This window comes from Dipodomys spectabilis, unplaced genomic scaffold, assembly GCF_019054845.1.
Source record: "Dipodomys spectabilis isolate Male_0828 unplaced genomic scaffold, ASM1905484v1 ptg000054l, whole genome shotgun sequence".
NCBI lineage: Eukaryota > Metazoa > Chordata > Mammalia > Rodentia > Heteromyidae > Dipodomys > Dipodomys spectabilis.
The window spans coordinates 13,632,875-13,770,025 of NW_024870731.1; the positions used below are offsets into that span (position 1 = coordinate 13,632,875).

At 41.5% G+C, this 137,151-nt stretch overlaps 3 protein-coding genes across 3 annotated transcripts; 1 reads left to right on the forward strand and 2 right to left on the reverse strand.

Annotated features, from left to right (window-relative positions):
* Positions 1–9,454: 9,454 nt before the first annotated feature.
* Positions 9,455–53,683, reverse strand: Efhb (EF-hand domain family member B). The gene is given in 15 exon segments (XM_042679790.1): positions 9,455–9,699; positions 12,449–12,630; positions 16,468–16,680; positions 23,402–23,609; positions 26,353–26,507; positions 30,960–31,027; positions 31,845–31,928; positions 32,318–32,447; positions 37,400–37,510; positions 40,811–40,991; positions 44,790–44,933; positions 46,154–46,216; positions 52,860–53,368; positions 53,371–53,442; positions 53,617–53,683. Coding segments are annotated over 15 exon segments (2,361 nt in total). The 3' UTR covers positions 9,455–9,525.
* Positions 53,684–62,733: 9,050 nt separating this feature from the next.
* Positions 62,734–98,392, forward strand: Rab5a (RAB5A, member RAS oncogene family). Its single transcript, XM_042680054.1, has 6 exons — positions 62,734–63,142; positions 66,994–67,249; positions 86,697–86,848; positions 87,298–87,420; positions 91,128–91,221; positions 97,696–98,392. Exons 2-6 carry the CDS (start codon positions 67,087–67,089, stop codon positions 97,809–97,811), a joined length of 648 nt encoding a protein of 215 aa, XP_042535988.1. The 5' UTR covers positions 62,734–63,142; positions 66,994–67,086; the 3' UTR covers positions 97,812–98,392.
* Positions 98,393–99,437: 1,045 nt separating this feature from the next.
* Pp2d1 (protein phosphatase 2C like domain containing 1) lies at positions 99,438–119,563 on the reverse strand. The gene is made up of 4 exons (XM_042679791.1): positions 119,488–119,563; positions 112,835–112,925; positions 111,115–112,202; positions 99,438–100,304 (listed from the first exon to the last, which is right to left on the reverse strand). Exons 1-4 carry the CDS (start codon positions 119,561–119,563, stop codon positions 99,499–99,501), a joined length of 2,061 nt encoding a protein of 686 aa, XP_042535725.1. The 3' UTR covers positions 99,438–99,498.
* Between the last annotated feature and the right edge of the window lie 17,588 nt (positions 119,564–137,151).

Consider the following 137,151-nt stretch of genomic DNA (forward strand, 5'->3'; position numbering starts at 1 on the left):
CATTGTTGGTGGGAGTGTAAACTAGTGCAACTACTATGGAAGGCAGTTTGGAGATTCCTCAAAAAACTAAATATAGAACTACACTATGATCCAACCACATCACTCTTGTGCCTCTACCTAAGAGCATTACAAGTCAGGATACAATAAAGGCACTTGTACATCCATATTCATTGCTATTCACAATAGCCAAGTTATGGAAACAGCCTAGATACCCTACAATGGGTAAGTGGATCAAGAAAATATGGTATATCAGGTACACAAAGGAATGTTATTCATCTATTTGACTGGGAATGTGGCTTAGTGATATAGAGTGCTTACCTGGCATGCATGAAGCCTTGGGTTCGATTCCTCAGTGTCACATAATAGAAAAGGCCGAAAGTGGCTCAAATGGTAGAGTGCTAGCCTCGAGCAAAAGAATCTCAGGGACAGTGCCCAGGCCCTGAGTTCAAGCCCTGGGACTGGCAAAAATAAAAAATGCTAGACTATGCATTTGACATAAATTAGTAATCAGAATATAGATGGAGCTTAAAAAAAACTAAACTCCAAAATAACCAACAATTCTATTAACACATGGGTAAATTGAATTGAAAAACCAATTATTAAAAGAAAAAGTGCAAGCGGCCAATAAATGCATGAAGAAATATTTGCTCTCCCTGGCCATAAAAGAACTGCAAACTGAAACCATTAAATTGAGATTTCACCTCACCCCAGTCAGAATGGCCATCATAAAAAATACAAGCGACAATAAACTCTGACATGGATGCTGGAGATTAACAATCTTAACACACTGGTCGTGGGAATGTAAGTTAATACAGCCACTGTGGAAAGCAATAGGGACACGCCTCAAAACAAAATGACTGTACTATCTGGTTATATAGAACTCTCAAAGAAATATTCATCAAGATATAACAGAGACACTTGAACACTCATGTTAATTGAAACACTATTATATGCAACTACCAAGCTATGGAATCAGCCACTAGTGTGAAGCCAAGCTAGTTTGAGTTCAAGGTTCAACATTGCCAAAACAAAGAAGAGAAAAGTTGATATATATACATAATGAAGCATTATTTCTTTATTCCATAAAGAAGAATGAAATTCTGTCACTCGTTTGTAGAAAAATGGTGAAACTCTAGATCCTCATGTTAAGCAAAGTAAACCTGGTAAGACATAAAATACACACACACATACACAGAGATATAAGGTGATGGTAATTATGGTACTATTTCAGAGATGTAAGGGAGGGAAGAAGAAAATGAAATGATAAGGAAGTGAATAATATCCAAATACACTGTGTCCATGTATGAAGATTATGAAGATAGTCTAAGGGAATCAACTGAAAGCTGTTGAAAATAGGAAGAGGAAATGGAGAAATTTTTTAACTCACTAGACTAATCATGTATATTACATTCTCTACAAAAATGAAAACTATTTTAAAAAAACAAGTATAATTTATGTCAGGATTAGAAGGGAACAGGAAAAGTAGGAAAAATAATCAAAGATACAGATGAAGCATTAAAAGGAGAATTCCAGGGAATAAAGAGATGATGACAGGTTTTATTCACACACACACACACACACACACACACACACACACACACACACACACACACACATGCAAGCATGCGCAGCAGAAATCAAACAGGTATGATAAAAGGTGGAACACATAACTAGCAACTTAAACACTGGCCTTGAGCTCAGCTTAGTATAGATGACAGATTTCAGTTTCCCCAATAATCTATAAATTTGAGATAATCCCAACCAAAATCCAAGCAATGTATTTTTTTGTAGAAATTGGCAGATTGTTTTTTTTTTAAATCAGTGAACTAGTTGAGTGCTGATGGTTCACACCTGTAATCTTCGTACCCAGAAAGCTGAGATCCATGAATCATGGTTCAAAGCCAGCCTGGGCAGGAAAGTGTGTGAACTATTTCCAATTAACCATCAGAAAACTGTAAGTGAAGATATGGCTCAGATGGTAGAGTGCCTTGAGCCACAAAGCTCAAGAACAGCACCCAAGACCTGAGTTCCTCAGGTCTGGCACACACTCACACAAAAAGAACAGAGGTAGATTCACATTGATTCCAAGAGTCATCAAAGAAAAATTGAACACTTAAGTCAATGGAAATGAATAGAGTCTATAAATAGGCCCAATACAAAAATGCACAAATAAAGCTATTATAGTAAGTGCAAAGATTCAACGTAAGGATAATTTCTCTCAAAAAAAAAAAAAAAAAGTTGAGCTAGGCACTGGTGGCTCACGCCTGTAATCCTAGCTACTCAGGAGGCTGAGATCTGAGGATCGCAGTTCAAAGCCAGCCCGGGCAGGAAAGACTGTGAGACTCCTATCTCCAATAAACCACTAGAAAACCAGAAGTGGCGCTGTAGCTCAAGTGGTAGAGTGCTCACCTTGAGCTGAAGAGCTGAGGGACAGTGCCCAGGCCCAGAGTTCAAGCCCCATAACCAACCAAAAAAAAAAAAAAGTTGAAACAACTCAACATCTGTAGAAAATCTTTGAGATCTGAATTCAACGTATCGTTTACAAAACATAGCAAAAGCACAATCCATAGATGAAAATATTGATAAACTAGATTTCTTCAAAATGTAAAACATCTGTTCTTTGAGAGACCTGAAAATTAAATGATACACACTACAGACAGGAGATAGGTGCAAAACACATATCTGATTCAGGACTTATATACAGACCATGCAGGCTATAGGCAAGGCTCAAATCATAGAGTGTTTGCCTAGCAAGGACATGACACTGAGTTTAAACCCTAGAGTGAAAAACAGAATATAGAAAAAACTATTGAAACTCAATAATAGGAAAATAAGGAAGCCAAGCAGAAGATAGGCAAAATATTGAAACAAAAACCTCACCAAAGAAGACATATAGAGAGACATATACATATATATATATATATATATATATATATGTACACACACACACACACACACACACACACACACATATGGTCAATAAGCCCATGAAATGATATTCAAAATCACTGGTCATTACAGAAATGCAAGTTAAAGCAATGTTGAATTACTGCACTATTAAAATGCTTGAATGTTTTAACTTGATAATGCCCCATGGCACTGGCAAAGGATACACTGACTACTCAGGAATCGCTGGTGAGAATACAAAATGATGCAACCATTTTGGGAAACAGATTTTCAATGTCTTATAAACTTCAACATATGCTTACCATACAGCCGAAGAATCCTATCCATATGTGTGTTCCCAAGAGGAATGAAAATGTGTGTTTACACAAAATCTATACATGCAAGTTGATAGAAGCTCTAATGAGAATTCCAAAACGCCAGGAACAACCCATGTGTCTCTAGTGAGTCAGAAAAAATAATACTAAAACAAAAACAATATTTTTGAATGACTACTGATTCAAGCATAACATAGATGGTTTCCCAAAGCACTACCCTAAAAGAAGCCAGGTCCACAAAAGCAAAAAGAGGTTGCACTTACATGACATTTGGAAAGAAGCTAGAGAGAGAGAGTCTCGGAAGGGCAGGAATGGGGCAGGAGAGTCATTTCCTGAGGAGGGACACAGAAAGTGTTGAGGAATGATGTGACAATTCTACATTTTGTTTGTGGAGACACGATCACCATGCATTTTTTTAGGCCTCATCAGATTGTGCACTGAAATGGCCCCACATCACTGCATGAAGATGATACTTCAATAACCATCCCAACACTACTGATCACATCATCAAAAACAACACGCACCTAGGAAGAAATCTACTGGACAATGGACAATAGGTCACCAGGGAAAACTAAAAAGCATTACTGAGCTAATGAAAAGCTAAATAAATGAATGGATTGACATAGTTATTACTTGGAGCCAAAACATGGTAAAAAAAAAAAATTCAACTTACTTAAATTGATCTTTAGGTTCAATGCAATCACAATGAAAATCCCAACAGATTATGGATGTACATGGTTTGAAAAATTAAAGAAGCAGAACAAGTAATAGACATGCCCTAACAAGTATTCCTGAATTCCCTAGAAAGGTAAATCTGTGGGAACTGTTGACCTTACCAAAGCCAACACTAGACATCTAGTTCATAAAACAGGAATCATAGAGATGAAAGAAGAACTAAGAGAAAGTCAATATAATATTTGTATGAAGAATAGAATACTGCCAGGTGTCGTGGCTTAGGCCTGTAATCCTAGCTACACAGGAAGCTGAGATCTAAGAATCACAGTTTGAAGCCAGCAAAATAAAAATTATTTCCAATTAACCCCAAATGGCTACAAGTAGAGTTGTAGCTCAAGTGGCAAAGCACCAGCCATGATATACAAAGCTCAAGGATAATACCCAGGCCCTGAGTTCAATCCCTAGGACAGGCGTGCACGCACACACACACACACACACACACACACACACACATACACTGTAGACTACCATGGTACTTACAAGTGGAGATGAGCTAAGGCCTAAGCTAATGCTTCTGACTAACATATACTGAGCTAAAACTATCCTAGGAGCTTAAATACCCAGTATCCCCATTACCATCAAAACAAACTCACAGACTGATAAGGCAGCTACGGAAACTCTATGTTACACATTTAAAAGCTACAGCTTTGTAAAGCTAAATGCCTTTCCAAGGATACAAATCCAGTGAATGAACATTCATACTATCAGTTTGCTCCTCAGGAGGGGTCTGATTGGAGAATTAAAATGAATACATATTATAACATTTTGCATTCAGAATAAGTGGGAGGGCTGGTAGGCTGGCCTGCTGGAGACTGGGATTGGCTGCAAATTGAAATCCAGAAATCAGCACTCTATCTCTGATTTAATACAACTGGGGAAAGGAATGGCATTGGAACAACTAGTAGGGGAAAAAGTGACAAATTAGGACCCATTGAAGGCATGATTGAAATTACAGTTCCTCATACTTCACTAATCTAGGCAAAGGTAAGAAATGTTAGGTCACAAGATGTCACAAAAGATGCTTTGTGAACATTCCTAGTAGACACTAGGAACTTGTAGCATTTCAATTCAGCATACAGCTGCACGCAATTTTTCCTTGTAGACTAAGGGTGCGGTGAGACCAGTTTCAGTTAGGCCATTGGCCCCTTGCAAAGCCTTGGTCAAAGATGGGAGGGAAAGAGGGAAAGAGGGAGGGAGGGAAGAAGGAAGGGGGGAGGAAGGAAGAAAAAGAAGGAGGTCTTACTTATGTAGCCCAGACTGGCTTCAAATTTGAGCTCCTCTTGCTTCAACCACCCAAGTTCTGAGTTTACAGGTATCTCCGACCACCTATAGCAATGCTTAACTTTCTAATGAAAAAGATGTAAATAATTAAAACTTTCTTTTTATGATGCAGCTTTAACTCCACAAAATACATATGAACACCTTTACTACTAGTGAATTAGTGCACTTTTGATCACTTGTGACAGAAATAACAGTTCAAATCGGCTTTTCTTTCCTTGTGCCAGTGTCTCACACCTGTAAATCCTAGCTACATAGGAGGCTGAGCTCTGAGGATCACAGTATACAACTCTGGGAAACAACAAAACCAATGAGCCAGCAAAAAGCCAGAAGTGGAGCTTTGGCTCAACTGGTAGTACCAGCCTTGAGCAAAAGAAAAGAAGAAGAAAGAAGAAGGAGAAGGAGGAGAAGGAGAAGGAGAAGGAGAAGGAGAAGGAGAAGGAGAAGGAGAAGGAGAAGGAGAAGGAGAAGAAGAAGAAGAAGAAGAAGAAGAAAGCCAATTGAGAGCAAAAGTCCAGTATTAATGTGTCTGTGCACACGCATGTAGGCACACACACAGAAGCTTTTCTTTGTTATCAGGAAACACATACACACTGAAGTATTGAGAATCGGAGTATCTCGTATTCTCCCACAGTTCCTACTCTCAAGTATGTAAGTCTGTGGGTGTGCATATGTGTGGATGGGTAGATGGACAGATACATAGATTAGAGACATAAGCATGCTAGTAAAATTCTATTCACTCTCTGAGAGGAAACAAATCCTTAATTTTGTTGCATTCTTTGTGTTACTTCTAAATATTTCTACTACAGCTGATAGAAGCTACCAGCCTGAGGTCACTGAAGGCAATACTGGAAAGACAGGTTCCAGCACACCACTGTAGAATTCTGCATACAATTTTTGCAAATCTTTCAAAGATGATTTTGGAATCAAATGAAGAGGAGAAGAGGGAGAGGGGAGAAAACAGTCATGAAAGTCAATGTATAGGCCTGGGAAGGTGGCTTAGTGGTAGAGTGTTTGCCTAGCATGCTTGAAGCCCTAGGTTTGATTCCTTACTTCACATAAACAGAAAAAGCCAGAAGTGATGCTATAGCTCAAGTGGTAGAGAGCTAGTCTTGAGCAAAAGAAGTTCAGGGACCGTGCCCAGGCCCTGAGTTCAAGCCCAGGACTGGCAAAAAAAAATTCAATATATATCCTACAAAATTAAGTAAAGTGAGGGAAAGGGTAGATTGGGAGGGATGGGTGATAAAGCTGAAAAGGGGTGACTTGATCAAGCTGCACTGTGTTCATAGACTGCTTTGTTAAATGGCAACTCCTCTGTATAACTACTCAAAGGTAATAAAACACAATAAGATAGAAAAAAGAAATAAAAGAAATTTCAACTTATCGTATCTATGTGATAAATGTATTACCAACATATTTCCCCCTGGAAATTGAGTAAAGCCATGTTTTAAGGCCATAAGTCTCTATAGAGTTTACATGTATGGTGTTGGGGATTGAACCCAGATCCTTAAGCATATGAGACAAGCATTCTGCCATGACCTACAGCACTAGCCTAGTCTTTTTTTCTAAGTAAAGAGTAGACTACAATTTAACCACAATACCTAAGTCTGCAGTATTTTATTATACTAATAGACAACAAACTGGTCAAGGTCTATCAGAGAAATACTAACAAGATTGCACATTTAGTGATCACCTTACTGTTAAACATTTAGCTGTGGATGGTGCACTTTGTACCTGCTTGAGCTAGGGAAGGAAAGCAATGTACCCTCCTCACCCCATCCTGCCTGGATATGGAGGACGAAAGCATGAAGGAAGGAGGGAATGCTTCAGCATAATTGCTACTAATAACCTTCCAAAGCCACACTTTATGGTGGGTCAGCTGTGTCCTCTTCAGATCTATCAAGGATAGAATGCCTGTTTCTCAGGCCATAGAACGATTGTAAAAATCACTAACTATCGTGCAATTATTGGGACCTGAGATTTGGCTGCTTAAACCCTGCACCTGCTGACCAGATGTTAACAAGACTGAAAGCCTGTGAATCTTAAATCTTTTCATTATAAAACCTTAAACAACAATAAGCCTGCCACTAGTGGCTCACGCCTGTAATCCTAGCTACTCAGGAGGCTGAGATATGAGGATGGTAGTTCAAAGCTAGACTGGGCAGGAAAGTCTGTGAGACTCTTATCTCCAATAAACCACTCAGAAAACTGGAAGTAGCGCTGTGGCTCAAGTGGTAGGCGCTAGCCTTGAGCTAAAGAGCTGAGGGACAGTGCCCAGGCCCAGAGTTCAAGCCCCATAACCTACAAAAAACAAAAAACAGTAAGACTACCTCAGGATTAGGGTAGTTTATGCTACTCACAAACATTATAGACTATGATAATGACAATTTGCCTTGTAAAGGTTAAAATGTGTTTGTGATTTTAACAGTATCTCACAATACTGTGAAATTTGTGAAAATTATGTAATTACTTAATCTCATAACAAAGTATTAAAAAGAAGAGGCTGAGATCTGAGGATCTTGGTTAGAGGCCAACCTACAAAGAAAAGTACTGAGAGTCTTATCTCCATTAACCACCAACTAGAGCTGCAGCTCAAAGTGAGAGAGCACTGGCCTTGAGCAATTATATTAAGTGAAGTAAGCCAGGCCCAAAGAAATATAGGTCCTATAGTTTCTCTTATTTGCAATAACTAGTATATGTCTGAGCAGAAAAGGTCAGATAAGTTGCTATTAGGCAAAATGAACCCCAAGATAAGGACACAAGTGGTTTTACTTTCTTGCTATTGTTTCTAACATTTATAAGGTGATATTTTTGTTGCTCTGTATGTCCCTCCCCCACGGTATAACCCCTGTTTTCACTGTATTTGATGTTGGCGTAATTTGGGGAGGGGAAGGGAAAAAACAAATTGTTTAAATAGGGATACAGGTGGACCCATTGCAACAATGAGGTGTACAAGATGCTATGTCGAAAAACGAACTTTACAACTTTGGCTGAGGGGAGGGGAGGGGTGTAGTCGTGGAAATGGGAGGGCAGGGATGGTAAGAGAAAAACAAAGGGGAGGCAGCAATGCTTGATAAGAATGTTCTCATTACCTTGTTCATGTAATTGTAACCCCTCTGAGCAGTATTTTCACAATAAAAAAGTATTAATTTAAAAAAAAAAGCTGAGGAACAGTGCCCAGGCCTTAAGTCCAAATCCTAGAAGCAGCACTAAAAAAAAAAAAAAAAAGACAAAATTTCCTGAACTTAGCATCACAAAGCAGACTGAATTTCAGACAAGGCAGTCAGGATGGAATTCTGTTTTTTCCTTCCTTCCTTCCTTCCTTCTTTTCCTTTCCTTTCTGTTCTTTTCTTTCTTTCTTTTTCTTTTCTTTTTTTGCCAGTGCTGGGGCTTGAACTCAGGGCCTGAACACTACCTGAGCTTCTTTTTTTTTTCATCAGTGCAAAACCTTTGTTTTCCCTCCCCACCACTTTACAGGATCTGAAAGTTTATTTTAATCCACAGTATCTTTCTTTTTAAAGACATCTATAATCAGTCATGTAAAATGTGAGGGGAAAAAACACTAACCAATTCACAACTTTGTCCAGCATTCCCCATTGCTACAACACATTTAGGATTAGTCTACAGCATTCACTACTTTAGCTGGTTCTGATACTGAGGCTTACTTTTTTTATTTGAGAATCAACACCTAAAGACTTAGCTAATTGTACTATTTTGTTTGTTTTCATAAAGACCATAACATTGAAGAGAAAGCTCAATGCTTGTCTGTAATTAGCACAATCTTCAAAATTGTACAAAACTTCAGAGCCACTTTTAGACTTCTTGTGGCTCTTGGGATACTTACCAGTGATGATTCCAATGTTGTACAATTTCCCTGAGCATCTTTGTTCAAGGCTAACACTCTATAGGAACCACTTGAGCCACAGGAACCACTTCTGCTTTTCTGTTTTATGTGGTACTGAGGAATTGAACCCAGGGCTTCATGTATGTTAGGTAAGCACTCTACCACTAAGCCACATTCCCAGCCAAAGAGGATTGGATTCTTAAGACATACTAAACATGATCTAACTTGTAGTAACGTTCTGAACTGTAACTCGTGAGGCTGAAGGTTAACTCTTCAAGTACAGTGTTTTATGATAAACAAACAGACAAACTTTACAATCCAAACTGTAATGTATTAACAACGTAGATTGGCAGATGAGTTGTGCCAGCAGGGAGACTGAATTCTTCGACAATATCGGTAGCCAGAATGGGTTGAACATTTTAGATGAACACGGAGCTCCAGCACAGCTCACGGGCCTGTGTTGCACTTGGTCAGGTCTCTCTGCTGCAGCTCATGCAGTGCATTCCTGATGGTCTCCACACACACTTCCCCCCTGTGATGTTTCTTGGATGCCAGGTTCCATACGTACTCAAATTCCTCTTCAGAAAGTCGGACACCGATGTTACATAGTATCTTTTTAATCTGGGGGAAAAAATGTATTAAGGCCACGCAGGATTCATGTTTTAAATTTTGTATTTAAAATACCTTCATCATATCAAATACTATGAATATTTATTTCCCCCCCCCCCGCAAAAGTATATATGTGTATGTGCCTGTATATTTTTTTAATGAGAAAATACCCAAATTCTAGAAGTTTTACCACAGGAATGAATTTGTTATTATTAACATAGGACAGAATATTATGAATAGAAGATATGTGTTGACTTTGTGTTATGAGTGCTTATGAACTTTTTTGCACTCAGGACCTCAAGCTCTTGTTAGGTTTTTCCGCTCAAGGCTGGCACTGTACCACTTGAGCCATACCTCCACTTTTGGATTTTTCCTAGCTAATTGGAGATAAAAGTCCGTGAGATTCTTATCTCCAATTAACAACAAAAAAGAAAGCCAAAAGTGGAGTTATGCTTCAAGTGACAGAGCACTAACTTTGAGCAAAATAGCTCAGGGACAGTGCCCAGGCCCTGAGTTCAAGCCCCAGGAACAGTACAAAAAAAAGTTCTCACAGACTTTCCTGCTCTGTCTAGTTTCAAACTAAAATCCTCAGATCTTAGCCTTCTGGGTAGCCGACAGCATCTGGCTTGTATTTTTGGTTAGTACGGTTGGTTGGTTTATTAAGAGAAGCAGCAAGAGAAAAACAAAAAGGGAGAGAAAGAGAGAGCGACAGAAAAAGGGAGGGAGAGAGAAAGGGAAGGAGAAGGAGGAGGAGGGAAGATGGGAGGGAGAATATTGTGAAGCTTACAGGAAACAAAAAAATAAGAGATGAGTAGGAAAAATATTTTTAAATATTATAATACTAGGAAAATACTAAAATAGTAGACCGTGAGTGGGAAAGCCAAAGAAATGGAATGGTTACAGAATACTTCTATTAAACAGAATGTAAAAGGTCTTCTTGAAATCATACACCTTTGTCAGAAACTAGCCGTACAAATTCACACTGAATACTAAAACAGAATAGCGGAGCTGCTAGCACCTTCAGCTGCAAAAACAGCCAATGCCCCTAAGCACAGCTGCTGTCCCCCCACAGATAATGGTAGATAACTGGTGGAGAAAATTCCCAGAATGGTCCTAGGCCCCAGAGGTATTTCACCCAGTGGTTAGCAAACTACCAGGAGTGTACCATAGACAGATAACACAGAGTGAAAGCTACATTGTCAAACTAATGAAATTACTTCCACCATGTCTCAAAGTTCTTGCTATCTACAATTGTGAACTAAAGGGTGTCTAGTTAGAGTATTTAGGTACCAAGAAATAAGCAAGAGCCAGGCCCTGGTCCTTCCTGCCTGAAATCTACCTATTTAGGAAGCTGAGATTTGAGGATCTGTCTTTGAAGCCAGACTGGGCAAGAGAGTCTATGAGACTCCTATCTCCAGTTAACCAGCAAAAGCTGGAAGTAGAACTGTGGCTCAAGTGTTAGAGCACCAGCCTTGAGTTCAAGCCAGAGTACAAGGAGAAAAGAAGGAAAGAAAGAAAAAAAGGGAGGAAAGAAGGAAGGAAGGAGAGGGAAGGAAGGAAAGAAGAAAGGAAGGAGAGGGAAGGAAGGAAGGAAGGAAGGAAGAGAGAGAGAGAGAGAGAAGGAAGCCAGGCACCAGTGGCTCACACTTGTACTCACACTTGTAGCTCACACTAGCTACCCAGGAGGCTGAGATCTGAGGATCATAGTTCAAAGCCTGCCCAGGCAGGAAAGTCCATGAAACTCTTACCTCCAATTAACCACCAGAAAACTGGAAATAGTGCTGTGGCTCAAGTGGTAAGAGTGCTTGCCTTGAGCTGAAGAGCTGAGGGACTAGCACCCAGGCCCAGAGTTCAAGCCCCACTATTGACAAAAAGAAAAAAAAGAAAGAAAGAAGATACTAGGCACCAGTGTCTCAGGCTTATAATACTAGCTACTCAGGAAGTGAAGATCTGAAGATTTTGGTTCAGAGCCAGCTTGTGAGGACAAATATTCAAGAGGCATGTTTTAAGTGGTAGAGCACCAGCTATAAGTGGCAAAAGCTAAGCAAGCATGTGAGATCTTGAGTTCAAGACCCAGTATTGGGAAAAAGAAAGAATTGTGCCAGGAAAGACAACTGTGGTGGTTTAAGCCTGTAATCTCAGCACTCAGAAGGCTGAGGCAGGAGAGTCTTTAGTTCAAAGCCAGCCTAGGCTTACATATAAGGCCTTGTTTCAAAAAAACATAATTATAGTCATTGATGCACAAAGATGTTCATCCTTGTTGTATGTTTATATGAGATTGACATTTCTTTTTTTTTTTTTTTTTTTTTCGGTCAGTCCTGGGGCTTGAACTCTGGGCCTGGGGACTGTCCCTCAAGTTCTTCAGCTCAAGGAAAGCGTTCTACCACTTGAGCCACATTGCTACTTCTGGTTTTCAGGTGGTTTATTGGAGATAAGAGTCTCTCGGACTTTCCTGCCTGGGCTGGCTTTGAACCGAGATCCTCAAATCTCAGCCTCCTGAGTAGCTAGGATTACAGGCTTGAGCCACCAGACTTTTTTGTTTTTTGCCAGTTCTGAGGTTTGAACTCAGGACCTGGGCACTGACCCTGAGCTGCTTTTGCTCAGGGCTAACACTCTACCACTTGAGCCACAGCACCACTTCCAGCTTTTTCCATTTATGTGGTACTGAGGAATCAAACCCAGGGCTTCATGCATGCTAGGCAAGCACTTTACCACTAAGCCACATTCCCACCTGACTTTACTTTTGAAGTCATTGCTTTACCTCTTCTTTCGATCTAGTCTGGAAGAAATCGTTTTCATACACTCCTTTCTGGGCAAAGATGTTAGGATACAGTAACGAGTAAGCATCACCCTCTTCGCCATAATTTGTTCTGTCACTGACGCGACGAATTCGTGGGACAGGAATATCAGATCGGATGGTCGGAACACCAAAGATGGGGTAACCTAGGTCATTGATCAGGGAATAAAACAACTAAAATGAGGCTAGGCGATACAATAACTGACTGCCATGTTGTGGCTCCTGGGAGCTTGAAATGTGGCTGGTCTGAATTACAACGTGTGTAAGAGCAACTGGTGTCCCAGCTAGTGGGGAGACTGAGGGGCATTTGAGCCCAGGAGCTGGCGGATAGTCTGAACAACAAAGCAAGAGCCCATCTTAACAGAGGGAAGGAGGGAGGGAAAGCCTAATCATTTTGTTTTGATTTGGGATACTTAGATTTATATATACAATTAATTGCTCCTGTTTCCTTTATTTATGAGGTTTTTTGAATATACTACAAAATTTTAAATGTAAGGGTAATTCCAATTGCATTTCTGTTGGTGAACACCCAGTTGTAAATGCAGTGATGTTAGGATAGAAAGCAGGTCTATTAGATCTGATGAGTCTGGCCCTCATGGCTCACATCTGTCATCCTAGCTACTCGGGAAGCTGAGATCTGAGGACTGAGGTCCAAAGCAGGCCATGAACTAGCCAATTAACTAACACAAAGCTAGAAGTGAAGATGGTAGAGTGGCAGTCTTAAGTGAAAAAGGCATGCAAGCGCTTGAGGTCCTGAGTTCAAGCCTCAGTACAAGAACCAAAACAAAACAAAATCTTGATGAAAACATTTAAATGTCCTTTATAATGTCCTTAATCCAGGAACATGACCTTGAGCAACATTAAATACGTTCTAGACAGTCAATATTTTGGTACACAAATCTCCCACAATTTGTAAAGTGAGATTAGAAGATTAAGGTGTGCCAAAACCTATTTAGGATTTTGGTCTATGCTTATATTTCCAGGAACATAATAGCCTGGAGCTCTGGAACCATATTACCTATGGGCAGAGGCTCATCAATTCTTACTTAACTTCTCTCTCTTACTTTTCTCCCCTGTAAATGAGCATAGCCATCAGCCATAGTAACAAAGCTGAAATAATAATTCCATTAATTCTTAATATATAATCACAAAACAAATACTTCCCATTGTTGCTATTACTTTATTATGCTATTATTTCTGTATATGAAAAAAAATCACTTCTTCAAGAAAATAATTTCCAGCCGGGCACCGGTGGCTCACACCTATAATCCTAGCTACTCAGGAAGCTGAGATCTGAGAATCACAGTTCAAAGCCAGCCCAAGCAGGGAAGTCTGTGAGACTTATCTCCAATAAACTACTCAGAAAAAGCTGGAAGTGGTGCTGTGGCTCAAGTGGTAGAGCACTATCCTTGAGCACAAAGAGGCTGGGTAACAGCGCCCAAGCCATGAGTTCAAACTCCAGGACTGGCAAAAAAAAAAAAATTAAAAAGCAATTTCGTATCCTTCAAATTAAGATAAAAATCTTCTCTGCCTAAGAAAATTTGTTATTGTGATCTATAAGCACATAAAGGCATTTTCTCTAATGCAAAGTGATTTTCTGCCTTGAGTTTTCAGACAGTTGCATGCCTGTCTCCTTGGACTTTTTTTTTTGGATCCGGTCATGGGGCCTGAACTCTGGGCCTGGGCACTGTCCCTCAGCTCTTCAGCTCAAGGCTAGCGCTCTACCACTTGAGCCACAGCACCACTTCCGGCTTTTTTTATTTTTTCTGCTTATGTGGTGCTGAGGAATCGAACCCAGGGCCTCATGCATGCAAGGCAAGCACTCTACCACTGAGCCACATTCCCAGCCCTCTCCTTGGACTCTTAAGGACAAAACTCCAAATTTTGTTCATGCTTGTATCCCCTAGAACACCCAAAGTAATACCTCAGTCTCATTAGTGAATAAATATTGGCTAGATTAATAATTCTGAGTACATGAAATTATCATGTTCAATATTGTGTTTGGGGAGATAGAAATTTAATTCCGACCTTTTGAAATACCTTAAAATATAATCATGTCTAGAAAAAAAATCATTGCAGATAATAATTAATAAAGGTGAGCAATACAAGTAGATGATAAGCCCTTGATCTAACAGGACTGGAGTCTTTATAAAAAGAAGAAGTGGCTGGGAATCTGACTTAGTAGTAGAGTGCTAGCCTACCATGCATGAAGTCCTGAGCTCAATTCCTCAGTACCACATAAACAGAAAAAAACAGAAGTGGTGCTGTGGCTCAAGTGGTAGAGTGCTAGCCTTGAGCAAAAGGAGCTCAGGGACAATGCTCAGGCCCTGAGTTCAAGCCCCAGGACTGGCAAAAAAAAAGAAGAAGAAGAAGAAGAAGTTTGAATCAGGTCGTGGTGGTTCACACTTGTAATCCCAACTTCTCAAAAGTTGGAAATAGAAAAATACACAGTTCAAACCATCTGAAGAGAAAAGATAGTAAGACTTTAACTTTAACCACAAGCTAGGGGTCAGTTGCTGGTGGCTCATAGCTTAAATTCCAACTACTCAGACGGCTGAGATCTGAGGATCACAGTCCAAAGCCAGCCCCCAAAAATGCATGAGACTCTTACCTCCAATGAAGCACCAAAAAAAGCCAGAAGTGGAACTGTGGCTCAAGTGATAGAGCAATAATAGCCTTGAGCAAAAAAGCTCAGGGACAGTGCCCAGGCCCTGAGTTCAAGCCCTACAGCAGGCCAAAAAAAAAAAAGAGTCAAAGAGTACTGAGGTGTGATCCAATTGGTATACTGCCTGCCTAGCAAGTAAGAGGCCCTGGGCCCAGTACCCAGAACCATACAACATACTCACTGGAGGGAGCAACACCAGGAGCAGATAAAGGCAGAGACCAGGGAGCTGCAGCAGGGCTAAGCAGTTCCTCGCTGCCTCCATGCCAGTAAATCTAGGAGAGTCATTCCAACACATTCTCCTTGATAGTCCACAGAAGGTACCAACTCTGCCCGCAGCCCACACCTGAACCTCAGACGTCCAGCCTGAGAACTCTGTCTTTGAAGCCACCCAGCTAGTGGCCAGGCACACCAGCTCCCACCTGCCATTCCACCTGCTCAGGAGGCATAGGTAGGACAATCGCAGACTGAGGCAACCTTGAGGCCAAAGAGTGGGAAACTATCTGAAAATAACTAAGCCCCCCCCCAAAAAAAGGCTAAAGTATGATTCAAGTGATAAAGCAGTTGTCTAGCAAATGCAAGGTCCTGGGTTCAAAACTGACCAAAGGGAGAAAAAAAACTTCTCTACTTGGTATACTTCGTTATGGCAGCCCTATCAAGCTGATGTGGAGAGTGGTATTTGTTTTATAAAAAGCTCTTTAAATATTTGAAGGCAGAGTGTGTATAGAACTAAGAAGCACATGGCTGGGAAGTCTCATGAAATTGGTTAAAGTCTGAATTATTACAAATACAACATGCAATGTTCTCATTTATGAGGGTTTCTATTCCATTAATACAGAGAAAAATCATTTTAGATGGGTGCTGGTAGCTCACACCTGTAATCCTAGCTACTCAGGAGGCTGAGACCTGAAGACTGTGGTTCAAAACCAGCCTGGACAGAAAAGTCTAAAAGACTAATTAATCAGCAAAAGGTTGGAAGTGTATTGTGGCTCACATGGTAGAGGACCAGCCTTAATGGCAAAAGCTAATCAAATGCACAAGACCCTGAGTTCAAGCACAAGTACAGTATTGGTGCATACGCATGCGTGCACGCGTGCGCGTGTGCACACACACACACACACATACACACGAACCATTTTACCTTGAGTCCTCATTAGCAGTTCAGCCAACGGTTTGTGAGATGCCCCTAAGTGCTTAGAATACAGAATTAAATGTAAAGTCACAGCTTTGAAAATTGTTCTCTCTGGTGCAGCAAGAACCGAGGCACAAAGGATGCTTCACTGATCATTTTGAAACTTGACACATTTTGTGACATACTTACAAATAGATGGAACAGCTCCAACAACTGCATTGATCTCAGAAGAAGTTGTCTTATAATAGTGAGAAACTTTATCGCTCGGTCTCAGAAGTGTCCGCAGAGTCTGCTCTGAGCTCCCTGGTTCTTTTGGGACAAGATCTTCAGGCTGAATCAGCAGAGTTGATTCCATTTCTTCTGAGTTAGCCTCACTGGGAGATGCGCAGTCTGATTTTCTACCTTGAGGGAAAATGGAGAGTCAAGTTCCCAGTGGAAACCAAACAGGAAAACCATCATCAATGCTAACCCTACCATGGAATAAACAGCAAGTTCAGGCCAATGTTGTTCACCAGATAATCTGAGCCTAGAATTACCTGAGGAGTTTCGTTTTGCCACTCCATTTTACTCCAAAATAAAAATTTCAAATATGAGAGACTAAGAGGAAACATAGAACCTATTCTTTGCTCTCCTTAAAAGATGAGAGGTGTATAATTTCCCTTATTTGTAGAAGCCAGATTTAGCTTATAAACTTATAAGTAAATATGTTGGGTGGTATGCAAATGTATACAAATATAGTAGATTCAAGGGAGAGCTCAGGTAATGTAATTCCTTCGAAAGGCAAAAATCAAAGTTCAACAAACTAAAACACCAGGAAGTGGGTGCTGAAAAGAGGTAGGAAGGTCAAGGGGAGAGGAATAAACAAATGAAGAGGAGAAGAAGGGAGAATGTGGTCAAGAATCCAATGTAGATCCTGCAAAATTAAGAAGAGTGAGGGAAGGAATGGGTGTGGGAGGGAGGGTTGAGAATGTTGAAGAGGTGACATTGACCAAGAGCTATGGCAGTCATAGGCTGCTTTGTTAACTGGTAACTCCTTTGTACCACTATAGAAAGATAATAATTAAAAATTAAACTTTAAAAAGAATACTGTGTGTTCTTACATTTAACTCAAACTAACAGATTGTCCTGGGGGAAAGTGGGATAAAGTTGAATGCAGGGAGAACATGTATTGAAACCATCAAGAGAGGAGGTAAGACTCCAACGTGCTGTCAGGCATCAGTGGCTCACACCTGTAATCCCAGCTAGTGGAGGAGGCTGAGATCTGTGGATCCTAGTTCAAAGCCAACAGGGACAGGCAAGTTCAAGATACTTTTATGGCCAATTCACCAGCAAGAGACCAGAAGTGGAGGCCTAGCTCAAGTTGTAGAACTCCATCTTGACTGATAAAGCCAAGCAAGCAAGAGCCACAAGGCCCTTAAGGGGTTTTTGTTTGTTTGTGGGGGGGATGATTTTTATTGTTGATGTTTTTGGGTTCTTTGCCAGTCCTGAGGCTTGAACTCAGGGCCTTGGCACTGTCCCTGAGCTCCTTTTGCTCAAGGTTAGCACTCTAGTACTTGAGCCACAGACAGCACCACCTCGGGATTTTTCTGTTTATGTGGTACTGAGGCATCAAAACCAAGGCTTCATGCATGCCAGGCAAGCACTCTACCACTACACTATATTCCCAGCCCCAAGGACCTTCATTTAAGCCCTAGTACACACACACACACACACACACACACACACACACACACACGTACACACACACACGTACACACACACACACACACACGTACACACACACACACACACACACACACACACTGTGAACTCAGAAAATTATTTTAACTCATTATATAACTAATTCCTTACAGATTAGTATATCAAAGAAAACCCAGGGCTGCATCTTAAAACATGTGCTTAGCATACATGAAAGGAAGTGTGAATGTGGGGCTGGGGATGTGGCTCAGTGGTGAGTGCTTGCTTAACATGCATGAGGCCATGGGGTTCATTCCCCAGGACCACATACACAGAAAAATATTTTTTAAAAAAATTAAAATATTCACCAGCCATACAACAGGGTCTCATATGTAAGATATACTTAGAACTCAAAAAATTAAATCCCCCAACAACAAATCCTCAAAGAAACAACTGCCTGATAAATAAGTGGGCTAAAGACTAAAAGAGAAACTTCTCTGAAGAGGAAATAAGAATGGCCAATAGACACATGAAGAAATGCTCAACCTCTCTAGCCATAAAAGAAATGAAAATCAAAACAACATTGAGATACCACTTCACTCCAGTTAGAATGGCTATAATCAGGAAATCTAATAACAACAGATGCTGGATGGGGATGTGGCCAAAAGGAAACTCCACTGCATTGTTGGTGGGAGTGTAAACTTGTTCAACCACTTTGGAAAGCAATATAGAGGTTCCTCAAATGACTCCACATAGAGCTCCCCTATGACCCAACAATCCCACTTTTGGGCTTTTACCCAAATGATCACAAACAAGGTCATACCAAAGCTACCAGCACAACCATGTTTATCGTAGCATTTTTCACCATAACTAAGATATGGAACCAACCCAGATGCCCCTCAATAGATGAACAGATCAAGAAAACATGATTATATATATATATATATATATATATGTATGTATGTATACACACACATATATACATACAATGGAATTCTATGCCTCCATCAGAAAGAATGATATCGCCCCATTTGTTAGGAAATGGAAAGACTTGGAAAAATTATATTAAGTGAATAAGCCAGGCCCAAAGAAACATAGGTCCCATGGTTTCCCTTATTTGCAATAAGTAGTACATGTCTAGGACAAGCAGAAAAGGGCAAAAGCTATGTACATATCACCATATAAAATGATGTTAAGTGAAATGAATGCCAAGATAGAGACACAAGTGGGTTTTTTCTTTCTTGCTATTGTTTTTAATGTACTTATAATGTACTATGTGCTTTTTTTTTGTTTCTTTTATATGTTCTTCTCCCATGGTATAACCCCTGTTTTCACTATATTTGATTCTGGTGCCCTGCATCTTGTACACACATTTTTCTAATTTGGGGAGGGGAAGGGAAATAACAAAATGCTTAAATAAGGATATAGGTTGACCCATTATAACAATGAGATGTACAAGACTCTATGTTGAAAATGAACTTTACAACCTGTGGGGGAGAGCTGGGAAGATGGCTCAGTGGTAGCGTGCTGGCCTTGCATGCATGAGGCCCTGAGTTCAATTCCTCAGCACCACATAAGCAGAAAAAGCCGGAAGAGGTGCTGTGGCTCAAGTGGTAGAGGGCTAGCTTTGAGCTGAAGAGCTGAGGGAGAGCACCCAGGCCCAGAGTTCAATCCCCATGACCGACAAAAAAAAAAAAAACACTTGTGGGGGAGGGGGTAATTGTGGAGGTGGGAGGGAAGGGATGGCAGGGGAAAAACAAAGGAGGAGGTAACAATGCTTGATAGGAAATGTACTCACTACCTTACTCATGAAACTGTAACCCCTCTGTACAGTATTTTTACAATAAAAAACATATTAAAAATTTAAAGAAAATATGGAACTGGGAATGTAGTGTAGTGGTAGAGTGCTTGCCTAGCATGCATGAAGCCCTGGGTTGGATTCCTCAGTACCACACAAACAGAAAAAAAGCCTGAAGTGATGCTGTGGCTAAAGTGGTAGAGTGCTAGCCTTGAGCACAGCAAAGCTCAGGGACAGAGCCCAGGCCCTGAGTTCAAGCCCCAGGACTGGCAAAAGGGGAGGGATGGAGGGAGGGAGAAGTTTATGAAAAAAAACTTAAGGGCTGGAAATAATGCATGCGCTTATCATGCATGAAGCCCTGTGTTAAATTTTCATAACAAAAGGGTAGAATTGTAATTGTAAGCCATGATCTTTTGCAGATTTGCTTTGCTGAGTCAATTCTGAACTTCAAAGAGTAAATTCCAGAGACATTGTTTTCTCATTGTTTTCCAAAAACCTGGTTATTCCACAGCTACCAGTAGAGGGCACTGTGGTGCTTTGACGTCCTGAAGAACTTCAAGCTGGGTTGGGGCCTTGAGGTCCAATCAAGAAATGCAAAGGCAAGTGGGCCTCCAGTACCAAAGAACTGTGATGAACCTTTCCATGATGTACAACCTTTGCCAAAAAAGCATTCACGTCCTCCAGATCCACTAACACCGCCTCCCCTCAACAAAAAGCAGAGAGCTAGAGAAGTCTGACAGAAAACCTCAAAAAACTGAAAGCCAGTGCTTCCCGTACTCACCCTGTTCTCTACAGCCCAGCAGTAAGACACAATTTGATGTATGAATATTCCTGGTAAAATTAATGTTGGACTCCTCTGTACCTACTGGACTGAATGGCCCAAACACTCGTACTTTCTGGCCTAAAATCGCAGAAGGCAAACTCCTCAGGGACTCCACTGAGTACCAGTTGCAGAAGTACATGCCTATAATTCAGCACTGGAGAGAGGGAGAGAGGGAGGGGAGGATGGGGGAGGAGGGAGTAGGAAGGGGGAAAGGAGAGGGAGAGAGAAGGAAGGAGGGAGAGAGAGATAAAGGAAGAGGAAGAGGGGGAAAAAGGGGGAGAGGGGGGGGAGGGGGAGAGGGATGGGGAGGAGGAGGAAGCAGGGGAGGAGGACTCCACTGAAACTGGGAATAATTTAAACAACTCTTGGTGCCAGGCAGCCATGGCTCCCAGCTATAAGCTGCTCAGGAGGCTGAGATCTCAGGGTTGTGGTTCAGCCCTGGCCAAAAAAAAAAGAGTCCTTCATCTCTAATAAACTCCCCAGAAAAAGACAGACGTGGCACTGTGGCTCAAGTGGTAGAGAGCTAGCCTTGAGCACAAAAAGGCTCAGGGACAGTGCCTAAGTCCTGAGTCCAAGCCCCTGGACTGGCAAAAAAGCAAAAAACAAAACAAAACAAAAAGAAAACTATTGATTTGAAAGCAGACATCATTAAGTTGTTTTGGAAGGAACCAATTGTGTCAACCCCTTGATTTCTGAGAAGGAGGGCATAGATGGGCTGGGAATGTGGCTTAGTGGTAGAGTGCTTGCCTAGCATGCATGAAGCCCTGGGTTCGATTCCTCAATACCACATACACAGAAAAGGCCAGAAGTGGTGTGGTGACTCACATAGTAGAGTGCTAGCCTTGAGCAAAAGAAGCTTAGAGACAAGTGCCCAGGCTCTGAGTTCAAGCCCCAGGACTGGCAAAAATAAATGGCATAGCATCATTTTATATGAAAATAAGTAAAGACCATTCTGCCACTTTCCCAGTGAATGGGACGAAAGGCTGTCCCTCACACATTGAGGGAAGGCTCATGTAGTCATTTGGTTTAAGCCTTGCAAAAAGGCATGATCTAAGAATAAAAATGAGAATGGTAGCATATTTACTTTTCCAGAGGAAAGGCATTCCAAGGGGAAATAAAAATGCTAAAACAACCTTTTAAAAATGTTAATCTTCTCTAATAATCATAAAATTAAAGCAAATAACATATCATTACATACCAACTAAATTATAAGAATGTTTGAAATAATACTCGATGGTAGCAACGTTGGAGTAAAATCAACTGACAAAGTTACAAATAGGTACAATTATTTAGAAAAGCAAAATTAAAATAGAGCTACTTCTGGGACACTAATAACACTCTTAAGAAAGGAGATATAAGTAGAAACGGAAAGCTTTTTGAGAGTAGATAGTCATATCATTACCTGTCTTACTTTTAAATGATCTGGAAACAACCTAAATTTCCCAGCAAGTAAAAAAGGTTTAGTATTTAATACATAAGTAAGCACAGGGAATTATTTTTTAAAAAAAACTTTAAAAAGCCAGGCAGCTGTGGCTCCTGCCTTTATATAATCCTAGCTACTCAAGAGTCTGAGATCTGAAGATTGTAGCTCAAAGGTAGCCCAGGCAGGAGAATCCCTGAAACTCCTATTTCCAATTAGCTGCCCATATAAAAGTCAGAAGTAGAGCTGTGGCCCCATTGGCAGAGTGCTATCCTTGAGCAAAAAATCTTAGGGACAGTACTCGGGCCCTGAGTTCATGCCCTAGGACGGAAGAAAGAAAGAAAGAAAGAAAGAAAGAAAGAAAGAAAGAAAGAAAGAAAGAAAGAAAGAAAGAAAGAAAGAAAGAAAGAAAGAAAGAAAGAAAGAAAGAAAGAAAGAAAGAAAGAAAGGAGGGAAGGAAGGAAGGAAGGAAGGAGGGAAGGAAGGAAGGAGGGAAGGAAGGAAGGAGGGAAGGAAGGAAGGAAGGGAGAAAGAAGGGAAAGACGGGAAGGAAGAAGAGGAAGGAAGGAAGGAAGGAAGGAAGCTCACATTCCACAAAAAAAAAATTGGGGGGGGGGGGGTGTCTGGTCGTGGGGCCTGAACTCTGGGCCTGGGCGCTGTCCCTCAGTTCTTCAGCTCAAGGCTAGCGCTCTACCACCTGAGCCACAGTGCCACTTCCGGCTTTTTTTCTTTTTGCTTATGTGGTGCTGAGGAATCGAACCCAGGGCCTCATGCATGCAAGGCAAGCGCTCTACCACTGAGCCACCTTCCCAGCCCTCCACAAAAATTTGAAAGATGAATTTTCTCTGCCAAATGAAATGGCATATCTATTGTTATTTTAGAAAAGTTTAAAATACATATAAAAATCCTCTCATGCTGGTAAACATCTGTAACTCACACAATTGTGAGGCTGAGGCAGAAGGTTGTGAGTTCAAGGCTAGCCTGGGTTATATAGTGAGACCCTCTTTTAAACTAAATAACTAAACAAAGTAATACAAACACACATGTACATGTGTATATATTTATAGCTACCTCTAGGGACTGCTAAAGGAAGGTCATATATATATATATGAAAATACTTAAATCAAAACTAAAGATTGCTTTTTAGACAGTCACTGATGGCTCACACTTATAATCCTAGCTATTTAGGAGGCTGAGATCCAAGAATCCCAATTTAAAGCCAGTCTGGGCAGACAAATCTAAAAGAAACTCTTATCTCTAATTATCAAGCAAAAAGCTGGAGTGGAGGTATGGCCCAAGGAGAGCACCAGCCTTGATTGAAAAAAAAAAACAAAAAGCAAGAGTCCAAGCACCAACACTGGCACATGTAAAATAAATAAATAAATAACTTTCAAAAATCAGATACCTTTAATAATGACTCTTTTTTCATAGTCTTTAAGAAGAAATGTGTCTTTCCAGTTCAGAAAATTTGCAAATTCTAGATAGTTAATCATGCCATCATTATCCACATCACAGTAGTCAAATAGTTGGTCCAGGAGCTTCATATCCAAACGTAAATTGGCCTGGTGACAAGCTCCTAGCAGCTCTGCTTTATCTATCATTGCATCTCCATTCTGTTGCACATGAAACAAAAATAGAAAGAAAAAAGAAGCAATTAACACTAGCTGTGGAAGCAGAGAGCACCAATTGCTTAACAACAAGAAAAAAATCAAGATTTGAGGGTACTGGGGCTGGGAATGTGGCTTAGTGATAGAATGCTTCCCTAGCATGCATGAAGCCCTGGGTTGGATTCCTCAGTACCACATACACAGAAGAAGCCAGAAGTGGTGCTGTGGCTCAAGTGGCAGAGTCCTAGTCTTGGGTAAAAGAAGCTCAGGGACAGTACCCAAACCCTGAGTTCAAGCCCCAGGACTGGCAAAATTGATACTTACAATCCCAGTTATGAGGGAGGTATAAGTAGAAGGTCTCAGTTCAAGAATAGTCTGGCCTCCCCCTCCAAAAATGTGTGTGTGGGGGGGGGGGTGGGTATGACCACTGCACACTGGTAGTTCACACCTGAGATACAAGATGACATTTCCTGTGGCAGTGTTTTGTACTGCTGACAGCTCTTTCCAACTTTCTTTTTTTTGACATGAGGCCTGAACTCTGCGCCTAAGCGCTGTCCCTGAGCTCTTCAGCTCAAGCCCAGTGCTCTACCACTTGAGCCACAGAGCCACTTCTGGTTTTCTAGTGGTTTATTGGAGATAAGAGGCTCACGGACTTTCCTGCCCGGGCTGGCTTTGAACCATGATTCTCAGATCTCAGCCTCCTGAGTAGCTAGGATTACAGGCATGAGCTACCAATGTTCTGGCTTTGCCAGACACCTTTGTGATGTCAACTGACTCGCAAACTTCATGAAAATGTGCCTCTTATATACCCTCTCAAGCCAGTTCTAGCATGTGACTGCTACTCTAGCTTATGATTAACTGCCCTGGTCTACACATCACCCAGTAAAGGGTGTGATGTATTATAGCCATTCCATAAATAACAATTAATTTCATAAGCCAAGAATATTCATTTAGGAAATCATAGCTGGGCTGTTTTAATTTTTTTCTATTCAGATTCAAATCATTAATGATCCTGCAGCTGTACGTGGCCCACATCCCATCACCCTCACCATAAAATGTTCCGTAAGGACACCAAGCTCTACACTTTGCCTATTAAAAGTTAACCATTTAAAAGGCATAGCAACATTAAATAATTCTCACTAATTTCCTCCCTGCTTAATTTAATTTTATCATAAGGAATGTGCCTGGTGGTTTACTCAGATAATCAACAGCTATTAAGATGATCATATTTCCCATAACTGCATTTCAAATGAATTTTTTTAAAGCATAGCACTATGTACCGTGGCAGGTTGCCTCATGTTACACTATGTAAATTAAATTCCCCTCAAATATCATATTTATGAGATAAATGACACTTCAGTGGAAAGGGGCTGAGATGTAGGTCAGAGACAGAATGGCAGAGCAATTGCCTGGCAGGTATCAAAGCCCTGGGTTCTATCTCTAGCATTCAGAGAGAGACAGAGACTGGAACAGAGAGACGGGGACAGATACTTGGCTTGAACTCAGGAGTGTTTCACACTTACTAGATACTGTACAATGTTCTTTTATTTTTATTTTATTTTATTTATTTTTTTGCCCATTCTGGGGCTTGAACTCCAGGCCTGAGCAGTGCCCCTGGGCCTCTCTGCACTCAAGGCTAGTGCTCTACCACTTGAACCACAGCGTCACTTCCAGCTTGTTCTGCGTAGTTTATTGGTGATAAGTCTCACAATGCCCTGAGGTCACCAGTGGCTCATGCCTGTAATTCTAGCTACTCAGGAGGCTGAGATCTGAGGATCGAGGTTGAAAGCCAGCCCATGCAGGAGACTCCATGAGACTCTTATCTCTAACAAACTAATCAAAAAAACCGGAAGTGGACGTGTGGCTCCACTTGAACAAAAGAAGCTCAGGGACAGCACCCAAACCCAGAGTTCAGCTCAAGCCCCAGGACCAGTTAAAAAAATAAAAATAAAAAAACTTCACAGGGACTTTTCTGCCTAGGTTGGTTTTAAACCATGATCCTCACCTCTCAGCCTCTTGAGTAGGCATTACAGGCAGGAGCCACTGGTGCCAGGCTAGTTCTTATTTTAATATTGAAAAGTTATCTTGGAATGACTGGGGCATGGCTTTCTGTATGCGCAGAAAGTGTGAGGCCCTGAATTCAAATAACTACATATAAATACAAATTGGTTTATCTTAAAAGCTAGATAGTTGGATTTTACACTTTTTAAAACCCAGTTTTGTCCTGACTTACATAACGGCAAACCCTCTGTATATCACCTTTATAATAACAATTTTTAAAAAGAAAAAAAACCACATTTTTGTGTGCAATGCAATTGAATACTCATTTGTACATGACAGGACCCTATATGATAAGTCTAAAAATAACTGGGAGGGGAAGGGAGAGTTGAAACACGAGAACCGAATGATAGATAGAAATGTTACTACTATTCAATGCTGCACATAGGACAAATCCAGCTACAGATAACAATGCACACGGAGAAAGGACTGTATTGCAATGGAAGTTGCATTACAAAGACAATGGGCTGGGAGGTAGCTCAGCAGCTAAGCACTTGCCTAGCTAGGGCAACGTCCTGGGTTCGTTCTCCAGTACCAAAAATATAGTTAAAAAAAAATCTAAACAAAGACAAGTGGTGAACTAGATTTGACCACAGGCCTTCGTTAGCTGATCCCTGTCCATACCTGCATCCACCTGCTAGAATTAGATCAGCCCAAGCGCAAACCAAAAAGGTCTGCCCTACCCACTGACCTTGTCATAATAATGAAAGGCTTCCAGCAAACTGTCAAAGTTTTGGTAATTAAATTTCTTCAGGTGATGTCGGATGGCTGCAATCATAGCTCGTTGTCTATCTTTCCCTCGAAGGCATTCTGCCAAAGGCCTATTATGGATAAGATCACCAGCTCCTATTGAAGAAACAAGAAAAGACAGTCTTTGCTTTTTTTTTTTTTCTTTTTTGGCAAGTTCTGGGTCTTGAACTCCAGGCCTCGGCACTATCACTGAGCTTTTCTTCGCTCAAAGCTAGTGCTCCACCACTTGAGCTACAGCTCCACTTCCAGATTTTGTTGGTCGTTAATTGGAGATATGAGTCTCATAGACTTTCCTGCCCTGGCTGGCTGGCTTTGAATCATGATCCTCACATCTCAGCCTCCTAAGTAGCTAGAATTACAGGTGTGCACCACTGGCGCATGGTTCATTTATTTCTATCTTTAAGGAGAAAAGTAAGGAGAGAGAGAAAGAGAGAGGGAAAGAGAGAGAGATCTTGCAACCTCAAGGAATGAAAAAAGCCTTCTATCTAACTATAATGCTATTATACATAATGTTTTTATGCACAAAATGTACATAAAATAAGTCTGTAGCCAATGTTCATACCTGTAACCCTAACTACTCAGGAGGCTCAGATCTAAAGATCTCAGTTCAAAGCCAGGCTGGGCAGAAAGGTCTATGAGACTTTTATCTCCAAAAAGCAGTTACAAGTCAGAAGTGGAGGAATGGGGCTGGGAAGGTGGCTTAGTGGTAGAATGCTTGCTTAGCATGTACAGAGCCTTGGGTTCAATTCCTCAGTAGAGAAAAAGCCAAAAGTGGCTTTCAAGTGGTAAGAGTGCTAGCCTTGAGCAAAAGAAGCTCAGAGACAGTGCCCAGGCCCTGAGTTCAAGCACCAGGACTGGCAAAAAAAAAAAAAAAGTGGAGGAATAGTTCAAGTAGTAGAGCTCCAGCCTGGAATGAAAATGGCAAAGGAGAGTACGCAGACCATGAGTTCAAGCCCCACTATTGGCAACAACACAAAAAGTACATGATATAATTGAAAAGAGCCCGGCGCTGGTGGCTCACGCCTGTAATCCTAGCTACTCAGGAGGCTAAGGTCTGAAGATTCATGGTTTAAAGCCATCCCAGGCAGAAGTCTGTGAGGCTCTTATCTCCAATTAACCACCAGAAAACCAGAAGCAGGGCTATGACTCAAAGTGGTAGAGTACTAGCCTTGAGCTAAAGAACTGAGGTATCCCGAGCAAGGCCCAGGCCCAGGCCCAGAGTTCAAGCCCTACAACCCACAATAATAACAGTAATAACAACACCAACAATAATAATAATAGAAAGAAAATGGTATTTCTATTCTCTGTTCAAGAGAAAAATGAAATAGCATAAGTTTTGTGGGACATCATCATCATCAGTCCTGTTCCGCTACCCTTTCTTTTCCTAAGTAGGACAATAGAGTCTTCGCTTGACTATCCACAACACTGAGGATCTGAAAGCTGGGACTGCTCCCAAGTAAGGGCTATTGAGCATGTCTGGAGTTGGCTGAACTTCTATGATCCTTTGTTTAAAAAATAAAAATCAAATTTTCTCTTCCCTCCTAGATTGCAGCTGGCGCTCCAGTTCCTATGTCTCAGACTGACTTCTTCCCATCCCACCCTTGTTACTGGAGCCTGACACGCCCCCCTTCCCCTAATCCTCCCAATCCCCCCAATCCTCCATCCACAGGTCCATTCTCCAAGAGTCTTAGCCCACATCCCCAACTAGAGTTGACCTCATTATTTCGTATATGGTGGCTTAATGGGTGTTACCAGAGAAGACTTTCTGCCTCTACTGATGTTCTCCTGGCCTACACACTTCCCCACTTCCTGCCCAACCACTTAGCTTTCCCGGAGCCAAGGTCATGCTGGCAGTTGGCTGGAATACTGGTTCCAGTTTAAGGCAACTAATTTTTACACCTACTCGGTGTAAGACTCTCTACCAAGGGTCTTTTTTGAATAGGCACCCATAGCTAGTGTAAGTTGTTTACCCATCATACAATCGGTAGCTAATTATGCTCATGGTTTTTCTGTGGAAAGCCCCTGAGGAGGGGTGAGAAGCACACTAGTAATGCAGGATTCAGAAACAGGACAAGAGCTGCAGACCTAAGCCCTCTGAATGGATCAGCAACCATCAGACCAGTCTAAAATTAGCAAGACCCAGAAAAGGCCTTGGGAGTGAAATTCAAAACAATAAGTAAGCCAGACACTCCTGTAACGCTAGCTACTCAGAAGGCTGAGATCTAAAGATCTGTGGTTGGAAGTCAGTCTAGATTGGGATGTCTCTTATCTTCAAGTAAGATTCTTATCTCCAATTAACCTCCAAAAAACTGAAAGTGGAGCTGTGGAGTATTAGCCTTGAGCAAAACATCCCAGGGACAGAGCTCAGGCCCTGAGTTCAAGCCCTAGAACTGGCACCTGTATGTGTGTGCATACATGTGCGCACGTGCACGCACGTACACACAAACACACACACACAGAATTAAGAAATCAGATATGGCAAGGGCTCTACAATAGCCCCACCCTAATTGGTATTTATTTTATTTTACTTTATTGGCCAGTCCTGGTGCTTGAACTCAGGGTCTGGGCACTGTCCCTGAGCTTCTTTTGCTCAAGGCTAACACTCTACCATTTAAGCCACAGTGCCACTGCAGTTTTTTTTTTTGTTTTTTTTTTTAATGTGGTACTGAGGAATCAAACTCAGGGCTTCATGCTAACTAAGCAAGCACTTTACCACTAAGCCACATTCCCAGCCCTTAATTGGTAAATTTTTAAATATTATTTTATATTTTAGCTATTTTGTGCTGGTACTGGGAGCTTGAACTCAAGGCCTCACACTTGGTGTTTTTGCTCAAGACTGGTGCACTAACCACTTGAGCCACACCTCTGCTTCCAGCTTTTTGCTTGAAGATAATAGTTTAAGTCGCTGGGCATTGGTGGCATGGCTGTAATCCTAGCTACTCAGAGGCTGAGATCTGAGAATCACAATTCAAAGCCACCTCACCAGGAAAGTTCATGAGACACATCTCCAGTTAACCACCAGAAAGCTGAAAGTGGCTCTGTGGCTCAAAGTGGTAGAGTACAAGCCTTGAGCAAAAGATCTTGGGGCCACCACTTAGGCCCTGAGTTCAAGCCTCATGGCTGACGATGTGGGGAGTGGGGGATGGGGAAGTCTAGGTCCTTTCTATCCAGGCTGTCTTCAAACTTCAGTTCTCAGATATCAGCCTCCTAAATAGGAATACAGGTTTTAAGGTGTAGCCTGAATTGATTTGTTTTGTTTGTGTTTTTCTTTTTGTGCTAGTCCTAGGGCTTGAACTCAGGGCCTAGGCACTGTCCTTAGCTTTTTCTCTCAAGGCTAGCTAGTGCTCTACCACTTGAGCCCTATCTTCGCTATCAGTTTTTTGGTGGTTAATTGAAGACTCTCCTCAGCCTAGGCAGGCTTTGAACATCAATCCTCAGATCTCGGCCTCCTGAGTAGCTAGGATTACAGGCCTGAGCCACTGGTGCCTGGCTCAAGATTCTGCATTTCTTTTTTTGAAAATATAATGTTTCTATTTATTTATTTATTTAGTGTTTATGTGATGCCAGGGAATTGAACCCAGGACCTCATGCATGCTAGGCAAGCACTCTACCACTAAGCTACATTCCCAGCCCAAAATTCTGCATTTCTAAGAAGTTCCCAGAGGCTCTCATATTGCCTGTCTATAAACTACACTTTGAGTAGCAAGGACCTACAGACAATATCTGAATTAATTAAAAATCTGCTTCATTTCACATTGTCTGTGTAATAAGGCTGTATTTATTTTCTAAATCAAGTTTAAGACTTAACTACACTTGAGATATTCATTACAAAGCCTTTAAACTGTACTTAGTTTCAACATAATGTGAAAACAAATCCCTCTGATAGTACATATTTTTTTATTAATGTAACTCTTTTACACCTTTAAAATCAGATTTTTGTTTTTCTGTTTTGGGTTTTTTGGGGTTTTTTTAGGGGGGGGGGTTGTATGGATTGTGGGGCTTGAACTCTGGGCCTGGGCACTGTGCCTCAGTCCTTCAGCTCAAGGCTAGCGCTCTACCACTTGAGCCACAGGACCACTTCTGGTTCTCTGGTGGTTTATTGGAGATAAGAGTCTCACCGACTTTCCTCCCCAGGCTGGTTTTGAGCCTTGATCCTCAGATCTCAGCCTCCTGAGTAGCCAGGATTACAGGCATGAGCTACTACTACCCTGCTAAAATCATAAATTAAAAGCCTGTGAGCTTGACTGAGTAACTTTATGGACTTCCTTCCTTCCTACCTACCTTTATTTATTTCCCAGGGCTTGAACTTAGGACCCGGGCACTGTCTCTGAGCGTTGGTGCTTAAGAATAGTGCTCTACTACTTGAGTCACAGCCCCACTTCCAGCTTTTTCTGGTTAATTGGAGGTAAGAGTCTCATGGACTTCCCTCCCAGGGCTGCCTCTAAATCATAATCCTCAGATCTCAGCCTCCTGAGAAGCTAGGATTACAGGCCTGAGTCTGAGTGCTGGCTTTGATGAAGTTTGTTGAAGGAGAGCTTCTGTTTTTACCATATATCTCAGGATGGAGGCAGCCTCCAAAGGTGTAGCCTGGGGGGATATTCATTGTATCTGCAACGCTATAGAAGAAAATGAATCCTTTAGTTAAAGCACCAAGCAAATGTCCTCTCTGGCATTTAAAGTATATTTCTCCACATCTTTTTAGCAACCTATGTTTCTCTCCTCTCCTCTCCCTCTTCTCCCCTTACTGCCCCACACCCTCCCACCCCCCAGCTTTTTTGCTCAATGCTAACACTCTAGCACTTGAGCCACAGATCTGCTTCTGGCTTTTTTGATGGTTAGTTCGAGAGTCCCACTGACTTTTCTGCTCAGGCTGTCTTTGAACCATAATCCTAATATCTCAGCCTCCTGAGTAGCTGGGTGACAAGCCTGAGCCACCAGCCCTCAGCCCTAAACTTTCTCTTATAAATAAACTGTAAGGATCAATCGTAAGATCTTCAAAGATCTTTTTTAGTCTAACCATCTACTTGCATTAACAACAGCTGGATATTGTATTAACAGCAGCTGCCTCTTACTAACCTACCCCCCTCAAAAAAAAATCAGAGCAAAATTACCAAAATATAAACAGAGACAGAGAAGCATTTAAAGCTGAATTATATTTCTGGCATTCTAGAAATAAGGCTTCATGCAAAATACTCCCTCCCACATCTCCAAATATCTGGTCCACCCTTAAGAGCTCTTTGCTCTCCTGGAATCCCAAAGGCTATAAACGTAAACAGAATTCCATTGATAACAGCAAAATATATCTACGGACATAGATATTTTTTACTTAATAGATATAAATATCTAATGGAACACAAACCAATATTCACCTTAAGAGTACTTTTTTAATTCCATGCAGAAACACTACCAATAATAAGTTAATCATTTACTTACGGATCTAAAACTCTTCCAAGTTTATGTTGAAACTTTTCATTGAAATCATCTACTCTCTTGGATACAATTTTACTTCCTTTTTTCCTACAAGATTTAAAAATTGTCAGCTATCTTGTCTGCAAAGTGTACAGTAATGTTAGCATCACCACACCTTCAGTGAACAGATTTAGTTTCAAAATAAATTCCATGGTTAAAAAAGGTTTTATGCATTTATTTTCCTGCTATTTATTCTCTATAATAAAAATATAGAGCTGGGAATGTGGTTTAGTGGTAGAGTGCTTGCCTAGCATACACGAAGCCCTGGATTCCATTCCTCATACAGAGAAAAAGCCGGAAGTGGTGCTGTAACCTTGAGCAAAATGATAGCTCTTTTGGACAACTACTTAAAGATAAATGTACATTTCAATCATATTGATGTGGTATTTTAAAGAAAACATGTATTTAAATCCTGGAGAAAACACAAGGAAACTTACATTTGTAGTTCATGGAGCCAATATAAACTTTTTGCCATGTTTTTCCCATTATTATAATGTGGTGTTGGGACTCCAAATAAGTTGGACTTTTGGAAACTTGATGTGTTATATTTCCGGTTCTTGGCTTCTCCTGGAAGGGAGGAGGAGGAATGACTCAAGACACAAATAACCTTATCTTGTAAGAAGCACATTACATTCTCATAGACATTGAGGACAAGCTGGGGACAAGGAACAAACTTGAAACAGTGCAGGGAATGATGCAGATCTAGCTAACGATGACAGAAGCAATTCCTCCAACGTGAGCCAGAGACGGGTGAGATATGACAGAATGTACAAGAATCTTTATGTTAATAAAGAAGGCTATCTGTAGGAAACCCCATAGACAGCACCAAAAACTAATAATAACTACCTAGCAGAAAAAATAAATTATGAAAACAATAACCATTTACAAAAATAACATTAGTCAATAAAACACTTAGGAGGGATGGGAAGTAACTCAGTGTTAGAGCGCTTGCCTAGCATGCATGAAGCCCTGGGTTCCATTCCTCAGTACCACATACACAGAAAAAGCCAGAAGTAGTGCTGTAACTCAAATGCCAGCCTTGAGTGCTAGCCTTGAGCAAAAGAAGCTCAGGGACAGTTCCCAGGCCTGAGTCCAAGCCCCAGGATGGGAAAGAAAGAAAAGAATGGAAGAGAGAGAGAGAGAGAGAGAGAGAGAAACCAAAGGAACAAAGAAAGAAAGAAATTAGCTAAGTGACAGTGCCAAGGCCCTGAGTTCAAGCCCCAGAAGTAGGGGAAAAAAAGTGTTGGGTGGGCATTGGTGGCTCAAACCTGTAACCTTAGCTACTCAGGAGGCTGAGATCTGAGGATCACTGTTCAGAGCCAGCCTGGGCAGGAAAGTCTGTGAGACTCTTATCTCCAATTAACCACCAGAAAACCAGAAGCGGGACTGTGACTCAAAGTGGTAGAGCGCTAGCCTTGAGCTGAAGAGCTGAGGGACAGCGCCCAGGCCCAGAGTTCAAGCCTCAAGACCGACAAAAAGAAAAGAAAAAGAGAAAAAAAAAAGAGGGAGAAAAGAAAACAGAAATAAGCAAGGAAAGGGGAGACATTGTCCCAAAAGAAATATACTCTTTACCTGACTTATGTAACTGTAACCCCTTTGTACATCACCTTTATATTAACAATAAAAATATTTTAAGATAAAAATTGCAAAAAAAAATGAGCAGAACAACTTTTTAAAATTTGTTATTGTTGTTATAAAGATGATGTACAGAGGGTTTACAGTTACACAAATCAGGTAAAAATAAATTTCTCTTCAGACAGTGTCACCCCTTCCCTCTCACATCTTTTCTCTCCAATCCCACTCACAGGTTGTATAGTTCATTTTCAAGTTAGTGTCTGGTGAGGACCACTGGCGCATTTGCTCACCCCTTATACCTCCATTTCTGTACCTCCCCATACCCTCTCAAAGACATATAGGCAAACAAACTAGACAAAAAGAAAACAAAAATAGCAAAAGAGAAAAAAAGCCTCCTCCTTCCATCTTCTGGAGTTTATTTTGATAAATATAATTTTGTATGATCAAATGCATCTAGGCTTTGTGCCTTCATGTAATGGAACAACTTGGTTTTTGTTTTTTTTTTTTTGCCAGTACTGGGGCTTGAACTCAGGACCTGGGCACTGTCCCTGAGCTTTTTTTGTTCAAGGCTAGTGCTCTACCACTTTGAGCCACAGCACCACTTCCAGCTTTTTCTGTTTGTATGGTACTGAGCAATCTAACGCAGGGCTTCATGCATGCTTAGCAAGCACTCTACCACTAAGCTCATTCCCAGCCCAGTGTTTTCTTTAAATATCTAATATTGTAGCTTTCTTTTTTTTCAAGTCCTGAATTAATGTTTTCAATTGCAAAATAAGAAAGTATGGGGCTGGGAAGGTGGCTCAGTGGAAGAGTGCTTGCCTTGCGCGCATGAGGTCCTGGTTCAATTTCTCAGTACCACATAAGCAGGACAGGCCAGAAATGGTGCTGTGGCTCAAGTGGTGGAGCGCTAGCCATGAGCAGAAGAGTTGAGAGACAGGCCCAGAGTTCAGACCCCACTACCGACAAAAAAAAGAAAGTATGAGTGAAGCTAGAAAACAACTAAGATGGTAAGAAATGAAGGACACTGAGCATCTCTGAATAGGTCCGTTTCACATAAAAACAGCAATAAGAAATCAAAAACTGTGTCCCAGTTAAGCAAAAATGAAGATCAGCTAAGATCACTCAGGGCTGCCTGGGGGCGGGGGGGAGAGGGGGGAAGGGGGGAATGGAGATTCTCATAGGTTGCTGAGTCTGAGAGCAAAGTGAAGCAGTTAGTTATTCAGGAAAATAATTTGTCTCAGTGAAAATTTTCAAATGTTTAGAAATCTAGCAATATATTCCAAGTTCATAGCAGAGCACATTCAAAAGTGTATTTAACAGTGCATTTTTGTAATAGTGAAAAGTATGATACAATACCAACAAGAATAAACTGCCAAAAATATTTCATAAGACAAAAAGCAACAAGTGGAAGAAAAAAGAATACATGTGTATATGCATTTATGTGTGCCTGCATGTGTATACATACATATCCTATATATACAATATATTATATAAATAACAAATATAATATATACATATATATGTATATCTTAAATACATATATAAAGGCTGGGGATATAGCCAATGATAGAGCACTTGCCTACAATTCCAAGGTTCTGAGTTCAATCCCCAGCATAGGAAAAAAAACAAAACAACAACAACAACAACAAAACCCACAAAGTTCATACATTATTGGGCACTGGTGACTCATGACTTAATTCAAGCTACTCAAGAGGCTGAAATCTGAGGATCCTGGTTCAAAACCAGCCCAGGCAGGAAAGTCTATTGCTACTTTTTTCTCCAATTAACCAGCAAAAAGCCAAAACTGAAGCTATGGCTCAAGGGGAAGAGAGCACAGGACCTATAATCCCAACACTGGAGGAACCCCATTTTGACTTTACATAAATCAAACATTTTTACAAACAATGAGGGAGGGAAGGATGATGGAAAGAAAGAAGGGAGGAGCCTTACAGAAGCAGAGGACAGAGATACGGGAAGAAGTCAAGGCAGGAGAAGGAATATGGTGTCCATGTGGGGAGAAACAGCGCCAGCCTGAATGGGACAGAGAGACTATCTCAGGACCGGGAACACATTAAGGAGTGCATGGAACCAGAAGAGACTAGCTTTGAAAGGGATCGTGGGCAGACTCCAGATGGGGCTTTCTTGTGACATGTGTCAGGGTCTAACCATCAATTCCCTTTACATTAATAGTATGTAGCAAAAACATATTACCAAGTAATTTGCATGTTATAGCACTACAAATCTAATCCATGCCTATATAATCTAGTAATATGACAGATTAGGTTAGGTGCGAACGCTTGATAAGAATAATTAATAACTGTGAGCCAGGCACAGTGGCTCAGGCCTGTAATCCTAGCTACTCAGGAGGCTGAAATATGAGGATCACAGTCCAAAGCCAGCCTGAACAGTAAAGGCTGTGACACTTTTACTTCTATTTAAATATCAAAAAGCCAGAAGTGGAGCTGTGGCTCAAGTGATAGAGTCTTGAGCACAAACATTCTGGGACAGTGTCCAGGCCCTGAGTTAAAGCCCCAGGACTAGCAAATAAATAAACAAACAAGCAAATAAATATTCATGAACATTTTCCATTTTTCAGGCACTTAGGCATTTAACATGTCACTTAATTCTCTATTGTTATAAGAAGAGATGATGATCGGGTTTTAAAAAGGGCTCAATTTCTAAAAAAAAAAACAGTAAATAGATGAGCTAATATTTGAACCTAGCCAATCTGATTAAAAACTTAGTACTAAAATGAAGACAGCTGGGCGCTGGTGGCTTACTCCTGGAATCTTAGCTACTCAGGAGGCCGAGAACTGAGGATCGTGGCTCAAACCCAGCCTGAGCAGGAAAGTCTCTGAGACTCTTATTTCCAATTAACCACCAGAAAACCAAAAGTGGCACTATGGTTCAGGTGGTAGAGCCCTTGCCTTGAGCTGAAGAGCTGAGGAACAGCACCCAGGCCCAGAGTTCAAGCCCCATGACTGACCAAAAACAAAAAAAAAAAAGAAGAAGAAGAAGAAGCAGCACTTAAAGTGAGTCTGACTTTTTTTCAGCCTCTTTTTTTTTTTCAACAAGTCTGACTTTTAGCTCAGTGTGGTGGTACAAACCTGTGGTCCGCACACCTAAAGAGTCACAGGCAGGAGTTCAAGACCAGACTGAGCAACATAGAAAGACCTTGTTTCAACAAAATAGTAATGAAAGAGTAAGCCTGATATTTGAATAAGAGCCATAATTTTGCAACCAAAAAAATCACTAAAGAAAAAAAAAATACCAGGGGCTGGGAATGTGGCTTAGTGGTAGAGTGCTTGCCTAGCATGCATGAAGCCCTGGATTCAATTCTTCAATACCACATACACAAAAAGGGCCAGAAGGGGTGCTGTGGCTCAAGTGATAGAGTGCTAGCAAAAGAAGCTCAGGACAGTTCCCAGATCCTGAGTTCAAGCCCCAGGACTGGCAAAAAAAAAAACAAAAAACATAAACTTTGTCCTTCTTAACTGCTTTTTCATTTTATTACATATATTTCTATGCAAAATACACCTGTGTTCCAGCTACCAGCAAATATATCATAAAAATAATTTATTACAAATAATAATTTTCCATTTGTTATTATTATGGTAATAATAAATTACAATGCACTGATCACTTTTTTTTTTGTCAGTCCTGGGGCTTGAACTCAGGACCTAGACACTGTCCCTGAGCTTTTTTACTCCAGACTAGCATTCTACCACTCAAGCCACAGCACCACTTCCGGCTTTTTCTGTGTATGTGGTACTGAGGAATGGAACCCAGGGCTTCATGCGTGTTAGGCGAGCACTCTACCACTAAGCCACCTTCCCAGCCCATTCACTGATCACTTTAATTTTGTATACCTCATGTCCTTCCTCCTCTTCACAAACCTCAGGGTTCCATATCTTTAGGCCCATTTTGCATTGGAAGAGACTTACCGGCATAATAATCATTGTGAGTCACAACATACAAATCATGTCCCTCATTTCCTTCTTTAAGCACTTCTTCATGGGATTTGGGTGGGTTCACTACTTCTCTAGCAGAGAAATCTGAAGGAAGAATCAAAGAAATCAGTTTTAAGATTTTCTTTCATCTACTTCTAATGTACTTAAATTGACTAGGACAAACGACACACAAGGCATACAGATTTCATTAGCCTGCATGAATAAAGATTTATCAGAGTAGAAGGATGTAGCCAAGGAAAGGAACAGAGGGAAGAAAACTAAGACCTAAATTCATTTTTATTTTTTTTTTTGGGTCCGGTCGTGGGGTCTGAACTCTGGGCCTGGGCGCTGTCCCTCAGCTCTTCAGCTCAAGGCTAGCGCTCTACCACTTAAGCCACAGCGCTACTTCCGGCTTTTTTCTTTTTGCTTATGTGGTGCTGAGGAATCGAACCCAGGGCCTCAGGCATGCAAGGCAAGCGCTCTACCACTGAGCCACCTTCCCAGCCCCCTAAGACCTAAATTCTAAGTAAGAAAAAGAGAAAAAAATTAAAAAAGGAAAAGAGAAAAAAAGTATATAAAATAAAAATTAGAACAATTATATATGTATGAAGTAATAATACTAAAATTAAAAAATACTAAGATTGTGCAGTAGAGACCTGGGTAATCAATTTATACTCTGAATTAAGTATATACACAGTTAAGGAGAAAGCCTAGTGATCACCGTAGGCTGTGTATCCAGTTGTGAACAGAACAGCAATGAAGAAGAAAAAAATCAATCAGGGTTGTAGAAAAAAGACAAAACAAGAAAACAAAAATAAAAACAAAAACACAAAAAAAAACTGACAGAGAAAAAGGTAACAGAGAATAAAAATAGTTGCAAAAATAAAAAAAGAAGAGAAAAAGGAGCCAAAGAATTTTTTTAATATAAAAATTATAATTGGAGGAAAAAGGAAAATAGAAAGGAACTTCTATTTATTTAAGGGGATCTTATGTCTCCCCTATGTCCACTTTCCAGTCCCCCCAAGGGGGAAAAAAGATTTATCAATACAAAACATAGTTTTAAGTGTTACTTTGCTAGAAAGTTCTCCTTGACCTCACTCACTCCCAAAGTTTCTGAAGAAATTAGAATTCTGACCTGGCATCAGTGGCCATGTCTGTAATCCTAGCTACTCAGCAGACGGAGATCTAAGGGTCATAGTTCAAAGCCAGCCTGGGCAGGAAAGTCTTACCTCCAATTATCTGTCAAGGACTGGGAATGTGTCTTAGTGGTAGGGTGCTTGCCTAGCATTGCCCTGGGTTCAATTTCTTAGTACCACATAAATAGAAAAAGCCAGAAGTGGCGCTGTGGCTCAAGTGGTAGAGTGCTATCCTTGAGCAAAAGAAGCACAGTGCCCTGAATTCAAGCCCCAGGACTGGCAAAAACAAAACAAAAAATAAAAAACAAATAAACAAAAAAAGAAACAAAACAACCTCCAAAAAGCCTGAAGTGAGGATGTGACTGAAATGAAGCTAAGGGACTGTACACAGGCTTTGAATTCAACCCCCAGGACAGCCACAAATAATAATAATAACAATAATAACAGAACTTTGTTAATAGTTAACCATTAAAGCTTCCCTGAGCCAAGTTCTAAGCCTAGTTAAATTGCCAGTACTAAGCCTTCTAGGCAATTTGGGTTATTAGTTTCCAACCTTTCAGGATGATCCAAGGACATCTGAATTACAATTTAGAACCCTTGGTAGTCTATGAAGTATGCTATGTTATAATTTTACCAGCTGTAAAAATTATATATGAGCCTTTAAGCCCCACGACCAACAACAACAAAAAAAAAATTGCTGGGCACCATTGGCTCACGCCTGTAATCCTAGCTACTCAGGAGGCTGAGATCTGAGGATCGTGGTTCAAAGCCAGGCTGGGCAGAAAAGTCCGTGAGACTCTTATTTACAATTAACTACTAGAAAACCAGAAGTGATGCTGTAGCTCAAGTCGTAGAGGTGCTAGCCTTGAGCTGAAGAGCTCAGGGACAGGGTCCAGGCCCAGACTTCAAGCCCCATGACCCCCCCCCAAAAAAAAATTTATATGTGAGCCACATGCCTTGAGCTTGTTTTGATCTGAATCCGTCCTCAAAATAGTCAGAAGAGGGGGCTGGGAAGGTGGCTCAGTGGTAGAGCGCTTGCCTTGCATGCCAGAGGCCCTGAGTTCGATTCCTCTGCACCACATAAGCAAAAAGAAAAAAGCTGGAAGTGGTGCTGTGGCTCAAGTGGTAGAGCGCTAGCCTTGAGCTGAAGAGCTGAGGGACAGCGCCCAGGCCCAGAGTTCAGGCCCACGACTGGAACCAAAAAAAAAAAAAAATAGAAGAAAAAAACCCTAGAATCAGAATTCTTTCTGCTACTGGCTCCAAACCTAAATGCTTGTTGAATAGGTGCTTCCTCACTACTGGTGGTCCTCAGTTTTGTGTATAATGCATTATCTTGTTTTTATTGGTTTACCTAATTTCTTTGTTTTTTGTTGGCCCTGCAGCTTGAACTCAGGGCCGTAAGCTCTTGCTTGGCTTTTTTGCTCAAACTTAGTGCTCTACCACTTGAGCCACACCTCCACTTCCAGCTTTTTTGCTGGTTAATTTGAGAAAAGACAAATCTCCATCCTCAGGTCTGTCTAAGAGATTATAGACATGAGCTACCAGTGTTCTACATTAAGTACTATTTTTTAAACATAGCTTCCTTTACTATTTCATTATCTTTTTTTTTCCAGTCCTAGGACTTAAACTCAGGGCCTGGGCATTATTTTTGAGCTTCTTTTGCTCAAAGTTAGCACTCTACTACATGAGCCATAGCACCACTTCCAGTTTTTTTTCTGTTTATGTGGTACTGAGGAATCGAACCTAGGGCTTCATGCATGCTAGGCAAGCACTCTACCACTAAGCCACATTCTCAGCCCTTCATTTTTCTTTTTCAACATAACAATATAGATCAAGAAATTCCCTTTCTTGTGGGTTAGTATGCAAGTATGCATCATGAATCTGAAGGTTGATATGCAGCATTTGCAAACTTGTTTGTCTCATGACTCATAAAAAGATAAGAGTCATGAACACATCAGAGGCATTGAAGGAAATAAACACACCCATGATTATCCAGAAGGAAGACTGCAGATGTCACAGCTTTTCTGCCAACTTTTCTGCCTCTTTCCTATTATTACATCATGTCTTCAACCCACACCTTCATTCTAAAACCTGTATTTTTACTGTCTTCATACCCATAACAGAAAGGATTTGGGTTCAGAAGGTAGCCTATTCATTACGATTCCATTGTCCATTCTTGAATAATTATTTATCCCATCCCCAAATATATTCAATTTCCCATGAGGACTTCTTTACAACCTCTTCTCATTCCTTATTTATTTTTTACTACCTTTGATGACTGCTGTCCCAAATGTTGTATTGAGTATATCCAGTCCTTTAGGTAATCCTGGTGTTTGATCTTGAGATCTTCCTAATGGTGCTCGTTGATTGCTAAGATACAGGGATTCTTTTTTATCTTTAATTAGCTGTTGAAATCTGCTGATGGGCTGTGGGTTTATCAATGTGCGTGCCTAAAGAAATCACACAAGGGGGACCAGGAAAGAGAGGTCAATTCAGGTTAATCTGAGTAAACTATAATATACACACGTGTGAATTACCATGTTGAACCTTTTGCATAATTAATATATACTGAAAAAATAATGAAGGATAATAAAGAGTGTGTGGAAGGGTACCAGCAAAAGGCAGGAGGGTTAACAGAGAAGTGGATTAATAGAGAAGTTAGCAAATACTTTGCATGAATATGTGGAAAAAGAAGAACAAAAAACACTGGGAGCCTTTGGGTCACATCTGTAATTCAAGTTACGTCGAAGGCTGAGATCTGAGGATCCTGGTTGAAAGCCAGCCTACGCAGACAAATTCATGAGATTCATATCTCTAATTGTCCAGCAAAATGTTAGAAGTGAAGATGTGGCTCAACTGGTACCCACCTTGTGACAGCCTTGAGTGAAAAAAGCTAAAGCAAGAATATGAAGCCCCGAGTTCAACCGAGTTCAAGCACAATGCTGTTTTGTTGTTGTTGTTATTGTTGTTGTTGTTGTTGTTGTTTTTGCCAGTCCTGTGGCTTGAATTGAGGGCCTAGGCGCTGTCCCTGAGCTTTTTTTGCTCAAGGCTAGCACTCTACCACTTAAGCCACAGCCCTTCATCCAGCTTTTTCTGTGTATGTGGTACTGAGGAATTGAACCCAGGGCTTCATGCAGGCTAGGCAAGCACTCTACCATTAAGCCACATTCCCAGCTCTCTTCCTTTCTTTTTAAATTTTATTTTATTAAAAATATTGTGCTTGGCAGTTGAATTTTACTCATCCATTAGAATGATATTCTATCAATTGCAAAGAAAGGGAAGGAACTGGGGAAAAATTATGCTAAGTGAACTAAGAGAAGAAAGTCAAGCCCAGGAAGTTAGACATAATCTATAACGATACAACATACACACTTGGGTGGATTTCAAGTATACAATAGATATGGACTGAAATTTGGTTGACTTGGGGAGGAATTCAAATGATGTAATTCCTTAGAAAAGCTAACTCACATTCCAATAAAATAAACACAAGGAACCAGGTACTCAGAGGTAGGGCTGGGATCAAGATGGGGAGAAATAGATAAATGAAGCAATAAAGTGGGAGAAAATGCAGTTATATGACTTAAGCATATTCTACCAAATGAAGAAACTTGAGGAAAAGGTGGGATTGAGAGGGTTGGGGAAATTATGAAAGAGATGACAATGATCAAAATCCATTGTACTCATGCACTAATGTATTGAATGTCAGCTCCTGTGTACAAGTTGAAATAAATATAAAATTTAAAAAAAATATTGTGCTTGGGGCTAGGAATGTTGCTTAGTGGCAGAGTGCTTGGCTAATATGCATAAAGCCCTGGGTTCGATTCCTCAGTACCAGAGGAACAGAAAATGCTGGAAGTGAGGCTATGGCTCAAGTGGTAGAGTGCTAGCCTCAGCACATAGAGGCTCAGGGACAGTGCCCAGGCCCTGAGATCAAGCCCCAAGATTGGGAAGAAGAAGGAGGAGGAGGAGGAGGAGGAGGAGAAAATGAAGGAAGAAAAAGAAGGAAGGAAGGAAAAAAGGAGGAAGGAAGGGGAAAAGGAAGAAAGAAAAAAGACTGGGAAGGAGGGAGAGGAAAGAAAGGAAGAAAACAAACATCTGTTGAAGTTGTTTTAGGATGGGGGAATGAATGAGAGAAACAGAGGGGAAGGGAAATGGATCAGAGTACATTGTATGTATTATGGAAATGTCACAGTAAAAATTCCCCTTCCTACAACTAATATATGCTAATAAAATTTTTATAAAATGCCAGGCACCAGTGGCTCATAACTGTAATCCTAGCTGCTCAAAAGGCTGAGGTCTAAGGATTCAGGTTCAAAGGTAGCCCAGGTAGGAAAGTCCTTGAGATTATGCTCTCCAATTAACTAGCAAAAATGTAAAAAGTGGTGCTGTAGCTCAAAGTGGTAAAGCGCTAGCCTTGAGAAAAAAAGCTCTGAGACAGTACCTAGGCCCTGAGTTCAAGCCCCATAATAGACAAAAATTAAAAATAAATAAATAAATAAAGGATTAAAAGAAAAAATTAAGTCATAGAGCTGGGTGCAAATGACTCTCCTGTAGTCCTCATTACTCAGAAGGCTGATTTGAGGATCACAGTTTGAAAACAGCCCACGTAGGAAAGTCTAGGAGATTATCTCCAATTAACTACACACACACACACACACACACACACACACACACACAAAAGCTGGAAATGGAACTGTGGCTCAAATGGTAGAGTGCTAGCCTTAAGTACAAAAGCTCAGGGATCCAGAATCCAAGCCCCAGAACTGGCAAAAAAAAAGAGCAGGTGCCAGCGGTTCATCCTCAGTATTCAGGAAGCTAAGAGCTAATGATCGTGGTTCAAAGCCAGCTCCAGCAGGAAAGTCCATGAGGCTCTCATCTCCAATTAACCACCAGAAAATCAGAAGTGGCACCGTGACTCAAGTGGTAGAGCATTCGCCTTGAGCTAAAGAGCTCAGGGACAGTGCCCAGGCCCAGAGTTCAAGCCCCATGACCAAAAGAAAAGAAAAAAAAAAAGAAAGAAAAGAAAAAAAAAAAAGAAAGTCACAAAGTGCACAGATGTATCAGACTAACAAACAAACAAAAATAGCATAAATCTGAAAACTAAAGCCCTAGGAAAACCTAGTAAAAGGAGCATGTATGATTACAGAAAAATATTTCACCGTCATTGGCTTAGCTCATCTTCAAATGAACAATTGGTACTACAAAGCATGCTTCAACAAGAACTTGCAAAGCCGAGGGTCTGGTTGCTCACACCTGTAATCCTAACTACTAAGGAGGCTGAGATCTGGGAATCTCAATTTGAAGTCAGCCCAGGCAGAAAAGTCAGTGAGATTCTTTATCTTTAATCAACCAGCAACAATAAGCATGAAGTAGTCGAGTCATTCATGAAATGGAGCACCAGCCTTCGTTGAGTGGAAAAAGACAAGCAAGAATGTGAAATACCGAATTCAATCCTCAGTACTTAAACAATGGCAACAAAGCTTCAATAGAATTAAACAGCTTATAAAGACAGTTTCCAAGGTATGTGACCAAAATAGGTCACTAGACGTGGGAATGAAAAGTACAAGAACCAATTTCTACAAGTTCTCTTCAAAGTGGATAGACCAAATCTTCTGAATCTAAGACTATCCATTCAATCAACCGGTGGTAACATTCTGACTCAGACTACACTCACAGCGCCTGTCAGAACCTCCAGAAGACAAGAAGTGGTTTTCAAGACTGTCTATTCTGCTGGGTGCCAGTGGCTCACGCCTGTAATCCTAGCTACTCAGGAGGCTGAGATCTGAAGATCACAGTTCAGAGCCAGCCCAGGCAGGAAAGTCCGTGAGACTCTTATCTCCAATAAACCACTAGAAAACCAGAAGTGGTGCTGTGGCTCAAGTGGTAGAGCGCTCGCCTTGAGCTGAAGAGCGCAGGGATAGCACCCAAGCCCAGGGTTCAAGCCCCACGACCGACAAAAGAAAAAAAAAAGACTGTCTATTCCCTGCAAAGCCTGCCAGCCTTTCTATTTAACATTAATTAATAGACTGCAACTGGCCTTTCATCATCTAAAGGGACAATTGCTTGTGGTGTGACCATTTGTCTACACTCTCTTGCCTGCTGCTTGGATTTTTTTTCACTGTCTAACATTAGTGTTTTAGAGGACAGGTTGAAGAAGTTAGAAAGGAGATCAGCATTGATAAATTTCATTGACTTTATTGATACATTTTCACCATGGTCAATTACTAATGTAGAGGGTGAGGAATTACCGATATTGAACTTTTAGAACTTATCCCATGGGTCAAATATGGTGCAACTTGGGGATCATTTGCTCTGCCATAGAATATTCTTTCTTCTCCAGGAGGTGGATATCTGAAGTTGAAGTACTTTTTTGCCTCAGGTGGAGTAATCAGCTACAAAGAAGCAGACAAGAAAATAAAACTAAGTACAAGTTTTAAAATGTTAGCCGAACTTTTCCAATCAATAACACTCTTCCTTTCATACGTTCAGTAAGGGAATGGGGGTACTAACAATAGCCTCAAATAATGTGTTTACTTATGGAAATAATATATATTGAAAAGCTATACTAAGAAAGTAGCTAGTAAGTACCCAGGTTAGAAATCATTACTAATAGCCAGGTACAGATGGAACATGCCTGTAATCCTTGCTGCTCAGGAGGCTGAGATCTGAGGATCAAAGTGCAAAACCAGCTGAAGTAGAAAAGTTGGGAAATTGTTATCTCTGGTTAACCCCAAAAAAGTTAGAATTGGAGCAGTGGCTCAAGCGGGAGAGTGCCAACATTGAGTGGAAAAGGCTACGGGACAGGAGCGAGGGAGGGAGGGAACGAGGGAGGGAGGGGAGGAAAGGAAGGAACTATTACTAATAACAGTAATACATATTATGATCTTTACCAATATTAAATACCTAGAAGGTTTTGTAGCACTAAAATTGTAAACTGAGAATATTCACTTTCTTGGACAAAATTAATAGAAGACCTCATTGTACATTAAAATTATAAATCCACTCTCCTAAGAAACATAGAATTGTCTGTCTCCTAATGTTCAAGATAAAAATAGAGTTCAAGATAAAAATAATGTTCAAGATAAAAATAAAGCCAGGCTCCTGTGGCTCACACCTGTCTAATTCTGGCTACTCTGAGATCTGAGGATCAAGGTCCAGCCCAGGCAGGAAAGTCCATGAGATTTGTCTCCAATTAACCACATACAAAAAAATTATATACAGGGCTGGGAAGGTGGCTCAGTGGTAGAGCGCTTGCCTTGCATGCAGGAGGCCCTGTGTTCAATTCCTCAGCACCACATAAGCAAAAAAGAAAAAAGCTGGAATTGGCACTGTGGCTCAAGTGGTAGAACGCTAGCCTTGAGTTGAAGAGCTGAGGGACAGCACCCAGGCCCAGATTTTAAGCCCCACGACTGGACCCCCCCCCCCCCCCCCGCAGTGGAACTGTGGCTCAAGTGAAAGAACACTACTCTTGAGCAAAAAAAAACTCAGGAACAGCATCCAGGCCCTGAATTCAAGCCCCAGAACTAACACATATACACACAAACACACACACACACCACCACCAACAACAACAACACCAACAACAACATATAAAGATATTGGAAGTGCTTACCCTAGGAAGTTTTTCAGTCAGACAAGTTGCAACTCTGTATCCAACTGGTTTAACTTTTCCTGCCTAAAGGGAAAAAAAAGTAACTTGATTATAGTCAGAATAAAAAACGAAAATTTGATCTGTGCCTTTGATGCTACAAAGTTCCTTGACTGCTACTACTACTGCTGCTATTACTACTACTAATAATATTAAATGTTATGGGGCTGGGAATGTGGCTTAGTGGTAGAGTGCTTGCCTTGCATGCATAAAGCCCTGGGTTCCATTCCTTAGTAGCACATAAGCAGAAAAAGCCAGAAGTGGCTCTGTGGCTGAAGTGGTAGAGTGCTATTCTTGATCAAGAAAGATGCTTAGGGACAGTGCCCAGGCCCTGTATTCAAGCCCCAGGACGGAAGTTAGGAAGGAAGGAAGGAAGGAAGGAAGGGAGGGAGGGAGGGAGGGAGGGAGGGAGGGAGGGAGGGAGGGAAGGAAGAAAGAAAGAAAGAAAGAAAGAAAGAAAGAAAAAGGGAATGGTTCAAATAGAAGAGTGCCTACCTAGCAAGCATGAAGCCTTGAGTTCAAACCCAGTACCACAAATTAATCAGATGTCACATATATTCTAATATAATTGTAAATATACTTAATTATAGTCTAGCACTATCAGTGTTTCATCCGATTGCAGAACACCTGTAATTTTTGAAGTTTTAGCAAGGATTTATTTTAGTATAACAGGAAAAATGTACAGAGAAAGAAAAAAAGCAAGAGAGAGGAACATTTCCTATTCCCCATGCAAGAAATCAGAGTTACAAAATGGTGGACTGAAGTCATGGATCAAGTGGTAGAATCTAAGTCATGATCAAAAAAGTAGAGTTAGTGTGAGGCCCTGAGTTCAAGTCCTAGTACTTGTGCATATGTACACGAATACACACACACACACACACACACACACACACACACACAAGAATAAAGACAAAATGGTAGTTCTCAAAAATAACCTTTGTACTTTCTCAGCTCTAAGAGTGCACCCTAATCCCTAGACAGTGATTTAGCATGGGCAAGCCCACCCAAGACATAGTATCAATAGTGATTTTAGAACTTAACTTTGCCAGACAAGCCTTTTAATTCCTGTCATTTTATCCATAGTAAAGAGTTACTGCTGTGTTTAACTCCCATTTCCAGGGTGTGGAGCAGAAAAATGTTTCTCTCTCTTCTCTATTTCTCCCTCCTTCAACCCTATTACACAAAAATAAATCCAAATTAAAAATTTTTAAATGCAAGGTGCCTATGTCTCATACCTGTAACCCTAGCATCTCAGAAGACTGACATATGAGGATTAAGATTCAAAGCCAGCCCAGGCAGGGAAGTTCTTGAGACTCTGCTCTCCCGTTAACTAGCAAAAATGTCAAAAGTGGAGCTTCGGCTCAAGTGGTAGAGCCCTAACCTTGAGCAAAATGGCTCAAAGACTGGTTTCCAGTTTTTGCTTACTAGTTTTAATGTCTAGGCCTAGCGCTCTCAATATTTATTAATTTTAAATTTCCTGTCTCCTCATCTATTCTGCTCATTTCTTCTATGAACAGCTTTGATCTCTTTAGTCTTACTGGCTTTATCAAAGAGAAGTCATTTTCCTATCTTATTTAGAAGGTAAAAATTTAATTGGCAAAAAGATCAGTTGGCAGGTTGCCATAGTAAGGATGTGAAGACATGAAGATACTGTTTGGGAATCTTCCTTTAAGTTGAATTTTGTCTTTTCTGTAGATGATGTCCTGGCATCTTGAAAGAATGTTGTTTGGATGGAGCACCAGGGGCTTGGATCTGTAATTCTAACTACTCAAGATGCTGAGATCTGAAGATCACAGATCAAAGCCAGCCCTGGCAGGAAAGTTGTGAGACTATTATCTCTAATTAATCACCCAAAAAGCCAGAACTAGAGCTTTGGCTCAGGTGGTAGAGTTCTAGTGTTGAGCAGCAAAGCTCAAGGACAGCATCCAGCCCCTGAGTTCAGGCCCCAGTACTGGCATGTGTGCACACATGTATACATCCGTGCACATGTACACATACACACACAGATAGAACGCTCTTGGGGTTATTAGAAGTTGGACTTTAGACACTTTTCATGAGTTGGATTGTAAATTCCATCCAAACTTCTGCGATTCACCTTTTGACTGGCTCGCCAATCTGTCACCAGCTAAGGGGGTGAGTGGGTTCCCTCATTTTAAATATCACAGGTTTCCATTAAAAATCACAGGTCCTAATGGAATAGAATTGAAAGCCCAGAAATGAACCTGAAGACCTATAGCCATCTAATCTTTGATAAGGGAGCTAAAAAATAGAATGAAAGAAAGACAGTCTCTTCAGTAAATGGTGCTAGCAAAATTGGTTAACTACTTGTAGAAAACTAAAACTAGATCCTTATATATCACCCTGCACCAGAATCAACTCCAAATGGATCAAAGACCTCAGAGTGAAAGCGGACACTCTGAAAACATTATAGGATGGAATAGAAGAAACTCTAGGTCTCCTTGGCACAGGCCCAAATTTTCTTCATAGAGACCCAGAAACACAAAAGAAAGGTTGGACAAATAGGATTGCATGAAATTGCAGAGCTTCTGCTGGCAAAGAACATAGCTAGCAAGATCAATAGAAAGCCCACGGATTGGGAGAAGATCTTCATTAGCCATACAATATCTAAAATATACCTGGAACTCAAAAAATTAAATCCCCCAACAACAAATTTTCAAAGAAACAACTACCCAATAAATAAGTGGGCTAAAACTTAAAGATAAACTTTTCTGAAGAGGAAAGAAGGCTGGCCAATAGACACATGAAGAAATGCTCAACCTCTCTAGCCATAAAAGAAATGCAAATCAAAACAACATTGAGATACCACCTCACCCCAGTTAGAATGACTATAATCAAGAACTCTAATAACAACAGATGCTGGAGGGGATTTGGACAGAAGGGAACCTTACTACATTGTTCCTGGGAGTGTGAACTTGTTCAACCACTTTGGAAAACAGTATGGAGTTTCCTCAAAAGACTCCACATAGGGGCTGGGAAGGTGGCTCAGTGCTAGAGCGCTTGCTTTGCATGCCTGAGGTCCTGGGTTCGATTCCTCAGCACCACATAAGCAAAAAGAAAAAAGCCGGAAGTGGCGCTGTGGCTCAAGTGGTAGAGCGCTAGCCTTGAGCTGAAGAGCTGAGGGACAGCGCCCAGGCCCAGAGTTCAGGCCCCACGACCAGACCCAAAAAAAAAAAAAAAAAGAAAATGGAAAGGCTTGGAAAAAAATATATTAAGTGAAGTAAGCCAGGCCCAAAGAAACATAGGTCCCATGGTTTCCCTTATTTGCAATAACTAGTATATGTCTGAGTCAAGCAGAAAAGGTCAGATAAGGTGATGTTAGGGAAATGAACCCTGAGATAAGTATTCAAATGTTTTTTTTTCTTTCATGCAATTGTTCCTAACATATTTATAAAATGATTTTTTTGTTGCTTTGTATGTCCCTCCCCCATGGTATAACCTCTGCTTTCACTGTATTTGATGTTGGTATAATTTGTGGAGGAGAAGGGAAAAAACAAATGGTTTAAATAGGGATACAGGTGGACCCATTGCAACAATGAGATGTACAAGTCGTTATGTCGAAAATGAACTTTACAACTTTGGTGTGGGGGGAGAAGTTGGAGGGCATATGGGAAGGAATGGGAAGGGGAAACAATGGAGGAAGCAACAATGCTTGATAAGAAATGTACTCATTATCTTGCCCATGTAATTGTAACCCCTTTGTACGGTATTTTCACAATAAAAGAAAAATCACAGGTCCTTGAGAGCTACATACAAAAGGCATTTCAAGGGAGTCTCATAATAATAGTTTAACAAGGTGAAAGTTTTAGCAAAAATTGATTTTGGTGTAACAGAATAACAAAGGGAGAAATAAACAAGAGAAAAACATATTATGCTTTTCATGCAGGAAATAGGAGTGAAAATTTCCAAATATCACCTGACACTAGTGGTTCACACCTGTAGTCCTAGCTACTTAGGAGGCTGAGAGCTACAAATCACAGTTCAAAGCCAGCATAAGCATACAAATTCATGAGATTCTTATCTTCAATTAGTCAGCAAAAAGCTAGAAGTAGTATTGTGCCTCATGTGGTAAAGTGCCAGCTTTGAGTAAAAAACCAAGTGAGCTGGGTACTGCTGGACCATAATCCTGGCTACTCAGGAGGCTAAGATCTGAGAGTGGTTGAAAACCAGCTAGAAAGTCCATGAAAGTCTTATCTCCAATTATCTGCTAAAAATGATGGACGTGGACATGTGGCTCAAAGTGGTAGAGTACTAACCTTGAGCAAAGTATTTAGAGACAGTGCTATGGCCCTGAGTTCAAGCCCCAGGACTAACAACAACAAAAAGTGAGAATGTAAGGCCATGAATTTAAGCACTAGTACACCCCTCCACAAAGTATCCCTCCAAATCTCTAGACTGTTCAGTTCTTTGAAAGGAAGTACTCTATAATTTTTCAGCTATGTAGCCTCATGGCTTTATATTGTACGAACATTGTAAGTACTATCTTTACTTGGTTCTATTTAACTTTATAGTGGTAGTAGTAGTAGTAGTAGTACTACTACTACTACCAGTCCTGGAGTTTGAACTCCAGGCCTGGGCACTGTCCTGAACTTCTTTTGCTCAAGACTAGCACTCTGGAAGAGGTGCTGTGGCTCAAGCTGTAGTGCGCTCACCTTGAGCTGAAGAGCACAAGGACAGCGCCAAAGCCCAGAGTTCAAGCCCCACGACTGACAAAAACAAAAACAAAAAAGACTAGCACTCTACCACTTAAGCCACATTCCCAGCCTCAATCAGAGACATTTTAATGCTGAGAAATTTCTCTCCTTATTCTCTTCCAGATCCTCATCACATTTAGAATGCTCAGTACAGTAGTATATAGGGGATTCAACTCTATAATGACATCAGGACTTCAAGGATGAGGCAGAAGTATTTCAAATTCAAGGCCAGCATTGGCTAGATAGTAAATTTGAGGCTAGCCTGAACTATGGAGGACCTGCCTAAAAAATAAAAAAATAAAAAGCAGAGTATGAGAAATAGAGATTTTAAAACCACCTGTGTTGAAAATCAGGTTAGAAGTCATGACAAATCCAGAAACAGGAACAAAAAGCAGACATTGTTAAGTAAAAAGTAAAAATCTGTCTAGGTGCCAGTGGTTCTCACCTGTAATTCTAGCTAGTCAGGAGGCTGAGATCCAAGGATGGGGATTCAAAGCCAACTCAGGAAGAAATCCTTGAGACTCTTTTTTTTTTGGGGGGGGAGGGAGTCCAGTCGTGGGGCCTGAACTCGGGGCCTAGGTGCTGTCCCTCAGCTCTTCAGCTCAAGGCTAGCGCTCTACCACTTGAGCCACAGCGCCGCTTCCGGCTTTTTTCTTTTTGCTTATGTGGTGCTGAGGAATCGAACCCAGGGCCTCATGCATGCAAGGCAAGCACTCTACCACTGAACCACCTTCCCAGCTCCCCTTGAGACTCTTATCTCCAATTAACTACCAAAAATCCAGAAATGGAGCTGTGGCTCAAGTGATAGAGCAGCAGACTTGGGTAAAAAAGAAAACAAAGCTCAAGGACAGAACCCTGGGTCTGAGTTCAAACCCCAGAACTGCCTGTAACACCTCCCCCCTCCAACTCCTCACCAAAAAAAGGTAAAAAGTCAGTGTCTAGGGAAATCCAATAATGGAATCAAAAAGCAAAATGGGTCAAAGCCAAAAGGATGCCCTAAATGCCAATGAGACCATAAGTTTGAGATGCAGACAAAACTCGGCAGAATTCCTGTGACCTCTGTTTAGCAGAATTGTATTGTTCTCCAATTTCAGTGTGTAAAATCTTTTATTCCAAGAATGCCTTAAAGGATCACCCATTCAAGGCCAGCCTGGGATATGTAATAAGTCTGAGGCCTTGTCGGGCTCCATGACAAGACCCTGTCCTAAAACAAAACAGAAAGCAGAAAGATGCTCCCTTCATGCTCAATACTACAGTATACACTCAGATATGACACCCAAACATCACACTCTTTTCTCCATTCTTTCTCTCCTGTGACTAGCTAATCTTTCTTCCTTTAACAGTCCTTGTTTTATGAGCTCATCTTTTTACAGTCTACCTCAACAATGTCAGTATATCCCAAGATTTCTGCCTTTATCTTTTCTTGTTCCTACCCATGGCTTCAACTATATCACTGTTTCCACTGGCTTGATAATCCAATGATCTTCACCTGCCATTTCAAACTCAAGACATTCATAAACTCAATAGTGTATATTAATTTCTTCTCAAACCCAAAGTTCAAGTCTATATTCCCTAGCATTCACAATCCCTAGTGCTGGGTTCAATCCCTAATACTAAAAGGAGGGGGGAAAAACAAAAAGATTAACTGGCAACTTCTGAATTGTATATTTTTAGGTCTCTTCTTCATCTCTCAATATCATGTAATCCAAATAGAATTTTTTATTGTGCCAGTCCTGGGGCTTCAACCCAGGGCCTGGGTGCTGTCCCTGAGCTTTTTGATCAAGGCTAGTGCCCAGGACCATCACACACACACACACACACACACACACACACACACACACACACACACACACGGGGGGGGGGGGGGGGGGGGGTAATGAGGAAAATGAAAAGGCAGGAGTACACATGGCTCCTTGAGAGAAAAACTAAGAAAAAATAAAACCACATCAAAAACTTACAATTGGCCAGCAAGGCGTCCGGTCAAAATATTTTCCAGAGTATATGGGTCTGATGCAGTGTGGAGGTTCCACTCCTGGTTCAATGTTTTCAGGCTCCTTTTTCTCTTTAGGTTGTTCGACAAACTGGTTCTGAGGGGGTTCAATCACCAAGCCCATTTGGGGCTCTAGCTCCTTAGTTTCATTGGACCTGTCAGCTATGGGAAGCCCAATGTCTACCTTCACAGAGTCCATCTCTATGCTGGGTTTAACTACAACACAGGTGGGCTTTTTTTCCTGTGTCCCCCTGAAATCGGATACCCTATCAACTCCTAAATTATCCTTCTCCCTTAAAGTCCCAGGCAAAGCCTGTCTTTCTAATCTCATTTCAAGCCCCTGGCCCAGTGGAGATTTTGTTTCTGACGATGCCAACTTTTCGTTATAATTATTACTAACTGCATGGTTCTCTCTCCATAGGCGATTTCCTTTTCCAAATCCTAGTCTAAGCCTTAACTCTGTGGGAGATTTTGTTCTGTAAGTATCCTCCTGTCTCCTAAGTCACCTTCTCCTTCTTGGGTAAAACAGGGGAGATTTCTCCCCAGGTTCCCTGTCGTTCAGGGGGTAGCTGTACCTGGCTGGAGGGAAGTTTGGAAGTCTTTAGGGGACCCCACTCTCACGAAAGAGCACCTCTCCCCCTGATTCCCAGCCCACTGCTTCCGGCCTGCCTCTCACACCAAGCGGAGTTGACAGGGAAGCAGGTGGAGTCTGTTTACACGGTTACCTGGGAAACAGGCTGGGTCTGGGGGCGGGGCTTGGCGAGCTGTTCCTCCCAGGACGATCCCATCCATCTTTCCTTCTCTCCCTTGTATCTTTCTCGGGCCCCAGTATTTTTTTTCCTTCTTTTCTTTTTCTTCCTCTTTTAATTCTTGCTAAATCTGTAGAGCAAGAAAGCTAGAATGGTGTGGCTTTGGGGAACTAGAATAATGGTTCATCAACCACTCTGGTTTCCCAAGCAATTCAGAGTTATTAAGATAGTTTCAAATATAAAATTCTTTACCGCCATTGGCTTAATTTGACCGGTTGTCGTCTGGGAACAAGTAACTCTTGGGTGGTGATCATGTATGTCCTCCCTTGCCCCTAAGTACCTCCACACCGCGTTATTTTTTTTAATTTTTATTGCTGTTATAATGGTAATGTATAGAGGCATTACAGTTACACAAATGAGGTAAGGAGTATATTTCTTTTAGGGCAATGCTATCCCTTCCCTTGCTCTCTCCTAGTTTTTCCTTCCCTTCCCACCCACAAGCTGTGTAGTTCATTTTCAACATAGTGGCCAGTACCATTGCTGCATTTGTACACCCTTTGTCCCTCCATTCACATGTAGTTAATGCTAAAAACCTACTTGTGGTTGGTAGTATGTCTGAACCCAGGATCTCACATAGGCCATCACTGTAGTCCTGACTTGAGCTAAATCGCTCGAAAGCATTAGTTGAGAGTCAAGCACTAGGTCACACCTGTGATCCTAGCTACTCAGATGTCTGACAATTCAAAGCCAGCCCAGCAGGAAATTTTGTGAGACTCACCTCCAATTAGCCACCAGGAAACCAGAAGTGGTGTTGTGGCTCAAAGTGGTAAAGTGCTAGCCTTGAGTGTAAACGTTAAGGGACAACACTCAGGCGGAGTTCAACCCCCATGACTGACAAAAACAAAACAAAACACTATTCTGGCAAAGTGTGGTGAAGAACACTTGTAAAACCCATGACATAGCAAGACCTGGTCTCAAAAAAAAAAAGTGAGTAGGATATTATTTCTCATTTGCAAAAAAACTATTTATTTATGGAAACAGCCAGATGCCCTACAACAGATAAGTGGATCCAAAAAATGTGGTACATACACATTTTACACAGGTATTAGAATAATATTATGTCATTTACAGGGATGGCCCTAGAACTAATCATGTGAAGTGAGGTAAACTAAGGTCAAGAGAGGCAAACAGCACCTTTTTGCTCATATGTGGAAGCTAGATCTAAAATTCCCAGGATTTAGTCAACTATAGAGGACTCTAGAGTATCCAAAGGTGGATACTCTTAAGGAGAAACACAAAGGTGCAATGCCTATATGCCTCTGATCATATAAAATAATATTCATTGAAATGAGCTCTTTTCTGTATATCTTGTTTGTTCATTTATCAGTCTAGGGGGTGGTAAGGGGAAGTACAGAAAGGGAGGGACAAGGGGTGAACAAATGCAGCAGTGGTTCTCACTAGACACTATGTGGAAAATGAACTGTACAACTTGTGGGTGTGGATGGGAGGGAAAAACTGGAAGAGAGAGAGGGAAGGAGTGACATTGTCCAAAAAGAAATGTACTCATTACCTGATGCATGCAATTAATTGTAACCCTTCTATATACCACCTTTATAACACAATGTTGGGCTGGGAAGGTGGCTCAGTGGTAGAGCGCTCGCCTTGCATGCTCAAAGCCCTGGGTTTGATTCCTCAGCACCACACAAGCAAAAAGAAAAAAGCCGGAAGTGGCGCTGTGGCTCAAGTGGTAGAGCGCTAGCCTTGAGCTGAAAAGCTGAGGGACAGCGCCCAGGCCCAGAGTTCAGGCCCCATGACCGGACCCAAAAAAAAAAGAACACAATGTTTTGTTTTGTTTTTTGCCAGTCCTAGGGCTTGAACTCAGGGCTTGGGCACTGTCCCTGAGCTTTTTTTACTTAAGGCTAGCACTCTACCACATGGTCACAATACCATTTCCAGCTTTTTCTGTGTATGTGGTACTGGAATCAAACCCAGGGCTCCATGTATGCTAGGCAAGCATTCTACCACTAAGCCACAATCCCAGCTCCCCTCCTCCCAATTAATTAATTAATATTCTTTTTTTGTGGTTGTGGGGCTTGAACTCTGGGCCTGGGCACTGTCTCTCAGCTTTTCACCTCAAAGCTAGTGATCTACCACTTGAGCCACAGTGCCACTTCCAGTTTTCTGAGCGGTTTATTGGAGGTAAGAGTCTCCTGGACTTTCCTGCCTGGGCTGGCTTTGAACCATGATCCTCAGATCTCAGTCTCCTAAGCAGCTAGGATTATAGGCATGAGCCACCAACACCTAGCTCCCCCCAATTTTTTTAAACTGCTTGTTTACTGTAACATTTTTTTAAAAAACCAGTCCTAGGGTTTGAACTCAGGGCCTGAGCTCTGTCCCCAAGCTTCTTTTTTTAGGGGGGAGTCTGGTCGTGGGGCCTGAACTCTGGGCCTGGGCGCTGTCCCTCAGCTCTTCAGCTCAAGGCTAGCGCTCTACCACTTGAGCCATAGTGTCACTTCCGGTTTTTTTCTTTTTGCTTATGTGGTGCTGAGGAATCGAACACAGGGCCTTAGGCATGCAAGGCAAGCGCTCTACCACTGAGCCACTTTCCCAGCCCCTCCCTGAGCTTCTTTTGCTCAAGGCTAGCACTCTACCACTTGAGCCACAATGATACTTCTGGCTTTTATGTGCATGCTAGGCAAGCAATCTACCACTAAGCCACATTCCCAGCCCTGTAACTTTCTTTTTCTTTTCTTTTTTTCTTTTGTCTGACATGGGACTTAAACTCTGGGCCTGGGCCCTGTTCCTGAGCTCTTCAGCTCCAGGAGAGCACTCTACCACTTGAGCCACCAAGCCATTTCCAGTTTTTTGGTGGTTAATTGGAGATAAGAGTCTCTTGGACTTTCCTGCCAAGGCTGGCTTTGAACCATGATCCTCAGATCTCAGCCTCCTGATTAGCAAGGATTACAGGCGTAAGCCACTGGCTCCTGGCACAGCCCTATAACATTCTACATCATTTATATAAATGCTCTAAATATTTTGCTCCCCATAAGCTGTTTTGTTTTTGTTTTTAGATCTGAGACTGGGCCTCAAACTCCTGTATCTGATGCTTCATTGGCTGGCATTCTACCAATTGAGCCATGCCTCCAACTCCTCCCCATAAATTCTTTAAATGACTCAATATTGTGCACACAAGGCATGTTTGTATGGGGACTTATTGAATTCATTCATTCTGCAAATATGTATTGAGTGTTTGTGTCATCCTGGGAGTATAAAATAATACTTTCTGTTCCTTATCTCACAGTGCCTACATTGTAATAGAGATACATAAGTAAACCAGTAAAGAAAATCATTTCAGCTGTCACTATGAGCTCACGTCTGTTACTCATGAGATTGAGATGAGATTGAGATCAAAGGATCAAGGTTCAAAGCCAGCCTGGACAGGAAAGTCCCATGAAACCCTATCTCCAATTACCAACAAAAAGTTGGAAGTAGAGCTGTAGCTCAAGAGGTAGAGCACCAGCCTTGAGCAAAAAAACTAGGAGACAGTACCCAGACACTGACTTCAAGCTCTGGGACTAGCACAAAAGAAGGAAAAAAAAAAAGAAAATCATTTCAGGTAGCCAAGTGTTGAGAAAAACAAAACAAACAAAAAAACAGCTGTTTTGATGTGAAGGAAATTTTTAAGAACTAGAACTCTTAGAAGTCCCTTTTGACAACTGAAGCCTGGATTATATTTTTCAGACACAAGTTTGTTTTTTGTTGTTGTTGTTGGTGGTGGTGGTGTGTGTGTGTGTTTGCACTAGTGCTGAGGCTGGAATTTATAGAGCCTGGGCACTGTCTCTGAGATTATTTTTGCTCAGAGCTAGCATTCTATGACTTTAGCCACAGCTCCACTTCCAGCTTTTGGTGGTTATTTAGAGATAAGTGTCACACAGCCTTTTCTGCCCAGGTTGGCTTTGAACCGAGATCCTCAGATCTCAGCCTCCTGAGTAGTTAGGATTACAGGCATGAGCCACTGGCACCCAGTAAGACACAAGCTTTTTATTTTTAGTGCTGTTGAGCCAAGAGCTTCAGTCCTGCCAAGCATATGTTCCAAAACTGAGCTATGCCCTAACCCCATACTAATGCATCTTCAATATGACTTCTGTAAGTTCCCCTAGCCTTTTCCTCACTGTCTTGACACCATGCCTTGTACCCGAGCCACTATTTGGTTTATGTCCAGGAAAAAAAAATTACCCCAAATAACCTTGTTCAAAAGTAACTGTTGCCCAGCGCCAGTGGTTCATGCCTGTAATCCTAGCTACTCAGGAGGCTGAGATCTGAGGACTGCAGTTCAAAGCCAGCCTGGACAGGAAATTCTGTGAGACTATTATCTCCAATTAACCACCAGAAAACGGGAGTTGGTGCTGCTGTGGCTCAACTGGTAGAGTGTTTGCCTTGAGCTGAAGAGTGCAGGGAAAGCACCCAACCCCAGAGTTCAAGCCCCAGGACCGACAAAAACAAAAAAGGTAACTGTTAGCTGGGCATGGTGATATATGCCTATAATCTCAGCCCTGAAGCTAAGGTACATGGACTGAGAATCTGGGGCTGCATAGGGAGACCAACAACAAAGGTAACATAGCCATTCATTATGTTCTAGGAAAAGATTCATTTATTTCTTCTTATTAATATTTACTTATTAGTTTATACTGGTTATAGGGGAGGATTCATTGAAAGATTTATATCCAACTACACAAAGGAGGAAAAATAATCACAAAGAAAAAGTAGAGGATATGTTGCTAGTTGTTGAAAGCAGCCAAGCCCTGGGAATTTATGATTTGGGCCATTACGGATCTGAAGGAAACATAAAGACTAAAGGCTAAAGGCCTTTTTTTTTTTTTTTTTAGATGACTTTATTTAGCCTCATTCTTTTCTTTTGTGGGGGTTGGGAGGGCGGGGTAGGAGCGGTAACTGAGGCTTGAACTCAGGGCCTCATGCTACTCGGTAGGCCTTGCTTGGCTGATACGCATCATTTAAGCCATACCACCATCCCTCTTTTGACAATTATTTTGGAGATGGAGTCTCACAAACTTTTCTCCTCAGGCTGGCTTCTAACTATGATCCTTTAGATTTCGCCTCCTTGAGGATTATAGGAGTGAGCCACTGACTCCTGGCAAGGCCCATCCATTTCGTAGCTTGCTTAACAAATCCAATCAATTAGTAGGACTCTACATTTGACCCTCTCCCCTCTGCGCCCAATCATTTTATGTATCTAAAGATGGAATATGAAGGATTGACCCCCATCCTATTATTCCAGATCCATACAGAAGCCAGGCAAAACTCCAGGTGTGTGTGAACTTGTTTGATGTGCTAGGCAGGACAATCCACCCTAAGCCCAGCTGTAAACATCCCATTGTGGGCCCAACTGGAAAGCCCCCACTTCCCTTGACCTAGTGGCTTTTTCATTAACCTCTGCCTCCTTGCTCAGACCGCATATAAAAACCCAGCTGCTTTTCCAATTCCCTTCCACAACCTCCAAACCCACGGGAATGTCTGTGCCCCTCGCTGTTCCTCAATAAACTGTCCTTGCCTGTTGATGATTGAGTCCAACCTATTCCTTTTCCCTTCTCCTCCATTTTCCCAACTCTCAGAGTTAGGAAAAAAGAAAGCACAAGTGTATCTTGAGTTGCAACTCAAAAGCTTCACTGAGGCATTTCAGTATCTTTAAAATACCACTATTCAAAACACTTGTTAAAAATGCACAAGGCTCTTAGTTATAGCTCTACTACTACCAACAAGTAATACATAAATAAAATCACTAGGTGTTTAGAAGTGCTAGCCAGTGAGTCAACACCCTCCCACGCAAACATTATAATCAAACTATAAAATAAAGTGGAATTTCTTCATTAAGTTGGTAAATTAAAAGATAAAATCAGTAAACAAAAACGAATGAGGCAATATTCTAGAATAATGAAATAGGGTGTTCCTAGCGACTCATAAATGTCAACATCTAATATGTTACTAGTGAGATTTTAAGTCAACTGTTCATTCCAAATGTATTTAATTCTGAATGGAACTAAATATTTGAGGGTTCCTATTACATCAAGCCAAGTCTTCTGTGTGAAACTCAAATGATGCATAACTGAGGGTGCATATCCTTAAAAATTAAGTGACTGTATGCTAAGGAAAGACTAACTGAAATACCATTGTATAGAGTAAAACTCTCTATGGTGTTTCTTCTGTACAAAATAAATTAAGCTGGGCCCTGGTGGTTCACATCCGTAATCATGGCTATTTGGAAGACTGAACTCTGAGAATCACTGCTTGAATCCAGCCTGTTCAGTAAAGTCTGAGACTCTATATCCAATTAGCCACCAAAATGCCAAAGTGGAGCTGTGGCAAAATGGTAGACCACTAGCCTTGAGCAAAAAAGATCAGAGATAGACCCCAGGCCTTGAGTTCAAGCCACAGGACCAGCATACAAACACAAAAAATATGTAGGTTTATATATATTTATATATACATAGTTTACATTTGTACAGGAATACACATATTTATATAAATATATACTATATATTTTATAACTATATACTGTATAAATACATTTATATATAGATTACATAAATATATAAGTATATATTTATATATTTTTATAACAAATATATATAAATGTGAATGGGAACTAGAGTTAAATATCTTCAGATTTCAGTTAGCAAATACTATCATTAGATTTTGTGTGTTTGTGTGTATTATTGGGGATTCGAGCTGTTGAACTTGCTAGGCAAGCAGAACCATTGAAGCCATGCTTCCTTCTCCTCAGACATTTTTTTTTTTTTTTTTTTATTTTTTATCCCGTCGTGGGGCCTGAACTCTGGGCCTGGGCACTGTCCCTCAGCTCTTCAGCTCAAGGCTAGCACTCTACCACTTGAGCCACAGCGCCACTTCTGGCTTTTTTCTTTTTGCTTATGTGGTGCTGAGGAATCGAACCCAGGGCCTCATGCATGCAAGGCAAGTGCTCTACCACTGAGCCACCTTCCCAGCCCCCTCCTCAGACATTTTTGAATAGGAGAGTAGCTAGCTAACATGTAAAGAGTGGACTGAAAAGGCGGGAGTATGGATTTCAGTTTCTAGGAATGCAACCATGATCCACACATTAGGATTAGACCTCAAATTTGGGGACTTAAAGAGAATTTTTGTTGCTAGAACAGATTACATACCAGGCACGGGTGCCTCATGTCTCTAATCCAAGCTTTTCAAGAGGCTGAGATCTAAGGATTGCAGTTCAAAGCCAGTCAAGGCAGGAAAGCATGCAAGACTCTTATTTCCAACTGCCAAAAAAGTCAGAAGTGGAGCTGTGGCTCAAGCAGTAGCTAATTATGAGCAAAAAAAGTTCAGGACAATGGCCAGGTCCTGAGTTTCAAGCCCCAGGACTAGCATTAAAATAAAAAAAAAAAGTAGGTTATGAGTGATAATGATGCTGTAGTTTGTCTCATGTCTGGGTGACATGCCAATTCATGCTAGTCACTAAATGGAAGCTAGTTTAGAGTAGAATAGGTTGGGTTTAGCACATGTTGTCAACATGACAAAATGGATGTGACATTTCCTGTTTCCTGATTCTTCCTGGGATTGTCCACAATCTGCTATTATGAGTAGCACATCACACTGGCACCAATCCTTAGGGATAAAATGCCACAGATCCCATTTACATATGACACATTTTGTTCTTCTGGTAATTAGGGAGTTATCTGAAAGACTGGCTCAAAACATCTTCAAATCATCTTCACTGCCCAGTGTTGAAAGGCACCCACGGGATACCTTATCCCAGGTATACTTCAAAGTAAGAGGGTTGTAAATTATAAATCACAAACTGAAAAGTAGCCTTTATTCTCAAGTGACATCAATTTAACATTCTTCTAGAAAATTACTAATTCCGGGGAGGAAGGAGGAAGTGCCTGGTTTTGAATACCTAGCCAGAAAAGACTCCCGGTATGGAAATCACCCAGAGAAGCATGTCCTAAGCAGATCTGCTGCGGAACGGGCCCATTGTGGATGGTCCTTCGATGAAGATTTCTCCTACTGGAAGCCAATGCAGGTTAGAATCCAGCTTCATTACCAAAGAGGCAGTGAACTCAGGTAAGTTACTCAATTACTGCGGCCTCAAATTCTTGGCCAGTAAAAAAACAAAACATGCCTCAACCACTCATTTATTCATTCCACAACCGTGAAGACTCCCATCCAGTCTTCCGGTGAGGACTGGATATGGGGTTCGAGAGGGGAAGGCTACTGTGAAAGGGAGACGGGCGAGGCGTTTCCTAACAGATCTGGATAATCCCCCCCCCCCCCCCCGATCTTAAGCATAGCAAGTAACTCTCAAGAGGTAATTCTGAACAAAAGTTACTTTAGGGCTCGATCCCTCCCTCCCGCAAGCTCCCTACAAAGCAAAAACCAGGCAAGCTTTCCAGGAAAGTGGTCTTCACCCTGTTCTCCTCCTCGAGATGATTTACCCGCTGACCGATCCCCGGGAAAATGTGGGGTGGGGTGCGGGGGAGCCGATGGATACAACCCTAGAAAACGCCGATCTGCGGGGTTGTTGGCAGGATGCAGGATTGAGAATGCGGGCGGGTGCGGGGGGGGGGGGGGGGGCGGCTGGGACAGAATATCCAGAGGAAAGCTCACCGCCCTCCGACCCAAGTTCCTCCACGGTCCCCGCGGCGCCCGGGCACCCGCCCCGGCCGGCCCGCAGGCCCCGGCCGGCCCGCGGTCCCCGCGGTCCCCGCGGTCCCCTCCTAGATAACAATGGCGCTGCCGAGGGCGGGGCCGCGCGCTCCGGCCCCGGAGGCCCCGGGGATCGCAGGGAGGGCAGCAGTCTCCCTCACCCGAAGCAGCTCTCGGGAGTCACGTGACACCGTTCCCATTTCCCTCCTCCTCCCCCACCCCCACCCCCGGGTCCCTTCCCTCCCCTCCCATCGACGTCTCCTCCGCCCCACCGCCCCCTCCGGCTCGGCCCAGGATTGGAAAAACCGAGAGAGGAGGGGGCGGGCGACAGAACGGATGGGGCGGGCGGATAAGACGACGAGCGGAAGTGACGGAGGAGCGTAGTCGGCTGCGCGCGGCGACGTGGCGGCGGGACGGGCGCGCCGAGCAGCGGAAGTGGCTGCAGCGCTGGGACCCGAGTGTTTGTGTTTTGGTTTCGTGCAGGAGCCGGCGGCCGGCGTGAGGGGAGGAGGCCCTAGAGGGAGGAGGAGGAGGAGGAAGAACTAGTCCGGACTGGAGCGCCCGCGGCTGGCGGCGGCGGCGGCGGAGGAGGAGAAAGGAAGCAGGAAGGCGGAGCGGAGAGAGGCGGGGACGGAGCCCGGCAGGGGCGGCACCGCGGCTCGAGCCCCGCCGCGTCCAGTGTGAGGCGAGAGGCGCCGGGAGGAGACGCCGCCGTCACCGCCGCCAGCGCCGCCGCCGCCGCCCGGGCCTCGTCCGTCCTCCCGGCCACGCCTGGGCCTCGCTCCCGGGAAGCTGCGGCCCCGCGCAGGTAACCGAGCCGCCCCTCCCCGTGCGTGCGCCGAGCGGGCCCGGGATCCCGGCTGGGTCCGCGGCCCGGCCCCGCACCCAGCCTCCCCGCCCTTCCTCACTCGCCACAGCCGAGACCCTGGAGTCTTCTTGGACGGCCCAGCCTGGAGACTGATCCCTCCGGGAGCTCGGGGTTGGGCAGTGTGTGTGTTGGGAGGGGGGGGGGTGTCACCCTCTTCCCTTCTCAAGATGGCGCCGTGGAAGAGCCCCGGAGGCCGCGATCCCCGCCTGGCCTTCGTCCTGGGGTCTCCAATCCGGGCTAGGCTGGGATCGGGAGGCCGCTCGGGAGGGCGGTGGCAGGGCCTGGGTTGAGTCCTGCCGCTCCAGCAGGCACTCGAAGCTAGACTCTGAGGGGCTCCCCACTAGGGGTGCCGGGGGGGGGGGCCCACGGCAGGTGTGAATTTGGGGAGCTCCGCCCACCCCCCCCCCACCCCCCGATTTGCGAAGATGGGTAATGCAAACGGTTGGGAGTTTTTCGTCCACCCCGGCCGGCTGGAGCCTCCGTCTGGTGTCATCTGTGGGAGGCGGTGGGTGAGTCCTGGCTTTAAAGTGGAGTTGAGGAGCCACCACCAGGCTACCTATTTCCTTCATGGGTAGAGACCAAGAAACCCGCTCTGCTATTCCCATCTGGGCAAGCTGGATTACCCCCTCGAGACCTCCTGGCATAACTCACGTACTTAGTGTTTGTCCTGTCCGAGTGGCATCAAAATGCTGAATCAGTCTTGCCTTGCGTGTAATAAGAAAAATAGCACCTTCGTGTACACCTCTGGGAACGCTCAGGCTTAACAGAATACATAGATTATTTGAGTTGTAAGCAAAATACAGTAGAAGAGTGCCTGGCATAAGACCCAGAATGCACATTCTGCAAAAGCCTTATTTTGAAGAAAAAACGTTTAATGACCGAGTACAAGTGATTGCATTTTTTTTTCTTTTTAAAGTGGTGCTGGATATTAAACCCAGATCCTCTGACATGCAAGTTCACCACTGAGCTGCATCTCCAGACCTTGGGTGTAGTTTTTACCTTAATAAAATTTGGTTTATTTCCTGTTGGAGATCTCTAGCTTTGAGCAGGGTGCCAGTGGCTTACACCTGTAAATCCTGGATCATGGTGTTTCAAAGCCAGCACAGGCACTTTGCTTTTTTTGTTTTGTTTTGTTTTTGTTTTTGGCCAGTCCTGGGGCTTGAACTCAGGGTCTGGGCACTGCCCCTGAGCTTCTTTTGCTCCAGGCTAGCACTCCACCACTAGAGCTACAGGGCTACTTGCTGGTTCTTCTGTTTGTGTTACTGAGTAATCAAATCCCGGGCTTCATGCATGCTAGGCAAGTACTCTATCCCTAAGCTACATTTCCAGCAGCACTCCTTCTCCTCCCCCCCCCCCCCCCCCCAGGAGCTGTGGCCCAAGTCTTGGAGTGCTAATCTTCAGCACAAGCTCAGAGGCAGTGCTCAAGCCCTGAGTCAAGCCTTAGGACCTGCACACAAAAAAAAAGCTTTGGAAGTCAAAACTTAGAAACTTTCTTGGCTTTTCTATGAGAATCTGATAAAACTCTGACAGGACCATCAAGTTGTCCCTGATAAACCACTTACTGTTCTCTAGATAAACAATTGGCAAGTGTTTATAAATTGATAGTGTGTGTTCCTGAAGGTATGTTGATACATTATCTACGTGACATTCTATTGATGTGTGAGCATTATCTCATCAATGGACCATTTTAATTGCCAATTGTAGTCTCTGCTATGTGGTACACACTGCATTAAAACATTGTTTCCATGTGTTGTCCCTTAATTCTCAAATTAAATATGCACCTTAGATATTATGAAATAAAGACTCAGACATTAAAGAATTTACCCCAACAGAATTAATATAACTGGGATTAGACTTTGGAATCTGGTGTGTTTTTTTTAGGTGAGGTGGGATAGTGGAAGCAGATTAGATTTATCATTTTATCTATAAATATGCCAGTATCTATAGGTAAAGATAAGGTCTCTAAACGTAACATAGATGAGTCTTGAGAACTAAAAACTCATGGATTTGTTTAGTAATAAATTCCTTATTCTCAGAGGTGTTTCTTACATAAACTTAAATTACATGGCATAGCTAATTCCTATGAGGTGCCTCGCTAAAATATAGGAAGGTTAAGAAAGAATCATACAGATTGTTATATGTTTTGTTACTAAGAATATAAATAATAGTTTGGTTAAAGGTGACAATAAACTGTTAAGATTGATTTGTGAGTAGAGCTGTAATCTTATCACTTGGGAATTGGAAGCAAGATCACACCAGCTTGAGCTACACAGTGAGTCTCTGTCTCAGAGATCTCAAAAAAAATGGTGCTGGGAATGTGGTTTAGTGGTAGAGTTAGCATGCATGAAACCCTAGATTTGATTTCTCAGTGCCACTTAAACAGAAAAAGCAAGAAGTGGTAAGCGCTAACCTTGAACACAGGCTCAGGGACAGAGAGCCCTGAGTTCAAGCCTCAGGACCAACAAAACAACAACCACAAACAAAACCAAGACTAAAGACTAATGGCATAAATATGTTAAGTCCAAAAGCTACAAAAATTTTGCAGTTTAAGTAGTTACTATTAACCCACTAGATAGAGATTGTTAACATTTCCTTATGTGGAGTACTTGAGCACATGAGAAAACAGGAAGTGTTAATTAAATGAAAATCATCATTTAACAGAGGCCTTCAAGTACTAATATCTAGGTTCTTTACTATTTAAATGATTTCCATGTATTAGGATTCCTCAAATTAATTTTAACCCAAGAAATGTGGCTCAGAACCTCAACTTCTTTTGGTAGTACTAGGATTTGAACTCAGGACCTTACTGCCAAACAACTGCTTTACCACCTGAGCCACACCTCCAGCTCCAGAATCTAAACTCTTGAGTCACCTTTCAGATTGCCTGTGTTTGAAACCCAGCACCTTCTTACTTCTGTGACCTCAATCAAATTAACCTTTTTGTTCTTGTCTTATTTATAAGGATTGCAATAGTACATAACTGAATATTGTTGAGTCCCTATATTACATAGCCACAGAATCAAGTCCTTTAAATTTTCACTTTTTTTTGCCAGTCATGGGGCTTGAACTCAGGATGTGGGCACTGTCCCTGAGCTGCTTTTTTGCTCAAGGCTAGTGCTCTACCACTTGAGCCACAGTACCACTTCTGGCTTTTTCTTTTATGTGCTACTAAGGAATCGAACCCAGGGCTTCATGCGTGCTAAGCAAACAATCTACCACTGAGCCACATTCTCAGCCCCCATTTTTTTTTTCTTTTTAATAAAAAACAAGATCTATCCACTTAGCCCAAGTTAGTCTTGAATTTGAGATGTTCCTGCCTCAGCCACTGCAGGCTATTGCTACCAAGCCCTGTTAGGAATGTTAGCCTTAAAAACACCAAACAAACTGAAAATTTAGGCTTTACTCTTTTTTTTTGTCAGTGATGGGGCTTGAACTATGGCCTCAGCTCTTCAGCCCCAGGCTAGCGCTCTACCACCTGAGCCCCTCCTGAGCCAGGGCACCACTTCTGGCTTCTTCTGCTTATGTGGTGCTGAGGAATCGAACCCAAGGCCTCATGCAGGCAAGGCAAGCACTCTACCACTGAGCTACCTTCCCAGCCCCCCAGCTTTACTCTTATGTTTTTAAATTGATTTCCTTTAAAAGGTAGTGAAATAAAGTAAATGAGGTTAAATGTCCAGTAGAGGTTCTAATTGCCATACAATAATAGGCTGTGGGCCAAACTCACTACATAGTGATCAATGCTGGATTTGCTTTGTTTTACTAATTTGTGTGTTTAATTTGTCTCTTTACAGGTCTCTTTATCTCCAGAAAGAAAAAAATTGATACCTTGCATCCTGGAAGTTCATTTAGCACTGTGAAATTAGGAACTTCTTTCAAATTTGGATATGGCTAATCGAGGAGCAACAAGACCCAATGGGCCAAATACTGGAAATAAAATATGCCAGTTCAAACTAGTACTTCTGGGAGAATCTGCCGTTGGCAAATCAAGCCTAGTGCTACGTTTTGTGAAAGGCCAATTTCATGAATTTCAAGAGAGTACCATTGGGGGTGAGATTACCTTTTTTCTTTGCATCATTTAACTGAAACATATAGTAATAAATACATTGATGGTGTTGTGTGATTATGAATAACTATACAAGGAGCAAAAAACTTTGAGTAAGCCAGGCGCTGGTGGCTCATGCCTATAATCCTAGCTACTCAGGAGACTAAGATCTGAGGATTGCAGTTCAAAGCCAGCTCGGGCAGGAAAGTCTGTCAGATTCTTATCTCCAATTAATTATAGAAAAAGCTGGAAGTGGTGCTGTAGGCTCAAGTAGTAAAGTGCTAGCCTTGAGCTGAGGGGCAGTGACCAGGCCCAGAGTTAAATCCCCACTGCTGACTGCACCCACCCACAACCCCCCCCCCCCAAAAAAAAAAGTTTTTAGTAGATTTCATTACTTGATTCTTACCTTGGTTTTTGTTAGGATAAAAACTACATGATTAGTGGGGCACCAGTAACTCACACCTGTAATCCTAGCTACTAAGGAGGCTGAGATCTAAGGATCACGATTCAAAGCCAGCCTGGGAAGGAAAGTCTGTGAGACTCTTATCTCCAATAAACCACCAGAAAACTGGAAGTGATGCTGTGGCTCAAGTGGTAGAGAGCTTGCCTTGAACTGAAGAGCTGAGGGACAACGCCCAGGCCCAGAGTTCAAGCCCCACAACCAACAACAACAACAACAAAAGCTATGATTTTTCTGGTTAACCCCAACATGGTTGTACTATAGCTAAAATATAGATAGAAATAAAAATATAGTTAATATTCTAAGTTTTGAAAATGAGCTTCTAGCTTATATTAGCTTTAAACTGAAGAGAGTTAACCTTAATTTTAATTCTATATAACTGGACTGCTTAGGTAAAATTGTACCATTTTGTAAAATTAATGTCACCAGGATATACATGTAAAATTTTTAGAAAGCATAAGTAGGGCTGGGAATGTGGCTTAGTGGTAGAGTGCTTGCCTTAGCATTCAAGAAGCCCTACGTTTGATTCCTCAACACCACATAAACAGAAAAAAGCTGAAAAGTGGCATTGTGGCTCAAGTGGTAGATTGCTATCCTTGAGCAAAAGAAGCTCAAGGACAGTGCACAGGCTATGAGTTCAAGCCCTGGAGTGGCAAAAAAGAAAAAAGGCATAAGTAATATGTGTAAAGACACGTTAATAGGAAAATGGGCCCTAGAGCAAAAGGGTAAAAGGAGGATAAGATAGAGTAAGCCTTGCAAGCAGTAATTGTAGTAGAATATAGATGCGAGAGGAGGACCAAGAGGAGAGACAACTGTGTAGTTGTCAAAAGAGGGCTGCAGATTTATGAACTAGATTTTATCAGAAACACAGTTGCATAGCAGTGGGGGAAAAAGCTTCTTGTAGATCAAAATCTCAAATACAAGATGAGATAATGCTTTTTAGCAGTGTTTTTTCCAAAGGTTATTTGTATGTGTGTAATTATTTGCGGCAACGTATTTCAGCCCCAAACTTGTAGGAAGTCTTTTGAAATACAACATATACTCATTATAGTCCATTTTTCAGAAGCAACGCAATGCAGTTAGTGGATGTTCATAAGCAATTTGAGAATTTTATTTATAATCTTGGACCCTTGTGGTAAAATAAAGTTACAAGCTATTTTATCTAGTTAAGTGATGTTTTCCATTTTAATTGACTCACTAGTATAATGATAATTGTCAGCTTTTGCATATTGTGTTGTGGTTCATATTGTTTTACTCTTTTATAATTGCTGATCATCAGAAATATAATTATCATGGAGTTTTTGTATCAGGGAGTTTTGAGTTGAAAACTTGATTTTTTAAAAAAAAAAATGTTGCTGCCGGGTGCTAGTGGCTTACACCTGTAATCCTAGCTACTCAGGAGGCTGAGATATGACAATCACAGTTCAAAGCCAGCCTGGGAAGGAAAGTCCATGAGACTTATCTCCAGTAAACCATCAGAAAACCAGAAGTGGCGCTGTGGCTCAAGTGGTAGAGAGCTTACCTTGAGCTGAAGAGCTGAGGGACAGCAACCATGCCCAGAGTTCAAGCCCCACGACCAACCAAAAAAAAACAAAACGTTAATGGTAATGTTAGTGGTTGATAGTGGATTTCACCTTTAATCCTAGCTCCTTAGGCTGTGATCCAAGCTAGCACAGGCAGGAAAGTCTGGATTCTTATCCAATTAACTGCAAAAGGCTGTAAGTAGAGGTGTAACTCAAGTAGTACAGTCAAACAAAAGCAAGAGCTCAGGGACAGTGTCCATGGCCTGCATTCAAGCCCTTGTACTGCCACCAAAAAAACAACAAACAATATATCGTAAACCCTTATTTAAAGTTTGCTTTTTAGGAAGTAGTACTATGGCTCAAATTGGTAGAGTGCTAGCCTTGAGCAGAAAATTTCAGGAACAATGCCCAGGCTCTGAGTTCAAGCCACATGACCAACAACAACAACAGCAGTTTCCTTTTTAGTGAGTAATGAAATGTTATCTCCCAGGAAGGCTTAGTTTCCAGAAGCAGCTTGGCACAGGTATACCTGATCCAATTAATATAAAGAACTGTAAAAAAAACCTGCTAGGTTGTATCTTTGCACTTTAAGCCATTTGGCTGCCAGTGGCAACATTTTCCACAGTATACAGACATTCTGGGATAAATACCGTTGGCCAAAAAGCTTTAGGACTTGGCTATGTGCTCCCTTTTATCATCCAGGAGCCTGGGAATAACATTTATTTTTGGTAATCCAGTTGTCTTCTATATATTCCATGTAATAACAGATTGTCTACGTTTCATTAAATAAGTTTTTCTGTAAAATTTCATTACTGTGTAGGAAGTTGCACTGTTCTCTAGTTCTATACAATGAGTCTGACTGTTTAAAAGGAATTTGTGTGCAAATTTCTGTGTTGATTGTTGTTAAATACCTTTTCAGTATGCTGTTTGGTTTCTATAGGAGTTATAATAGTGAGAATTGAAAGCTTTTTCTTTTTGTTTTGTTTTTGTTGTTGTTGGTCATGGGGCCTAAACTCTGGGCCTTGGCACTGTCCCTCAGCTCTTCAGCTCAAGGCTAGCACTCCACCACTTGAGATACAGCGCTACTTCCTACTTTTTCTGCTTATGTGGTGCTGAGGAATCTAACCCAGAGCTTCATGCATGCAAGGCAAGCACTCTACCACTGAGCCACACTCCTAGCCCCTGTTGGTCTTTTTTGAGACAGGGTCTATCTATGTACCCATTTGTATCCATTGCTAGACTCAAAACTAGCAGTCCTCCTGCTTTAGTTTCCTAAGTGTGGGGATTACCTGCATTCACTACCACAGGTCCAGAGAGAATTAGTTTTTTAATACCCTTTGCTAATAGCTCTTTGCTCTTAGCAACTATAGCAGTTCCTAAGTATTTAAGCTTCTCAATATTTGAGCTAAAACTAATCAATCTCAAAGGTATCTATCTTGTAAGTAGTAGGTATTTTTTATTTTAACTGATATGTGATGGAAAGTTATCTAGCAAATGTACCTGGTTAACTGTTTTTGCATTTCACTTTTTTTTTTTTTTTGGACGGTTGTGGGGCTTGAACTCAGCTTGGGCGCTGCCCTCAGCCCTTCAGCTCAAGGTGAGCGCTCTAGCCCTTGAGCCACAGCACCACTTCTGGTTTTCTAGTGATTTGTTGGAGATAAGTATCTCAGGGACTTTCCTGCCCTGGCTGGCTTTGAACTGTGATCCTCATATCTTGAGCCATCGGTGCCTGGCACATTTCAATTTTTTTTTTATTACTTTATGTCTAATAATAATATTGTCCTAAGCCAGGCACATGGCTCACACCTATAATCCTAGCTACTCTGGAGGCTGAAATCTGAGGATTATGATTCAGAGGCATCTTAGGCAGGAAAGTCTACCAGACTCCAGTTAATCACAGAAAAAGCTGGAAGTAGCACTGTGGCTCAAGTGGTAGAGAGCTAGCCTTGTGCAAAAGGAGCTCAGGGATGGTGCCCAAGCCCAGAGTTCAAGCCCCAGGACTGGCAAGAAATCATGCTGAAATGTTGAATGATCAGTGCAAGGACCTTCTGTAGTTTGTGTGGTTCTACTAAAAATGTTAACTTGATTTAAGAATCCTTGTTATCTTCTATACTGTTCACTCCCTGAACCTTGTAGCCCTTTGATTAGGATAGATAGGTTGGTGGCAAGATTTGTAATTTGAGAAGTTCTAGCTTGTTTGTAGTAGTTTGAAGTCTACGTGATAGCCAGCCTCTGGTGGCTCATGCCTGTCATCCTAGCTACTGAGGAGGCTGAGATCTGAGGATCATGGTTCAAAACCAGCCCGGGCATGCAAGACCATGAGACTCTTACCTCCAGTTAACTAGAAATCTGGAAGTGGCACTGTGGCTCAAGTGGTAGAGAGCTCCCCTTGAGCTGAAGAGCTCAGGGACAGCGCCAAGGCCCAGAGTTCAAGCCCCAGAGCCAACAACAAATCTACATGATATTTATATTCCTGCTGTTTGCCTAAAATTAGCCTGGAGGTTATTAAAAAAGTATTGGGCATGAAAGGTTGTCTTTCTTAATTATTTCCTTATCTCTAGGCTTAGCTGTTCATCCAAGTCCTTGCTAGATGGTAGGGCTGGCTTTCTTGCACTTAACATCTTGAATATCTAAAAACTTGAAAGATTTCTAGTGAGTTTCTCTTAACACACACACACACACACACACACACACACACACACACACACACACAATTAAGACATTTAACTATTTATACATGAATGGGTCCTAAGTATCATTTAGAATAAGCATTTATCGGTGCTGTTGGGGTTTGTTTTTGTCTTTGTGGTATTGAGGTTTGAACTCAGCCTCAACACTACCACTTAAGCCATGCTCCCAATCTAGATGCTGCGATGCTTGTTGGGGTGTTTCTGTTCCGCAGCACATAAGCGTTACCAGGAACTTGAACTTAGAAAAGTATGCATGCCCATGCTAAATCAAAACATTAAAATAGTGCCAATAATCTAGATTTTTAACACGTCTTCCACATGAATTCTGGTGCACACTAAAATTTGTTGTCTGTTTTTCAGGCAAAGTCTTATTGAATTCTGGTTGGAATTTATTGTGCAACCCAGGCTGGCCTCATAGTTGTGATCTTCCTGCCTCAGCCTCCTTAGTGTTGGGCTTACAGGCTGGGCCAACATGCCAACCTTGCACATTGTTAAAGGTACTTTAAGAACAGCAGAACCAGAGGTCAACTACAAGTATCCAGAGCAGCATGTTTTGTTTCATTTAGTTTTTGTTTTAGAGCAGGGGCTTATTGTGTAGCTCAGACTAGCTGAAACTTGCTGGCCTCAAATTATGATCTTCCTGCCTCAGCCTTCCAAAGTGTTGGGATTTTTACTTCTGGTTTAGAAAAAATGTTTTTCGGATACTATACTTTTTTGTATGTGTTAAAGAAGATACATGTTAAAAGGTTAGAAGGAAGCATATTTTCAGTTATATTCTGAAGAAATTTGCATAAGATTATATGCTGGGCCATTGAGAGATCTGTGTGGCTCTGTTCATTCTACCTTTATTAGCTTTCTGGTTCTCTATGTTGTGATGTTTGTAGGCGCTGACCTTGTAGATACATTGAGAGGCACAAAAAGACAGTGGGTTTCAAATAAGTGGGTGGGTTCTGTAAGGTTGGAAAGATTTTGTTTTTGGCTATTAATGGAGAAATTAGATTTATGAGCTGATGGTGTAGCACACTTGCAGAATACTTAGCATGTGGAAGGCCAAGTGTTTACTTCCAGAACCTCAAAAAGGAAAAAAGATCTTTTTTTTTTTAGGGGAAGTGCATGAAGTAGGGCTTGAATTCAGGGCCTGGACACTGTTCCTTATCTTTTTTTTTTCTTCTTTTTTTTGGGGGTCCGGTCATGGGGCCTGAACTCTGGGCCTGGGCGCTGTCCCTCAGCTCTTCAGCTCAAGGCTAGTGCTCTACCACTTGAGCCACAGCACCACTTCCGGCTTTTTTCTTTTTGCTTATGTGGTGCTGAGGAATCAAACCCAGGGCCTCAGGCATGCAAGGCAAGCGCTCTACCACTGAGCCACCTTCCCAGCCCACTGTTCCTTATCTTTTTGTCTCGTCTGGTGCTCTTCCATTTGAGCCACCTCCACTTCCAGCTTTTTGCTGGTTCATTGGAGACAAGAGTCACAGACTTTCCTGATGGGGCTGGCTTCAAACCTTGCTTGATAAATCAGCTTTCTGAGTAACAAGGATTACAGGTCTGAGTCACTTGTGGAGGAAAAAAAAATCTGACCTGAAAACATGAGAAATTTTTGAGAACTGTTGTTTCTTTGCTTTTTAGGACATATAATAATCTGGTGTTACAGTTACATTATTTTGTTTACAACACAATTTGAGTTAACATGTTTAGGCATCATTGAGAAGCTTGCCCACAAGAATGTGGAGAATAGGGTGTCCAAGAGAGAAAAGTATATAGGATTTTGATTTGGGGTGCTTTTTTTCTTGTGTGTGTGTATGTGTGTGCTGATCCTGGGGCTTGAACTCAGCGCCTGAGTGCTTTGCCTGAGCTTTTCTCAATACTAGCACTCTACCACTTGAGCCACAACTCCACTTCTGGCTTGTTTTTGTTTTTTTGTTTTTGGCAATTAAAGTCTCATAGACTTTCTTGCCCAGGCTGGCTTTGAACTGTGATTCTCAGATCTCAGCCTCCTGAGTAGCTAGGATTACAAGAGTGGACTACCCAGGTCCAGCTCTTTAAAACAAATTTTTTTACATGATTAGTCATGTAAGCACGAATCAAGATGAGAATATTACCGGTCACATTGAACTTTTGAAAATAATCCTAGTGCTTTGCAAATAGTGCAAAATATAATTTACAATTTAATGTATTAAGCATTGCTTCACAGATGTAATAGGTTTTTTAAAAAGGCTAGAAACAGGATGAACAAATAGTAATTTAGGTGTTCTTGTGTTTGGGGTTTTTTTTTTAAATTTTTATTTTTTTGTGAACATACTGTACAGAGGGGTTACAATTACATGGGCAAGATAATGAGTACATTTCTTATCAAGAATTGCAGCTCCTCCTTTGTTTACCCTTCACATCCCTTCCCAGCCTCCCCTCCCCCCCCCGGTTTTTTTTTTTTTTTGGAGGTTCTTTTTTTTGTTGTTTTTTGTGTTGGTCATAGGGCTTAAAATCAGGGCCTAGACACTGTCAAAAGCTCTTTTGTTCAAAGATAGTACTGTACCACTTGAACCACAGCTTGTTTGGCTTTTTGGTGGTTAATTGGAGATGAGTCTCATGAATTGGCTTCAAACCATGATTCTCAGATATCAGCCTCCTGAGTAGCTAAGATTACAGGCATGAGCCATGGGCACCCAGCCAATGCCATCTTTTTGTTTATGTATGTATGTATTTATTTTGTCTGTTCGAAATGGAAGATATGGGGATCAAACAGGACTTTGCATGTGCTAGGCAAGCACTCTATCATATAGATCATCGGCAGTCCTTGAGGAGTTGAATGTGTGTTGGGGGGGCGGGTATTGGTAACCTTTTGTTTATCAAACACTACTATTTGAATGAATCATGCCCCTGGTTCTTTTGCTTTTAATTTCATTTCAAATAATCTCATGCTGAATATTAGGCTGACCTCAGACTACCTCTCAAGTAGCTTGGAGTATACCACCATTCCCAGCCCCTTGTCCTCTTTTTATTTTGAGACAAGATCAGCTATTAAGCTCGGGCTTGCTTGGAATCTATGTATTCACACTTGTTCCTCGTTTTCTCAAGTTCTAGCTAGGATTAGGTGTATGTGACACCAGGCCTTGGCTCAAGACAGTAGTGTTGTGTCTTTGCATAAAAGTAATGTCTGAGAATATTCAACTATTTTATTATTTATTTGAGTTGTTGCATGAATATAATTCATTTTCTTGCTTTTTTGCATTTGGAAGTAAGTAGTAAAAATGTGGCTTCACAGAGATACAGGCTGATATTAATTAACACAGAATACTTAATTAGCTGATACATTTACAGGTTTTATACAGCATTTTTATAAGCTTCTACTTTACCATAACTAATATTAATACCAACTTCAGGAAAAAGCAAGCTGGAACAATAACTTAAGTGGTTTGCCTGAGGTCTTGCAACTGAGTACAGCTTGGATTCAAAACAGATCTTTATTCAGTGTTAACACTTATTCTGGAGGTTTAATGTGTATGTATGTGTGCATGTGTGTGTTTTCCTTGGAAGAAAATATGTCAAATTAGAAAATCTAATTACTGTACACATGACAAGCATCGTATTATATACTATTTGGAAGGTATTAGCCTCTTTTGTATATTACTTAAGGAAAATAGTGTGAAATATTAAATTGGGGCCTAAGGGATATTTACCTCAATAGTATAAGGCTTTCCTAGAATGCTTGAGGCCCAGCACTACAGAATGAATGAAGGGCAGCAGACTTAGATGAAAATGTAATGACACATATCACTAAGTTAATATCCCTTTGTTTGAACTTAGGACTTTGCACTTAGTAGACAAGCATTTTACCTCTTGAGCCACACCCCTAGCCATTTGCCTTTACTGTTTTCTGAATAGGGTCTTACATGTATACCCAGGCCAGCCTGTATGGTGATGTATCTGTTTACACATCCTCCTTAGGATAACAGGCACATATCACTGCATCCAGGTCTTTTTTGTGCTGGTCCTGACATTTGAGTTTAGGGCCTGGACACTGTCCCTGAACTGCTTTGCTCAAGTCTAGCACTTTACCACTTGTGCCACAGCTCTACTTTCAGCTTTTTGGTAGCTAATTGAAGACAGTTTCATGGACTTTGCTGCCAGGGTTAGCTTGGAATCTTGATCCTCATATCCCAGTCTCCTGTGTAGCTAGGATTACAGGTATGCACCAATCTGTGTTCAGTTTGAAATGAGGTCTCATGTCTATCTGGGGGGCTAGCATGAAACCATAATCCTCCTGATCTCAATCTTCATATAGCTAGGATGACAGGCATGTGTGCCACTGCATCCAACTGTTGATTGAGATAGAGGTCACTTTTTTATGCCTGTGCTGGCTTCAAACCTAGCTACTCTGGAGTAGCTAGGATTACAGGTATAAGCCACCCTTAGTACCTGGCTTCAGTGTTTTCATTTTTGTGCTATCTGCCTGCATTGTTTTAGGTAACTGTGATACTTCCTTGTCTGCTAGCTTGAGTTCCTTTCTCCCAAGATAATGTCACCTTGTATATCCTTGAAGGTTATTTTTACTCAAATTTTGCATTCTTCCTTTTTACAAAATTTGAAATACTGTAGTTTTTCTGATCAAATTTGAAACCTATCAGACTTACTTTATAACATACTTTATTGTTTAATACTGTTTTAGTTATCTGTTCCTGAGAAACAAATGAACCGTAAACTTAGACTTAAAACCATTTTGTCAACTTACAGTTTGGGTTTAGTAGGTGGTTTTCATTTGCTCTCTGTAGCTGAATCATCATAACATGTCTAGCAGTTGGTATAACTGTTAGGACCTCAATTTGAACTCCTACATGTGGCCTCACTACCTGGCCTGTGTTTTTCATTACATGATAGCTGGGCTTAAGAGTGAGTAGTTCGAAAGAACAAGGTCAAAAATGGATGCCTTCTTTTTACTTAGCTCTAGAAATCATTGCATCAATTCTATTGTATTCACAGGCTTGTGAGGAGTTCCAAAGTCATACTGAATGTGCTATGCTAAATGTTAGTGTAACCATCTTAGAAAATACAGTCTGCTATGAGGGCTATCTATATCAAAAGTTTCATCATTTTTCTTTATGATCATATTATGTTCTACTTTGTTAATGATGAAATTGCTCTGTATTTACTCATTTTTATTTTAGTAATTTAATGTCATTTTTTATTACATTGTTTTTTTAACTATCGCCCTTCCCTTCAGGGCCTTGTGCATGATAGGCAAGCACTCTTACCTTTGAGCTACATCCCTAGCTCTGTTGTTGGACACTTAATCTTCACTTTTTTTGTCTGCAGTTTTAGGTGATCATCCAGCAGTGAATATCATTTTAGAATTTTCTTCCTGGAGTTATTCCTGTAACATGTAGTTATAGAACCAAAAAGGAGTTGTATCTAATGACACTACTGGGATCTAAAGGAGTCCAGTCTTTTCATGACTGCTGTTAGCACACTCCATCTCCCATTTTCTTTGGGAGTTGCTTGCCATAAATAATTAGATTCTGACTTTGCAGGTTTCCTGTAATTGATACCCTGGGATTTCTTTTTTTTTTCTCTCTGTTCCCCTTTTTTCTTCTATTTTTGTGTATAGGGTCTTGCCTTATAGCCCAGGCTCTTGTAGAACTCATTGTCCTCTCACCTCCCTGAGTGCTGGATTATAGGCATACAGCTATTCCTTCCCAGCCCTGTGTCCTAGAGTCCTTCCTCTCTCTTGTTCGCCATTAGGCTTCTGTGCCTTTCCAGTGATGTAAAATTCTCTGATATTAGGACTTTTAAAATTCACTTTGCAAATAGTCTTAATGCTAAGCATGAAAGAATCACTTTCAAAGCCAGGTGCCAGTAGCTCATGCCTGTAATCCTAGTTACTCGGGAGGAGAGATCTTAGGATCTCAGTTCAAAGCCAGCCCAGGCAGGAAAGCTCATGAGACTCTTACCCCAATAAACCACCAGAAAACTGGAAGTGGTGCTGTGGCTCAAGTAGTAGAGCACTAGCCTTGAGCTGAAGAGCTCAGGGACAGCACTCAGGCCCAGAGTTCAAGCCCATGAACCCCCCCCCCCTCCCCAGAATCACTTTCAAAGCCATTAATGCTTAATAGTCTGGGAGATTTTTGTTAAAGTGGGTACCTTGTTTTGAACCAAGAAATGGGAAAGAAAGAGTCTCCCCCCCTCCCCCCCCAATAACCTGCCTTCGTGTATTTTAGAAGTTGGGTTATTTTGTTAGTTTGTTTTCTTTTTGCTAGTCCTGAGACTTGAACTCAGCGCCTGGGCACTGTCCCTGGGCTCTTTTGCTCAAGGCTAGTTCTCTACCACTTGATCCATAGCACCACTTCTGTCTTTTTCTGTTCATGTGGTACTGAGGAATCAAACCAAGGGTTTTATGTGTGCTAGGCAATTACTCTACCACTAAGCCACATTCCCAGCCCTAAACGTTTTATAAAGTACTATTTAGGTTTAGTATTTTCAATAGATAAACTGTCATTCATAGACATTTTCATACATAACTGTATCCCTTAAAGCCAAATAAATATCATTTTGCTTTTCTGTGCTATTTGGTTGGAAATCTTTGATACTAGTTAATAAGTTATAATGACCTCTCCTCATTTCTTGTCTTTTTCTTTATAATCCTTCCTAATTCAGTTTTAGCAAATAATTTGTTATGTAAGCCTAAACTGGATGGATGGATGGATAGATAGATAGATAGATAGATAGATAGATAGATAGATAGATAGATAGATAGATAGATAGATAGATAGATTGTAGACTTTTTAAAGCAAAGAGCATTTTTTTCAAGGTTGTATCCTCTTTGGTAAGCACAGGTTCTTGGCTCAGAAGTTTCCCAGTTCATTCTGGGATGATGGAGTAAAACAATATATGTACATCAGTGTACTCTCAGGAGTACCTTGTGTGGTAAATCTCAGCTAGTAACATGAGACTAGCTTACATCCTTGTTAGTTGGTTCTCTCCTGATAGATCATAGATAGGTGATAGATACCTTTTTCATTTTTTATTTCAATAAATGTTATTTTATATTGTGTTCCTCCCCTAAGTGTATCCTGTGATCTCACTGTTTTAAGGCCAGCTGTCAAGTGAGACACGATGTCACATGCTTGCAGTCTACATAGTTTTGCCCCAAAAAATAGAAAGTAATATCCTTTCCCTTAGACAGTGTTGACGTCCTAATTAGTAGCTTCTCTCTCTTTTTTTTTTAAATCTCATGAACACTTAGGTACTATGAGTCAATATTTTCAAGGACTTCAACTTATTTTAGATGTTGCTCGTTGATTTTTTTTAATTGTAGTATTCATAATATGGAACTTAACCATTTTAAACATTGAAAGTATAAGGTTCAATGGTTAAGTGCAGGTTAAGTTGTAACCTGCTAGAACTTTTATCTTCTCCAGTTTTCCATCCATTAAACTATAATTACCTCTTGCTAGCATTCTACTTTCTAGATTGGACTAATAGTATTTAATATTTCTTTTGTGACAAGCTTATTTCATTTTGCATAATGTCCTCCAAGTTCAGAGTTCATCCATGTTCTAACATGTCACCTGTTTGTGTGTTTACTTTTGAGACTGTCTTACTGTGAAGCCCCAGCTGGCTTGCAGCTCAGTATGTAGACCAGCTTGGCTTTCTTCTGCCTTACCCTTATAAGTGCTGGTACAAGCTTGTACAACGATGCCTGGCTCTTTTTTTTCTTTTTTCTTTCTTTTTTTCCTTTTTATGCCGGTCTTGGGGCTTGAACTTAGGTCTTGGCACTGTCCAAGAGCTTCTTTGGCTCTGACACTCTTACCACTAGAACCACAGCTCTACTTTTGGCTTTTTTTTTTTTTTGGCTTTTTTTTTTTTTGGTTATTAGAAATAAGAGTCTTACGGACTTTTTTGCCTGGGCTGGCTTGGAATGATGATCCTCAGATCTCAGACTCCTGAGTAACTAGGATTAACAGGCATGAGCCATTGGTGTCTGGCCTGGCTTTCTCTCTCTCTCTTTTTTAAGGCTGACTAGTTTATTGTGTGGATATACTGAATTTTGTGTGTCCATTCATCCAGTTTTGGATACATGGGCTGCTTCACATTTCAGCTACTGTGAATAAGGCTATTACCACATTCAGAAGTAGAAGTACCAAATCAGCTGGCAATTAATTTGTGTGTGTGTATGTCTGTGTGTGTGTCTGTGTCTGTCTGTCTGTGTGTTTATGTCTATGTCTGTTGGTTCTGGGGCTTGTTGGTACTTAGGGCATTGTTCTTTGGCTCAGCTTCTTTAGCTCTACTGCTTGAGCTATGCCTCCAGTTCCAGTTTCTTGCTGGTTATTTGGAGGTAAGCGTCTCTGATTTTCTGCCTGGATTGGCTTTGGATCATGATCCTCAGGTTTCAAGTCCTTGAGTAGCTAGGATTATAGGTATGAGCCACAGATACTTGGCTTAAAATTTTGTTGTTGAGCTGGGAATGTGGCTTAGAGGTAGAGTGCTTGTCTAGCATGCATGAAGCCCTGATTTTGATTCCTCAGTACCACATAAACAGAAAACAGTGGAGCTGTGGTTCAATTGGTAGAGCACTAGCCTTGTGCAAAAGCAGTTCAGGGACAGTGCCCAGGCCCTGAATTCAAGCCCCAGAACTGGCACCAAAAAAAAAAAAAAAAAAAAAAATTGGTTTTGTTTTTTATATGCTGGGGATTTAAATACAGGGCCTTATAATGCAAAGCACTACTGTGAGTTTGCTACATGTCAAAATTCTTTCAGAATTGTTGTGTTAATGTGTTTGCCCCGCTGTGTGTTAGGTGTATGACATGTTTGCAGACTCAAGTCTCTGATTTTTTGCTATTGAATCCAATAGTAGTCTTCTCATAGAGGATTTTTGTTTGATTGTAATAAAGTAATTTTTTTCCTGTCAAATTTGACACATTGCCACTTGGAAGACTAGGAAATGTAGCTCAGTGGTAGAGTATGAAACTTTGGGTTCTATCGCTAGAACTGAAAGTAGAGTGGTATTCCTCAGTTTTTCTGTTTTCCCCTTCTGCTTAGTTCATGTAGAATTATTTTAGAGCTATTAACTTGCTTTTTGTTACTCTTTGGTTTGATGCCATCAATCTGTATCTTTTTCCTTTCCTTTAGTAATGCTGTCTCTTCCTTGCCTATTAAGGTTGTGGGACTTTGGTATTACGACTTAATAGTTTGAGTGAGTTATTCTCAACAAACCCAATGTCTATAATAGTTATTTGTAGTTTTAGCTGAGAATAAAATACTACTTGCTTAGCCAGGTGTGGCTCACGCCTATAATCTAGCCATTCAAGAGGCTGAGATCTGTGGATCAAGGTCTAAGCCAGTCTGGGCAGGAAACTCCATTAGTCTTTTACCTCCAATGAAACATCAAAAAGCCAGAATTGGACCTGTGGCTCAAGTGGTAGAGACCCTTGAACACAAAAACTCAGGGACAGCACCCAGGCCATGAGTTTAAATCCCACGACTGCACGCACGCACGCACGCACTCACTCACTCACTCACACTCTACTTGCTTGCCACCAGGCTTGCTTATAAGGAGCTCCTCATGTAGTTCAAAGAGGGAGTCTATTAGACAGGCCTGCACCTGCATCTCAACGCAGCTTTGTTTTTCTCTACTTGTCGTCGAGTGCACAGTAACTCTCGAAGTGATAAAAGATGTTTCTTTGTGAAATGTGGGCCCGAAAAGAACACCAACTGCTAGTGATGGTGATGGAAGGAAGTGAAGAGAAAATGAAGAGGTCTTAAGAAAGTGATGGTTCTTAGCCAGAAAATAGACGTTTTGGATAAATTAAAGTGTTTTTGCAGATTCAGGTAAGTTTGTGGTTGGTTAATGTTGCACAATACTGATGAAGTAGTTTATATTTGAGTAGCAGAATTTTTTTTGATTTTATAAATGACTAATATGTTTTTTTAGAAGTACTAAGAATTTAAAGTTTTTACTAAAATTTAGGGGAGAAATTACAATACAGTAAGGCCTTAGAATATATTATATATAGCACAATCTTATTCAGAGCTGACATGTTCTGGTAATACTTCCATCTTTTTTGTGCTATTGTAATATGTATTTTTATATATTCTAATACAGTTTTGGTGCCATGTTGGTCTTTTTCTTCTTCCTAGATTACATACATGAACAATAGTACAGTATCGTTAGCAAATTAAAAATATGATAGACGGGTGTCTAGTGGTTCACGTCTGTAATCCTAGTTACTTAGGAGGTTGAGATCTAAAATCTTGGTTCAAAGCCAGCTCAGGTAGCAAAGTCTGTGAGACTCTTATCTTCAATTAGCCATCAAAAGTCCAGAAGTAGAGCTGCTTGCTCAAGTAGTAGAGTTGCTAGCCTTGAGCAAAAAAAGCTCAGGTACTGCACCGAATCCCTGAGTACAAACCTCAGGACCAGCACATCCACACAAATGATGTATTTGTTTGAGATTGTGTTACATCCCTTATTCCAGTACTTGGAACCAGAAGTATTTTAGATTATGGATTATTTTCAAATTATGAAATACTTGCATACACATAATGAGATACCTTTTTAGAACCTAAATCTAAACCCTGAATTCATTTATATAACATCTTTATGTATTTAGCCTTAAGGTAATTTTTTTTATTTTCAATTTAGTACTGAAATAAGGTATCATCATGTGGTATTGTCTATTTTGATATTGTCTCTATGCTCTTAAAATAAAACTAGATTTTTAGAGCATTTCACATTTCAGAGTTTTGGATTAAAGGTAACTTGAACCAGAATCATTTTGGAGTAACTATTCCATTTATGCGCTCTCTATTTAGGCATTATGTAAAATAGCTTTTAAATGGTTCCATATGCTGTCTTTAGAGATAAGAGTTTTACTATTATGTGACCCAGATTGGTCCACAAGCTCTAGAAACTTCCTAGCAGACATGTTTAAATCCTGTACGAACTAGGATGCTGGTTATAGAGAAGAGCTAGTAGGTATTTTTCTCAAGGAACTCTTCAAGTATAGGAAAAGATGCCTAAGTCATTAATGTGAACCATATTTACACAGGGAGCTTTTAGGAGGACCAAGAGGAGATGACAACTAGGGTGGATGGCAGAGAATTTTTAAGTGGAATGAAGGTGACAACAGAAATTTAATGAATTGTTTTTGTGATCTGACTGGGATTCTTTCCCCTTCTAAAATTGTACCTAGTTATTTGTCTATTCTAGCCAATTTAAAGAACGTATTTAACATTTGGATTTAAATGACACTCATGCTTTCAAATAATGCTTCTTTCCAGTCACTGTTTTTACTATTATAAGGGATATATGAAATGATATGGATAGCGGACATTCTTGTTTTGTTCTGAGATTCGTAGAGAATACCCAAGAGTTTTGCTGTTATTCATAATACTACGTTTGGGGTGATATGTGCTAAAACTAAGAAATCTGTGTTTATTAGGATTAAATATAGATTATCCTGTTTTTATAATTTGGTAAAGTGATTTTTTATTCTACTAGTGTAATCTATACTTACGGAAAAACCATACTAATAAACGGTTCTGTTAATACATGTGTTTTTATGTATGTGACATGCACATGGCAATACTAGGCCTTAAATTCTGGACCTTGTACTCTCTTAGCGCAAGGCTGGAGCTCTGCCTCTTGAGCCACACCTCTGCTTTCTGATGGTTGGTTGGAGATGAACACAATCCTCAGATCTCACCCTGAATAGCAAGGATGTGAGCTGCTAACACTCGGCTTATTTGGCATTTTTTGTTCATACATTTATAAAGACGAATGGTCTTTATAACTGGACAGAGAGTCAAGCCGTATTTCTTTCTTTCTTGTTTTTTTTGGGGGGGAGGGAGTGGGGGTTGGTCATGGGGCTTGAACTTAGGGCCTCAGTGCTGTTCCTGAGCTTTTTTGCCCCAATTTCCTGGTGGTTAATTGGAGACAAGAGTCTGACAGACTTTTTTTTCTTTTCCTTTTAAAAAAAAGTTTTATTGTGAAGATGCTGTACAGATAGAGGAGTAATGAGTACATTTCTTGTTGAACATTGTGACCCCCTGTTTTTCTCTTACCATCCCTCCCCCCCCCCCAATATTTCTTTTAAGGGCAGAATAGCTAATAATTGCTTTCCTGAGACATGAACTGATTTTATAGAAGTATGAATTTTGAAGTAGATATTTTATTACTACTGTAGTTTGTGGTCATACTATATCTAAAAGAGAAAGCAGGGGCTGGGAAGGTGGCTCAGTGGTAGAGCGCTTGCCTTGCATGCCTGAGGCCCTGGGTTCGATTCCTCAGCACCACATAAGCAAAAAGAAAAAAGCCGGAAGTGGTACTGTGGCTCAAGTGGTAGAGCGCTAGCCTTGAGCTGAGGGACAGTGCCCAGGCCCAGAATTCAGGCCCCACGACCGGACCCAAAAAATAAAAGAGAAAGCAAAGTCTTACTATAAATTTTAATTAGGTTTGTCTAAGTTTGCATCAGACTATACTTGTAAGTTTTGTTTGTGATAAAGTCATCTTTTCTTTCCTTGTTTTTTGGAAAAGAAACAGTTTCAAGGATTTAGTATTAGTCATGGTTGTTGGGTTTGAGGGGTTTTTTTTGTTTTGTTTTGAGATATAGTGTGTCATTATGTAGCCCAGGATAGTCTGAAACTCTTAAATAGTTCAAGACAGCCTGAAACTTAGGTTTCTCTTTCTTCAGCCTCCCAGTTCAGGGTTATAAATGTGTACCACTATAATTTTAGGTGTTTGAAATTTATTTTTTAAGCTAGTGCCTCAGGCTTCTGTCTATAGTCCTAGCTACTCAGGAGGCTGAGATCTGAGGATCATCATTCAAAGCCAACTTATGCAAGAAAGTCATAAGACTCATCTTCAGTTAACCAACCAAAAGCCATAGTGTGTGGCTCAAGTGGTAGATAGAGCACTAGTCTTGAGCACAAAAGCTCAGGTATAGCTCTAAGGCCCTGAGCTCAAGCCCCAGGACTGGCAACAATGCAGGGCGGCAGGTGGGGGGAGGGGGAGTATTTTTATTCCACAAGAACTTTTCATTAGTATCATTTAATGTAAGTTTCAGAATCTTAGGAAATAGATATTTCTGCTGATATTATTTAGAAATTGGAAGTTTGAACCTAACTAAGATATATTTAAAATGAGATTCACTGTATGAATTCATAGAATCTAGGTCAAAGACATTTCCAGCTTTAATGTTTGAAAATTCAGATGATTGTACCTCCTTGGTACTAAACCAGTTGACCTAAATAATAACATTTAAAATGTTATATATGTGGTTATATAAGAATAGAATCATCCTCTCTATAACACTATAAACTGATAGAAAGGAATTACGTCTGTGGTTTACATTTGGCAAAACTTGATACACTGGTACAGTTTGGACAAAGAGATTATTCTTCATGAGTTAGTTTAGGAAAGGATTTGAGTACCACACTTTAGCTGAAAGGAGGAGTGATAGGGCTAAAGAAGAGTCCTCAGTACTAGAGTTGATAGGAGAAATTGCTAGGCAAGGTGGCTGCAAGCTGCTAAAATTGTGTGAGTCTTTTGCCGGAGGATGTTGCTAGTAACATGCTGTTGAACTGAACTCAGTCCCCTTGTGTGGCTAGTTTGTTTTGTTTGTTTCTACGTTTCTTTTCTTCTTCTTCTTCTTCTTCTTTTTTTTTTTTTTGCTGGTTGTGGGACCTGAACTCTGGGTCTGGGCGCTGTCCCTCAGCTCTTCAGCTCAAGGCTAGCACTCTACCACTTGAGCCACAGCGCCATTGCAGCCTTTTCTGCTTATGTGGTATTGAGGAATCGAACCCAGGGCCTCATGCATACAAGGCAAGCACTCTACCCACCTTCCCAGCCCATTTTTGTACATTTCATGTCTTTATTCTGTTAATTGAATTTACACAGATCTTTTAACAAAGGATCATTCTAAAATGATACTTTTGGTACTTTCTTTGTATTGAAATTAGACTCAAAAGCATAGAAAAAGAAAATTCTTAGGACAAAATATGAGAGAAGTAGGAAGAAATATGGAATCTATTGAACAAATTCAAATTATATAAGATCTATGTTGAAATAATGGTGATTGGCAGTATTATTACATTTTAAAAGGTAATGTAACAAATATGAACTGGGTCTCAATCACTAAAATATGCCAGAACAAACAAATGCAACAGAGCTTTGTGTCATCAGTGTAGATGTTTTAAGAAATGTACTCATCGTTAGGTTTCTGGTGGGTTTAGTTTCAGGAGATATGCTTCCCCTGGAAGTACAGAAACCTGCAAGTGCTCAAATCCTTTCTATAAATTGGCACTGTGTTTACACATAACCTCTGTGTAGCCTCCCATATACTCAAGTCATCTCTAGATCACTTACAATACCTAATTCAATGGAAATGTTGCATAATTAGTTATATTGTAATTGTTAGTGAAAAATGAAAAATTCTATACATGTTCAGTACAGAAACAACTTTCAGCTAAGTATTTTTGTCATATGTTCGGTTGAATCCACGGATACAAAAGGCTGACTGCATTGTTTTTTCAGGAATATCAGTATCTATGAACTTAATAAATTGTAGAGCAATATAGAAATGGAGACTTAGACTGGCTTAATATTATAACAGTCTTTCATTGTACTGCACAGGTCTTGTACAAAGGCATATATCTGGTTTGAAGCACCTGGTTTTGTATTTACTTAAAGCTTGTATTAACTAGGCATGCAGTATATCAAGTTTTCCAGGTATTTTCTGATGTGAAAACATTGAGCATAAATGATAAACTTATTACAGATGTTTTCTGCTTTCAGCTGCTTTTCTAACCCAAACTGTGTGTCTTGATGACACAACAGTAAAGTTTGAAATATGGGATACAGCTGGTCAAGAGAGATACCATAGCCTAGCACCAATGTACTACAGAGGAGCACAAGCAGCCATAGTTGTGTATGATATCACAAATGAGGTAAGTACTAATCTTACTCTGAAGCTAGTTTGAAGATCCAATTCAGAATTGATCAGAGGCTGGGAAGGTGGCTTACTGGTAGAGTGCTTGCCTAGCATACATGAAGCCCTGGGTTCAATTCCTCAGTACCACATAAACAGAAAAGGCCAGAGGTAGCACTGTGGCTCAAGTGGTAGAGTGCCAGCCTTGAGCAAAGGAAGCTCGGGACAGTGCCCAAGCCCTGAGTTCAAGCCTCAGGACTGGCAAAAAGAAAAAATTGATTAGAGATTTTAAAAATTAATTTTGATAGCCAAAGCTTTGCAAGTAAAATTATAATATGGAAGTATTTCAAATGGTGTAATTTCCTTTTCAGGGTTGCCTTTAGGAAGTATTTATAAAAGCCTCTCTCACACAGATGCTTCATAGCCATTTTTTGCCCTACACCAATACCTTTTCCTTTGTTTAAATAGGAGTCTTTTGCAAGAGCGAAAAACTGGGTTAAAGAACTTCAGAGACAAGCAAGTCCTAACATTGTAATAGCCTTATCAGGAAACAAGGCTGATCTAGCAAACAAAAGAGCTGTAGATTTCCAGGTATGGTATATTTAAGTGTATGTGTGTGTGTGTGTGTGTGTGTGTGTGTATATGTGTGTGTGTGAGAGAGAGAGAGAGAGAATGTTTAAACTCAAGGCCTAGGCACTGTCTCTTAGCCTTTTTGCGTAAAGCTGGCACTCTACCACTTGAACCATATCTCTCCTTCCAGCTTTTTGGTGGTTGAGAGTCTCATGGACTTTTCTGCCCAATCTGGCTTCTAACCATGATCTATGGATCTTTGCCTTCTGAGTAGATTACAGGCATAAGCTGTCAGTACCCAGCTCCAGAAGCACATTTTTTTGTAAATGATTTTAAAATCTTTGAAAATAGGAAATACAGATTTTAAAGAAATATAATGTACTTCATGTACTACTAATATTTTTCATGTAGTTAGAGGTATATACTGTTAAGTGGTAGAGTACTTGCCTGGCATGGACCACAAAAAATATATTTATCCTGTTGAAACCTTTTTTTTTTTTTTTTTTTTTTTGTCGGTCATGGGGCTTGAACTCTGGGCCGGGGCGCTGTCCCTCAGCTCTTCAGCTCAAGGCGAGCGCTCTACCACTTGAGCTACAGCGTCACTTCCGGTTTTCTGGTGGTTTATTGGAGATAGGAGTCTCACGGTCTTTCTTGGCCAGGTTGGCTTTGAACCGCGATCCTCAGATCTCAGCCTCCTGAGTAGCTAGGATTACAGGCGTGAGCCACCAGCGCCCGGCTTGAAACCATTTTTTTTATTTTTTGTTGGTCATGGGGCTTGAACTCTGGGCCTGGGCTCTTCAGCTCAAGGCAAGCCCTCTACCACTTGAGCTACAGTGCCACTTCCAGTTTTCTGGTCGTTAATTGGAGATGAGTCTCACAGGCTGGGAAGGTGCTCAGTGGTAGAGTGCTTGCCTTGCATACACGTGGCCCTGGGTTTGATTCCTCAGTACCACATAAGCAGAAAAGGCTGGAAGTGGTGCTATGGCTCAAGTGGTAGAGTGCTAGTCTTGAGCTGAAGAGCTGAGGGACAGCACCTAGGCCCAGAGTTCAGGCCCCAAGAATGACAAAAAAAGAAAAGTCACAGACTTTCTTCTCCTGGCTGGCTTTTAAAACAGAATTTTTAAATACTGTTTTAGTTTTATGGTAGTATACTGTGTGAACTGATTTTGCTGACCTAAACAGTTTAAAATTTTGGGACTGGGAAGGTGGCTCAGTGGTAGAGCGCTGGCCTTGCATGCCTGAGGCCCTGGGTTCGATTCCTCAACACCACATTAGCAAAAAGAAAAAAGCTGGAAGTGGTGCTGTCACTCAAGTGGTAGAGCGCTAGCCTTGAGCTGAAGAGCTGAGAGACAGCGCCCAGGCCCAGAGTTCAGGCCCCACGACCGGACCCTAAAATAAATAAATAAAATAAAATGTTATATACCAACAGTGCAGAAATAATGATTGTCCTCTACCATTATCCATCTATATCCACTCACTGTAGGAAGTATTGTCCCTTTTATTTCTTTTTCTACTCATTACCAATGTCTGTCAACATTTATAATACACATAATCATAACATACATATATATATATATATACATATATATATATATATATATATGATTTTTGCTCACATCTGGTTATTTTTTTTTTTTTTTGTTTATGTGGTGCTGAGGAATCGAACTTAGGGCCTTATGCATGCAAGGCAAGCACTCTACCACTGAGCTACCTTCCCAGCCCTACATCTGGTTATTCTTAAAAGGACATTCAGAAATAAAGTATAAAAAATGCAGTTTATTTTGTCACCTGAGATAGATGATTCAGAATATTCTTTCTTCAAAATAAGTGCTTATAGTTCTAAAAGAAACCTTCTTTTTTGGTTGGAAACTGGGACTTCAAGTCACTGCCTGACACTTTTGCTAATTGACTAGCATTCTACCAACCATGCCTCCAGCCCCTTAAAAACAAGCCTTCTAATCAGAATTTCTTAAACCACCTCTCAGAAAAGTCTAGTTATAGCTATATAATATTAGCTATAATATGTAGCCATATAATATAGCTATATGTATATATGTGTGTGTGTGTGTGTGTGTGTGTAGAAGCTGAGCACTAGTGGTTCACACTTGTAATCCTAGCTACATAGGAGGCTAAGATCTGAGGACCATGTTTCAGATCCAGCCCAGGCAGCAGAAACATCTGTAAGACTCTTATCTCCAGTTAACCACCGAAAACCAGAAGTATCACTGTGGCTCAAGTGGTAAGAACACTAGCCTTGAGCTGAAGAGCTCTGGGACTCTGAGCCCAGGCCAGAGTTCAAGCCCCACAACCGATAAAAAAGTATCAGTGGCAGAATAATTTTGTTTTGAGGATGGTAGATGGAACTAAAAGGAGACTGTTTCTTTTTTTTATGTGTGGGGGGGGTCCGGTCATTGGGCCTGGGCGCTGTCCCTCCGCTCTTCAGCTCAAGGCTAGCACTCTACCACTTGAGCCATAGCACCACTTCCGGCTTTTTTTTTTTTTTTGGTTATGTGGTGCTGAGGAATCGAACCCAGGGCCTCATGCATGCAAGGCAAGTGCTCTACCACTGAGCAACCTTCCCATTGTTTCTTATACCATTAGGTATTAAGCTGGCCCATTACACATGGGGTTTTATTTATGTGGCAGCCATGTTAGGTGTAATATCTATTATTCTTTCCGAGACAGTTAATCTTCACAGTATACAATGGTAAAAGAGTACTTAAATGGTAGTCAAAAGTGGCCTGTCCAGGCCTGGGTGGCCCACACCTGTAATCCTAGCTACTCAGGAGGCTGAGATCTGAGGATCATGGGTCAAAGCCAGCCTGGACAGGAGAGTTCGTGACATTCTTATCTCCAATAAAGCACTCAGAAAACTGCAAGTGGTGCTGTGGCTGAAGTGGTAGAGCACTAGCCTTAAGCTGAAATGCTAAGGAACAGTGCCCAGGCCCAGAGTTAAAGCCCCACAACCGACCAAAATAAAAAGACCTGTCCAGTACTTCTTCAAAGGAGCCTCCATTTCTTGATCAAATGGGAAAGATAATTTGTTGCTTCTCAGAACCACTGTGAGAAAGGTGGTAATATATTCAGACTGTAGAGTCAGACTGAAGTGTAGAGCAGTAACATAATTTTCAAGGGAATTATTCACTTGATACATTCAAAATTATGTTGCTGTCAAAATTCATTCAAAACTGTGAGGGTGGCATTCAGTACTTGAAGCCATATATGGTATTTGACTGCTCTTTGTCTTCTTTATTACAGATAATGGGCCTAAGTAAAAATTGAATTGAAGTCAGAGAAATTCTTGTATTTAGAGTGAATAAAGTCCTTTCCCCTGAACTCATTATATGAAAGCAGATTTAAGCAGAGCACCAGTGACTCACGCCTGTAATCTCCAATAAACCACTCAGAAAACTCGAAGTGTTGCTGTGACTCAAGTGGTAGAACACTAGCCTTGAGCTGAAGCGCTCAGGGACAGCACTGAGGCCCAGAGTTCAAGCCCCAAGACTGACAGAAAACAAAAAAGCAGGTTTAATGTTATAACAGAAGGATTTGGGCATAATAATGCAGGAAGTTATGACAAAAAGAAAATATTCAATGATAAATTTCCCATGCATTGCTTCTACCTTTGTTAAAACTTAATATAGTTGTTGATGCAGGTAATCAAGTTGAAAAAAGCAGATGTGTTGTAATGTATGTGCATGGATATATCTCATTTTTCTTACCAATAGGAAGCACAGTCTTATGCAGATGACAACAGTTTGTTATTCATGGAGACATCAGCTAAAACATCAATGAATGTAAATGAAATATTCATGGCAATAGGTAAGATTTATAGTAATTATTTTAAAATGATAACCGTGTATAGATCTGTCTGCTTTAAAAAAAAAAACTCGAGTCTTTTTTAACTGATTATACTACTTTCATAGTCCCTTCCACTAAGCAGTATTTTGTTAGTAATATATTTGAAAAATCATTACCTATTAGGTTGTAAATCATTACCTGATAGGTTCTAATACTAACAGTTTTGGCACATTTCTTCTAGGGTGAGCTATAGTTATTTTTTGGTTGGTTGATTGTTTAATGCTTATCCTAGGGCTTGAACTCAGGGACTTGAGTTTTTTGTTCAAGGCTAACACTCTACAACTTGAGCCATGGCTCCACTTCAAGCTTGTTTGGTGCTTAATTGGAAATAAGAATGTTTCTGGGCTGGAAAGGTGGCTCAGTGGTAGAGTGGCACTGTGACTCAAGTGGTAGAGCCCTAGCCTTGAGCTGAAGAGCTGAGGGACAGTGCCCAGGCCCAGAGTTCAGGCCCCATGACCGCCAAAAAATTAATAATAATAATAATTAAAAGGGCTGGAGATGTGGTTCAAGTGGTAGAATGCCTGCTTCTAAGAGAGTACAGAGCTAGGATTGAAAGTTCAAGGCCAACCTGAGCAACTTAGAAAATTCCAGATCAGCATAGACCACATAGCAAGATCCTGCCTCAAAACAAAAACAAAAAAAGGTCTAAGCCAGGCACTAGTGGCTCACACCTGTAATCCTAGCTAAGGAGGAAACTGAGATCTGAGGATCACAGTTCAAAGCCTCGGGCAGAAAAGTCTTGAGACACTCATTTCCAATCAACTACTGTGAAAAAGCCAGAAGTTGCACTGTGGCTCAAGTGATAGAATATTAGCCTTGAGCAAAAGAAGCTCAGAGACTGTGCCTAGGCCGTGAGTTCAAGTCCCAGGACCAGAAAAAAGAAAAAGTTTCAGACTTCCCTTCCTGGACTGGCTTTGAACCAAGATCCTTAGATCTCAGCCTCCTGAGTAGATATGGTTACAGGTGTGAGCCACCAGAATCCAGCTATAGTTGGTTTTCTAAAGATTCCATGCTCACTCATATAGTCCTAGCTACTCATGAGGCTGAGATCTGAGAATAGCAGTTCAAAGCCAGCAGGAAAGTCCATGAGACACTTACTTTCAATTAACCACCAGAAAACCTAAAGTGGCTCTGTGGCTCAAGTGATAGAGCACTAGCCTTGAGCTGAATAGCTGAGGGACAGCTCCCAGGCCCAGAGTTCAAGAACCACAACCAAAAAAAAAAAAAAGATTCCACTGAAAGTTGGAATAAGTACATGTTTTCTTTTTTGTTTGTTGGCCGTGGGGCTTGAACTCTAGGACTGCGTGCTGTCCCTCAGCTCTTCAGCTCAAGGCCAACACTCTACTACTAGAGCCGCAGCACCACTTCTAGTTTTCTGGAGGTTAATTGAGATAAGAGTTTTATAGCCTGGTGCTGGTGGCTCTCGCCTGTGATCCTGGCTATTCAGGAGGCTGAGATCTGAGGATCCTGGGTCAAAGCCAGCCTGGGCAGGAAAGTCCCATGAGACTCTTAACTCCAATTAATCACCAGAAAACTGAAAGTGGCCCTGTGGCTGGAGGTAGAATGCTAGCTTTGAGCTGAAGAGCTCAGGGACAGTGCCTAGGCCCAAAGTTCAAGCCCCACGACCAACAACAACAACAACAACAACAAAAAGAATCTCATTTTCTTTCTTTTTTTGGGGGGGGGGGGGCAGGGATAGGGCTGTCCTGGTGCTTGACTCAGGGCCTGGGCACTGTCCCTGAGTTTCTTTTGTTCAAGGCTATAGCACTCTACCACTTTGAGCCACAGTGCCACTTTTGGCTTTTTCTGTGTACGTGGTACTAAGGAATCAAACCCAGGGAATCATGTGTACTAGGCAAGCACTCTACCACTAAGCCACATTCCCAGCCCTCCTTACTTTTTTGTATGTGGTAATCCCCTCCTTTTCTGTGGGAATATATTCTGAGACGCTCCCTTGACTGCCTAAAACCTTAAATCCATATTGAACCCTGTGATACAATGTTTTTTCTATCTCTGGGTTCTTTGATTAGGGAACAACCTGCCTGTTCCACCTTGACTACTACACACTTAGCACACACTAGCTATTAGTCTTGCATCTTGAGATGAAAAAGTAGGACCAGTACAGATTCTTCAGTTTCATAAAAAGGAAAGATTCCTTTTTAAATGAATTATGTTGTGAGGCTGGGAAGGTGGCTCAGTGGTAGAGCGCTTGCCTTGCATGCATGAGGCCCTGAGTTAGATTCCTCAGCACCACATAAGCAAAAAAGAAAAAAGCCGGAAGTGGCGCTGTGGCTCAAGTGGTAGAGTGCTAGCCTTGAGCTGAAGAGCTGAGGGACAGCGCGCAGGCCCAGAGTTCAGGCCCCATGACCAAACCCAAAAAAATAAATAATTAATGTTGTGGATTGACTGCTAACAATAGTACAATACCACTGCAGAGCAGCTATATCCCAGCCTTGAAGATTTGTTTTATGTCATTTGGTTGGGTTTGGTTTTTGAAACTAGCAACCTAGGCTGACCTTTAGAGAGAGTGTGTGTGTGTGTGCGTGCGTGCGTGCGTGCGTGCGTGTGTCATGGGGCCTGAACTCTGGGCCTGTGTGCTGCCTCTCAGCTCTTCAGCTCAAGGCTGGCCCTCTACCACTTGAGCCACAGCACCATTTCTGGCTTTTTCTGCTTATGTGGTGCTGAGGAATCGAACCCTGGGCCTCATGCATGCAAGGCAAGCACTTAACAACTGAGCCACCTTCCCAGCCATCGAGGATTTGTTTTTATGGTTGATCAGATTTTTTTTTTTTTTTTTGGTCCGTGTAGGGCTTGAACTCTGGGCCTATGTACTATCCCTCAGCTGGCACTCTACCACTTGAGCCACAGTGCCACTTCCACTTTTCTGAGTGGTTTATTGGAGATAAACTTTTCCTGGGCTGGCTTTGAACCACAATCCTCAGCTATTCAGTAGCGAGGATTACAGGCGTGAGCCACCAGTGCCCAGCTTACCATCAGATTTAAGTCAAGAATTTTTGTAGTTTCTCTCGGGAAGCGAAGCGTTTCATGGTTTTCCTTCTACATACCAAAACTTCCCATATCCTACTTTGGTGCTTCAGAGCCATTATTTGGTAATATTTTGCTTTAACACAAACACTGATACCAAGATAGTCTGATTGAGCTGGTTATAAGGATACATTGGAGAGTGCTAAATACAGTATAATTGAGGTCTACATCAGGATAGATTGAGATGGTGCAAGTTTTCATCATGTGACACAGAACAGTACCCCGTTTGAAGCATGAATTACTACTAGAATTTTCCATTTAATATTTCAGCCCTGAGCTATAGGAGTATGAAATCATAAAGGAGGAGACTACCAAAGGAAGAAGAAAATAAGCTCAGCAATATTAACTATATATGACCCAGGTGCTGGTGGCTCATGCCTGTTATCCTGGCTTCTCAGGAAGCTGAGATCTGAGGGTTGCTGTTCAAAGCCATTCCAGGCAGCAAAGTAAATTGGAGATAAGAATCTCCCGTTAACTACTGAAAGCCAGGCAGAGAGATGTGGCTCAAATGGTAGAGCATTAGTCTTGAGCAAAAAGTTCAGGGACAGTACCCCCAAAAGGAAAGTTAACATTTAGAAATAAAAAAAAAAAAAAAAAAGACTGGCAGTGTTACTCAGTGGTAGAGTACTTGCATAGCATGCAAACTCTCCTTGAGTTTGATTCCCAGCAATGCAAAAAATAGTGGGAGGAGGACATAACCAAATAGACACTAATTTGTTCAGATATGTAATGAGATCTTTTGTTGTTGTTGTTGTTATAAAATACCTACATTTTTTTTCTTTAGTGTTTACTTGAAATTAGATTGGCTCCCATCTGGAAAAAAATCTCAAGTATATGTAGGATTATCTTTTCTTCATGCGGTTTTTTTTTTGGTTTTGGTTTTTTGGAAGTGCTACAGAATATACTTGGTAGACTTGACACTTTCCCTTTGAGCCCTGATCTTGGCTATTTATGCTTTGAGGTTTTTGGTTTTTGATGCCTGTCTTGGAGCTTGAACTCAGGGCCTGGGTGCTATCCCACAGGTTTTTTTTGCTCAAGGCTAGTCACCTACCACTTGAGCCACAGCTCCATCTATGACTTTTTTGGTAGTTAATTGGGCATAAGAGTCTCTTGGACTTTGTTGCCCTGCTAGCTTTAAACTGAGATCCTCAATCTCAGCCTCCTAATAAGCTAGAATTACAGGTGTGAGCCACCAGAGCTTGCACTCTGGCAGTTTTTGAAATAGGCTTTTTGCCAAAGCATTGCTCTTTCTTTTGCTTCCTGCTGTACCTAGATAGGGAGTATATGCCACCATTCCCAGGTTTCTGTTAAGATGCAGTCTCTCAAACTTTTTTTTGCCGGGCATGACCTAGAGCCATATTCCTTCCAATCCTAGTCTCCCATGTAGCATTTACCACCAAACCCACTGTTGGCTGAGATGGGCTTTTGCAAACATTTTGCCTGGGCGGGCCTCAAAGCATGATACTTTCAACTTCAAATTCTTGAGTAGCTAAAATTACAGACATGAGCCCTTATGCCTAGCCAGTCCAAGTTTGGTGTGTTGGATCACACAATACCATAGGATTATATAATTTTTCCAGTTTGTGGACTACAAAGTAGCTTATTATATTTATAACTTCCAGCTCTCCAGTTTTTCTTATTCAGTTGTAATTGGTGAAAGCCTTTTTAGAAATATGCTCAAGAGTGAGATAATTTGCTTAATCCAAAACCTAGTTTGTTTCTTATTATCAGTACATAATGCTAGCATACTCTGTGTCTGCTACTAGTTTTTCTCACCTATAGGGCATTGCTTATAAATACATTTAACTGAGAATTTATCATTATTCTTTATGCTGCAATCTACAGAGCAGTTCCTAGAGGAATTGGCCCATTTGAAGCTTTCTTCCCAAATTTCAGTGCTCCTTCCTGCCTCCAGACCACTTCCTAGCACCTGAGACTCTAAAGATAGTTAATGCTCTTGTAGAATAGCAGAGAAAAATAATGCAGGCTGGTGTTGCAGCTCAGTGATAGAATACTTACCAAATATATACATACCACCCCTGGACTCCATCCCCAGCATCACAAAAGGAATAAAAATAATTAACAAACTAAAATGTAAGTGGACATTCAGATTTTGTGTGTGTGTGCCACTCCTGGGGTTGAACTCTCAGGTCTTGGGCACTGTCCCTGAGCTTTTTGCTCAAGGCTGGTGCTCCACTACTTGAACCACAGCTGTACTTCCAGCTTTTTTGGTAGTTAATCGGAGATAAGTATCTCACCGACTTTCCCTTGCCCATGCTGGCTTTGAACAATGATCCTCAGATCTAAGCCTCCTGAGTAGCTAGGATTGCAAATATGAGCCACTAGTGCCCAGCTCTGAGCATTGGGAAACTGTCAGGCAGGCAGACAGGTGTGAGGTACCAGTTGGGGCAAAGCAGGCACTTTTTAATCATTGGGGCACAGCCTACAACATAACCATTACCTTTAGAGAACTTAGCAGAATTAAAGCTGTACACATTGGTTTGGAGCTTTTGATAGGCCACACTCTTTGACAAGAGGAAATTGAATTTTAGTTTTAGAGATAGGGTCTTCAAGAAAGATTCTGCCTTATATTAGATTCAGCTGCTGGGTGAACTACGTTAAGGTTAGCCCATAGGAGGAGAAAATGTAGATCTTTAAAAGGTGAAGGCTATGGAAGGCAGGAAGGAAATAGGAGATCCAATCTGTCATAATTCTGAGTGTTAGATTGCATAGTAGAGGACAGGCTTTGTTAAGGTTATAATGCTTGTGCTTGTAGTGATACCTGTTCATATCTGAAATTGTTCTCAAGTGTTTGTGACCGAGCCAGCATGGTAGTATACTCAGGGACTGAGTGAGTGAGTTTGAGTCTCACCTGTGCTAAACCGTGAGGCCCAGTCCCAGAGGTTGAGAGGAGGGTGACTGATAGTTCACACAACAATGATCCTTAATAAAATTATATGGCAAGATAATTAAGCAGCAGCAGCTGACAAACATTGCTGCTCACAGATACACTCAGCAAGTCAGATGGTCTCACTATGTGTCTAGCCTGCTTTTGAACTCCAGGGGCTTATGTGACCTTCCTACTTGAAGCTCCAGAGGGAGTAGCTAGGACTTTTGATAACTATGTGCCTACATCTCATTCCTTCCTTCTCCCAAACACTCAGCAATTAAGCTCCTTTAATACAGCAACCAGTATTTTTTAGTAGATACTAGTATTAGCAACCAGTATTATTTAGTAGATACTAAGTAAGCACTGGAAAAAATTGAGCATTTAGTTCTGTGAAAGTGGGGATAAACTAACTGCAAAAAAAATGGTTTACATAAGTAAAAGAAAGTAACTTTAGTATGACTATTTTGATTGTGTTTATTTGGTCATTTCTTCTCTCTCAGCTAAAAAGCTACCAAAGAATGAACCACAGAATCCAGGAGCAAATTCTGCTAGAGGAAGAGGAGTTGACCTTACTGAACCGACACAGCCAACCAGGAGTCAGTGTTGTAGTAACTAAATCTCCAGTTTGAACTAGCTGGAATTTTCTGCTTCCTAAACATTAATAACAGTGGAATTGGAGCATTTAACCGGCCCAGTATGACTTCCAAAAAGAAGAGACTTATGATAGATGTCAAGTTTCTAATACAGGATTATTTTAAGTGTTTTGAACTTAATTTTTTTTAATAACGTGCATGTATCCCTCTGACTAATGTTTCAGCAATAGAAAGGGAAATGACTGTGTATAATTGTTTCATTGGAAGTTAGAGGGAATAATTTCTCATCATTAGGGATAAAGACAAATGACTACTTGGACCTATAGTCACTCAGTTTTTCCAGACTGGGACAATGGTCATCTCTGAAAATGATTTGGAAATTAACTAATTTGGGCTTTTGAAAAACATTTTTAGAAGGAGATTTTAAAAATATGCCTAGCTACAGTATTCACATCAATGATCATTTCTTCTGTTATCTAAAGTCTACATTCCACAGTTAATAAATTACTACAAGGAAATGGTCCCACTTCTTCAGGAAGAAAGAAGAAATGTTTGTAGCACCTAAATTGTAGCTAGTTGTTTTTTTTTTTTTTAAGTAGGATTTTAATAAGTCATCTGTAACCCCATCTTGTTCTAGGAACACAAAAACTGATAAATGCATTTTAATGGGTAGTGTAAGCTCATCAACAAAAAATGGAAACCAACCAGGTGTCTGTGATTTCTATTTAATCACTGCTGGCCATTATATATATCTTGTAAGGGAGGGAGGGGCTCTTGTTCCCTCCCGATATAATAGAGTCAGTGCACTAACAATTATGTACGTTTAAACTTGATTATTTTAAATTTGATCTTCAACTGTACTGTAAATAGGGTACTGCATTGTAGTCTCCATATGTTTATTATTTTCTGTAATATTTAAGAATTGCTTAAAAGTATACAAAATGTACAGTTACTAAAACAGCTAATTATTTCTTTCTCCTCCTTTGAAAAGAAGGGGCTTCAGGTTGTTCCTACATGGCTAGAACCATAATAAACAATGCACCTGTAATTTGTAACATAAGTATTATGATGCTAGTAACAATCTTGCAGCTTTGTTTTTCAAAGTCTATTTTATTTTGATCAGTTCAGTATATTGCACTAATTATTTTAGGTATTTTCATTATATGAAATCTACCATGTGTCAGAGATGATTTAATCTATTTAAGTGTTGAACTGCTAGCAGAACTTGTACATTTTACAGTAATTGAGAATTAGTAAGGAAAACAGTTCACCAGTGTTTAGTTTTATATTGAGGTGCTCAGGTTGGAATAAAGTGGTATAAAAAGCAGTACTTGTTTTTCTCTTTTTTAATACAAACAGTGCGTGTCTATTGATAGTATTATATAAACCAAAGTCTGCTGTTAAAATTTTCTTACGATCTTTAGTAATCCTTGCATATCCTCTGATAACTGTTTTGGGAAGAATTGTCTTTGTGCTGTTACATTTTGGTGCTCTGGATAATTAGAACTTTATTTTTTATGGCAGCACTGGATACTCACTTCCACTGAGAAATATTAACATAACTGTGATGTTGTCTCTGGAACCAAAGTCTGCTGTTAAAATTTTCTTACGATCTTTAGTACTCCTTGCATATCCTCTGATAACTGTTTTGGGAAGAATTGTCTTTGTGCTATTATGTTTTGGTGCTCTGGATAATTAGAACTTTATTTTTTATGGCAGCACTGGATACTCACTTCCACTGAGAAATATTAACATAACTGTGATGTTGTCTCTGGAACCAGCCCGCAAGGCAGCATTTACGAGTTCACGGCTGACATACTCAGCCGCACCTTCATAGAAATCCTTAGCTTGTGATTTGTTTCTGCTTATTTGCAAACTGTAGACAGTGTTGGATCTGTCAGTTTCTTCTGCCTTTCTGAAAAGTGTATGATTAGTCATCTTTGATGGACGTGTTTCCACATTTTTAGGGCCAGAAGAGTGGTATTCAGCATATTTTGAGCCAGAAATCTTGTTTGTATTTGTAATTGACACATGTTTTTTAGATTCCTCTATATTCTGAAATAGTATGTGGATGTTGCTGTCTGATTTAGTAATATCTGTGTCACTGTTGGGAATAAGCGGAAGCTCTTTGGATGGTGAAGATTTGCGTTGTGTGACAAGATGGTACACTTCTGTATACATCTGAAACAATGTTATTATCAGTGAAGTGACTTCCTTTTTATCCAAAACTTCCCAAAGTCCATTAGTAGCTAGCAAAAGGAACTGACACAAATCATCTATAGGGACAGAAATGGTTTGAGGTGCTGGGATAAAGAACTTTTTCAGTTGGGGGTTGCCATGAAATCCAAATCCTCGTGTGGTTTTTATTTGTCCTTCTAGGAGCCCACTTAGTTCGTTGGGGCTAATTACTGCTCCGCCGTCAAGCACTCTTTTTCTCTCATTGATGTTCCGTGTGGTATGTTCTTTGGTTAAGCAGAATCCTTTGCCATTTCTGCATAAAAGTGCTTGCACATTACCTGTAGATTATTTTTTAATGGAACAATTACCAGTTGTGCCAACATATGCTGTTAACTTTACTCAGTCCTGTGTTTCAGTGCTCATCAGAAAGCAGGCCAAGTAAAAATACTTTATTTGGGCTGAATGGTTTACAGTTAGTTAGATTTCAAACTGAGAAAGAACCAGTTTTCTCTGTGTGAAGCAATACACTGCATTTACTATTAAAATAATTCAAACCACAGATTGAATATTACCTACTTCAACTTTTTTATAACCAATACATATTCCATGTAGCAGATTTTTTAATGTTTAAATGAAAGCTATTTTGAATAGTAAATGTGAAAACCAAAATGGAACTTAGGTGATGGGTGGAAAAACAATTAGAATGCCTACTAGGTTCCTGCAATATGTAATTAAACAAAAAGTAAGTCATTCTGTGAAGAAAAAAAACAGGCATTACTACTAATGTACTAAATGGATTAAACCCTTTGGTTCAGAACTGAAATCTTAAATAAGTTCCATTGTTCTGAAATAGTTTAGGATATTTGGTTTGAGGCAGGCTGGCCTTGATCCTCCTGCTTTCTGATATGCTGGGGTTTACAGGCCTGTGCCCATACCCAGCTAAGACATCATGTTTTGGGGGTAAAAGAATTTGGGGTTTAGAAAGTTGAAGTCCCCTGACTCTGGTTTGATTGAAAGAAAACCTAATTTGGTGACAAGTAGTTAAAAGATACAGAGAAATAATTCTGACGCATTTGCCTCTTGAGAAATACTGACGTCCATGCTACCGGACAAGGACCAAGAGATGATATATACACAGACATCCAGAGACTTGAGAGCTATATAAATGATAGGTATAAAAACTGCATGACCTCTCTTTTCTTTGTAGTTCAGTTACTGATTCTTTATATTAACTTGTATTCCTGCTGCTCCTACTGAGATTGTTTAGGGAAATAATTCTTGACTCTTGATGGGTGTGAAATCAATGTTACTCACATAGTATATATGGGATGGTATTTAACGTCTGCTGATGAAACTAAAAGAGAACCTCTGGTTATGGACTGCTTTTAAAACAGCCTCTTGCTGTCGCTCAGCTTTCCTGCTCATACTTGATGCTCTACTATTTAAGTCACACCTCCAGCTGGGCTTTTTGCTAATTGGAGATGTAGTCTCATGAACTTTTCTGCCCCAGCTGGCTTTGAACCAAGTCATCCTGGATCTTCATCTCTTGAGTCATTGGGATTGCAGCTGTGAACCAGTGGTACCCACTTTAGAGGAAGGTTTTGTTCATGTGGTGGTCTGGAAAGGAGAAGTTGGCTGGTTTTCAAGAGGGCGGCATGGCTCTGAATAAAGCTTCCTGTGCCATCTGTATGGAGGAAGTAAAAACAGCTAGCCAAGTGGCAAACTGCAGAATAAATTTTAGTCTTGAGTTAAACAGTTCAAATTTTAAATATTAGCATCTTTTAGTAGAAAATGTGAACAGAAGAACAAAATGGGAGTCTCTAAAAGACCAACATGTTTTAAGGATAATAGTGTAAGGAATTAAAAATAACTAGTTTGAGGCCTGCTCAGGTGGTACAAGCCTGACAGCTAATGCAGGTGGATCAAAAGTTCAAAGGCCATCCTCGGTGACTATACCCCGAAGTTGAAAACAGTAAAGAAAGAGTGGTGTTCATGGGAAGCACACCTGGAATGTTAAAGAAGGTACTGAAGTAGAAGAAATGGCATAGAGAAGTGAAAAGTCCTGGAAGCCCGACACTAAGCCAGGCTTTGCGTTATTGAGTCTTTCTGTTTCCTGTTTATCACCTGGCCTGTTACTTGTCAAGTTGGCCGTGAGGATTTAATAGGTGGATCTTACAGACAATTGGAAAAGTATATTTAGTGTTTCAGGAAGGAGAAAACCACCAAGAAGCTACTCAAATGAAACAGGAAAATGACAGTTGTCTCATGTCAAATCAATAGATAAAAGAATTATAGAAACCCTTAGGAAATAGAACTACAAGTTTTTAAGAGTAGTTTGTAGGGGTCTGGGAATGTGGCTTAGGAGTAGAGTACTTGCCTAGCATGCACAAAGCCCTAAGTTCAATTCCTCAGTACCACATACACAGAAAAAGCCAGAAGTGGCACTGTGGCTCAAGTGGTGGAGTGCTAACCCTGAGCACAAGGACAGTGCTCAGGCCCTGAGTTCAAGCCCCAAAACGTAAAAACAAAGCAAAAACAAAAATTTTTTTAAAAGTAGTTTGTAGGAAGTTGGAACTTAGGGAAGAAGAAATGAGTTCCTGGAAAAGAGTGATAAGTGTGCATGTAAATCAGAGGCTCTAGCATGTGAGATTTGTGTCACTCCCTCCAAGTAATTAGTATGAGCCTTACTCCTTTGGGATTATTGTGCTTTAGAAGTTACAAAGATCCTGTGTTTTGCAACATGCACGATCATGAAATTCATACAGTTGTCTATTGCTCAGCATTGTACGCTTAATATATAACTCATTGCGTGGCAGAGATCAGGATTACCGTTCCTGACTGCCTGGACAAGACATCAACCAGACTCCATCTCCAGTCAGACATGGTAGTGAATGACTAAACCCAGCTATATGGGATGTGGGGAGTTGTGTGTTAAGAGGATTGCAGTCCCAGCCTAACCTCAGGCAAAAAGCTTGAGACTAAAACATGACTACAAAGAACTGTTGGTATCTATGGGGGTAGGATTCCAAAGAGACCACTTTAGAGGTCAAAACAAAACGCAAATGCTCAGAATGCAGAGTTGTATGCTTCATTTCCCCCACAATGCCTCTCAACAGCTCCTAAAGACATCTTATAAATATATTTCAGTTTTTCACCTTAGACCTCCAATGAAGCATATCATGAACCTTTCTTGGGGAAGTAGAGCTGTGGCTCAAGTGGTTGAATGCTAGCCTTGAGCTAAAGACCTGAGGGACAGCGCCCAGTCCCAGAGTTCAAGCCCCATGACTTGGGGGGAGGGTACTTAAACCAACCTGAACCTTTCTTGGCTTAGGATTGCTGTCACTTCCCTGGTGCATTTTGGTCACTGTTTTGAGAGCGACTTCCCCCCCCCCAAAAAAAAACTAAGGGCCAGAAAACTGTAGATCATACAAGGGTTGAAATACAACTAATGATGCTTCAGGACTGACAGAACCCTAACTCTACAGCGACTGAGCTGGGGGGTACATGAAAACAAAATGTTTGCTTCTGACATTGTTTAACTGGGGTGAAAACCTTGTATCTGTGGAGAGGATGGTGGTTCTGGCAGAAAAGTCCATGAACTTCAGTCTTAATAAAAGAAATTCAGTGTCACGGCATGAAGCTGTCATTCCAATTGTGGTGGGAAGTATGAAATGGGATTATGGTCCAGGCACAGCCCAGGAATTGCAAGACCTTATCTCAACCCATACAAGAAAGAGCTGGAGGTGGCTCAGTGGTAGAACACCTACCTTGCAAGAACAAGGCCCTGAGTTCAAAGTCTACTATGTCAAAAGTGAAAGAAAAGACGTGATTGATGGACGAAGAAGTCAATGATCAAATCAGTAACAACACTGAGGACTTGAAAAATAATGACAATTTGATCTCATTGATATTTATAGATAGCACCCAACAATAGCATAGTACATAGTTGTTTTCAAAGGATATCTAGAATAAGCAAAGTAGAACTGGGTGCCATGGCTTGCTCCTGCACTTCTGGCTGCTCGGGAGGCTGAGATCTGAGGATCAGGGTTCAAAGTCGGCCCAGGCAGGAAAGTTCATGAGACTCTTATCTCTAATTAACCAGCAGAAAGCCGGAGTAGAACTGGCTCAAGTGGTAGAGCGCTAGGCTTGAGCTGAAGAGTTCAGAGACAGTGCCCAGGCCCAGACAACCAGGCCCCACAACCAACCAAAAAAAAAAGTATTGAGCTGGATGCTGGTGGTTCAAACCTATAATTCTAGCTACTCAAGAGGCTTTTCTACAGATCATGGTTCAAAGCCCAGCCTAGGCAGGAAAGTCCATGAGACTGTTATCTCCAATTAACTCAGAAAAAGCTTGAAATAGGACTGTGGAAGTGGCTCAAGTGGTAGGGTGTTAGCCTTGAGCAAAACAAGCTCAGAGACAACCCCCAGGCTTGAGCTGAAGAGCTGAGGGACAGCGCCCAGGTCCAGAGTTCACGCCCATGAAGGACAAAACAAAACAAAAAACCGACCACTTTTAACCAGAAGAGTGCATTAAGAGGTATAGTACCTGCTTATTGAATTTGAACTCTGAGTTCAAACTCCAATTCTGTCAATAAATCATTGGACATGGTGGTGCATGCCTGAAATCTCAACTCTCGGGAGACTGACAAAGGAGGGTCACAAGGTCAAGGCCAGCCTGGGCTGCTTAACAAAAGAACGTCATATACATATATGTATATATATATAAAAGAAATACATACACACCTCCTCACACACACCCTCAGAGCCTTGTCATTGTTTAAACTACTTTTAAAATTCGCCAGAAGAAAGCTCCTTTCTGAGGTCTTGTCATTGTTTGAACTGATGCAGCTCTTTTACTCTGTGCACACAATTCCATTCCCAAAGGATTTGTCACAAACAAACAGCAGCAATTATTTGAATTTACAGCAGCCCGAGGCAGGGAAAGCATTAGGCTCTAACAAGTCGTGGACTGGAATAATGACAACCCGGTTGAGTGAGCTATCAGCAGAGACCTGTGACTCACCTGTGGCTCTGTACAGACAGGAAGTCAAAGCTGATACAGGACTAAAAATATAGTCTCCAGCCTGGTGTTGGTGACTCACGCCTGTAACCCTAGCAGTTCAGGAGGCTGAGATCTAAGAACTGTGGTTCAAAGCCAAATCTGGCAGGAAAGTCCATGAGAGTTTTATTTCCAACTAATGACATAGAAGCACACACATACACGCACACATGAAAAAGCTAAGGGACAGTGCCCAGGCCCTGAGTTCAATACCAGACCCTCCCCTAAAAAGAAAGAAAGGAGGAAGAGAAGGAGGGAAAGTATAGAAAAGCCAAGTAAAGAAAGAAAAGAAACAGACTTAGTAACCAAAATAAGGAAAATTGCAGGGTACAAAATCAGTATATAAAAGCCCAGTATATTTCTGGCCTCAGACCACTAAGCTTCCAGATCTCTGCTTCCTGAATGGCTAGGATTACAAGCTTAAGCCACTTCACTTGACTGCTTTTCCTCCCTACCTCCTTCCCTCCCCTCCCTCCCTCTCCTCTGCACCCTCCTTTCTCCCTTCCTCCTTCCTTCCTTTTTCCCCTCCCTCCCTCCTCTCCCCTCTCCTCCCCTCCCTCCCTCCTTCCCTCCCAAACATCTATTAAAATGTGTATTATGCAAAAGCAAATAGTTTAACTCATGTTGTAGACTCCGGACAAATGCTTAACCTTAATCCTCCAAAGTGCTGTCTCCAAAGTGCTGGGATTACAAGTAATATCAGTATGACTTTAAACAATTTCACGTGCTAGGATTCTTTCATTTCCCATGAAGATCATTGAGTTCCTCAAAAATGAAAGTCCAAGATTTCTCTTTGAGATAGGCCTTATTTAAACTACGGATGCTTAAGCTGTGTTGGTATCAGCACACATTTCTCTCCTGCGGGCATAAAAAAACAACAACAAAAAAAACCAACTCCACTTGTTAGCCATGCACCAGTGGCTCATAACTATAAACTCAGGAGGCTGAGATCTGAGGCTCATAGTTTGAAACCAGCCTGGGTAGGAAAGTCTATGAGATCCTTATTTTCAATTAGCTGCCAAAAAGTTGGAATTGGATCTGTGGTTGTAGTGATAGCACACTAGCTCAAGCCCTGAGTTCAAGCCTTAGGACCACCCCTTTACCCACCACTCAAAAAAAAACTTCTACTTGCATTATGGGCATGGGGAGGAAAACTTGACTAAGATTTTGTGTAATTTTTTTTGAGCCATTTTCTTCAGTATCCCTTTGGAATAGATGCGTGTGTCTACTTCTTCTTCTTTTTTTTTTGCCAGTCCTGGGGCTTGAACTCAAGGCTAGCACTCTACCACTTGAGCCACAGCACCACTTCTGGCCAAACCCAGGGCTTCATGCATGCTAGGCAAACACACCTACCACTAAGCCACACCCCATTTCTCTAGACAGATCTGATTCACCCCTAGGTCATCATGCTCAGCAATAGTACAGATTTATGACATGTGCCAATATTTAAGGTAAAAGCGAATTAGCAGGTCTTTCATATTTTACTCTCTTGTAGTTGATTCCCACAGATCTAAAAAAAAAAATTAGTCCTGTGAGTAAAGCAAAGGCATAGAGTTACTGTATGAGGTATTTTCAACAATATGCAGCTTTTACAAAAGGAGCCCTGTTAGGATAGACACCGCTAAGCATTTAGAATTCCAAAACTCTGAAACCGGTTCCCCAATTGGCCATCAATGTGAAAAGTAGGTCTACCGGGAAGCTATTTTGGAACTTCAGTGCTGAGACTGAGAAATGACAAAGACTATGAGAATATTGTCCTTGTACCTGCCACATTACTACTGCTTTAACCTTAAGGGCTCAATGTGGCCTTTGTGACCCTTACACCACCAGCTTTGCCCACAGAGTCCCAACTCTCTAAGACAAGCCTTCAACCCAGGGTGGGGATGTGTGTTCCAGTGTGGAAGTCCATTCTTAAAGAAGAAAGACATTCTGTACCCCTCCTTATCTCAGTGGGTGATTGCAGAAGATTGTCTTGAGACAAGGCCTATTGTTTGAAACTATTGCTCTGCTTAAAAGAAAGCAAAGGCTCAGTGCTTCTAGCTCCTGCCTGTGATCCTAGTTACTCAGGAGGCTGAGATCTGAGGATCAAGGTTCTATGCCAGCCTGGGCAGGAATGTCTGTGAGACCTGTATCTCCAATATACCAAGCCAGAAGTAGATCTGTGGCTCAAGTGGTAGTGTGCGAGCCTTAACCTCAAGGACAGCTCCCAAGCTCTGAGTTCAAGCCCCAGAAAACCAAAAGAAAGCAGAGAACACTCTTAACTCAGGGAGTCTTGGGACAACCTGCCACAGTGCCTGGGTGGGAGGTGGTCGTGAGTGGTGTTTGTGGAAAAGGAGCAGGTTGGATGTGCTCTCAAAGAGAAATTCAAGCAGCAGGAAGCTCCAACAGGAAAAGACAGTCATGGATGGAAGCCCTAGCCTTCCATGGAAAGGAGGAAGTCCCACTGCCTGAGGGTCACAGAGGAAATAAAGGGCCAAGTTATCCAGGCTCTTACTCCTAGCTGAGTAGGGGGTATTAGGTAAGAGGGCCCTGAGCACAGACCCTCTGAACTGTGGTAAGTACTGTCAGATATCACACTTTGAGCCTCATATGCAGAAACCACATATTCACATACTATACATGGAATATTATAACTGCACTTCTTCACCCTTCTTCCTTCCATTTCTGTGCCCCCATTTTGCCCCTCGCTAAAAAGACCAAAATAAAAACAAAAACAAAAACAAAAAACCACCACATAGCCTGTTCAAGAAATAGGAGAGGGCCAGGCGCTGGTAGCTCACGGCTGTAATCCTAGCTACTCAGGAGGCTGAGATCTGAGGATCATGGTTCAAATCCAGCTCAGGCAGGAAAGTCCATGAGACTCTTATCTCCAATTAACCACCAACCAGAAGTGGCGCTGTGGCTCAAGTGGTAGAGTTCTAACCTTGAGCTGAAGAGCTCAGAGTTAGTGCCTAGGCCCAGCGTTCAAGCCCCACAACCAACCAAATAAAGAAAGAGAGAGAAAGGAAGGAAGGCGGGAAGGAAGAAAGGAAGGAAGGAAAGGAGGGAGGGAGCGAGGGAGGGAGGGAGGGAGGGAGGGAAAGAAAGAGAAAGAAAGGAAGGGAAAAAAGGAAGGAATGAAAGAAAGAAGAGAGAGAGAGATAGCTGGGAAGGTGGCTCAGTGGTAGAGCGCTTGCCTTGCATGCATGAGGCCCTGGGTTCGATTCCCCAGCACCACATAAACAAAAAGGAAAAAAAGCCCCATGACCAGACCCCCCCACAAAAAAAAAAAAGAAGAAGAAAGAAGAAAGAGAGAAAGCAAGGAAAGAAAGAAAAAGAAAAGGAAGAAAGAAAGGAAAGAAAGAAATAGGAGAGGGTGAGGGTATATATATATTTTTTTCTTTTTCTTTCTTTTTTTTTGTCGATTGTGGGGCCTGAACTCTGGGTCTGGGCGCTGTCCCTCAGCTCTTCAGCTCAAGACTAGCACTCTACCACTTGAGCCACAGCGCCACTTCCGGCTTTTTTTCTTTTTGCTTATGTGGTGCTGAGGAATCGAACCCAGGGCCTCATGCATGCAAGGCAAGCGCTCTACCACTGAGCCACCTTCCCAGCCCCTATATTCTGACTATATCCATACTTGTGAACTGTTCAACTTATTTCTTATTTACATAAGTTACCTTATGTAAATACATTCTACCCTACTCAGGCTAGCCAGTCACCAGCAGATTGTGAACCTGAGCTCAACCAATCAGAGCAGAGGGGCAGAAGCTACTGTGTTAGGGATAAAAAGAGAACAGCTTGCTGCTCTATGGGCTTGCTTGACAGATGTTTGGCTGATGGTGCACCCTTCTGCAGAAGTAAATAAACAACAACCCAAAACAATCACATAGCATGAGTCTGAAACAGAGGACTCTTTGGAGGGGTTATATAGGATGGGGAAAGGCAAAAGAAGAGGATAAAAGAGGGTGTGGACAGTATTGAAGTACTTCATAAATATGCATGAAAATAGCATAATGAAATTTTAAAGTCTTTAAAAGGCGGGAAAATAAAGACTATGATGAGAAGGGGTGAATTTGATAAAAGTGCATGATAAGCACGAATGGAGAGATCACATTATTAGCGTATAATGAATCTACACTAATGAAAAAGAGAGACATGAGTTGAAAGGACACAGCCAGGCACTGGTGACTTGTGTGATCCTAGCTACTCAGGAGGCTGAGATCTGGGGATTGCAGTTCAAAGCCAGCCCAGGCAGAAATGTCTGTGAGAGTCTTATCTCCGATTAACTACATCAAAAAGTGGAAGTGGAACTGTGGCTCAAGTGGTAATGTGCTAGCCTTGAGAGAGGGGGGAGAGAACCAACCTTGTAGGGGAGAGAATGCTTGTACATAAAACTGCAGCATGAACTGTTATTCTCTCTGAGATGAAATTGATGCCACGTGCCACTGAGCATGAGGGTAATCTGTTACTAATGCTTTCTTTATCTGGGTGTGGTGTTGCATGTCTGTTACCTTAGTTACTCAAGAGGCTGAGATTATAGCATCCTGAGGCTAGTCTGCTACATTTTGTTTGAATCCAGGAATATATGGTATATTTGTTTTCTGTCTTTATTATTGACTCTATAACTTCCTATTTAGGAAAATGTTAATGTTTTGTCACATTTATTTTATTTTACTTTCACTCCTCTAACCACAAGCATTTAATAGTTTCAATTACTATGTGATAGAGTTGCAGGCCTAATAAATACCACATTCCACAGTCTGGAAGCCTAAAAGATGCAATGAGCCTCTACAGTGAACAACATACCAACACAACTTAATTGCTCAAAGTTCAAGTAATCTTATAAACCAATCCAATCCTATTCCCCAGAGCCAATAATGATATCACTTGTTAGACTTGTCTAATAAATCACTTAGTCAAGTTTAATCTCTTTTTGCATGATATCATTTTAACTCCTCCTATGTTCCGTTTCCCCTTCAGAGCAATCGGTGAATTCCATATTGTCATATCTGTACACTCAGGGTTATAATTGTGATCTTCATTTTTCGTGTAAAGAAAACAGCAAATGACTTTTTTGTAGAAATGCCTAGACTGAGCAATCCGCAGGGTCTGCATTAGGCAGTGCTGCTCAGATCTAAAACCTCGTTGAAGACCTTTGACTCTTACGTAGATTTTCTGCACTTAAAAAAAAAATGTTTTTTTACAATTTGCCTTGTGAAGGTTAAAAGGTATTTGTAACTTTAAGTATCACTATCCCACAATACTGTGAAATTTATGTAATCATTTAACCTCAATAAAAAGTATTATAAAAACTGTTTTTCATGCTGAAAAAAATTAATCATAGTGCTGGGTGCTGGTGGCTCACACCTGTAATCCTAGCTACTCAGAAGATTGAGATCTAAGGATCATGGTTTGAAGCCAGCCTGGGCAGGAAATCCCATAAGACCCTTATCTCCAATTAATTACTCAATGAAAGCCAGAAGTGGAGCTATGGTTCAAGAGGTAGAGCACTAGCTTTGAGCAAAGGAAACTCAAGGACAGTGTCTAGGCCCTGAGTTCAACCCCAGACTGGCACAAAATAATCATTATAATCATAATCATAAAAAGCCAGGCACCAGTGGCTCATGCTATTCAGAAGGCTGATATCTGAGGATCAGGGTTTGAAGCCAGTCCAAACTGGAAAGTTTGTGAGAGTCTTATCTTCAGTTAACCACCAAAAATCCAGAAGTGGAGCTGTGGCTCTAGCCTTGAGCCAAAAAAGTCTGGGACATTGCCCAGACCCTGAGTTCAAGCCCCAGGACCGTATAAAAAAAGAAAGAAAGAAAATCATGAACAGAGGACTTCAGGAAGGGAATATGGAGAGCGTCACATTATTTTAAAACTATGCATCCTTGAAAAACAATTAGTTTCAGCCTGCAATCTGAATTTAAATTGAATTTAAATTTAAATTGTGCTTGTCTGTCATTCTTCAATCAATCATTTCAACTTGTAGGTGCTAATAATTTACTAAGTAATAGCCCATTAAATAATTCAGGAAGTGTGAGAGGTTATACTGTTAGAGATCAGAAGTGTCCAGGGCATTGTTATCTGGTGCTGTTCAATATACATACCAATATTTGCAATGTGTAAGACTCCAGAAATTGTTTTTGGCATCAGTGGTGGAAAAACGCTGTTGGCATCTATGCTCTTGGATCTTCTCCTGCTCTTACTAGCATGGGGGTTTTTACTGGAGCCTTCCAAAAGACAAGTCAATGCTGAGCAGCCACTCCATCTGACATGGGAAACTTCATTTCTTCCAAGACGTAAAAGTCTATCCATTCTCCAAAAGGCTTTCGCGAAAGCTTTATGAATTTTTTCATAGTCACGCTTTTCTGTTCTTCTCATTCTGTATATGGAAGAGAAATGTTCTTCAATCGTTACATATTCTTCTCTGAACACAGTGCAAAAGGAATGGATAAACTTTTGCTGTTCTGGGCTCATTTGATAGGAAGCATTGAATTTGGAAAGTTGATGGAGAATTAAAATTGGAAGTTCCTTTGAGGCTAGGTCAGCTGCGTAGATCCCGTGGTGTCCATCAAACAAACCAAAAAAACACATGTTGGGTTTATTGCCAAAAGTATTCACTATTGTGAACTTATCATTCATGTCTGATCTCCATAAGGAATTTCTATCTTGGCAGATGGCTACCCCTTTAATTAATGGATGACTGATTTTTTGAGAGTATACAGAACTCTTTTCAATATCACCAAGTAACTTAAAGTATCCTGGTACTTTTTTATTGTAAAGCAGCTCGGTAGCATTATTTATGGTCTGTAGGAGTTTTTCAGTGAACATAAAAGATGAGAAGAGCTTAGAAATTACAAACTGTCTTTTAAGAGCAATAATTACGGTTTTTGGTTTCTTTTTATCCATCCATTGGAAACCTAGTGTAGCCAAAGCTTCATGTTGTTTCTTATGGTGAAAAAATTTATCTATGTCTATTTCCTCCTTGCATACTGAGCAAGGTAATATGGACGTTTGAGTTAAGACCTGTTGTTGGTTAAGGTATCTGCTGGTTTTAGAGGTTTTTGATATTTTGAGTTGTTTCTTTTTTTTTGAATGTTTCTTTCTTTTTTTAAAGGATAGTGGAAAAATAGTCTCAATCGATGACTCGGGTGTTTGGGCTTTCTTATTCCATTGTCTGAATTTGTAAAATACTCTGCAAACAAGATGGAAGGTATTTATAGATCAGAACTAATACAATATAAATTGGGCCCTTATTTCACTTTTCCTTGGCTCCTGATCATTTCACGTGGGCCAAGAATACGTATTCTGATTTTGATTTTAAAACAAAAACAAAAATTCCCAGGTGCTGGTAGCTCATGCCTGTAATCCTACCTACTTAAAAGACTGAGATCTAGGATCTAGGTTTGAAACTAGCTCAGCAAAAAAACTCCATAAGACTTTTATACGCAATTCATCACCAAAATGCTGGAAATAGAGGTATGGTTCAAGTGCTAGAGCACCAGCCTTACACAGAAGTCAAACAAGGATATGAAGCCCTGATTTCAAACCCCTAGTCCTGGCACACACGCGCGCGCGCACACACACACACACACACACACACACACACACATACCACACGTGTGCATGATAATAAAATAGATACACTGATTAAGAGGACAGGATGAAATTCCTCCTTTGGTAAAGGTATAGAACACTTTTCACCTACAGAGTTTAACAGGCAGACAAGATTGCTTATGATAACAAAGAAAGGGGAGAAGAAAAGATACTGTAGGTATAATTGTTCTTTGACGGTATTTGTTATTCCACAAATGAAAGAGAGAATACCTTATAGCAGTATGTGTTTCTCCGTCTTCTGGAAGCTTGTTTTTTTGGTCTTCATTTTGTACTTCATCTCTATTAGCAGCCACAATGAAGGCTGGCAATACAGGAGACAGGCGCTTAGACAAAGATTGGGAAGATGGGAGAGGGGACAATAGGAACTTCCCTGGCTTCATGATAGTACCACCTGTGTGGAATGTTTCCTACTTCACTTAGAATTTTCATCACAAGGCACTTTATGATTCAGAAGGACTGGGAAGCCACAGTCCTCAATTGTAATTTCATTATTGTGGTTGTCGTTATTAAGTAGTTACATAAAAGAGTTACAATTCCATCGGTTAGAGTACAATGCCTTAACCATACAATCTTATGCCTGATGGAGTGTCAAGTAAGCTTATTTTTCCAGAAATGTGGAACTTCAGAAATAATTATTCTAGAAAATTATGAATACTCTGTAGGTCACACCACCTTCCCACTCAAGCAGTAGGACACCTTAGGCCATCTCTCTAGAATTCCTCCTGGTAAGGCCCAGAAGAGTTGTCCCCCTGTCCCAAGTCTCAAGTCTCTGCCTGAGGGTTGAAGACCTTGTATGGATTAGATGTTTTGTTTTATATATTGCATATATATATATATTTCACACACACATATACATATAATATATACATACATATACCACACACATATATATGTACATATGCAATCCTGGGAACTAAACCAGCTGTGCATGCTGGACAAGTGCTCTACCATTGAGTTATATCCTTAGGCCATCATTTTTACTACTTCTTGTTGCTTGCTTGCTTGCTTGCTTGCTCTGGGACTTAAATTCAGGATCTTCCACTTGGTTGGCTTGCTTGCTCAGGACTGGTGCTCTACTACTTTAACCATGTCTCCAGCCCTCCATTTTGCTGGTTATAGAGTTGTTGCAGACTTCTCTGCCCTGGCTGGCTTTAAGCCTTGATTCTCTGGATCTTAGCCAGGATTGGGACTGTGAGACACTGGCACCAGGTCATCACTTTGTTTAGTGACAGTGCCTTCACTCCTATCCAATAGCTTTAATTCCTAAGTCTTTTATCCACAGATCTATGTCACTCCTGAATAGAGAATAGAAGGGTAGTAGCTTGCTTGCACATTGAAGAAGTCAGGACAAGGGTAACATTTTCTAAAAAGAAATGTACTTTGAGCTGGGCACTGGTGGCTCACGCCTGTAATCCTAGCTACTCAGGAGGCTGAGATCTGAACATCACGGTTCAAAGCCAGCCAGGGCAGGAAAGTCCATAAGACTCTTATCTCCAATAAACCACCAGAAACTGGAAATGGTGCTGTGGCTCAAGCGGTTGAGCACTGGCCTTGAGCTGAAGAGTTGAGGGACAGTGCACAGGCCCAGAGTTCAAGCCCCACAACCAACATCAAAAAAAGAAAGAAATGTACTCTTTACCTGATTTATGTTAACTGTACCCCCTCTGTATATCACCTTTACAATAACAATATTAAAACAAAAAAAAGCAGTCAAGACAAGCCCCAATTGTCTACTTGATAGCTCTGTAAGGATGGATCAAAATCAGTATGTTTAAAATACAATTTGATGCTTTTGTTTTGTTCTGGGCAGTTAATTGGAGAGAACAGTCTCATGGGGACTTTTCTGTCCTGGTTGGCATTGAAAGGCAATCTTTAGATCTCAGCCTCCTGAGTAGCTAGGATTACAGGCATGAGCCAGGTTCCCAGCTCAAATTCAATTTTTCACTTAATTACACAAAATTTAAACAGATTTCTGCATGTATTCTTATTTAAGAATAGACTGTATCTTGTTTTCTTTATTTAATAAATTGGCAATATAATTTTTCTCTAAATATTTTCCTTCAGTCATCGAAGTGACATGAGGATTTTTTTTTTCCAGTCTTGGGGCTTGAACTCTAGGCTTAGGCACTGTCCTTGAGCTTCTTTTGCTCAAGACTAGCATTCTACCACTTGAGCCACAGCACCACTTCTGGCTTTTTCTATGTATATGGTACTGAGGAATCGAACCCAGGGCTTCATGCATTCAAGGCAAACACTCTACCATAAGCTACATTCCCCCAGCTTGAAATGGGGGTTTTTCAAGTCAGCACCTATCAAAAAGAAGAAAAGAGGAGAACTGGGCTGGGAAGGTGGCTCAGTGGTAGAGCGCTTGCCTTGCATGCCTGAGGCCCTGGGTTCGATTCCTCAGCATCACATAAGCAAAAAGAAAAAAGCCGGAAGTGGTGCTGTGGCTCAAGTGGTAGAGTGCTAGCCTTGAGCTGAAGAGCTGAGGGACAGTGCCCAGGCCCAGAGTTCAGGCCCCACGACCTGACCCCCCCAGAAAAAAAAGAAAAAGAAAAGAGGACAACTTATTGAGTGAAGTTAATTAGGGCTTTTAGCTAAGTTGGCTACAGATTTGTCCACTGAGAAACAGAGATAAATTTTTGTTGGGTCTGTGTCAAGGGGAAGAAATCTTCCAAACACACGAGCTCAGTGTATAGAACAGATTATTGATAAGCAAATGTCATTGTCATTGCTATCTAATTTAGCCTTATGTTATTACCTACCTAGTGCCCTACATTTAACAATTTCACAACTATCTTTGCACACATATTTCCATTAAGTTCTGCTCCTGATCAACTTTCAGATCTCTCTCTTATTGGTGCTGGTCCTGAGGCTTGAACTCAGGGACTGTGCTGTTTCCTAAATGTTTTGCTCATAGCTAGTCCTCTATTGCTTGAGCCATACCTCTACTTTTGGCTGTGTGTGTGTGTGTGTGTGTGTGTGTGTGTGTGTGTGTGTGTGTGTGTGTAAGAGAGCTTAATTGGAGGTAAGAGTCTCACAGACTTTCCTGCTCAGGTTGGTTTTGAACCACAATCCTTAGATCTCAGCCTCCTGAGTAGGTAGGATTACAGGCATGAGCCACAGGTGTCCAGCTTATCTTGTTTTATATATAATAGTACTGGAATTTGAACTCAAGGCTTCATCCTTGCTAGGCAGAAGTTCTTCTGCTTGAGCCATCCCTTCAGCCCCTTTTTTGGCCCGAGAGCTAATCTATCATAATATATTTAGCTTTAATTTGGTAGGAATTTTTTTAATATTTTAATTGTTATTATAAAGGTGATGAACAGAGGGATTACAGTTGTATGTCAGGTAAAAAGTACATTTCTCTTTGAACAATGTCACAATTTCCCTCTTTCCCAGTTTTTCCCTCCCATCCCCACTCACAAGTTGTATAGTTTGTTTGTTGTTTTTGATTTTTTGCTGGTCGTGGGGCCTGAACTCTGGGCCTGGGCGCTGTCCCTCAGCTCTTCAGCTCAAGGCTAGTGCTCTACCATTTGAGCCACAGCACCACTTCTGGCTTTTTTCTTTTTGCTTATGTGGTGCTGAGGAATCAAATCCAGGGCTTCATGCATGCAAGGCAAGCGCTCTACCACTGAGCCACCTTCCCAGCCCTGTGTAGTTCATTTTTAACATAGTGTTGAGTATCACTGCTGCATTTGTACACCCTTTATCCCACCATTTCTATACCCCCCGCCTTACCTTCCCAAAGACTGACAAATGAGCATACAAGAAAAACTAAAGAAAACAAAAACAGCAGTAAAGAAAAAAAGAAACCACTTGCTTCCATTGCCTGGAAGGGATGATGGTTATGGTTTAAATGTCTTCCCAAAGCTCCTGTGTTGGAGTCTTCCCCGACCCGTGGTACCATTGGGAAGGGGTGGGAATTTAGGAAATGGGGGCTGGTTGGGTCAGGCCAATGGAGGCATGCTCTCAAAAGGTCTCACCCCTTCTTCCCTACCTCTGCTCCCCTGCAAAGCAAGGTAGGCAGGTTTGCGCTGCCACATGCTTTGGATACAGTGGACTGAAACAGAAGGACTGAAACTTCTGAAGCCATGAGCCAAAATAACCTTTCCTTCGGTCCAGCCTCAAACGCTGCCATTCTCTTGCCTTTACCTAAATAGTAGCTGTACCCCAGGATGTACCACCATTTGTGTCTGTAACAATATTTTTTTTTCATTTGTGAGGCATGGCTCAAGTGGTAGCGCACTTGCCTATCAAGTTGTTACAAGCCCTAAATTCTAATCCTGGTAATTCCCCCCCCCCCCCCCCCCCCCCCCCCCCCCCCCCCCCGCCACATGTTAGTGTACACACTAAATAATGTGTTGGAAGGTCATTTGAAATAATTTCTGGGGGTGTGATTCAAGTGGTAAAGCAATTGCCTAGAAAGTAAGAGGCCCTGGGTTTCTGAATCCTTAGGATCACAAATAAACAACTTATTAATTAATCAATCAAACTGTACTTCTTATTAAAAAGGAAAATGTAGCTTCTGGCACTGATGGCTCATGCCTGCAATCCCAGCTACTCAGGAGGCAGAGATCTGAGGATCGTGCTTTAAAGTCAGTCCAGGCAGGAATGCCTGAGACTCTTAATCTCCAACTAACCACCAGAAAACTGGAAGTAGCACTGTGGCTTAAAGTGGTAGAGCTCAGGAATAGCACCAAGGCCCTGAGTTCAAGCCCCACAACCAACCAACAAAAAAGAAAGAAAGCTAAAAAGAAAGAAAGAAAGAAAGAAAAAAAGAAAAAAGAAAGAAAGAGAGGCTGGGAAGGTGGCTCAGTGGTAGAGTGCTTGCCTTGCATGCATGAGGTCCTGGGTTCAATTCCTCAGCACCACATAAGCAAAAAGAAAAAAGCCAGAAGTGGCGCTGTGGCTCAAGTGGTAGAGTGCTAGCCTTGAGCTGAAGAGCTGAGGGACAGCACCCAGTCCCAGAGTTCAGGCCCCATGACTGGACCCAAAAAAAAAGGAAGAAAGGAAGGAAGGAAGGAAGAAAGAAAAGAAAAAATATGAGCAAATGAAATGGATAGACTCAAAGTAAAAGGGTATTTTTTTTCTATGCTTATCAGCCAAAAGTAGATAAAAATAGATAAGAGTCTAGATGAGTTGGTTCAATGTGGGTCAGAAAGCATATATTACATTTTGCATACATTCACATTATAAAGACACTTCTGTAATTTTCTCTTGTACTTTGCAATTCTAAGGTTGACATTGTTCTATGGTAGTTCAGGTAGCTCTTCCTCATTTTTTTGAATTGCAACATAATATCCCATTGTAGTTGTATATAGGAAAGCACTATTTCATGTCTTCTCTGTTGATCAATAATCTTTTAGTAGCATTTATTTGGCTTTTACAAACAATATTGTAAGAAAAGAAGTTCTTATACATGTGCCCACAAGGTAAATTCCCAGCAGAATTCCTTTGTGAGTGACTTAGTATATTTTGAAATTTTCAGTTTTATTCAACAATACTTCATTAAGGATGTACTGTGTGTGATGTTATTTTTAGCACTGGGAATTTCATGAGGAAGAAAACAAATTTCTTTCTGAAAGTAACATAGGTGATCCATGGAAGAAAAACCAGTGATGACTTCATGAGAGTTAGAAATTTCTGGGTGGGAAGAGAGGCTCAAGGGGTAGAAAGCCTGCCTCTCAAACACATGATACTGAGATCAGACCCCAATATACCAGAAGAAGAAGAAGAAGGAGAAGGAGAAGGAGAAGGAGAAGGAGAAGGAGAAGGAGAAGGAGAAGGAGAAGGAGAAGGAGAAGGAGAAGGAGAAGAAGAAGAAGAAGAAGAAGAAGAAGAAGAAGAAGAAGAAGAAGAAGAAGAAGAAGAGGGCCATACATACAATCTGAACAGATACTCCGTGAAAAACTTACAGATTGCAAATGTGCTATGAAAAGATGCTAACAGCATATGCCATTGGAAAAATGCAAACTAAAACAATGATATACCACTGTGTATCTATTAAAATCCTCAGTCCAAAACTGACACCACCAAATGCTGTTGAGAATATGAAGCAACAGGAACTCCCACTCATTGCTGGTAAAACTGAAAATGGTAGAAGCCACTTGGAATACAGTTTAACTAAACATACTCTAAGCATATGATCCAGTGAGCACAGCTCTTGATGTTCACCCAAACAAGTTAGAAGCTTGTGTTCACACAAAAACTTGCAAATAAATGTGTCCGTCAACTTTGTTCATTCCAACCACAACTCAGAAGCACCCAAGATGTCCTTTACAAGGATAAAAATGTAAAGCACATGCACTTTTGTCAATAATGATGTGTCCATATTGACTTGTCAACTGGAACAAATACCTCAAGAGGTATTTGCAAGAGGTTAACAGAGTGGGAAGATGTAGGGGAGGGGAAAGTCAGGGCATATTTGGAAAATCACCGGACTTTCAGTTTTTCTATTAACCTAAAACTCTCCTCCACCATCCTCCCCGCCAGATAAAATGTATTAATGAAAATAAGTATATGTATGTGTGTAAGTAGAAAAGATTCTAGGAACATATCTTTTTGGAAGTACTCCCAGTCAATTTCCCCTTAATTCTTATCTAATAACAGATATAGTGGGTGTGGTAAGGAACTAGAAAAATAGACTATCATCTTGGGAAGGGTATAGAGTACAGGAGAAGTCCCTCTTTAAAAGAGGGTTACATCAAGTCATTATTTTATGTGGTTGAGCTCCTCCAGGAAGGAGTAGGCACCATATGTAAATGCCACTGGCAGGTCTTTGCTGAGAAGCCCTGGGAGTGTGGGAGGTAGAGGATAGGCACACAGATGCCCTCCCAGATGATAACATAATCAGGGCTTACCATGTAGCCAGCTTTCTCTAGGCATTCTGCCCACACTGTCTCGCACTCCCTCAACCACCCCACACTGATAACCCATTGTATAGACGATGATGCATCAGCTCTGCAAGGTGAGCGAGTTCACATGGCTGGAGGAAGCCATGGAGTTGGAAATGAAGCCCAGGTATATTGACAAAGAAAAACAGGTGACTTGTCTAGTTTTTCTAGGGACCAAAGGGAAAACAAAAACAAAAACAACCACCCCCACAAAATAACCCTCAGCTGGGTGCTCTTAGTTCACCCCTGTAATTCTAGCTACTCAAAAGGCTGAGATCTAAGGATCCAAGTTCAAAGCCAGCCTAGGCAGAAAAGTCCATGAAGCTCTCATTTCCAATTAACACCAACAATTTGGAAGTGGAATTGTGGTTCAAGTAGTAGAACACTAGCCTTGAGCCAAAGAGCTCAGGGACAGCACTCAGGCCCTGAGTTCAAGCCCTAGGACTGACACACACACACTCTCTCTTTCTCTTCAGTTTAGAAGAGGACAATCCCCCATCCCTTTCACTTAGAAGTCAGTTTTGCTTTAATTTGAAACCTAAAATCTTCCAATATAATCACCAATGATTTTGTTTTTGTTTTTCCTTGCCTTTTTTTTCTAGCTGGAATAAATTCTTTGGCTTGCCATACACCTGACCGAAGGACAATCAAATGGCTCAATGGAAAAGAGTTAGTCAGTTCTGAAAACCAAAACGTTCTGGAAGCTGTTCTTATGTGGCTTAAAATTGCAGTCCAATTAGTTTCTTAGGTGGTCCACCACTCTGACCTTAAAAGTCAGCCTGTAAGGAAGGGAGTTAGACTTAGTGCTCTTTTAGAAGCCATCTCTGCAGGTATCTTGAAGATGATGCTACAGAATGTTACTGTTGTAGGCCTTTTGGCCCTGTGGCAGAGAAACAGAGTGGGTGGTTTGCTGACAGTGCTTATAAATACCCCAGTATTTATTTAAAGGCAGAAATGCACAGAGAGAACACACAGTGCATTAGCGGAAATAACACCGCTTAGCTCCATTCATTCCCTGGGCGCAGGACCAAGCTTGTAGGCTTGGAGTGTGTACTCTGAGGAGCTGCTCTGAGCCAGCTGCAGCCTGGTGCCGGCAGAAGTCACCTGCCCGCCTGGTGAAAGGGGGAAGGAAGGAAGGAACAGGGAACAATGAAGCTCTTGTAAAAAGCCAAGTTTTCTGTTTGTTATTTTTTGTGCCAAAAAAAAAAAAAGTTTATTTTCTGGTCGTGTCATTCCTCTGCTTAAAACTTTTCGGTAGCTCTCTGCTACTTCTGATCTTTTGAGTCAAAGATCAACATCTGGGCTTTGTGGGGCCCAGCATGAGCCTTCAGTCTCATGTTTTATTCTGTCCCATCCTTTAAAATACTCCCAAACATGTTCACATACTGCACACTGCAGGCCTGGTGCATGGGATTCCTTCCAGTTCCAAAGTTTTTCTCCCCCGCCTGGTACCCAGGTAATTGTAGCTCATTCTTCTTTTCTCATTTCCATAAAGCTGAACTTTAGCATCATCAGAGAGATATTTCTTTCCTGATCTTCCTGATGGAAATCCTTCATCTTTCTTTTTTTTTTTTTTTTTTGCTTATGTGGTGCCTCCACCCTGTAGCTGCACGGACTTGGCCTTTGTTTGAATTTCTTAAGATACCTTGTGTGGCGCTTGAAGCAATGTTCACCTCTCCAGCCTGTGCTGTTGGCCACTCTAACCCAGGTCAGCAAAGAGACTTATGAGATATATACCTAGCATGGAGTAAATGGTCCATAGCATCGGCTGAGTGAATGGATGACAAATGAAATAAGTGTTTGGACAGCGAAGCAGTTTATAATGAAGGGAGAAGGAAAGACCTTCATGTGGCTCCCATTTTTAACAAGGCCTTCATCTAGAGATCCAAGCCCAGAAGCTGGCTGCCGATGAAGAGAGGAGACCAGAGACTAGGACAGTGGTTCCTCTATCCCACAATTTATTTTTCATGATTTCACCGACAGTCAACTGAGGTTTGAAAACATTGCATGGATTTTTTTTTTTTCTTTTCTTTTTTTTTTTTTTTTTAATTTTATTTTATTGTAAAGCTACTATACAGAGGGTTACAGTTACATGAGTGAGGTAATGAGTACACTTCCTCTTGAACATTGTTACCCCCTCCATTGTTTTCCCCCTACCATCCCCTCGGATTTTTTTTTTTTTTAAGAAATAAAAACCCAGATGGGTGTTGGTTGCTCATGCCTGTAATCCTAGCTATTCAGGAGGCTGAGATCTGAGGATCACGGTTCAAAGCCTGCCTGGCAGGAAAGTCCATGAGACTCTTACCTCCAATAAACCACCAGATAATGAGAGGTGGCTTTGTGGTTCAAGTGGTAGAGTGCTTGCCTTGAGCTGAAGAGGTAAGGGACAGTACTGCCCAGGCCCAGAGTTCAAGCCCCATGACTGACAAAAAAAGAAAGAAAGAAAGAGAGAGAGAGAGAAAGAAAGAAAGAGGGAGAGAGAGAAGGAAAGAAAGGAAGAAAGAAAGAAAGAAAGGAAGGAAGGAAGGAAGGAAGGAAAAGAAAGAAAGAAAGGAAAGGAAGAAAGAAAGAGAAAGAAGAGAAAAGAAAACAAAACAAAACAAAAAACCCCATTGCTTTGATAGGCACCTGTGGCTCATGTTTATAATTCTGGCTCGTCAGGAGGCTGAGATCTGAGACTCACAGTTTGACTCATCTCCAATTAATCATCAAAAAAAGGCTGGAAGTAGAGCTATGGCTCAAAGTGATAGAGTGCTAATCTTGACTACACAAGCTTGAGGACAGTGCCAAGACCCCAAGTTCAATTACCATGACTCTCTCTCTTTCTCTCTCTCTCTCTCTCTCTCTCTCTCTCTCACACACACACACACACACACACACACACACATGCTGGGTACCTGTGGCTCACTCCTGTAGTTCTAACTACTTGGGAGGGTGAGATCTGAGGATTGTGCTTCAAAGCCAGCCAGGGTTGGAAAGCCCATGAAATTCTGATGTCCAATTAACCAATAAAATAGCCAAAAGTTGGCTGGGTAGTTGGCTTAGTGGTAGAGTGCTTGCCTAGCATGCATAAAGCCCTGGGTTCCATTCCTCAGTACCACATAAACAGAAAAGGCTGGAAGTGGCAACTGTGGCTCAAGTGGTAGAGTGCTAGCCTTGAACAAAAGAAGTTCAGGAATAGTGCCCAGGCCCTGAGTTCAAGTCCCAAGACTGGGAAAAATGAATGAATGAATGAATTAATTAATTAATTAAACTAGTTAAAATGAAATGAAATCTCACCTTACTATAAACCCCGTTTCACGGTGTCAGTGACCCTAGGTGGCCAATGACAGCCATATGGGAGAGTATAGATTCTACACACATCCATTATCACAGAAGGCTCTATGAAACTGCTGCCCTGAGATGAAAATACCCTCTTCTGCAAAGAACAAAGGATGCTCCACAGGGCAACATGACAGTCCACTTTCCCTTTTGCTTTTAGTGAAGATTGTGTTCGATTTTTACTTTGCTATTGAGAAAGAGTTTAAAGGAGGAAGGTAACCAGGCACCGACTAATCCAAATGAAGCCTGTAATCCAAGCTACTCAGGAGGAGATGGGAAGACTGAGGTTTGAAGTCAGCACAGGCAGACAAATCCTTGAGTCTCATCTCCGGTTAGCCACCAAAAGGCTGAAAGTGGAGCTATGGCTCAAGTGGTGAAGCATTAGACTTGAACATAAAGCCAAGTAAGAGTTCAAGGCCCTGAGTTCAAGACCCAATTCTCAGGCAGGTAGGCAGTCATGCACACACACACACACACACACACACACACACACACACACACACACAAGGAGTCCATTTTTCATGGTGCCAGAGGTTTCAATTCGTGGTTGGCTTGCCCACTGATTGTGAGGCAGAACATTCTAGAAGGGAGGACATGACACATGGCAGAGCCTTGCGACCACCTCATGACAGCCAGGAAGCAGACAGAGGGAGAGGAAGGGCAATTCTTTATCTGTAAAAGGAATTCCTAGGTGTTCCCAAAGAAGGTTTCTGTGAAGACTAAATTAGTTATAACCCATGTTCCTGCCCTTCGCTGACTCCCAGGAAATGATGTTGATCAGCTAAAAGTTAAAAGTGTCAAGAGTAGGAATCACTTGTGTGCAAACAGTTTAACTTCTCTGATGAGATATTTTCCCCATCCTGCTAAGGACTGTAGCCTATTTGTGTGCTTAAGGAAGGGGGAAGGTTGTTGTGGGGGAGGGGGGTACATGCGTGTGTGCCAGTCCTAGGCTTGAATTTAGGACCTGAGAGTTATCTCTGAGCTTTTAATTTGTTTCCCCAAAGCTAGCATTCTACCAGTTGAACCACAACTCCACTTCTGGCTTTTTGGCAGTTAATTGGAGATAAGAGGCTCAAGAACTTTCCATGCCCGGGTTGACTTAGAACTATGCTCCTCAGATCTCAGCTTCCTGAGTAGCTTGGGTTTACAGGCATGAGCCACTGGTACCCAGCACACTGATAGTCCGTATCCACATTATTGCTGCATCATTCACAATAGCTAAATGATGGAAACATCCCAGATGCCCAACAATAGATGAATGGTCCCAAAAATGTAGTATCTATACACATGGAATTTTATACAACCATTAGAAAGAATAATATTATGTCATTTGCAGGGAAATGGAAGGACTTGGGGCAAATCTTGTTAAGTGAGGTAAGCCAAGCTCAGAGAGACAAACAGAGCTGTTTCCCCTCAAATGTGGAAGCTAGATCTAAAATACACTGGGACAAATGGCAAATCATACAGGCCTCTAGCCATTCACATACCTATGTGCTTGCAATCATATAAAATACTATTTATCAAAATGAACTCCAGAAAATGGAAACAAGAGGTTCCTTTCTTTGTTGTGTTTGTTTTCTTTTCTTTTTGTCTTGTTTGATTGACTGTTTTTGGGAGAGTATGGGAAGGCACAGAAATGGAGGGACAAAGGGTGAACAAATGAAGCAGTGGTACTCACTACCACTATGTTGAAAACGAACAATAGAATTTGTGGGTGGGGGGACTGGGAAGGTGGCTCAGTGGTAGAGCGCTTGCCTTGCATGCATGAGGCCCTGGGTTCGATTCCTCAGCACCACATAAGCAAAAATAAGAAAAAAACAAGGGCTGGGAAGGTGGCTCAGTGGTAGAGTGCTTGCCTTGCATGCATGAGGCCCTGGGTTCGATTCCCCAGCACCACATAAGCAAAAAGAAAAAAGCCAGAAGTGGAGCTGTGGCTCAAGTGGTAGAGCGCTAGCCTTGAGCTGAAGAGCTGAGGGACAGCGCCCAGGCCCAGAGTTTAGGCCCCACAACTGGACCCAAAAAAAAAAAAAAAAAAGAATTTGTGGGTGGGGATGGGAGGGACAAACTGAGAGAGAGCAAAGGAAGGGATGACACTGTTAAAAAGAAAGGTACTCGGGAATGGGAATGTGAGTTTGTGGGCAGAGTGCTTGCCTAGCATGCTTGAAGCCCTGGGTTCCATTCCTCAGTACCACATTAAAAAAAAAAAAAAAGGAAAAAAACCCAGAAGTGGTGCTTTGGCTCAAGTGGTAGAGTGCTATCAGGCTCTGAGTTCAAGCCTCAGGATGGGCAAAAAAAAAAAAAAAAAAAAAAGGAAGTACTCAATACCTGATTTATGTAATCCTAACCCCTCTGACCATCACCTTTATAATAACAACAAAAAATTTACAAAAGGTCTGGGAATGTGGTTCAGTAGTATAGTGCTTGCCTAGCATGCGTGAAGCCCTGGGTTTGATTCCTCAATACCAACATACACAGAATAAGCCAGAAGTGGCCCTGTGGCCCAAGTGGTAGAGTGCTAACCTTGAGCAAAAGAAGCTCAAGGACAGTGCCCAGGCCCAGAGTTCAAGCCTCAGGACTGGCAATTAATAAATAAATAAATAAGTAAATAAAATAAAAAATAAAATAACTTGTGAAGCTGGGCACTGGTGGCTCACGCCTGTAATCCCAGCTACTCAGGAGGCTGAGATCTGAGGATTACAGTTCAAAGTCAGCCTGAGTAGGAAAGTCCCTGAGACTGTTATCTCCAATAAATCACAAGAAAACAGGAAGTGGCACTGTGGCTCAAGTGGTAGAATGCTAGTGCTTTGAGCTGAAGAGCTCAAGGACAGTGCCCAGGCCCAGAGTTCAAGCCCCACAACCGACAGAAAAAAAACAAACGAGCAATCAAACAAAAACAAAAACAAAAAAACTTGTGCTAGGAAAGACAATAAATGAATATTGAATGTTTAAAAAAAAAAAAAAGGAAAGAAAGAAATCGTCCTGTATTGGGGGGAAGAGTTATCACAGCACCAAGCACATGATAAATGCTCCCAAACTGTTTTAGTTTTATTATTGGCCAGTGCTGTAACAAAATTTACTTTCTCATTAATTGTCTCAGAAATCAGATTCCGGATGTGAAAACATTCCAGGTGTATGCTTGAAGATGTGTGGATGTGACCAGCAGGGCTAATTTCCTGAAGCTTTCTTTTGTTTTTTCTGAGAGCTAGCATACCCACCCATAAGTACTGTTGTCAGTAAGTTAAATTCTTGTTTGACCACATCTGCATTTCTGAGGATCCATGATTTCTCCCTAGGCCTAGAATTGCCTGGCTAAGACTCCAAGTCTTAGATCCTATTACCTAATATTGCTTGTCTTAAACAACTGAACGTCAAGTTTTTTTTATTTAACTTCAACTATGTCCCTTTTAATGTCTCCTGTCAATTTTGCTGGCTCTGTTGTTTCTCCCATTCTAGATCTATTTCCATAGGGCTGCCTATTACAAACAGGATGTGTATGTTTGTATGTGGAAGGTGATCGATGGGAAAAGAAGGAAGAAGGGAAGTAATATCTAAGTTGATGTGAAATTAAAACCAAGGGACAGAAAATAGGAATGGCAGAAGGGGACTGCAAACAAACATTTACTTAACACATACCATTTCCAGACATTGTTCTAAGCACTTATTAGTGTATTTAACTTTTCATGATGTTGTGGTTGTTTTTGAGATCGAGTTTCCGTATGTGTGTCAAGCTGGATTCAAATCCATGGACCCAAGTGATTCTCCCATCTCAGGCTCCTGCGTAGCTGGGATTACATGAGTGGGCCACCATTCCTGACATTTCTTCCTTTAATATGTTATCTTCTTTTTATTTTTAAATCCAAAGTAATAATGCACAGGGTTAAACTGTTACTGCATGTGTATGGTTTAAAATGTAATTGTAGGGCTGGGAAGGTGGCTCAGTGGTAGAGCCCTTGCCTTGCGTGCCTGAGGCCCTGGGTTCAATTCCTCAGCACCACATAAACAGAAAAAGCTGGAAGTGGCACTGTGGCTCAAGCAGTAGAGCGCTCGCCTTGAGCTGAAGAGCAGAGGGACAGCATCCAGGCCCAGAGTTTAGGTCCATGACCAGCAAAAAAAAGAAAAGAAAATGTAATTGTAGGCAGGATGTGGTGGCACGTATTTATAATCCCAGCCCTCGGAAGGCTGAGGCAGGAGGATCCTGAGTGTGAGGCCAAGGTAGACTGCCTAGCATGACTATGTCTGGAAAAAATAATACACACACACACAATAAATTATGTAACTTTAAAGTCTAAAATTTTGAATATATTTCATTCTCCAAAACATAACAGTTAATGGAATGCAACATTGATTAAAATTCCTGTCTTCCCAGCGCTGGTGGCTTATTACTGTAATCATAGCTACTCCAGAGGCTGAGATCTGAGGATCACAGTTCAAAGCCAGCCTGGGCAGAAAAAGTCAGTGAGACTTTATCAGCCACTGAAATACAAAAAAAAAAAAAAAAGGTAGAAGTGGATCTGTTGCTCAAGTGGTCTAGCCTTGAGCAAAAGAAGCCCAGGAATAGCAGTCAGGCCCTGAATTCAAGCACCAGGACTGGCATACACACACACACACACACACACACACGCACACACACACACAATTTCAATGTCATTCATTGCAGAAATAGAAAAATCAATCAAAAAATTCATATGGAAGTATGAAAGACGCCACATAGCAAACGTGAGCCTACGAAAAAAGAGCAACACTGGAGTTATCACAATGCCAGACTTTCTACTACAAAGCCACAGTAACAAACATAACATGATCCTGACACTCCCTCCCCCAACACACACAACAGATACAAAGACCAATGCAACAGAATAAAAGACATACAGCCTTCTAAGTGTGTGTGTGTGTATGCGTGCATGCATGTGCATGTGTGTGCATGCGTGCATGCACACTTGTCTTGGGGCTTGAACTCAGGGCCTAGGCACTGTCCCTGAACTTTGATGCTCAAGGTGAGCACTCAGTCCACTTGAGCTACACTTCCACTTCCAGCTTTTTGGTGGTTAGTTGGAGATAAAAGTGCCACAGACTGGGCTGAGAATGTGGCTCAGTTGTAGAGAGCTTGCCTAGCATGCATGAAGCCCTGGGTTTGATTCCTCCAGTGAAAGCGAGAAGTGGCCCTGTGGCTCAAGTGGTAGAGCCCCATCTTTGAGCACAGAGAGGCTCAGGGACAGTGCCCAGGCCCTGAGTTCAAGCCCCAGGACTGGCAAAAAAAAAAGTCCCACAGACTTGCCTGACTAGCCTTGACTCAAAATCCTCAGATCCTCAGCCTCCTAAATAGCTAGGTTTACAAGCATGAGCCATCGGCACCTGGCCCCATGTAATGTTTTGACAAAGGAGCTAAAAATCATATGCTGAAGATGAGATAGTCTCTCTTTTCTTTCTTTCTTTTCTTTTTTTTTTTGGTCAGTGATGGGTCCTGAACTCTGGGCCTGGGCGCTGTCCCTCAGCTCTTCAGCTCAAGGCAAGTGCTCTACCCCTTGAGCCATAGCTCCACTTCTGGCTTTTTCTGCTTTTGTGGTGCTGAGGATTGGAACCCAGGGCCTCATGCAAGCGAGGCAAGCACTCTACCACTGAGCCACCTTCCCAGCTCGAGAGACAGGTGCTAGGGAAATATGTTCTCTTTTTATTTTTATTTTTATATATTTTTGCCAGTCCTGGGACTTGAGCTCAGGGCCTGGGCACTGTCCCTGAGCCTCTCTGTGCTCAAGGCTACCTACCCGCTCTACCACTTGAGCCACAGCACCACTTCCAGCTTTTAAATTTGTTCATCTGGTATTGAGGAAAAGAACCCAAGGCTTCATGCATGCGAGGCAAGCATTCTACCACTAAGCCACATTCCCAGCCCCAAAACTGGTTCTCTATATGCAGAAGACTGAAGCTAGACTTCTATCTCACACCCTGAACAGCAATTAATCCAAATGGATGAAATATTTTAATATAAGATCTGAAAAATAGAAGCTGGGAAGGTGGCTCAGTGGTAGAGTGCTTGCCTTGCATGCATGAGGCCCTGGGTTCTATTCCTTAGCACCATGTAAGCAGAAAAAGCCACAAGTGGTGCTGTGGTTCAAGTGGTAGAGCACTAGCCTTGAGCTGAAGAGCTGAGGGACAGCGTCCAGGCCCAGAGTTCAGGCCTCACGACCGACCAAAAAAAAAAAAAAAAAAAAGATCTGAAAATTAGATGCTACTATAGAGAAAAAAAATGTAACATATACACACAGGTAATTATTTTCAAAATAAGACTCCAATTGTTCAAAAAAAAAGCCAGAATTGACGAGACTACCTCAAGTTAAAAGCTTCTTCATAGAAACCAGGTTTTATTTTTTGGCGGCAGGAAGGGGGGGAGGGTTCTTCACAATAAAAGAAACGGTTATCAGAACCAAGACACAACCCATAGAGTGGTAGAAAATCTTTGTCAGCTATTCAGTGGGTAAAATATTAATCTGTATGATCTAATCATATAAAATAACATTTATGAAAATGAAGTCAGGAAATGGAAACACGAGTTTTTTGTTGCTGTTTTTGTTTTCTTTTTTGTCTTGTTTCTCTCTCTTTGAGAGGGCAAAGGAGCACACAGAAATGGAGGGACAAAGGGTGAGCAAATGCAGCGGTGGTATTCATTAGACACCATGTTGAAAATGAAGTATACAACTTGTGGGGGAATATTGAGAGGGGAAAACTGGAAGAGAGCGAGGGAAGGGGTGACATAGTTCAAAAAGAAATGTTCTTAGGTACATGGAATCCCTTTATTCATCACTTGTATAATAACAATAAAAATTTTTGATGAAAAAATAAAATATAAAAAAGACATGTGCAGAATATACAAAGAGCTCAAAACTTAAACAATAAAAGAATAAACTATTAATAAAAAGGCACACAAATTGAACAGAGATTCCACCAGAGAAAAACAGCTAAGTGGCAAACACTTCCCACACTGCCACTGCAGAGGGCCAAAGCTAGCTTGGCCGATCATTTCCGTAATTGACTTCTCAGCTGAGCCACATGCCCACATTCACACATAAAGTCTGAAAGAATGAGAACAAAGGGAATTTCTTTCTTTCTTTTTTTTTTTTCTTGTTGGGCCAGTCCCGGGGCTTCAGCTCAGGGCTCAGGTGCTGACGCTGAAATTTTATTTTTTTTTCTTCAAGGCTAGTGCTTTACCACTTGAGCCATAGCTCCACTTCCATCTCTTTGGACAGTTAGTTGGAGATAAAAGTCTCAGGAACTTTTCTGAGTTAGCTTGGAACCTTGATCCTCCCATTTCAGTCTCCTGAGTAGCTAGGATCTTAGGGGTGATCTGTTTGCCTAAGCAAATGGAAGGAAAGAAAAGGAAGGGAGGGAGGGAGGAAGAGGAGGAGGAGGAGGAGGAGGAGGAGGAGGAGGAGGAGGAGGAGGAGGAGGAGGAGGAGGAGGAGGAGGAGGAGGAGGAGGAGGAGGAGGAGGAGGAGGAGGAGGAGGAGGAGGAGGAGGAGGAGGAGGAGGAGGAGGAGGAGGAGATGAGGACCAAGGGAAGAAAGAAGAAGATGCGCTGGGAATGTGGCTTAGTGGTAGAGTGCTTGCCTAGCATGCTTGAAGCCCTGGGTTTGATTCCTTAGTACCACATAAAACAGAAAAAGCTGGAAGTGGTGCTGTGTCTCAAGTGGTAGAGTGCTAGCCTTGAGCAAAGAGAGGCTCAAGGACAGTGCCCAGGCCCTGAGTTCAAGCCCAGAACTGAGGAAGGGGGTGGGGTAAAGAAGAGAGGGAGAAGAAGAAGAAACAGCTAAAATCTAAGTTAGTTCTCATTTGTGTGTGTGTGTGTGTGTGTGTGTGTGTGTGTGTGTGTGTGTGTGTGATCTTTCAGCCGTGCATAGTGGAACATACCTGCAATCCCACCTTTGGGGAGAGTGATACAGGAGGAGAGTTTATGGCCAGCCAGGGTTACATAGGGAGCCTATCTGTTAAAAAAAAAAAAAGTGTTATCTGTCTTCTAAAATATTCCAAATGAGCTATCAAAACTTCAAAACGAAAGGTACAATGAAGTTATGTTTAAATAAAACTGTACTTTTTATTAGCTTTGTAGAAAATGTAAATGGTCTTCCTGAATCTGAAATTAGTTTGGTCTTTGCATTCAACCTTCCTGTTTTTGTCAATGGAAAAAAAAATCTACAGCCATGCTTTCCTAGGTAATGTTTCTATCTCCGTGCATATAAATTTCAGGGTAAAGTGAATCAATGTTACAAAATGTTCCTCCACTGCTCCACACAGTATTACTGAACACTGCTCATTTATGAGGATCTTCAAAACCATGAATTGGAGCACAAAGACAAGCAAGAAAGGGCTGTTTGGCACTCTGAGGAAACAATACTTTGTTATGCAAGAATCTCTTGCATTCATGCTAAGAAGGAGGATTTGACAAGTTAATTAATTTGTCTTTTCTCTTACCTAAGCACTTCTGCCACTCAAATCCTTTCTGTACTCCAAAGCAGAGCCTCACGCACTGAACACTCCAGCATTCCAGTGTGGGTGCCTTTGTTTTGAGGATCTAGGGCAGGGGAAGCGAGAAGCGAGGAGCTTGAAGATGGTTAGGCAGATGGGTGAATGTCTAGGTTTATAGACTTGTCCTGACTAGAACTCATACCAAGTGACAGACGCCCCCACACTACCTTCTTTTTGAATGCCTAAGACATAAGGAACTCTTTAAATGTGTGTCCCAAAGGGGTAGACCTCTTCTCTGAGACTAAGGGACATGGTGATCTAAAAACTAATTTAGGGTTGGCGAAGAGCTCACTCAGTGGTGGGGTACTTGTTCAGCATGCTTGAGGTCCCGAGCTCAGTCCTGAGTACTGCAAAACAAGCCAGCCAACACCCGAAAAGAACCAAGCATCATATATTAGGTAATGGGATACAAAAAAAAAAGTTATTTGAAATTAGCATTGTATTTTATAAGGGATAGGGTTCTTGCTGGGAATAGTGATTCATACCTATAATCCCAGCACCTGGAGTGTTGAGGCATAAGGATCATGAGCTAAAGTCCAGCCTGGGCTATATAGCAAGATTCTTACTAAAAAAAAAAAAAAGTGTGTGTGTGTGTGTGTGTGTGTGTGTGTGTGTGTGTGTCGGACTGGGAATGTGGCTTAGTGGTAGAGTGCTTGCCTAGCATGCATGAAGCCCTAGGTTTGATTCCTCAGTACCACATAAACAGAAAAGACCAGAAGTGGCATTGTGGCTCAAACAAAATAAGCTCAGGGACAGTGGCCAGGCCCAGAGTTCAACAAAAAATCATGTGAGTCATAAAAATATAGATAAAAATGGGTACCAATGGCTCTCTCCTGTAACCCTACCCAGGAGGCTTATGTTTGAGGATTATGGTTCAAAGCCAGCCCCGGCAAGAAAGTCCATGAGACTCTTATCTAAAATAAACTACTAGGCTGGGCATTGGTGGCTTACTCCTGTAATCCTAACTACTCAGGAGACAGAGATCTGAGGATCAAGGCTCAAACCCAGCCTGGGGCAGGAAAGCCCATGAAACTCTCATCTCCAATTAACCACCAGAGACCAAGTTCCTGAGTTCAAACCTTGATATCTGTACTCAGGAACTTGGGCTAGGTTGTTTGGCTGGCACTTGAGTCACTTCTCTAGCTTTATATACTTTTTTTGTCCTAGGGCTTGAACTTAGAGCAGAGCCTAAGCACTATCCTTCAGCCTGGGCAGGAAAGTCTGTGATACTCTTAGCTCCAATTAACTACCAGAAAACTGGAAGTGGCACTGTGGCTCAAGTGGTGGAGCACTTGCTTTGAGCTGAAGAGCTCAGAGACAACTCCCAGGCCCAGAGTTCAAGCCCCACGACCAACAATAAATAAATAAATAAATAAAAAGTCTCACGGACTTTCCTGCCCAGGCTGGCTTTGAACCGCAATCCTCAGATCTCAGCCTCCTGAGTAGCTAGGATGACAGGCGTGAGCCACCGGTGCCCTGCAATAACCTGCTATTATACTGAGCACTTCTTTTTTTTTTTTGTCGGTCATGAGGCCTGAACTCTGGGCCTGGGCACTTTCCCTCAGCTCTTCAGCTCAAGGCTAGTGCTCTACCACTTGAGCCACAGCGCCTCTTTCGGCTTTTTCTGCTTATGTGGTGCTGAGGAATTGAACCCAGGGCCTCATGCATGGAAGGCAAGTGCTCTACCACTGAGCCACCTTCCCAGACCCTGTCTCTCTGTTTTCTTACCCAGAGTAGGCAAAGATGCACAACACTTATACGCTGAAGCCCGCAGTTTAAGACTTAATGGGTCACAATAGCAGCACATTCAGCCAATCAGGAATTAAGATGAATGAAACCAATCTTATAAGTAGACTCTAAACTAGAAAAATAGAACAGGTCTGTAGAAAGATTTTTACCCCTTAACTTTCTTCCTTCCCTCCCTGTCTCCCTCCTTCCCTTTTTTTCTTTCCCAGGCCTGGGGCTTGAATTCAAGGCCTGGGCATTGTCCCTGAGCTTCTTTTGCTCAAGGCTAGTTAGTGTTCTACCACTTGAGCCACTTAGAGCCTTTTCTGTTTATGTGTCCAGAGGAAGCAAGCACTCTACCACTAAGCCACACCTCTAGCCTCCCCCTAACGTTCAAAACCATGCACATAATTTTTTTTTTTTATACAGTAAGAGCATTAGAATCACTCTTATGTTTAGTCTAAATAATTACCTGGCACTACAAAATTCACAGCCAGGCATAGGTGGCTCACAGCTGTAATCCTAACTATTCATGAGGCTGAGATCTGAAGTTGATGGTTTGAAGCCAAAGCCAGGTCAGGAAAATCTTTGTGACTCCAACTCCAATTAACCACACAATAAAAGACAGACATGGAGCTGTGGCTCAAGTGGTAGAACATGAACCTTGAGCAAAAAAACTTGGGGGGCTGGGATGTAGCTCAGTGGCAGAGCGCTTGCCTAGCAAGTGCAATGCCCTGGGTTCGATCCCCAGTACCAAAAAAGAAAAGATAAAAAAAAATACAGTTAAAAAAACAAACAAACTTGGGGACAGCATCTAAAATCTGAGTTCAAGCCCCAGGAATGGCAAAAAAAAAAAAAAAAAAATCAAAACAAAAACCAGTCAAGATGGAGAAGGTACAATTTGGGAGAAAGCCAACTTCAATGGTTCTAAACAATCATCTGATGACCTTTGTAAGGGCCTTCCTTAGTCTTTAATCGAAATACCAAGTGAGTCAGTTGCTGTGAGGTTTAACTTGGCAGAAAAGTCTGTCTAAAAAGAACTATTGGTGCTTCAATTCCCCCCTACTGGGAGACTGAGGCCCCAGGACCAGAGGGACCCAGGAATTCAAGGTACCCTGCGGCAACAAACTAGTTCCAAACCTTAGAGTTCTCTCCCTTCCATCCCTAAACAAAACCAAACCTTCAAACTATATAGAAATGTTCCAAAAGAGGAAAAGAAGACGTCTTCTTTTAACCTTGGAACTTGCTGAAAGTTTTAGTGGATTGTTCTAGTCGGGAGATTCTGGATATGTTTATGATACATGACAACGTAGGAGCTGACTCCAAGAAATGTTCAGTAGAAAGAAAAGGGAGACTTCTGTTACAAACGACAAGACCCTGCTCTTCCTCCATTCTTACATTCTTTTCCTATAACTACCCTTTGTGACCCTTAGTCCTCCAAGATGGAGTTTGGGGTTGAGCCCTTCCATCTTCTCAAGATTGCTAACCTCAATTGGGATTGGATAAATGAGAGAAAATGATGACTGTGTGACACTGATCAAAATGTATTGTACTTACATAAACAGATCTGTTGAATGGTAATTCTTTGTACAACTACTTAAAGATAATAATAAAAAAATAACCCCTGAATAAACCTAAATCCTTTCTACCAAGTCTCTTGTGCTGAACATTGACCTTGGTCCAGTGGGCAGCTTGGACCTTTAATTCCTGTAAACAAGCTTGCCTTCTGCAGTGCCTACTCTCCAAGCTCTTGTGATTTTCCAAAAGTGGCTTTTTACCTCAATAAAGTAGTAAATAGTTTGGAAACCACAACATTGCCTTTTATCTTCTTGGTACTCTGTGTGTGTGCGTGCTAGTACACACACATTCAGTGTGCACTCCATACTGGGGCTTGAACTCAAGGCGCAAGCTTTATTTATTTTTTATTTATTTTTTGGGTCCAGTCATGGGGCCTGAACTCTGGGCCTGGGCGCTGTCCCTCAGCTCTTCAGCTCAAGGTGAGCACTCTACCACTTGAGCCACAGTGCCACTTCCAGCTTGTTTCTTTTTGCTTATGTGGTGCTGAGGAATCGAACCAGGGCCTCAGGCATGCAAGGCAAGCGCTCTACCACTGAGCCACCTTCCCAGCCCAAGGCTCAAGCTTTATTCCTTAGCTTTTTCTGTTCAAGGCTGGAGCTCTACCACTTGAGCCACAGCTCCACTTTTAGCATTTTTGTAGTTAATTGGAGATAGGAGTCACACATACTTTCCTGCCTAGGCTGCTTTAGAATCAGGATCCTCAGATCTCAGCTGCCTGAGTAGATAGGATTAGAGGCATGAGCCACTGACTCCCAGCTTAGTACACTCTTCTCAGGGCCAAGGGAACAAATGCTCACCGCAGCTTGAAAACACAGAAGCAACAAACTTGAATCCTTTGCCCTTCAAATTTCCCTGCCTGGGGTCATAACCCACTTTGAAGGGGCCTTGAAACGGCAGGCCTCCACCTCAGGCAATATGTCATCTGGGGGCTCCAAGCAGGTAAATAATGAAAAATAATGTTTGGTGGCTGTCACAAGCCATTCTCCATTCAGACAGTGATGGTTTTCAGGGAGAATTAAAAGGAGGTCGGCTACTTCCGGCTGAAAGCATCCTGGAAAGAGCCTATTTCTTGAACTCTGAGGATGACTTGAGGGGAGGTGATGAGGAGATTGAGCAAACAAAGCTCAGGGACAGTGCCCAGGCCCTTAGTTCAAGCCCCAGGACTGGCCCCAAAACCCATAAGCAAAACCCTGAAACATCACCATGTAAGAAGTTTGATCACAGAACCACGCTGCTGAGAATCTTACCTTGTTTTAACGGGAACATGACAAACAACGACAACAAAAACAAGGTATGCAAAACCAACTCAGGAAGAGCTGAGAGAGGTATCAGCGGTCGTCCAGGAAGGAAACAAGAAATTAACTGTCCTGATGCGATCTGATAAGATGCTGCCATTTCGCAGCTTCGGCCTGGGCTCAAGTTGGGAGAGGACATTTCTTTTGGCCCTGCCGGATCACATCACTATTTAGATCTACAAACTTTCCAATGATCTTTTACCTGTCAGTCTATACTGGAAGCCTAAAGGACATAGATCAGGGGGGGAGGGGGAGAACATGGGGAAAATTAACTGCAATAAACGGGACAGGGCAGGGGAAAAGTACAACCCCCCTCAAGGCATTTCTGACTAGGGCTGGACCAGAGCTAGCAGGCATGCGCAGAATCCAATCGTAACCGCAATTAGACCCAGAGTACAGGCGGGAACACTTGCTGCGCCAGGGGTCCCGGGTAAACAAGTGGCCGGGGCTTGAAAACCGGATTCACCCAGCGGTGCACAGTTTTCAAACTGAAAATGCAGATGCTCCCCGGTCTTACACACCACCCTCCCGGGGTCGCCATCGACGACCAGGAAAACAAGCTCTCAACCGTTCCAACAGCAGTTAGCAAGCGCTCAGCTCCGTGGTGGTGGTGGTGAAGTTTGAAACCAAAACCAACTTTCTTTCTCCCCGGAGCTAACACCCCCTCCCCCCTCCACCCCTGTCCCGCCCTGCGCCCGCCCCGGTGAACACGCCTGCGGGGCGTGTGTGTGTGTGTGTGTGTGTGTGAGTGTGTAAAACAGTCTTGAAAAAAACGATGGAAACATCACAGAAAAGAAGAGCCATCGATCTTAATCCTACTCTCCCCCTACTTCCCCCAAACAAACCCTGCAAACAAACTAGTATTCGAACTTTTCCCTGTACACTGCGGTGACAGTTTTTGTTGTTTTTAAGATAACCGTTTTTTAGCGATCAGCACGAAAAAACCCATATATAATCCATAGTATATATAGTATATTATATATAGTATATTATATATAGTATATTATGTATATAGATGGTCCTTTCCCTCTTTGGCCAGACCAGATCCCCAAGTATCCGGGGAGAAGAAAGCATTCTTCATTTTAAAAGGAAAAAAAAAACCCCACAAAAGTGAGGAGGGACAGCCCGGCCCAGGACTGCGAAGCCTCTCGTGGTTATTTTGGGGGGAAAATGAACAACAAAGAAAAGGATTAGC

Coding starts and splice junctions, on each gene's coding strand:
- Rab5a (XM_042680054.1), top strand. CDS start 67,087: ATGGCTAATCGAGGAGCAACAAGACCCAATGGGCCAAATACTGGAAAT. Junction 67,250..86,696: donor TCAAGAGAGTACCATTGGGG/GTGAGATTACCT, acceptor TTCTGCTTTCAG/CTGCTTTTCTAACCCAAACT. Junction 87,421..91,127: donor AAAGAGCTGTAGATTTCCAG/GTATGGTATATT, acceptor TCTTACCAATAG/GAAGCACAGTCTTATGCAGA.
- Pp2d1 (XM_042679791.1), bottom strand. CDS start 119,563: ATGGGTTATCAGTGTGGGGTGGTTGAGGGAGTGCGAGACAGTGTGGGC. Junction 112,926..119,487: donor TAGAGAAAGCTGGCTACATG/GTAAGCCCTGAT, acceptor CTGTATTGCCAG/CCTTCATTGTGGCTGCTAAT. Junction 112,203..112,834: donor GAAACACATACTGCTATAAG/GTATTCTCTCTT, acceptor TCTTGTTTGCAG/AGTATTTTACAAATTCAGAC.